Source organism: Camelus dromedarius, chromosome 10, assembly GCF_036321535.1.
Source record: "Camelus dromedarius isolate mCamDro1 chromosome 10, mCamDro1.pat, whole genome shotgun sequence".
Classification (NCBI taxonomy): domain Eukaryota; kingdom Metazoa; phylum Chordata; class Mammalia; order Artiodactyla; family Camelidae; genus Camelus; species Camelus dromedarius.
Window position 1 is genome coordinate 66,643,662 of NC_087445.1, and position 143,207 is coordinate 66,786,868.

General features: G+C 43.6%; 4 protein-coding genes across 7 annotated transcripts; 1 reads left to right on the plus strand and 3 right to left on the minus strand.

Annotated features, from left to right (window-relative positions):
* The first annotated feature begins 280 nt into the window (after positions 1-280).
* On the plus strand, positions 281-54,954 carry GSN (gelsolin). 4 transcript variants are annotated; one of them, XM_064490482.1, is made up of 18 exons: positions 289-360; positions 11,418-11,507; positions 30,493-30,697; positions 31,410-31,564; positions 36,861-37,022; positions 38,834-38,983; positions 40,151-40,240; positions 42,682-42,814; positions 44,147-44,235; positions 44,426-44,641; positions 46,574-46,707; positions 48,798-48,888; positions 50,738-50,908; positions 51,541-51,715; positions 52,776-52,900; positions 53,136-53,213; positions 53,933-53,993; positions 54,535-54,954. In XM_064490482.1, the coding sequence occupies exons 3-18, from the start codon at positions 30,502-30,504 to the stop codon at positions 54,702-54,704; spliced, it is 2,196 nt and encodes a 731-aa protein (XP_064346552.1). In that variant the 5' UTR covers positions 289-360; positions 11,418-11,507; positions 30,493-30,501; the 3' UTR covers positions 54,705-54,954. The 4 variants fall into 4 exon arrangements, with proteins under 4 accessions (XP_031306216.2, XP_064346552.1, XP_064346550.1 ...); XM_031450356.2 differs by lacking the exon at positions 11,418-11,507 and having other exon boundaries at positions 281-360; XM_064490480.1 differs by lacking the exons at positions 289-360; positions 11,418-11,507 and adding an exon at positions 28,800-28,986.
* A 6,259-nt stretch (positions 54,955-61,213) lies between these two features.
* STOM (stomatin) lies at positions 61,214-88,012 on the minus strand. The gene is made up of 7 exons (XM_010998140.3): positions 87,860-88,012; positions 75,974-76,077; positions 74,979-75,051; positions 73,836-73,918; positions 70,496-70,699; positions 69,385-69,519; positions 61,214-63,283 (listed from the first exon to the last, which is right to left on the minus strand). The coding sequence occupies exons 1-7, from the start codon at positions 87,918-87,920 to the stop codon at positions 63,089-63,091; spliced, it is 855 nt and encodes a 284-aa protein (XP_010996442.1). The 5' UTR covers positions 87,921-88,012; the 3' UTR covers positions 61,214-63,088.
* Positions 88,013-119,931: 31,919 nt separating this feature from the next.
* On the minus strand, positions 119,932-126,296 carry LOC105104649 (N-acetyllactosaminide alpha-1,3-galactosyltransferase-like 1). Its single transcript, XM_010998403.1, has 4 exons — positions 126,244-126,296; positions 125,050-125,097; positions 121,041-121,178; positions 119,932-120,598 (listed from the first exon to the last, which is right to left on the minus strand). The coding sequence occupies exons 1-4, from the start codon at positions 126,294-126,296 to the stop codon at positions 119,932-119,934; spliced, it is 906 nt and encodes a 301-aa protein (XP_010996705.1).
* A 6,257-nt stretch (positions 126,297-132,553) lies between these two features.
* LOC105104640 (N-acetyllactosaminide alpha-1,3-galactosyltransferase) lies at positions 132,554-137,396 on the minus strand. The gene is made up of 2 exons (XM_031449567.2): positions 137,278-137,396; positions 132,554-133,247 (listed from the first exon to the last, which is right to left on the minus strand). Exons 1-2 carry the CDS (start codon positions 137,394-137,396, stop codon positions 132,554-132,556), a joined length of 813 nt encoding a protein of 270 aa, XP_031305427.2.
* Between the last annotated feature and the right edge of the window lie 5,811 nt (positions 137,397-143,207).

A 143,207-nucleotide genomic window follows, 5' to 3' on the forward strand; every position in this document is an offset into this window, starting at 1 on the left:
CCTCCCCCCAGGCTCCTGCAGATCTCCCCTCCGAGCTCCGGGTCTCAGTTTCCTCCCAAGTAAAGCAGGGAGCTTGATGCTTTCCTTGGACAAGCAGTGAGGGTTTTGGCAAAGTGAGTGACACACAGTGCGCTCCATGAATGCTAGCCTGGAGCGGGAGTCGCCATCCTCCCCGCCGAATATGGGAGGGGCCGGCGCCCCGCCCCCTCGCCCCCTCTCCCGGAGCCCCGCCCCGAGGGCGGTTCCCGCCAGCGCCCTGCCCACCCCCGCCCAGCGACCACGGCGCCCCTGCCCCGCCGCCCGGAACCAGCTGAGCACAGCTGGACCCAGCAGCCGCCGTCGCCAGCGCCACAGCAGCAGGTAGGGGCGGGGAGCGACCACGACGCCGGGGCGTCTGGGGATCCCGGACATCGAGTCCTTTTCCCTCCTCTTCTCTTCCGAGCTTGCCCGCGCCTGGAGCTCGGCTCGGCTGCCCGGACATCTCTAGAGAAGGGCTTCTTCCCTCAGATTGCTGGTGTCCAGGGGACCACGGAGAGTTGGACTGGGGGCTGGGGCAGGAGAGGAGGGGGGCCGGGCCTCCACCCATTGGCCGGGTTGTGTTGCAAGCACCTGAGCTAACTTTGACGCAGTCCCGGTGGGTAAGTGGGCCCCGGGGTCACCCCCGCACTCGCTGTAGCTGCCCAGGGTTGTAGGTGGTCGCCCGCCCGCCGTCAAGGCGGTGGCTCCGCTGGGGAATCTGCTGAACGGATCCTTGACTCCAGGTTAATAATGCCTTTGACTGCTCGTCCCCGGCGATGAGGAGCCCTCCACCTCCTTCCTCGTTCTGGGCCCAGGACTGTTAGAAAGTTCTTCCTCCTACTCGCCTGGAATCTGCTTGCATTTACTACCTGTCTGTGGTGTCTTCCTCCGCCCTGCAGAGTGCGTTCCCTTCCCTGACTCACACGGAAACTTCTTTCGAAGTTGCAGACAGTGACTGGGATCTCCCTTTCTCCCTGGGCCCGCATCCCTTCTCGGGTCCAGACACCCCAGAACCTGATTGCAACAGTGTCCCCTGCTCTGGGCAGTGGCCAAGGGCAAGCCCAGGTCCTCAGAGGCTGTTGGGGACGCAGGGGAAATCGGCTTCTTCTGCAGGCCCTCATCTGCCCAGACATCCACCCTTTATCCTGCCCTCACACCTTCCTCAGAGCGGAGAGGACGTCTTTACAACACCCAGAACTCTGAATAGCCGGAGACTCAGGGCTGGCCTGGGGGTAACTGCTTTTTGTGGAAGTCAGGGGCCTCTGGGGAGGTGCCTCTCACTCTCTCTCTCTCTCTCTTTTTTTTTTTTTTGGCCTCTGGGGACTAAACCCTGCAGGTCCTGTTCTCCCGGGACCTTAATTTCTGACCAGGGCACCAGGATTTCTTGCTGCACTGCCCTTTATAAGACTTTGGCTTCTTGGAGTCGCACCCCAGCCCCATTCCACAGTTGAGAGAACTGAAGGGCCCTGAGAGTTTGTGACTGGCTGACAGTCACACAGGGAGGAAGGGGCAGGACTGGGACCCAGTTCCAGTGCTCCTTTCCCTGACTCCTTCTAGCTGGTGGGGCTTTAGACTCTCTTGAGTCTTGAGTTCCATTCACTAAGAGACTGAGCACCCCCACACACATGGGGTGCTGGTTGGTGTTTCTTGGGGATGTGAATTGAGGGGAAGAGGCTTGAAACAGAGGAGGAAGGGTCGGGGGAGACAATTGGCATCCTGCTCCTTTGAAACTCCATTTTCCTTTTAGGGGCCTCGCTATTTATAAATGCCAGGGAAATTATAAACAGTGGAGAGAGCTTGGATTGGCACCCGGGTGAGTTTCACAGCAGCAAAGATTTCCATGTGAATCAGGGAAGGGAACTTTACTCCAGAATTTTCCATAGCCTTTTTTATTGTGGACTAATCTGAAAAGCAGGCGGCTCCCAGAAGGGGGGCTGTAGCGTTTGCCTCTGGTGGTATTTCCTTCCTTCCCTCCTTCCTTGATTCAGCACTCTTCTGTTCCGTGTCTTACCCTGTGAGGGTCCAAGAGCCCTGAGGAAGACAAAGTTATCTGTCCTCAAGATGCTTCTCATCTATAGTGGTCAGAGCAAACATGCAATACTGAGAGTTCCTTCAGCCTAGAAAGGGATGACTGAGTCTGTCTGGGCAACGCAGGCATCAGAAATGAGTAATAGTTCCCCAGGAGGAGATAAAGCAATTGGGGAAAAGACATTCTAAGAAGCAAGAATAACCTGTGCAAAGGCACTGAGGTTTTCTGAGCAATCCACATGGCTAGAAAGGCAGATGAAGGAAGGGTGGAGTAGTGGGAGTTGAGACTGTAAATCAAGATGGAACTAGATTATAAACTAAGGGTTTGGACTTTATCCTGAAGGCAGTAATCAAAACTCATTAATCTGGTGGCTAATGTAGGGGATGCATTGGAGGGGGCTACACTGGAGGCAGGGGTACCCCAAGAAGGCTGTTGAGTGGTCAAGGGAAAGAGAGTGCAGGTGTGACCCAGAGCACTGGCCACAGGATGGACCAGACTGGCAGTTTCTGGAAGCCCAGCTGAAGAACCTGCTGTAAATTTTATCTAAGAGCAGACAATAGGCTTATAGCTACTGGCTGTTAAGTTATTCTGAGTTTTTCACTGTTGAGTTTTATTTTCAAAGCAAGAAAAAATACTGTTAAAGGGAAGAGTATAGAATAAGCTTCATCTCTCTAAGCCCTCTTCTTTCCCCAGAGGTAGCCACTGTTAACAGAAGTGTGTGCAGGCAAGAGCTGTGGTTGGATGCCTTCACAGTCTTAGCCATCCAGTGCCAGTCGGCCACTTCTCCCACCTCCTCCTACTCCCTACATTTGGGCAGTCTTTCATGAGAAGTTGCCAGATCTTGGAGATGATTTCTGCACGATCTGTAGTCCTTTGCCAAGATATTGGTCTCTGGTTTTCTTAAAGAAAACTTTACGGCCCGTATCTACAGTCTCTGAGTGTATATATTTGATTATTAGAGACCACAGGACTGAGATAAATTAGAAGCACGGACTAGGGAATGGAGCTATAGTCTTAGTTCTTCTGAGTGACACTGGGCAAGTCTCAGCTTTCCGGGCGTCAGTGTCCTCATCTGTAAAATGGGGGGATGTTGATCTGCATGAGTATAATAAAAACCTATCTTTTAGTAAACCAAGCACTGGAACATTAATTTGTTGGTTCCTCACGACCGTTCTTCTGAAGTGGATACTATCGTCTGCTTTTATAAATGGGGTAAGTGAGGCTCAGGGAGGCCAAATAACATGCCTTGTGTTGTGAGACTAGTAGGTGATGGTGCCAGGATTCTGGAGCTCTGATTGTAGAGCTGTAGCTCTTAATCACTGCACTAAACGTTCTCCTGAAGGTTCCATCTAGTCCTGACATTAAGAGAACTGAAGGGGGAGTTTTGGAGGAATGTGAGTCAGTGTGCGTGGCTTGGGAGCTCAGCCTTGCAGCAGAGAGGCCTGGAGGGGCCTCACAACACTGTTCATAAACTCATGCTTTCCCATACTATCAGCCGGACTCCAGAGTTTAGGTCCACCTCTCCTGCATTTCAGGGAACCCAGGCTTTGAGAGGACACAAACTTGCCCAAGGTCACCCGGTGAGTTAGCTGGGGGCGCAGGCAGGCCCAGTCCCCCTCTTTTCACCATTTGAGCCCCATGCTCCAGAAAGCTTTCTGGGGAAACCAGGAAGAGGGGGAACTCCTTTGCCCCCCACGGTTATTTCCTGAGAAAATACTGGCAGAAGCAGGGAAAACCAGGTCCCAGGAGCTCTGCATTTTGGGAGGGGGAGGGAAAGAAAGAGACCAGTGTTCAGGCAGCTGGGGGATGTTAAGTAAAAATATCTCCTCCCTTTCAACTGAGTGAGCGTGTGTCATATTTCAGCCCAATGTGGTTTGTGAGTTTGGAGACCACAGGCAGGCTCGGTTCCTGCTGCTGGCTGGCTTTTCCCCCCAGCCCCCCACCCCCTGCAGGAGGCCTGCTGTCCCCTGCCCTGCCTGGGACCACATCAGCAATTAAAGGGCAAGGCAGAGACAGCGGTGGGCGTGGTGGGCAAGGCTGGTCAACAGGCCTGGGCTTGGGTCCTGCTTTTGCTACTGACAAAGTGCTGGGTGACTTGAGCTAATCTGTGCCTTCCTCTGGGCCCCAGCGTCCACCTGGCACTAGGGGGAGGGACAGAATGTCAGGCTTTCCCAGCTCTGATAGCCTCTGAGTCAGAGGGCTTTGTACTCAGTGCAGGAAGATGGGACCTGCACGTCTGCAAGCATGAGGTGAGCCCACAGCATCATCCGTGTTTAAGTGACTTGCAGCAGTGCCAGCTGGAGGTTCAGCTCCCGTTCACAAATTTGGTCTCTGTGGATTGAATTGGTTGCCCCATTTTGCAGATAAGGAAGTTGAGGCCCAGAAGTCATGCATGTATCCTGTTCCCTGTTCTGCACGCAGTAAGGCTCAGGGCATGTCTCTAGCATGCTTACTGTGTGAGTCCACCTTTTGTCTTCACTGCCTTGTTTAATCTTTTAACAGCCCTACTGGGGATGAGTAGTGACTCAGTTTTGCTCAGCCTAGAGAGATAAAGTGGCTTACTTTCTCTTGTTTGAGCCTCTCAGTAGCCCTGAGGTTGCTGTTACGTGCTCCATTTTATGGATGAGGAAACTGAGGCCTGGAGATGTGAGCTCTCATGGCCAGGGATCCTCAGGGGCCACATGGCCAGTTAGGTTCCTTCCCAGGGCCCCCATCCTCCTCCTTCTTGGTACCTTGCTGGTTCTGCCTCAGAGGGAGCCTCTGCACCTCTTGCATTCATGGCTTGGACTCAGGGGTGGCAGTTTTCTTCCTGAGCTGAAACATGCTCTTCCCAAGGGGGCTCCAGAAGCAGTGGGAGCCACGGACAACTCCAGTGAAGGCGCCACACTAGTGGGAGGGGATTTTTTTTCTCATCCTGTTGAACTGGTTAAGTAAACAACCGTATTTTTTTTCCAGCTTTGACAAGGAGATCATCTGGGCCCAGCTTATTTGCCAAACAAAGGATATAGATGTGGTGTATGTGAGCCTTCAGGGTGGGGTTTGGCCCTTACCCTTAATTTTCCTTCTATAGCGGCTGTGGTTGGGCTGGGCCCTTGGTGGGTGCTCAGTAAATACTAGTTAATTTTGGGGGAGTGGCAAAGTGGAATGGGTGGGATACCCATGGAATATGGGTACTTCCCACACTTCCTCCAATGATTTGTTTTCCTTTTTCTAAAGATAATAGCTGTTTATGATAGAAAATTTAGAAAATGAAAAAACTATAAAAAAAAATAAGAGCTGCCCATAATTCTGCCAACATGCGATAATCACCGCTAACATTTGGGTGCATTTCTTTCCTGATATTTTCAGCACTTTTTTCCACCCCTCCCCCACAATTGTGGTCATACCACATTTATAATCTTCCATTCTGACTCTTTTGTTTTTCCAACATTATAACATAAATATTTTCTCATGTTATGTAGAACTCTACATTTAATTTTTAAAAGGGTTTTTAAAGTATCCTTTACCTAAGTAAATAAATACGTGTTTATTTTTCCAAAAGTCTGGGGGATTAAAGAAGTGAAATAATGCATTTTATTTGTTAAAAAATACCAATTTTTACATTTTTATTACTAAAATGATAAATGCTGACCTAACATTTTTATCATTATCATTTTCTATTGTTGTATCTATGGTGTGAATGGTTCCCTTAACTGATCCTCTGTTATTAAGGTTTCAGGCTGTTTATAAACAGTGCCACACTGAGCATCCGAGCGCATAAATTATTCTTTCATGATTTCCTAGAAGAGAGCCCAGGAAATGGAGTTGCTGGGTCAAAAATGACATCTTTTACAGCTTTTGCTCCACTTGCCAAATTGCTGCCCAGAAAGGCTGTAGCAGTTCTTACCCCCACCAGCCAGCCACACGTGAGGTTGGCGGTGTTCTTGAAGGAGCAATGGAAGCTGGTTATCAAAAGGCTAGCTGTCCTCTTAGAAAGCTCAAGCACCATTTCCCTGAAACATCATACTTCATTCATTTAGCAAATACAGGCATATTGTGGACTCGGTTTCAGACCACCATGATAAAGTGAGTGTCGCAATAAAGCAAGTCATACAAAGTTTTTGGTTTCCCAGTGCTCATAAAAGTTATGTTTACGCTATAAGGTAGTCTATTAACTGAGCAATAGCATGATGTCTAAAAAAAGAAAACAATGTCGGTACCTTAATTAAAAAGTGCCAAATTGCTAAAAAGTGCCACCCATCATCTGAGCCCTCGGTGAGTCTTCATAGTGACATCAGAGACCACTGATCACAGCTCACCATGACAAATATAATAATAATTTAAAAAGTTTAAAATATTGTGAGAGTTACCAAAACGTGACAGAGATAAGAAGTGAGCAAACGCTGTTGGAAAAATGGTGTGGATAGACTTACTCGATGGATGCAGGGTTTGCCACAAACCTTCAATTCATAAAAAATGCACTGTCTGTGAAGCACAATAAAGTGACATGCAATAAAACGAGGCGTGCCTGTACATTTGCACACTTCAGCATCAGTAAAGGATAACGATTAAGATCCCAGGCTGGAGGGGCAGAGAGAAGCTGGCTCTCACTGCCGTTTCTGCTTTGTACTTGTCATAGAGCTTTGAGCTAATGCCAGGTCACTGCTCTGTCTCCTCGCTTAGGATGGAAGGACTTGCCTTTGTGTTTCCAGCCCAGGGACTTTGGTGTGACTGTGGTCACCCTCTGCTGAAGGTCCGTCACCTGACGGCTTCCTTACCTCAGAAATGTTTCCTGACTCTGACCTTTACTGGTGGACCTTGGGAGTCACTGGCCCCCAGTGGCTCGTTCATCCCCGGGGATACTCACTCCCAGAGAGAGCAAGTGAATTTCCTAAAGCACAAAGCAAGTTCCCTGATTGCTACTCCACCACTTGTGAGATTTCAAAAGTACTCGTCTAAACCAGAATGATTTCAGTTATTATTAAACCCAAGGCCTGGGAAGATTAAGGAACTTGGCCCTGGTCAGACTCCTAGTCTGTCCTGGCGGTGTGGTCCTGGGAAAGTCATTTCCCTCTCTAACCGGGTTTCCCCAACTGTGAAGTGGGGTACAGCACCTTCTCTGCTCCTACCAGGACTGCTTTTCTACCTGTTGAGTGCTGAATTTCAAGATCCAGTGGCAGGTCTTGGTGTCTTGATTGTGCATCCTAAAGTGGGGTGCCTTTTGACTTATCCCACACATGAGTCACCTGGAGATTTTGTGAGAATGCAGATTCTGGTTCAGGAGGTCTGAAGTGGGGCCTGAGACTCTGCATTTCTAATGAGCTCCCAGGGGGTGCAGATGTTGCTGGTCCAGGGACCACAGTCTACATAGTAAGATTCTAAATCCTTTGTTAAGGGCCCAAACTAGAGCCCAGATCTTTTGATGTCTTATCTTTGACGTTCTTTCTACCCATCATATCTGCCTCCCTCTTCTCTTCCCAGCACTGAGTTGAACTGCATTTGTTCCACAGCTGTGCGTTTCTAGAATCTGAACAGCCCTTGAAATATTTCGCTGCCTCATTTTGGAGTGAGGTAGGGCCCTTCTTTAGGAGAGAGTGACTCAGTAGGAAGCCATCTGAAGGGGAAGAAATACAGCTGAAGGACCTCGCATTTGGCATAAACATTTCCACCAGAAGTTTTTATACTTAAGATTATAAACATTATTCTTTTATGTCTGTAGGCTGCAAAGTACAGCCCCGGGGAAGCCACAGACTGTTTTCATATGCCTTTGAGCTAAGACTGTTTTTTTACATTTTTAAAAGGTTGTAGAAAAAAAAAAATCCAAAACTTAGCAAGGAAGAATATGCAACAGAGAGAGTATGCAGCCTGCTAAGCCTGAAATATTAACTTCCTGGCTCTTTATAGTAAAAGTTGGCTAACACGTGATCTAGAGGAACTGAAGCACTATAGTTTTCTCTAGTGAGAAAGAGACCCAGCCTTATAGCTTGAAAGTTAGTGAGGCCAAGATATCAGGGAAGCAGCCTAACTTGGTGGGAGCTGCCCAGACATCTTAGCTGTGTGACCCCGAGTATGTTACTTCACCTCTCTGAATTTGTGTTCTTCCTTCACGAAATAGAGACTATGACATCTGCTGGCAGAGTTATTGTGAGGATGAGACAAGATGTGTGTAAAGAGTTTGACACTTGGTGACAACTGTTGTCATTGGGGCAGCCATTTGAACCCTTCTGGCCTTGATGGACAGATATCATGCTGCTCCCACCACAGCTGAGGGTCCTCCCAGTGAGCTGGGAGCAGTCTTTGAGGAGAAAAAAACACCTCTGTTCCAGCCTCCCCCGACCACACCCATCCCTCTCCGGGGCAGAAAGCTCCTTTTCAGCCACCTGAACAGAGAGGGTTCCTGGTGCTTGTACATTTTCACTAATGGCAAGTTCTCTACCCGAAAGCCCGCCTTTCCGCTGGTGGGCAGCTCTGACTACTAGAAAATGCCTCCTCTCCTTCTCTAAGATATAATTCGGCAAACAAGCACCATGCGAGCCCCAGGCTGGGACGGTGAGTCCTGGAAGGAGACCCTGCTCGTTGTGGCTCCATCCGGACCATGGGGGTGGTGGACCAGAGCCAGTGGTTTACAGACCTTGTTTCTAAGTTGTGGCAGCCTTGAGGTCCAGAATGAAAAACAGACCCACTTGGGAGTTAGCTGGAGCTAATTCTAAACCCAGTCGAGTTTGAAACTCTGGGACTTCCTGTGTCCAGAGCCTGAGAAGGAGTGTAATGCTCTTTTTGCCCATAGATGGCAGCACCCGCTTCCTTCGCCGTCTCTGTGTGAACGTGTGTGCTCAGGACTGTTTATGCACGTGTGCACACACGTGTATGTGTGTGTGTGTGTGCATGTGATTTACTAGTTTATCCCTTTGATGAATCGTGAGCTGTGGTGGTCCTATGCTAGGTGCTGGGATACATGAGAGCAGGTCTTAGTCTGATGGGGGAGGCTGACTTGGAAACAGATCATATCGGTGTGGCAGGGAAGGCTGGTGGGGGCTCAAAGGAGCTCAGACTCATGGGAGAAGGGGAGGTTAGAGAAGAGGTCTTGGAGGAAAGCTGGGCTTGATTATGAGCGGAAGGAGAAAAGAACAAAGATGGAAGAGAGTTCAGGAACAGAGGAAACTGCAAAGATTATTGGAGGATTCAGGGACCAGAGTGCAGCTGCATCTGGCTGGAGCTTGGAGGGGTGTGGGTGGAAGACAGGAACTGATGAGAGCTGAGGCTCAGGGCGCTGATGGGGGCAGGTGGTGAAAGACGTTGAAAAGTTCGCTGAGTATCTTGGGCTTTATTTGGGGGCCAGCGGAGAGCCATGGCTGAGTCTGAGCAGAGGAGTGATGTAGTCTGGGCTTGCTCTGAGGAGACTGCACTGTAGGGGAGGGGAGAGGAAGTGGGAGGACCAGGTAGGAAGCACTGCAGTCACCCAGGTGAGAGGCAGTGATGCCTGGACCAAGATGCTGGCAGTGAGGGTAGGGAGAAGAGGATGCATTCAGGTAGAACCGGCAGGACGTAGGGGTGTTGGAGGCAAGAGTGACAGAGCAGGGGAGGCTGAGATAGGTGGTGCCCTGATGTCTGGTGGGGCCCCACGTGTGGATGGTGGGTGGTGGTGGTGTTGCTGAGATGGGGAGCACCGAAGGCAGAACAGGTTGCAATTGGGAACAAATGCAGCATCACCAGTGAGGATGAAGGTGAGATTTGGAGGTGTGTTGAAGAGAAGGGGGGCTGTTTTTGAAAGGTTTGTCCCCCCAGAGTTAACAGAAAGTGGGAGGTCATTAGTCATCAACTCTGCTTTGATCTATTCCATGGAACCGGGGAGTTTCTGTGAAGCTCTTTGAAGAGGTCCCATGGAGGTGGCATTTAACACCAAGTCCTAAGGCCCAGATAAGTGCCCAGCCTCTTTCCAGATCCCTTGCTGTGCACCCACGCCACTCACAAGGCAGAAATCCACAGGAATGTCTGGGCTATTTACTGTCAGCTAAGAATAGGTTCATTTGTGTCTTAATCCCAGGAGCCTGCAGGGCCCCACTGCATTCAGGATCTTGGACTCTCTCCCTTTGGCTTGGAGAAGCTGGTTTGGGCAGAGAAATTTTCCAGTTGAGGCAGGAGCCAGTTTGCTCAGCTGCTCCCTGAATGCAGATGACTAGGATTCCGGGGACTGAGGAAGGGTGGTTCTTGAAAGTGTGGGGCTGAAAGGCTGGACTGCACTGCTCTGGGGCCGAGGTAGGCCGGTCCTTCATTTATTCATCTGGCATATACCCACTGGTCCTGCTGTTTGCTGGGTCACGTGTTAGGGCTGGAGTTTGAGAGGCAAAGGAGCCTAATGGAGCTCACAGTCTGATGGGAGAGAAAGACCCGTCACCAGATAATGATAATACTCTTGCAATAATAGAGCAATGCTAGGCACAGAAGTGAGACAATGGCATGTAAACAGCTTGGGTCCCCAAAATGCACAAATACAGGACAAGAAAGATAGAATTTCTAGAAAGACTTAGTAGTCAGAGTAAGCATATGCCCTGTTCAAAACCCTGGGCATATTTTATCTCATAATGACCCCAGGGGGTAGGTTCTAATGTAATCCTTCATTAACAGAGAAGGAAACTGAGACTCAGAAAGGTGAAGTAGCTTAGTTAAGTTACATAGTTAAGTGAGGGGCCATTTTATCTAACTCCAGAATCTTGAGCCAAAACTCTCTAGTTGACCATAGCTAAATTCAGTCGTGCAATGGGGTTAACCTTAACCTTAATGAGATTTTAGGCTGGATTAATAGAGGCATGATATTTAGAATGATGGAGGTGAGAGGTTGGGTTTTGTTTGTTTGTTTGTTTTAATGGAAGTGAGAGTTCTGCTTGCCCTGCCCTGGATAGAACTCCTCTAATTGTTTAATTCTGGGTCTTGTGCTGTCAGTAGGGACAGGGTTCATTGGAGTAGATCAGGGAAGCAGGGGAGGGAACCAGACATCTTGGTCTCAGGAAAAGCTGGAGGAAAGGGAGTGTACAACTTGTAGAAGACGTGGGGGCCTAGGATCACTGTCTTCAAGTCTCTAAGGAACCATTGGGAAACAGGGTGGCAGACCTGTTCTGGGTGACCCCAGATTGTAGAACTAGGACCAGCATGTATGAGGCGTCGAGAAAGAGATTTTAGCACATCCTAATGACGATTCTCTTAACCAGCTAAACTCTCCAACAGGAGGTTTTGCCGCCTTGGCAGGAAGTGAGTGCCCCATTGCTGGAGGTGTGTGAATAGGGGCTGTGTGACCCTGGTGGGGGGTGGTGGGGAGGAGTGGAAGCCTCAAATGAGGCTTTGACCAGATGACCTTGAGCCCCTGACCCTGAGAGTCTTGGCACTTTCGTTACAGGTGGTGCTGATAACCCCCTTGTACAGCGCTTCTGCCTCAGTCCCGGCACCTCCTGACGAGCAGCCCTCTTCACCCTCCCAGCCCTGCGAGGTAGGTAGAGCAGTGCAGACACCCCGGTGTCCCCCAAGCCCCAGCTCAGGCTGCCCAGGGGAGTCTGGAGAGGCTGGTGAAGCAGCCACTGGTTGCCACGAGTGGATTCAGTCAGTCCCTGAGGTTTTTCTAGTAAGGCTCAGAGAGCGTTTCTGCCAATTACTTCATTTGCTCCTCACCCTCCCTTGATCCCGTGGGGAAGAGGCAAGAACTGGGCTGGGTGCCAGGGCACTTGGGTCCCCACCCTGGCTGTGCTGCTTGCTCACTGGGTGATGGTAGGAAAGTGCTTTCCATCTCAGAAGAGCCTCTGATAGCTCTTCTGTAAGAGGGTGGCCTTCCCGTGAGGAGGTGGTGCAGGAATTCTCCCGGAGGCTTTGGTGAGGTGACAGAAGCTGGGGTGCAGCTGCCAAGTCTCCGGGCTTGTTGACCATGGGAGGAGAGAGAAGTGTGAGTCACGGGGGGGGGGGGGGGGAGGCGGATGAGTCATGCCCACCTGGGGCCGGCTGGCAGGGCGGGGTCCACCTGACTATCAGATTCACAGGTGACCCGCTGAAGGAGGTGGAGAGGCTGGGGGTGGAGTGGAGTCCTCAGCTCGAAGCAGGAGACCTGGCTCATGTCCCAGGTCAGGCCTTGGCTTTTCTGCCTATAAGATGGGTGCATTGGTCTCCCCCACTCACCTAACAAGGTTGTCATGAGGACTGAAGGAGCTTGTAGATGCTCAGGGGCTTTGTGAGCTGCGAAAAGGGGAAGGAGCACCACTAGGGAAATGACCCAGCTTTCAGTATCGGAACAGAAAGAAGTGAATTTCTAATAGCAGCTGTGCAGAGAGCCTGGAAAACACCCCTCCGCGTCATGACATTACCCTCGGTTGCCAAAAGGAGAAGGGGCCGAATGCCTCCAGGGCTTGCTCATCCCTGCAGCTCAGCTGGCTCCCAGGTGGTGACACGACAGGCTGACCACAGTAGAGAGCTGTTCCTCTTTCCCCAGCTTAGATGGAAGGGCCTTCCCTTGGTCTCCAGAATGCTCTGTCCTCAAAGCTGGGCATCCCCTAGAAGGCCCTGCTGGGCCCAACTTCAGCCATATCCCGAGGGTTCTAGACAAACGGACATCCTTGATGCTGCCCAGAGAGGAGAAAACGGGGACCGTCTTGGTTCTGATGCTCCTGCTTTTGAGATGAGCCCTGACAACTCCCAAAGCTGAATTGTCTCAGAGTGATCCGTCACCAAAAAGAGTTATGCTCTGTTAACACTTTTGGCGAGAGTGACACAGGGACCATCCTCTGCTTTCCCGATTTCTGCTGAAGTGAGCACCTGTCAACTGAGGGCTTTGCGTGTTTCCCCTCCCCTCATCCATCTGTGCTGTGCCTCCCCTCACCCCCATCTCCGCTGGGCTTTGGTTCAACCAGGGGAGCCCAGTGACCTCCTCCTTGTCAAATCCAGCAGTTTCCTCAGCTCTCCATGCACTGCCTCTCTGGAGCCTTGGATATCATTTCTTTCTAGAAGCTCTCTCCTCTTTTTGCTTCTGGCAGGCTGCACCATCTACTTTATCTCCTATTTTTCTGACCTTCTTAACCAGGGCCCTGTTTTTTTGCCTCAACCATTCAGCAGGATTCTGACCACCTTCTTCTCTTGAGTTACATGTGTAGGTTGGTTCATTCATTCATTCATTCACTCCTGCATGCATTCACTTGACAGATATTTAGGCCCTGGACTGGGTATTGGAGAATCATCAGAGATTTTCCCAACTCTCATGGGTCTTACAGTCTTGAGTCTTACACAAGTCATTATACACATAATAAATTCTTTCTTTCTTCAGCTGTGAGGGAAACAGCCAGTGTTACGAAGGTGTATGTGGTTGCATGGATATGATAGAATCTTTTCTGGACAGATGAGGGAGGCCTTCCTAAAAATGCTCAGACCTGAAGATGGAGGCAGGTGGCTGAGTGAGCAGGGAACGGAGCCCCAGGCAGAGGGAACAGCATGAGCGAATCTCAGAGGCAGTATGTTGCGTGTGGAGCCCTTGAGGAACTGAAAGAAGGGGGCGTGATGGGGAAGAGCCTGAAGACCAGGAAGCACCTCAGTCGTGCGGGCCCTTAGGGCCTTGGTTAGAGTTTGAATTTTATCCTAGACCCCTGGCTAACCACTGGAAGCTTTAAAGCAGTGGGGGAGATGTGCCTAGATTTCATTAGTAGAACTCTTGAAAGAGACAGCTGCAAGTCCCACCCTGATAAGGTGTAATTTTTGGCTCTTCCACACTGTGGCGTGCTCACGCTGTGCCTCAGTACCAGGCTTGGGGTGGAGCTGTCCTGGGAAATGTGCGCTTTCCAGCATTCTCTGGGCTCCTGGCATTTTTTCATTGTTAAGCTTCCTCACTGGAGAAGCTAGGTGAATCAGACCCTTTTCCACCCTGGGAGATGTAGGCTTGTGGTGGCTGGTGCCCGGAAGGCCATGCAATAAGTGCCAGGGGCCCAGGGAGCCACAGAGGGCTTCCTCCTGAGTCAAGCACTAGGCCTAGAGGATGCGATGAGCATCCAGGCATGGGAGTCCCGAATGCAAAGGCTTGGTCCCCTGGCAGAACCGCTGTTCTTGGGGACTAGGGAGCAGCATGGCTAACACAGGAAGGAGGGTGGGGTTGAGGTGGAAAGTGGCAGGAGAATGGGGTGGGGAGACACCTTGAATGCAGGGTCCCGATCCTCTGGGTGCCAAGGAGCCATGGCACACCTTAAGCTGAGGAGTAGCTTGAGCAGTGGGATTTGAGAACAATCAGTTGGTGGGAGGCAGAGGGGAGGGCGGATCAGAGGGGCAACGCTGTGAACTGGTTGGAGAGAATGCGTGTGAAGCCTGGTCACTCCCATCTGCCTACACATACAGTAAAATGCTGTCTACTGCTTCCTGTCCTGTGCCTTGTTGGATCATTTCCCCCCACTAGTCAGCCCTCCTGAGCTATTTCACTGGGATTTGGGCTCCAGAGGCAAACAGGTCTGCACATCCCTCTGGCTCTGACTTGCTCTGTGCCCCCTCGACACATCTGTGAACCCTTCTCAGCCTCAGTTTCCTCATCTGTGAAAGGGGGTGATAATAGGGTTGTTGAGGATTAACGATGGGGAAGTCAAGTCCTAAGCACATGCCTAGGACCTAGTGATTGCTCAGTTATCCTTATTTACCTGTTGGTTGGTAACGAACGGCCCAGTCCATGTCATAATCTGACCCTTGGAGCGTCCTTCTCTGTGGCCATAAATCTGTAACCTGAAGTGGAAACAGGGTGTCCCCAGCAGCCCTGAAAAAGGCCTCTGATGGGATGCCGAGTGGTTTGGAAATGCCTTTATGTTTCCCCCCTAGGCTCTGGCTCAGAGGGCTGGACCAGGTCTTAGTTGTCTTTTAGTCCCAGCACCCAGCACAAGGCCGGCCTATCGTGGTTCTTAATTCTAAACAAAAAAATTTTAATTAAAAAAAGTCAGAGCCGCTGGGCATCATCCTGCCAGCCTCTTCATCTTATGGCTGAAGAATCTCGGGCCCAGAGAGGAACGGTGACTCATCCAGAGTCACCCAGCACTTCCACTGAAGGCTCGGACCTGGCTCAAGTATTTATTGCAATTCTAATTTTTTAAATATTGAAAATTTTAAAAATTCCCAAGTCGGCTGGGGACAGGGTAACCATTTGAGGGTAGGAGTTGACCCTGAGACAATTCTGGGGAGCATCCTGGCTAGAAGGGCCCCAGGGATATCATATGCAACCTTCCAGTTTGCATCTGGGGAAACTGAGGCTCAGAGAGAGGGAGTGACTCGCTCAGGGTCCCCAGAGAACAGAGAGCAGAAAAGTAGTCGCAAGACCCATTTCAAATAATCTGTAGTAGTTGAGCGGGCTCTTCCCCCCAGCCCACTGCCTCGTGTTTAAGAAAGTGAATTAGAGCACGAACAATGGTTTCCTGAGGAAGTTTTGGTTTTCAGTGTGTCGAGGAGAAGGACCATTTCCGGAACTGTGCATGCCCATGTGGTGCCCATGGAGTTGGGCCGGGCACAGCTATTTCAGACTAAGCCACAGGGTCCTATTTATAGGCCAATGTGATTAGGTTGATGTGGTCAGAGGCCCGCCTGTCCCCTGCCCAGCCTAGCTATGGCGGAGGAAGAGGCCCTCGGGGGTGACTCTGTACCATGGGTGAGTAGCAAGGGATCTTGGGTTGTCCCCAAAGCCTGCTCAGAAGAGGGGCTCCTGGGAGGCCGTGGAGGGTCCCAGTCCTGACTCCCAGCCAGGCCCCCTGCAGAGATGAAACCAGCTCCAATCCTATTCTCTCCCGGCTTATAAATTCTCTACTGCCTCAGATCAGGCCAGGACCCCTAGCAGTCAGGCCCCTTCTTCACCCACGTGTCCAAGTCTTAATCCTAGCCATACCTCTCCAGCATTTGCATTTTCCTATGTGGGCCACACCTCTGAGCCTTTGCTTAGCTGTTCCCTCCACCTGATGTGTTGGTTCCCTGTTCCCCAGAGACAAACCTCCATTCATCCTTCCAAGCCTGGCTCAAATGCTCTTCCTTTGTGGCTCATCAGGTCCAGGGTGCTTTCTTCCGTGAGCTCCTGCTGCCAAGAGCCACTTGAGTGATTACCCAAATTCTTGTGTGCACCCCGCTGGGCCAGGAGGTCCCGAGGCAGGGCCTGACAACAGAGGATGGAAGGAGAAAAACGTGTGGTTGAGGCCCTACTGGGCCATTCACCTTATGCATTTGATGAGACATTATCTGCATGCCACACTGTGCAGTAGGTATCTTTAAAAGATGTGTAGGAGTGAGAGTAAGACTTCGCAGTCAGATCACCCCGGATTCCAACTCTGTTCTGCGCTTCCTAACTGTGTAACCTTGGGCTAAACCTTTCTGAGCCTCAGTTTCCCCATCTGTAAAATCGGCATGATGCTAGCCATGGGTCTTGGGTAGGCATTGTCAACAAGACAAAACTGAAAAGTACTTACATTGTCTGGTCCATATTGAGCTTCTATGTGTGGTAGTAGGGATTATTTACTCAGGGGAAACTGAGGCTCAGAGCAGGGAAGTGCCTTCTCTGGGGCTCAGTAGCCAAGATGAAAGACCAGGTCTACTCCACCCTGTGTTCTCCTCCCCGCCTTCTCTTAGCCCCCCGGCCTATTCTGTTCCCTAGATCAGGGGGAGCTTTGTTTGGGGATTGTTTTTCCTAAGACGTTTCCTCTGTGGTGCCACTGGATGACTCAGAGCCCTGAGTCACCAGGAGGCTGAGGGCCAGGGAGGAGGGAGGGAGGAAGAGGGAAAGGAGAGGAGGAACAGAGAAAGGACCCTGATTTCAGCCCTGGCTCTCCCACTCCTTGATCGCTTAGAGATGGCAAGTCCCCTGTTCTGCTGGCCTCAGTTTCCCCAAGTGTGAAAGGAGATGTTGGGCTTTGATGAATGGTTCCCAGTCCAGGCTGAGCCTCAGAATCCCAGGTTTGCGGGCCCCACCCCAAGCTGTAGGCTCAGGCTGGGTGTGGGGCCTGGGAATCCAAGCTTTCTGGAGCTCCCCAGGTGATTTTGCTGCGCACCTGATCTGCAGAGGTGTTTGGGAACCAGGTGGCTCAAGGCTCCTTTCCCCTGGGCCTCCAAGTGGTTGCTCAGCCTCCGCTCGGCCGTCTCCACTAACTCAAGGAGAGTCACTTTTCTTGCTGACTGCTTTGGCAGAGTGGTGCCAGTGAAACGCATGGGCTTAAAAAATAAAAAACAGCTTTATTGAAGTATAATTTACATAAGTTGTTGGACTAAATTTATGTGTAATTTACATACATGTAATTCACTGGTTTTAATTAACTCAGTGATTTTTAGTAAATTTACAGAGTAATGCCAGCATCACCACAATCTGGTCTGAGAACATTTTTATCACCCCTAACCATCTCCAAAAAGGTGCCTGTGCCTGCTGGCCAGCAGTCTACGCCCCTACCCACTAGCCCACCACTAATTTTCCTTCTGTCTCTCTGGATGCCCAGACCTGTGTGCATACCCAGCTTCACCCTTTCTGGCTGTGTGACCTCCTGCAGATTCTTACCCTCTATGAGCCTTGAATTTCTCCCCTGTAGCAGAGGAAATATAGCTTCCCTGTAGCTTTTTGTTTGAATTTCACTAAGGTGATACAGTGTCTAATGCACAGTGGGAGCTGGGGTCTCAGGAGACTGGCAAGCAGTGCACAGGCTGTAGTACAGACACCCTGGCACAGCTGGGACCGCAAACATTTCATAGACTCCCTCTGTGTCAGGCGCTGGGCTAGGCCCCTTCACTGCAGTCATCTCCTTCAACCCCCACAAGAACCCTTACTAGGTGAGTGTTAATATCATTTCTATTTTATAGCTGAAGGAACTGAGGCTCTGAGAAGGAGGGGGGTGACTTTTCCAAGGTCATGTAGGTAATGATTGGTGGGAGTCTGTCCCAGAGCCTGTCAAAATGCACTTAGTACGCCTAACCTCCCGAACATCACACCTTTGCTTGGCCTACCTTAAACGTGCCCAGAACACTTAACGTTAGCCTACAGTTGGGCAAAATCTAACAGGAAGCTTATTTTATAATAAAGGGTTGACTATCTCATGTTATTTATTGAAGACTGAACTGATAGTGAGGAACAGAATGGTTGTCTGGGTACAGAATGGTTGTTAAGTGTATTGTTTGTTTCCCCTGGTGATGGCGTGGCTGACGGAAGCTGCTGCAGCCCAGCATTGTGAAAGAAAATAAATAGTATATACAGCATATCGCTAGCCCAGGAAAGACCAAAATTCAAAGTACGGTTTCTGCTGAATATGTATTGCTTTTGCACCATTGTAAAGTCAAAAAATTGTAAGCTGCGCGATCGCAAGTTGGGGGCTGTCTGCACAGAGTACATCATACAGCAGATGTGACATGGTGCATGGAGCATGGTCCAAGGTATGGGTGACGTGGGACAGCACGTGGAACGCGCACCAGGCGACACACACGGGACAAGGTAGGAGGAGCTTGGGGCCTGTTATGGGACATAGACAGCGTAATGTATGTGAGGCTGGGCATGGTTCAGAGCGTATGACGCAGGGACAAGGTACCCAGGGTGCAGGGTTTGATAGATGGCAGTGGGGCACAGAGGGTCCCTTTTTCATGTCAGTGCCTGGGGCCCCAGCGTGGAGCAGCAGGAGCCAATTTTCTCCTCTCACAAAGGCCTGTCTGTTGTTTTTCCTCCTCCTTCCCGTCTCTTTGGATGCCAAAGAGTGGGAGTGTCCCAGAGGAGTGGGGCCCAGAGTACCCCCCATTATCCCGCCAGCTCAGACGGGTCAAGGCTGGGGGCCAAGTCCATGGTTTAGGAAAAGCCTGCCAGGCCCCCAGGTCCCCTCTCTGAGAGGCAGCTGTGAGCACAGTGTTGGCTGGACCAGAGCCGGGTAATTTTCCTCTAAGCCGCCCTCCCTCCAGCTTCCCTCCCTGGCTGCTGCTGGCCATGAGCGCGTCTGCATTCCGGGGCTTAGGAGAGAGTCCCCGCAGCCGCTGCTGGGCAGAGGAGCTCACCCCTACCAGCTGCTATCAGAATGGTAGAAGCAGAGGTGTGGGGAGGAGGCTGTGGCTCACAGGCTTGCATTTCCTGAGCCCTCCTGGCCCCTGATGGTCAATCTCTTATCTTGCCTCATCTGCACAAGATCCCCAGTAGCCTGATGAGGAGACTGAAGCTCAGCGAGGCAAAGAGCTTGCCCGAGGTCACATAGTCAGAGGCAGAGCTGAGGCTGGACCCTCAGTCTCCTGGAGGCAGGAAATTGAGGACATATAGAGGCAAGAAGTGGTGAAGAGGGTGTTGGAGAGGGTGTGGTCAGTGGGTGTGAGGCTGCAAGAGCCCATGGGTACCAGATCCTAGAGGGCCTTAAAAGCCAATCTTAGGAGTCCTGACTTCTTTTAGCCTGCACTGGGGGCCGTGGAAGGGTCTTGAGTAGGGAATGATGCAATATGTCTGTGGATAATGGGCGAGTTGAAGGCAGTGAGGAAGCTGGTGCAGTGGTTCCAAAGAAAAGATGGGGACCCTGAACCAGGACAGTGGCTGGGATGCGGGAAGGGGAAGCGAATGTCAAGTGGGGAGTAGTGGGGTTGAGCATCTCTGCGCTGGTCTCAGCCCTTGTGTGTGTCCTGGTGGGATGACTCTGGCCAGGCCCTGCCTCTAAGAGTGTCCCAGAAGGTTCTGGAAGCCCCTAAAAGGACAGGCACCTGGAGCCTGTGGTGAAGGGGGAGGTGCCTGGGTGGCGGTGAGGCTGGGAGCACACCTTGGGGGAAGAAGACAGTCCCCATCATGGAGCCCTGTGACGTGCCTGGCACTGTGTTTTGTGGGCTGGATCTCGTTTAATTCTTCCAGCTGGTTATCATTATTCTCTGATCTGGGAACGGAACAAAAGCATTCCAGTACCATGCCTCTGTTCAAGAGGGGAAAGTACAATACAGTCTTTTAATCAATTCAATTGATTTTTACATTTTAGATTTAGAGAGTAAATACAAATTGTGAGCGTGACATCTCTGTCGTCATCTAAAGCTTGAGAATTTGAATGTTAAAAAAAATTATCCATCCCTTTAAACCGGACCCTACAACTTGAATACTCTGACATTAGGTAGTTAATTTACATCTTGATTTGCTGGTCTAAAATATCTGACCCACAGTCACATATTCTCTGAGATCCAATTACAGCCATTATTTGCTGTAGCTTTCTTTTACATCTATATCTGTCTTATCTGTTGCTATAGATTTTTTGTGGCTATAGATCTTAAAATAACTAGGGAACTATGTTCAATATCTTGTAATAACCTATAATGAAAAAATATGTATGTGTAACTGAATCACTCTTCTGCCGGAAATTAATGCAACATTATAAATCAACTATACTTCAATAAAAAATAAAATAAATTAATAAATAAACATAAACGAAGAGGGAAAAGTACTTTTTTCATCAAATTTTTTTAAAATTTCATTTTATTGAGTTATAGTCAGTTTACAATGTTGTGTCAATTTCCAGTGTAGAGCACCATTTTTCAGTCATACATGAACATACATATATTCACTGTCACATTCTTCTTCACCGTGAGCTACCACAAGATCTTGTATATAGTTCCCTGTGCTATACAGTATAAACTTGTTTATCTATTCTCTATATACCTGTCAGTACCTACAAATTTCGAACTCCCAGTCTGTCCCTTCCCACTCTCCTCCCCCCAGCAACCACAAGTTTGTATTCTATATCTATGAGTCTGTTTCTGTACTATATTTAAGTTCCTTTGTCTTCCTCTTCTTTTTTTTTTTTTTTTGATTCCCCATATGAGCAATATCATATGGTATTTTTCTTTCTCTTTTTGGCTTACCTCACTTAGAATTAACATTCTCCAGGGACATCCATGGTGCTGCAAATGACATTATGTTGTCATTTTTTATGGCCGAATAGTATTCCATTAGTATTCCATTATATAAATATACCACAACTTCTTTATGAACATAAACAAAGAGGGAAAGTACTTTTTAAAAAGCCTTATTAAAATTAAAGAGATTAGCAAGGATCAAAAATATCTTTGAATCTCTGGTAGTTCTATTGTAGTTAAAAATTTGAGATAAATTGCAAAGACTTCCCAATCATGCTATATAGCATTTAGAGTTTTTCCATAACTGATTTTTACTAGTATCAAGTTCTGGCAGGCCTGCCTGTGAGAGAGTCTGGATGTTTTATACCCAAAGACACAGGCTCAGAGAGGCTGAGTCACTTGTCCCTGGTCACCTAGGTTGGAAGAGACAGGGCTGGGATCAGGTGGTGATCCCAGATCCCTTGTTCCTTTGAGCGGGAGTAGACCAGAAGAGAGGGAAGGGCGTCAAAAAGAGGTTTGTGGATTGGGTGAGAGTCAAGATGGGCTCTTGAAGTGCGACTCGAGGCCCTCTCCTGACATGCCTCTGCATCCTTGGCACCAATCATCCCTCCAGGCCTCTGGGCCTTGGCTGGGACCCTCCAGCCCTCCCCTGCTTTGGATGCAAGGACACAGAGATTGAAGTCAAAGGTGGGTCTGGGGGCCAGTGGGCTGTATGTTTGCAGGTCCTGGACATATGCTGGGGGGTTGTCTTTGGGTGTTCTGGTTACTGAGCGCCTGCTGTGTACCAGGCACAGTGCCATGACTCCTTCAATCCTCCCAGACAACCCAGGGTAGGACTATCACCCCAGTTTATAGAGGAGGAAAGTAAAACACTGAAGACGGGCTATTTGCCCAAGGTCCCCCTGTGGTAGGGATTCGGTTTCTGTCCAAACTCACCCTGAATGTATCTTGTGCTCCTTGGGGTGGAAGGTTGTGTCCTCTTCACACTGTTGTTCATTCTTGGTGTCCTGAGCTCACCAAGGCTCGGCCCCTGCTCCAGGATTCTGTAGTCTCTCCTTCGTCCCGCACTTGCCCCCTTTGTGTTTCTTGGAAGTTCTGCCTGCAGGGTGCAAACTGACACCCAGATGATGGGCTCCCGCTTCCAGGGCAGTCTTGGCTGTAGCTGGCTGTGCGAGGCTTGGGGACAGAGAAGGGCTTCATTCAGAGCCTGCAGCAGGAGGGAAGTGTCACCATCTTCAGATGTCCTGTCATCACTGTTCCCATTATGGTGATTATTGGCCTGAGGAGCTTCCATGGTCCTGAGGGCCACATGCATCCCTGCTAGATCCTGCTGAAGGATGCACATGGTCTCCAGACAGATAGGAGGGATCTTGTCCAGATGCTCAAATATTATTAGCCTTCTGCTGTTTCTTTCAGAATCTTCAAGTCCAAGGGCCCAAAGGGTTGTTAGAGAGGGGCTGGTTTGTTCTTCACCTGAGTCCTCTTGGCTGGGTCACCACTGAGCCAGTCATTATCTTTCTGGACGGGGCGGAAGAAAACTGGCATATTTGAACATCTGTCTTATGCCAGGCACGGTCCTAGGATCTTCCATATTTATGGTCTCATCCAATCTTCTCCACTCACCTTTGAGAAAGATATTTTTACCCTGATTTTATACGTAGGGAATTTGAGTGTCGGAGACAGACGCTTACCCAAGCCCCCAGGAGACAACCACCACGGCTTCCTTTATATGTGCACACTCTGTGCCAAGCGCTGTGCTAAGCCCCAAATGTATTTTACCTCATCAAATTCTCACAGCCACCCTAAGAAGAAGGTATTCTAATCCTTATTTTACAGATGAGGAAATTGAGGATCAGAGAGCAGAAGCCACAGAGCTGGGAAGTGGCAGGTCAGTGCTTTAAACCCAGATTTTCCTGGCGGTAGCTCTTTCCACAAATATGCACGTTGTTTTTCTCCTTGTTGGAAAGCCCTCCTCTGTGGCTTTTGCTCCTTCTGGCTCTGATTGGGGCACCACAGGCCCTGCTGCCCGCAGGGTGTTTGCAGATGGAGACTGTGTCCCCATCAGAAGATGGTCCCATGGCCACAGCACCTGCAGCTGGGCCTCCTTGTCCTGCTGGTGATTTGTGTTTGTGCCCCTGCCAGTGGGCCAAGGGGTACCAGAGGCGCTAGGGTATAGTGGTTTGCAGCTGTTTGCTGCCCTAGCTGCTGGCTGGCCACGTCTGCCAGGGCCAGTGCTTCCCCATGGAAGGCGACACAGATTGCAAAGTGGCAGGAAGGGCAATGGGCTCACGCTCACGGCCAGATCTGGCTGCTTCCAGGGCACGGGGTCAGGAAGGGCTGCTTCCAAGCCCTCTCTGAATGTCCTACCCTGGCTCTCAGCGCTAGGTGGGGTTGCCTCCGGAAGCTGGGAAAGAGCCAGTGGCTTTGGTCCCTGGGATAGTCGGCCTTGTGGAGGTGGCTTCAGCCAAGCCCCACTGGTCATCTCCCCGACAGATGTCCACACCCAAGATAGACTGGGCCAGGGCAGAGGTCCAGCTGGCCCTTACAGGGAGTCTTGTCATCTCCTGGGCTCAGGCCCCAGCTCTGGCTTGGGAACAGAGACCGGGGTTCTAGGTCTGCTCTGCCTGTCCTTTGCTATGTGACTCTGAGAAGTTACACTCTTGTTCTTGATGTCATCTACAAAGGGAGGATGGGCTAATAGTGAACATTGATGTGAGTAAGTCCTACTCTGCGGTGAACTCCAGCAGTCTCGCTCCAGAGCTCCCAATCATACTCAACTGGGCATTACTCTCCCTTTTTGCCGATGAGTGACCCAAGGCTCCGAGAGGGAAAGTAACTTGCTTTGGGTCACACAGCCCAGATCCGAACTCAAGAATCTCACTGTGAAATCTGCAACCTTTCTCCTGCACCAGTGCACGGATTTCACATGGTGTGCACATGCCTAACGTAGGCTTCTGTGCAAAGAAACTGGTTCAGGAAGGAGGATGCTAACTTTGGGGGTGCTCCTACTGTGTGTCGAGCCTTGGGCCTCCTCACTGCTCTGTGAGTCAGGTATCATCCTCCCCATTTTCTAGATCAGGAAACTGAGGCCCTGATCACAAGAGTGAAGTCTCCCAGATTCTAAAACACGTGTTCCGTCAAGTCCCTAGGGCTCCCCAGACCTCACCCGAGGCCCTGTCTGGTTCACCAGGTTTCGTAACTGGTTTCTCTGTTTACTGACCATTGTCCCATTTAGCAAAACCCTGGGGCGGGAGGGTTGGGTGCCCCCAGGAGGACCCAGAGCCAAGAAGCAAACAAGCTCGGAGAGAGGGCTTCCCACGAGTGGCCAGCTGCCCAGGAAATCAACATTGGGGTGAAGAAAAAAGAACAGGGTGGTGTCCTCCAGGACTGGCCAAGGCCTTTTGTACATTGAGGCTGGGGGCGGAGGGTGAGGCGGCCTCCTCCCATCTCTGGTAGTTTCCTTGGGAGGTCCAGAGAGCCCTGGAGGCTAGCCTAAGAGGGAGCAGGGCTGGAGCTGGTAGAGCAGGGGGTCCTGGCTCCAACTACACGGGAGGGATGAGGGCAGCACAGATCCTTCCTGGGGCGGATGCTGAAAAGCTGCCTACTGCATGTAGCACTGAGCGGGAGCCAGGAGCACCCAAGATCAGAGGTTGGGGGATCTCTGAGGTGCAGAAAAGGGCAGGGACTAGGGTATGCTCACCTAGCAAGTGCTGGCCGAGCAGGGCTGCCTCCCAAGTACAGGAAACTGGGCCCACGAATGGGACAGAGTATAGGTGCCACAGTCCATCCTCCACCCAGTGGCCACAGCCTGGAGACCTTCCTAGGGCATGCCTCTGTCCTGGGTGCTCACACAGGTGTGTGCAGGGCCAGAGGGCTTTCCTGGGGCAACCTCCTGCCCCGGTCTGGGAGGTCTGGTGGGGACCGCTGCCTCAACCACTCTGGGCTGCTGGGCTTGGCTTGGCCTTGACTGGTTCAGCACCTGCAACCCTTTATATGTAAAGGGCACTGCTGCTTCCTCTCTGCCCAGGTGGGATGGTGCTGAGAAGCCCTGCTTGACCTCCCCAGACAGAGCCTGGGGACTGGGACCAGCCAGACTTGTGTCTGAACCTCAGCAGTGCCTCTTTCCAGCTGAGTGACCTTGAGCCAGTAACTGAAACTCCCCGTGTCTCAGTTTCCTGATCTACAAAGTGGGAACTTACTTTCCCCTGGTTGCTGTGAGGAGACTCAATATCCAACACCCTTTTCCTTTCCTCCCTCTCTTTCCCAGAGATATCCAGACCCAGAGACCCAGAGGTGAGGTGGCATGCTGCCATTGGTGATGGCTGTGTCTCCTCGTGCAGGTCAGAGGCCCTGGACTGTCTGATTCAGAGGGACCTGTGAAGGCAAGATGGACCAGTGCCCCCATTTTACAGATGGGAACCCTGAGGCTCAGAGACGTGTAGGTTCCAGATGTGGTTGCATAGCCAGTATCTGGGAATGCTGGGTCTAAGAATGAGGCTTAGGGTCAGAGTGTCGGGGCCTACCCCGTGTTTTGCATAAGGAGACTCTGAGGCCCAGACAGGATAGTGATTTGCCTAAAGTCACCCAGGAAGTCGGCGGCAGAGGCAGGCCTTTATATCTAAAGGTTTTTCTTTTGCATTTAAATCCCGCTGGTCTCCTGAAGACATACATCCTCTTCCAGGCAGGGACCATGTTGTCCCCGTCCCAGTCTCCACACATCACTGCCCTGCAGCGAGGGTTTCTAGGCCATGGGCACCCCGAGGCCTGGTGCTGAGGTCCCAGGCTCCAGAGCTATGTGACAGGCAAAGCTGCAGGGCCTTTGTGGTGATCATTAACCTGGGGGCCAATGACCCCTGGGACCAAGGCCAAGCCACAGCAGCCTCTGTTAATCACCACCTGGGCAGAAGGGACTGCTCAGCTGGGACAGTTGCCCATTCAGTTTCTCTCAGGGGGGCTGGGATGATGAAAATTTCTTCTTTCTGCTTATTTGGATTTTCCAAATTGTCTAATGAGCAGGTATCACTTTGTGTATATTTTTAAGGTATGATTTCTAGATCAGTCTTGGTTTTTTTTGTTTGTTTATGAGGGGGAGGTAATTAGGTTTATTCATTTTTTTCTATTTGGAGTGCTTGTGTGCTGAGCATGCGCTCTACCACTAGAGCTATATCCTCCCCGTTAGATCAGTCTTTTATTTTTTTTTAAAGCTACATTGGATAAATACTTGTAAATAGTTTAAACCCTATAGCACATTTAAAACTTTTTTTAACACAAGTATAAGGAGGTGTAATTTAGATACCATTGCAGTTCACCCCTTGTAAGTGGACAGCACTATGATTTTTAGTACATTTTTCGGTCACATAATCCAGTGCTAGAAGGTTTTCATTGCCCTAAGATGTTCCCTTGTGCCAACTACAGTGATGTGGGTGCTTCTTCCAGCCTCCGGCAGCCAGGGCCACACTTGGGAGTGAAATTCTTCCTCCTCATCCCTTTCACACAAACTGGCTTGATGGTTGGGTGTTCACTCGCCTCGATAAGGATGTATGCAAAAACGGATGCTTTCATAAAAGAGGAGAGGAGCCCTACCAGAGTGGTTGTACAACTTGCCTTTTGCACTTGGAGCTCTCTCCGTGCTCATTGAGCGCCTGCTGTTTGCCCAGCACCGTCAGAACTAGCTCATTCTTCCTTCACAGCTACAGAGTGGTCCATTGTATGGCAGCTCCATGATTTTTTTAACTGGGACATTTGAGTCCTTTCCAGTTTTCTTCAAACAATGCTCCAGTGAACACCCTTGCACGTACATTTTTGTACTTACATTCTGTAAGTAATACTGAAGGAGATGGAACTGTTGTCACATTGTGTGTTTCAAATTTGTATAGTCAAATTGCTCTCCAGAGAGGGGAAACCGGTTTATGCTTCCATTAATCGCTTATGAGAACTGTGGGCTTTTTATCATCTTCCAGGTGCCTAGGGAGAGGGAAGGGCTGTCTGAATTGAGTCCAGAGCTGGTCCGCTGCAGGCTCGGCAGGCCCAGGCCTAGACTCACAGCCCGGAGCACTCGGGCATCTCTCTATGGCTCCCCACAGACACTGTGGTAAAATTCATATTCTCCAGTGTGGCACACAGGTCCCTACGACCCTTGCCGCCCTCTCGCCCTCTCGCCCTCTCCAGCCTCATTTCCTCTTGCTCCCATGTTTCAGATAGGACCCCTCATTATTCACTGCATGTGGCCTGTGTTTGCTTGCCCTTTGCCCGTGCTGTTCCCTCCCCTAGAATGCCTTTTCTTTCCAGTCTCCCTCCTCCCCGTCCTTTCAGGCCCAGGTCACAAATCCCTTTGTCCACTAAGCCTTCTTAGAATCTCTGCAATCTGATTTGTCTTCTCTGTGTGTGCTCCTGGCCCTTTCTCTGACCCGCAGTCCCCCTTAAATGGGAGGAGGTTGTGTGTGCTGGAGGGCAAACTTCAGCCTGATTAGACAGAAACCAGGATGGGGGGGGGGTTGGGACGTTACTAGAGCTTGTGGGGAAGGGGCATGGGAATTCCATTTACCTAATTGCAGGCCAGGCCATTTTCACACACACAGATTAGTTTAATTCTCAACAACCACTATGCCCATTTAGTAGATGAGGCATTAAAAGAGACTGAGGCATTAAAAAAAGGAATTTACACATTATTGAGGCCGGAATCAAACCCAGGTCTCCAACTCCCCAGTTCTCTTTCCTGCTCCCCACCTCCGCCAACCCTCCTCTTCCCTCTCCCTGCTCTGATGGGAGGGGGAAGGGGGGGTTGGCGGAGGTGGGGAGCAGGCCTGGATGAGTCTGCATAGCACTTCTAACCCAATGACTCCAGTGGGAGAGGGTAGGGAAGGGGAGGGAGCCTGGGAATGGGGGAAGAGACTTGAATCCTTGTCTTCCCCACAGGGAGCCAGTAGATAGAAGCTAAAACTGAAAAAACAAGAGCAAAACCAAAACAAATCCCTCCACCCTCCCCAAAACCCCTAGACAACAAAAGCTTGTTATTTAAGGTGTGAAGGTAAACCCTGAAATCATCAGCCAAAGAAGGAAGACAGAAGTGGTTGGTTGCAATGTGTCAATTTTGGGTGTAACTGACTGTACATCAATTAAATAAAAAAATTTTTTGAAAAGTGATTGGTTGCCGCAGGGTAGAAGTAAGTGGGATTGAGAGGCAAAACTTTGTACAAATAACGTGATTTTAAGTTTTGAGAAAAATAAACTTATAAAAAATAAAAATTTTTTAAAAAGAAGGAAAGAAGGGCGGTATTCAATCCCAGGAGTTGAGAGGTCTGCCCACTCCTCTGTCTTGCTTGCTCATGGGTCCAAGGAAGGTCGCCCCCTGGACTGTGTCCTTAGCTGATGGCAGTCACCAGCTAAGTGGCAGCCACCAGCTTGGTGAGCGGTGCACCCAGACCACCTGAGGTCAAATCTTGGCTATTTTATTTCCTAGTTGTGTGCAAGTTGCTTGAGCATTCTGCACTCAGTGTCCTCCTCTGTAAAATGGGGCTGTCAATAGTACCCAGTCTGTAAAGAATGTTAGCATGTGTCAGCTTTCATGTGACACAGGGAAAATCCTCAGTAAATGTTTATATTCTTTTTTTGCTGGAGACGTTAGGTGCTGAGAGGGCAGGGGTCTTGCCTAGGTTACACAGGAGACTAAGCTGGGTAGGCTCCTTGCCCTTCTTGCATGCGCCCATTTAGTGTGCAGGGAGTTAGTGCCTGCGGTATGCCACGCCCTGTGCTTGGTCTCCACCCCGGAGCTGGGGCGAAGGGGCGACCGCGCCCCGTAGGGTCGGTCCCGGTGGGAACCCCGGTGTTTCAAAAATCCAGGCCAGATCCCCGCCCCTCCCGGGCCCGCGGGGGCCCAACCCAGCCCCGCTCCCTCCCTGCAGGGCGGTCCCCGGCTCGGGCGGGATAGGCGGGCGGCTACTTAAGGTCGGTGACCCGGGAGGTCCCGGCTGCCGCCCGGGTCTTCTGCCGCCGTCGCTGCCATGGCTCCGCAACGCTCCGCACTGCTCGGCGCGCTGGTCCTGGCGCTGTGCGCGCTGTCGCCGCCGGCTCGCGGGGCCACCGCGTCGCGGGGAGCGCCCCAGGCACGGGCACCCCAGGCACGGGCGCCCCAGGGGCGGGGGCCTGAGGAGCGGGTGAGTGCCCGGGGGGCCTGGGGGCTCCCGGAGTAACTCTCTATTGTAAGTTCTTGCAGATACAGCGCTAGGAAAAGGGGAGTAATTCAGGTCTAGAATGGAAAAACTGTTTTGTTGCTTTGTAAGTATCTCTTGCTGCTTCCGGGCTCCCGTGGAAGGGGGTGGGAGCCTCAGGGCCCTGGCTGTTTCCCTCCCTAGAATCTAACCTCACCTTGGCCGGATTCCTTTTTTACCTCGCCGCTGCCTTCTGATTTCTTTCCCATCTCTGCCGCCTGATTTCTCCTCTTCCTTGTCTGATTTCTCCTTCCCTCTGCCTGATTTCTCTCCTTCCCCCTTCTGATTTCTTCTTCCATTTCAGGTTCCTCTTTCTCATCTGATTTTTCTCTCCCTCTTCAATATTTCCTCTCTTTTTTGTATAATCTCAAACCTCCGCCTGCTTATCATCATTACTGTTATTTATTCTCCCCTCTCTGATATCTCCTCTGCCCCGTCTGGTTTCTCCTCACTCCTGTTTCCCTTTTGTGTTTCTCCACCCCTCTGCCTGAGTTCTCCCATCTGGTTTTCCTGACTTCTTCCACCAGATCCGGCCCGAGGTGACCTGCGCCTGCTGATTTCCACTCTCTGGCTCCAGGCTAACCATCCCGCTCTGCTCCATCTCTAGCCCCAGCGCATGTCTGACAGTCTTTCCCCCAACTTGGACCACCTCATCTCCAACAGGCTCCTGCAGACCCCAGCTGCGTCCTCTCGCCTTTTCCAAGAAATGGAATTTGGGGGCTGGGGTTTTGGGGGGCAGGAGGGAGGAGGCAGACAGCGCAGGAGGCCACTTGGGCTCAGGCACCTAGGCCCTTCTTTGAGGGTGTGATGGGGACATGGATGGGGCATGGGAAATCTCACTTTCAAAGAGCAAAAGCAGACAGGCTGCGTGACCTCAGGCCAGTCCCTTACCCTCTTGGGGCCTCAGTTTCCCTATTCACAAGGTGGAGATGGATAATGAGCTCTCTGAGGACCCCTCTAGTTCTAAGAGCCATTGAGGATGCTGGAAGGGAACAAGCCGAGCCCCTTGGGACCCCCAGCTTTACCATTGCCATCTGAGGGGTCTCCCCATGGCCCTAAACTTCTTGGAGCCGGGGCCAGTTCCTGCTATGACATTTCCTAGCTAGAAGTCCCCCGCAGAGTCACTTCACCTCTCTGTGCCTCAGCTGTCACATCTAATTGGCACTAAGAAAGGAAGGAAGAAGGGGAGTAGAGCCTTCCGTCCCCCATCACCAGGGAGCTGAGTAGGAGAGAGACACTGGCCAAGGACGGGGTTTGGAGCCTAAACTCTGCCCTGTTTGCTCACTCATTGAGACAGGGGTTGTAGAAGAGGGCAGGCTCACCTCAAGGGTGAGGAGAGTCAGCGGCTCAAGTGAGATGCTCTTGGTGCTGGAAACCACCCTCCCTCGTGCCCCGGGGTCTCTCCCCGCCAAGGCCCCTGCCCCAGCTCAGGCTCCGCCCTGTGTTTTACAGCCCAGCAGCATGGTGGTGGAACACCCCGAGTTCCTCAAGGCAGGGAAGGAGCCCGGCCTGCAGATCTGGCGTGTGGAGAAGTTTGACCTGGTTCCCGTGCCCCCCAACCTTTATGGAGACTTCTTCACAGGCGATGCCTATGTCATCCTGAAGACGGTGCAGCTGAGGAACGGGAACCTGCAGTACGACCTCCACTACTGGCTGGGTGAGGCCGGCCCCGCCCCAGGCCCCGCCCCTCCCTCCCACCCCTCACCCCCGTAGAGCTAGACCTTGGAGTCCTGGTCCCTAGGAAGAACCTGCGGGAATTAAGTGACTACTGAGCATCAGGTATGTGCCAGGTCTTTGGCTAGTGGTTCTAAGGCTCTAGAGCCTGCCTGCCAAGTTCAGACCCCAGCTCTGCCCTTTCGCAAGTCATTCAGTGTCGCTGTAAGGTGGACGTGATCACAGTGGAAGATGACCTCATAGGACTGTTTTGAGGATTAGACAAGTCACTGTGGTGCTCAGAACTGGAGTGACTTGGGGACCCTGGACCCCCCCCCCAGCTCCAGCCACTCTCCAGTTTGCCCTTCAGAGTTGGGAGTCTGGAGTCCTGCCACAGCTGTCTGTGTGACTCCGTAAGTCCTGCTCCCTCACTGTGCCTTGGTTTCCTCATGCTCCCAGGCCTGACTTCATGCTTAGGAGGGCTGAGAGTGAGTGTGGGAGAATGTGTCAGAGCTCAGAGGACTCTTAGAGATCGTGAGTCTGGCTCCCCCAGACCTCCCATTATATAGATGGATTAACTGAGGCTCACAGGAGGCAGGGGCTTACCCAGCTTCCACAGCCAGGCCAGGTCAGTGCTCGGGCTCCAGTCTCCTCCTCCACGGGAGGCTGGGACCACTTTCCGGAAGCCAGGCTCATGCTGCTCTGACGTCCCTCAGGCAATGAATGCAGCCAGGATGAGAGCGGGGCGGCCGCCATCTTCACTGTGCAACTGGATGACTACCTGAATGGTCGGGCTGTGCAGCACCGCGAGGTCCAGGGCTTCGAGTCGGCCACCTTCCTCGGCTACTTCAAGTCTGGCCTCAAGTACAAGGTGGGTGCTGGCCAGCAGGGACAGATGCACCAATGGCAGGGTTCACTCAGGGCCATCCATCTTTCAGTCTTGTGCAGTGATGTAGGCAGACAGGTCAGAGCTCAGTCTCTGGAGTTGGCCAGCCCTTGGTTTGAATCCTGGGCCCTTTATAGCCATGTGACCTTGGACAAATAACACTCCCTCTCTGAGCCTCTGGTTTCTTATTAAATGGAGAGAAGAAAATTCTCCATCATTTCACAGGGTTGTCTTCCTAGCCCCAGCAGCGTGAGTGGGGACCTAGCCTCTTGCTTGCCCGGGGCTTGAATCTGTAATCTTCAGTTCTCAGGCCCTGATGACAGAGAGTCCTGCTTTAGGTTTTGAAAGGGCACCCTTGATCATGTTTCTCTTTCTCCTCATTAGAATCCCCCTTGAACTTGAACTCTGAAGAGTCGGAGCCCCAGCCCCCAGCCAGTGGGAGCTGAGCAAAGCTAAGCCAGGAGCCCCAAGAGGCTGTACCCTATATGCTGTGTGACTTCTGGCAAGCCACTTGGCCTCCCGGAGCCTCCCTTTCTTCTTCAGTTACATGAGAGCCAGTTGTGCCTGCCCTTCAGGCCTGGGAGAGGATTTGGTGAAGGCGTTGGTGGTAAATGCCTTGCACAGGGCTTGGCACCTTGGAAGGGCTCAGGAAAAGCTGTAGTTTTGCAAAGCTGGGGTTCTCTTTGGTCAGGATAGGCAGGGGATCACAAACTTTGATGGCCTTAATGTCGGAGTCCAAATCTCATATTTTAAGGGAGGGAGGGAAAACTGAGGCACAGAGAGGTTAAGCAGCTGGCCCAGGGTCACACAGCAAGTCCATCCCAGAGCTGGGGCCAGAATCCAGATCTCCTGACTGCCGGCTTTCTCTCGCTACACCAACCTGCCCATCATGAGCAGGGTCCTAGGATAGGGGTCAAACCCTGTCTTTGCTGCTGATGTGCTGTGTGACCTTAGAGAAATCATTGTCCATCTCTGGGCCTCCAAGTTCTGTGTTAATACGGTAGTGGCCCTATCTGCTCAGCTGATACACTGGGGATTAGATGATGGAAAAGCTCTAGTGAGACAGGTAGCAGAGGGCAGGGTGGATCCTGGGAACAGGACCTCAGCCTTTGGCTGGGTGAAGCTGGGACAGATTCCCTGGCGCCTACCAGTGCCCCCTATTGGCCAGTTCACCCATGCTCACAGCTACTCCTGCAGAACTGTCCAGCTCTCCCTTCTTCCTACAGCCCCTTCTGGGGCTTGGTACCTGCAGATAGGTGAGAAGCTTGGGACCTAGGCCCTGGCCTTGGAGAAGGACCGGGACTTTTTGTAGTTCCTGCAGCAGGAAGTGGAAAGAGCACTTGACCAGGAGTCAGAGAAATTGGGATTCAGGTCCCCAGGCCACCCCTCACAGCTGTGAGGCTTTGGGCCAATTGTTTGCCTCTGGGTGTGTGCTCATACGCGTTCCCCATTTGTCATTTGTTCCGCAAATATTTATCAAGTCCCTGTAACAACAGTGCCTGTTTATTATTGTTGCTGTGTGGACAGCAGCAACTCATAGAAATTTAAGCAACTCACACAGCGGCTAAGTGATAGAGCTGGGATTCAAACCCAGGTGTGAAGGTCCTAGCACAGAGCTGGTTCAGCATGGACATTTGAAGACTCCTTGGTCTCTGATCTTAGCTCAGGTGGAGCCTGGGAATTTGCATGTGTAGCAAGCCTCCCCCACCTTCCGGTGAATTTTCCAGGATGCTCTCAAACCATACTCCAGGAATGGTCCAGGGGATAAGTTCCTAAGCTGGACCTAGAGCTGCAACTTCAGTCCTGAAAGGCCCTGGCTTCTGTTGTGAGGTCCAAGGCCAGGCCTGTTTTCCAACATCTGCAAGTCCTCCGGCTGCCCCCGCACTTGGCAGGCCCAGCCTAAGGTTCTTGGCTTGGTGCCTTCATCAATTATAGATCCCCAAGGAGCAGAGCTTGATACGCAAGACTTGTTTCTGTGAAAGCCTGCTCCTCAGAGCCAGTTCTGTCCCTCGGGTGTGAGAAGGGCAGGGAGGGGACGAGAGCCACTAGACAGGGCTGCCACCTGACCTGGCCTGTCCTGTTCTGTGACCACCAAATCCTTAAAAGTCACTGCCCTTTTCAGAATCCGTTGATCCTGCCTCCTCCTCCTCCTCCTCCTGACTCTCAGATCTAGAGTCCCACAGACCCCTTGGGTCTGGGTTTTTTGAAACCCTTTGTTCAAGCAGAGACTGGGCTGGGCTGAGTCCTAGAAGCTCCCGGCCCCAAGAACCACATTGGATTCCTGCCCTCCATCCTGTTTCTGAGTTTAGAGTGTGGAGGGGACCAGCCCCAATCAATTTTTTTAATAAACATTTTAGCATATTGTTAAGTGTAGATCCTTATAGCTCTTTCCCTTCTGACTATATGTGTAATAAAAACTTATTATAAGATGTCAAACACTGAAATGTGGCTTTTAGAAAGTAAAAGTCCCCCGTGATTTTACTCTTGGAGATATATATACCAAATGACATATAATTTTTCTCTATATATATATGAACGTATAGATATGTGTATTCATATATAGGTATAGAAATTATCCATATATATTTTATACATATAATATATAATATCTCATCACTTTACTTTGGAAAGTGGCTTTTAAAACAATATCCTATTAAATTTCGTTCAAATAATTTAATGCCAATCTCTGCCCACCTAATGATTAGACCATAGAAAGCAACAGTCTTCAAGATTATAGTAAAAATAGTAAAAAATAGTAAAACTTTCAAAAATGTCCTGCTCCTTGTTCTTGTAGATCCACTAAATTCTCCTAAGAGCTTACTTTTATTTTTCTGTTAACTCATCTTTCCAAGTCTAATTTTCTAGATCAGTAAGATTAGAGGAGTTAGTTAGTCAGGAAATGTCTGTCCACACTGATTAGAAATCAAGTGTTCTTTTATTTTATAAATTCATATACATATACATAATTTATTGGAACTGGGATTTATGACATTGAACAGCCCTTTTACTTTTTTAAAAGAAAGTTTCTATTTTTTAATAAAAAATAAAAGGCAAGCTTAAACAAGAGAAATATTTTAGAGATGTGTAAAAAAAAGTTAAGGTCTTATTCTTCCCTTATTTCCCCATTTCCTCCTCTCTGAGGAATCCATGGAAATAGTGTGTCCAGCACCTTTTGGAAAAGCTTTTCAGTTCCACTGTCTACCTCCAGCTGAATGAAGTCCCGGGATCAGTGCTAACCACAGGCACTCGGGAGTTCCTGGCTGGCCAACTTGGGGGAAGCTGGTGTTTGGAAGGGCGAATGTGGGGGTAAAACTTCCACCAATTAGCTGGAGCCCTGGGCACGGGACTTAGCCTCTTTGCATCTCAGTCTCCTTGCCTGTGAAGTGGGATAATAAGAGTCACTACTTCAGGAGGTTGTGGGGACCACATTGCATGTCAGTAAAGGAGGTGCCCCAGCCTCTGGCTCGGGCTTAGTAAGTGGCAGCCTCTGCAGTCATTACCAGGTGAGCACAGGGCATTACATCTTCTTCCTCAGCTGCCCTTGCTCACCTGCTTCCCTGCAGGAGGGCCCCTGAAGTCTGGTGGAAAGAAAGGCTCTGTGAATGCCTTGGCCGCCCTGCTGAGCCCAAAGGGATGCTCTTGAAAGGCCTCATTCTGGTACCAGAAAAGGACACCAGGGGGCGCTCCACTCACAACAGGGAAAACATTTCTACTTGAACAACTTTGCTCTGAACAATGGTTTATTCCTGCCTCCCATCCTGGGTGACCTTCAGAAACCCCGATGTTGGGGGAAGAATGTGGGTGCTATAGATTTAGTCACACCGGGGTTTGAATCCTTGCTCTACCATTTACTAGCTTCGAGATCTTGGGCAAGTCTCTTCACTTCTGGGATCTGCTTTCCTCATCCGTAAGATGGGGATAATGACACCTCCCTCATAGGTGACGCATGCGAAATGCCCCGCACAGTGGGCGTTAGCGTTTCCCCACCCTGTCTATACTGCTTACTGTGTGTAGACGTAATAGGAGCCCAGTTAGACTTGCTCCCTTTCCTGCACGGACAAGAGTCAGACTTGGCTTCGCTCTGCAAAGTGTGTTGGCAGCGAGGGTCCTGGAGAGGGTGGCCACATTCCTGGCCTTAGTGGAAACCCTTCTGACTCCACCCCCGTAACATATGGAGCAGAGAGACGAACCAACAGCAGATTGTGAACAGGAGGCAAGGTTCTATCCTTAGCTGTGCCACACGCTTGGGAGTGCCCTGGAGTAAGGACTTCACTTCTCCAGGCTTCCCTTTCATCATGGGTAAAACGCGAAGCTCTGTGAGGACCTTCTCAGCTCTGACTTGACCCCCCTGGGTACTGGGGTCTGGGGCCGGCAAGCACCTGGGGCTGGGACTTTTCTTGGCTTTCTGCTGAGCCCAGGGCAGTTTTGACTGCTGCAGAGAAGCCCTCCTGAAGTTCCCTGGGACTTGGTGATGGACGCAGGGGGCGGCACAGCAGGGGCCTGTGTCACCATTTCAGAAGCGAGAGGGCTCAGAGGCTCACAGAGGGGAAGAGACTTACCCAGAGTCACCCAGCATGGTAGTGGCAGGTTAGAGGCTTGAACTTGAGGTTGGTGCTCTGTCCCTTACCCACAGCTGCCTGTGAAGGCACAGCTGGGTGGGACTTGCTGCAGAACCGTCGGAGGAGGGAGGGGAATGGGATTGGCTGGAGCAATCTTGCTAGAGACAGCCTTGAAGGATAGGAAAGCTTTGGATGAACACTTCTCCAAGTGGGTTTTGCAGGATGTTCGCTGGAGCTGCAAGCAGGATGTGGAGGAGAAAAGCAGTTCTTGATTCAGTAGGGTAGGGAAATGCTGTGTCAAACAAAAGGCAAGCAGGCTTAGTTACCGTGGGACTTCCCAGAGCCTTTATCATGCGGATGTGCGTTGTGTAACAGTCAGGGGGCAAGTAAGGAGCATTCCTTGTGCTTATTTGATCATGGAACCCTTTCCTTGCAGGGTATCTTGGGGGATTAGAGTTCCTTAGAACAGCCCTGGGGAACTGCAAATTTTGAGAAAGGAATGTTTGTAGTTTTTGATCCAGGAAAGTGGGCCCAGGGATCTTTGTTAGCGGAGTGTGAGATTCAAAGGGATGGCAGCAAGGTGCAGTGCGTAGGGAATCTGCCGGCAGGCCACAGGTCCACAGGCCAGGATTTCCTTCTGTTACTCATCTCTATCCCTTTCCCCCGTGTCTGCCTCCTGGGACCCTCTCCCTCGGGCTGACACTGTCTCTTTGACCCGACAGAAAGGAGGCGTGGCATCAGGATTCAAGCACGTGGTACCTAACGAAGTGGTTGTGCAGAGACTCTTCCAGGTCAAAGGGCGGCGTGTGGTCCGCGCCACGGAAGTGCCTGTGTCCTGGGACAGCTTCAACACCGGTGACTGCTTCATCCTGGACCTGGGCCACGTGAGTCCTGCCCCGCCCTTTCCCGGGGCCCCCTGAGGTGCTCCAGGCCCGGCCAGGCTTGACTCTGGGGAGGTGGACACATCCACATGAACAAAGGCAAAGACACAGCGGGGCAACCGCAGGGCCAGCCACCCCCGTGCACGCACGTGCTCTCGGCATGAGTCAGACACGCCTGCAAAGACCAGGCGCAGGCGTGCCTGGCGTGTAACCGCAGACTCAACACATACATGTACACAGACCTCGTGCACCGCGTACTTCGACTTCAGCTGACATACAGGCTCCCTGACACGTTCGCATGCACATCCTGTGTCACTCACTTGCAAACCCATGGCGGGCATGTACCAAACCTACAGGCTCTGGGAATGTCACCAATATTTTATAATAACTACAAATGGAGTGTAAGCTTTAAAAATTGTGAATCACTATGTCGTCCACCTGAAACTTATATAATATTGTATATCAACTGTATTTCTTTTTTTTTAATTTATTTTTTTAAGGTGGCAGTTTCTTTTTATTTACTTATTTATTGGGGGAGAGGTAATTAGGCTTATTTATTTATTAATGGAGGTACTGGGGATTGAACCCATGACCTCGTGTGTGCTAAGCATGCACTCTAACCACTGAGCTATACCCTCCCACCTCTACGATATTCAATTAAAAAATCTATAAGCTCTTGCCCAGCAGGCGTGGACATGGCTCCATGACAAATGCCTATACGGGGAGGCCTGAATGTGTTGTTCAAGGGCCCACATGTGTGTGTGTCATACGTGTAGTCGCACATGCACACTTGTATATGGCTCTGAGTGGGGGATGCACTTACCCAGGCCCACCTCACAGATGTGTGATGCTTTGTACACATTCTTCCCAAATCCATGTACACTCGTATCTGCAGAAGGACGTGGCCAGACCCTCCCCTCCCCACCTCATGCACACCTGTGATGTAATGTCTGTGTAAACAGAGGCACACACTCAGTGTCTGCTTGTTATTAAAGTACAACAGACACACGCAAGAGTGTGTGAATCCTGAGTGGACACCCTAGGGATTTCACATAGTGAACACACCCATGTCATTAGCCCCAGATCAGGAAACAGAGCATCACCAGCCCCCGGAAGGCCCCGCCGGTCCCCATCTAGTCCCTTCATCGCCAAGGGTGACCATCGTTCTGAACTCTCTCAACCAACAGCACAGAGTAATTCCACCTGTTTCTGAACTCCATCTGTGTGGACTTACTCCTTTTGACATGACTTCTTTTGCTTGACATTCTCTTTCTGAGCTCCGTCCGTGTGGTTGCCTGTGGCTGTAGACTGTTCCTTCTCCTTGCTGTTAAGATTAGACTGGGCGGACCTGCCAGTTTCTTTAGCCTTTCTGTTGTTGCTGGGCCCTTGGGGCCGCGTGGGGCTATTCCAGGTGGTGTGACTGAACGTTCTTGCACAGGTCTTTTGGTGGCTGCTGGCTCGTAAGGTATTGATATACTGAGCTTTAGAAGGTACAACCAGATGGTTTTCCAAAGGGGTTGTACCAATTTCTATTCCCACGAGCAGGCAAACACTTTTATACACGTGTTATATGTAGATGTACCAGTGAAAAACCACATAGCCCAAGCCATGCACTCGCATATCCTGGTGCCCGTGGACCACACCCGTTGTGCTTGGATGTGGACGTGTGTGTGCTCCGCCGGCCCTCACCTGTGTAAGCAGAGAACAAGCTGAGCTTACACACCCCCGATAGCCTTCTCCTTGTATGTCACTGGGTTGGGCTTATACAAGGGACAGGGCACTGCCTTAAGGGGGGGGGGGTCCCTGTCTTACAGGACATTTACCAGTGGTGCGGCTCCAACAGCAACCGATTTGAGAAGCTGAAGGCCACACAGGTGTCCAAGGGCATTCGGGACAACGAGCGCAGTGGCCGGGCCCAGGTGCACGTGTCTGAGGAGGGCGCCGAGCCTGAGGCGATGCTCCAGGTACGCACAGCCACGTCCCAGGAGCGCAGGCTGGGCTGAACGTGGGGACAGGATGCTCGTTGCTTTCCTGCATTCAGGAGGCAGTTTGGAGATGAACTGGTTTCTTCCCCCAAGCTGGAAAGGTAGCTTCCCCGACAGCTCCCAGACTCCCCTGAGAGGGGTGGCTGGAATCCCAGGGCCTGGTGCATGCTGGGGTTGTGAGCCACATCCTCCCCCTGGGAGGGCCAGGTGGTCCATAGGAGCTGAGGAGGAGGAGGGTCTTGGCGTCTTCTGAGGACAAGCCTGGTGCTGGGGAAGCTCAGAAAGAGACAACTGAGACCCAGTCCCCTCTTTCCTCTTCTGACCATTGCTAGTCATTTATAGCCCATTTCATCAACTGCATGGTGGCATTGCCAGTCGTTGTGGTTTGAGGACATATCAATAGAGGCAAAGTTCACCAGGAAAAGGAGGAGACCATGGGCTCTGCTCCATGCCACTTGGCTCCTGCTTGCCTGAGGGCACTGGGTTCTGGTTTTTAGAAAAAGCAGGAGGTGACTATTATGGGGAGGAACCCGGATACCAAACTTGATGTCTTGGGAGGGGCAGGGGCTGGGGCCATTGAGGCTGGAGGTAGCTCAGAGTGGAGACATGAAAACAGGCTTTAAAGTCATAGGGATATGGCTTCAAATTCTAATTTAGTCACCTTATAGCTGTGTAGACAAGGTACTTCATCTGTCTGGGTTTCCATTCCCTCTCCTGTGAGATGAGAGTGATCATCTGTGCCTCCTAGCATAGGTGTGAAGATGAAATGAGGTCTGTTATAGGCATGTGGTGAACGGTGTTCAGTAGCTTTGTTTATCATTGTTGGAAAGCTCGAAGGAAATAGAATAAAAATCTGAAGGACTGGAGGCAGAGGAGCAGGTTCTCATGGAGCTCCTGGAGACAGGGGACAGAGGGGGAAGGACTTGACAGGCAGACCTGGTTAAGCTCCGCACACAGGAGGCACATGAAGAGCTTCAGGGCGTCTCTGGAGGGGATCCTACCCTCAGCAGAAGGTCCTCGTGGATGCCCGTGTGGTCCTTGCCTGTCTGGGGAGGGAGCTCTCTCAGGAGCCCAGGCACCTCCCTAGGGGAGGAGGCTGCCGGGAGCTCACCACCACCCTTTCCTCCATCTCTCCATCTCCTGCAGGTGCTGGGCCCCAAGCCTGCTCTGCCCGCAGGGTCCGAGGACACAGCCAAGGAGGACGCAGCCAACCGCAAGCTGGCCAAGCTCTACAAGGTGAGCGTCAGCGGCTCCGTCCCATGGGTATGGGGACAGGACAAGGAGGCAGGAGACCTGGTCTTCCCGAGCTCCCCTGCCGTGGGGCCTTGAACAAAGCACGCGTGGGGTGAGGTCTCCAGTGGACACCCATCAGCTTCCTTTGCCTTCCTGCACGAGGAATAAGAGAGTGCCGGTGACTGCGGACACATCTGTGTCAGGTTCATCCACGGGGTCTTGGGCAGCACCTGTCCGCTCTCTGGGTCTCAGTTTCCTAGTCTGTAAAGGGGGGAGAAGGGCAGTAGAGTCAATTTTGCAGGATCTCCGGGAGTTCACAGAGACTGCGGATGGAAATGTTTAGGAAAATACAGGAAATACTACAGGTGTATGCATGTGAGTCAAGGGGCAGGTTATGATTAATGAGTTTATTGATAATTTCTTCTTGTGATTTTAAAAACTAAATTGAGGCTGACACTGAACTAAGGAACTCTGGCTCCTCGCTGAGCCCATGACACTCGTGTTGTGCCCTAGGCTTACTTGTGGTAAAATAACAACAAAACGGGGTGCAGATTCTCATTGCCATCACAGAAAAACCACATTATTGGTTTTCATCCTGATTTTGAAGTAATACATGTTCATGGTAAATAACAATAGTGAGCAATACTCAAGAACATAAAAAGAAAATAAAAATCAAAGTAATGTCACTAGGTTAAGATAACCAGTACTTAATTTAAAAATGGATTTTAAGTACAAAAGTAAAAAAACTTAATTTTTAAAAAATCAGCCTCTAAACAAGATCCTACTGTGTAGCACAGGGAACTGTATTCCATACCTTGTAATAGCCTATAATGAAAAAGAGTATGAAAAGGAGATATACACACACACACACACACACACACACACATATACATACGTGTATATAAACCTGAATCACTATGATGCACACCAGAAATTAAAATAATGTTATAAACTGACTATACTTCAATTAAAGAAAAAAAATTTAAAAATCAGCTTCCCCTCTAAAAAAAAATTAGAAAAAGAAAATCAGCTTCCCCTCCTCCCCTCTCCATGGGTTACCATGGTTACATGGTTACCCTTTTGGTGAAAGAACCTCCAGCTACATCTTTCTGTGTCTAGTTGCATATTTTTCCATCTCTGTTTGATATTAAGGGATCCAAACTATTCGTGTTTTTCTGTAGCCTTCTCTTTTCCACATGACATGGTCAGGAATATCCCTCTGTAATAGAGAGCCACATGGCCCTTTATAATGGCTGTATAGTATTCTATTGTACGAATGTAAGAATCTCAGCAGACCCCTCATTGATGGACTCTGGAATGTTTCCACCTTTTACAATGGCAAACAGTCCCTCTTGGTGCCCTTGTGTTAAGTATGGCATTAGGGAAGCTTCTAGACATGGACTGCTGGGTCACAGGCTAAATAATGAGTCAGTGATTGAAAATACCAGTTTTGGAATAGGACTCCCTGAGCTCAAATCCCAGGTCTGGTACTTTGTAGCTGTGCAGGTTACTTAACATTTCTGTGCCTTGGTCTCATTGGGAATAAAATGGGGAGAGTAATAGGACTATCCTAGGGTTGTTGTAAGGATTAAAAGAGTTCCAAAATTGTGTAAGTGATTAAATTGTATCAGTTATTTTAGATTGCTTACAACAGGGCCTGGTGCATAGTAAGTTTTCAATAAAGTCCGAACACTTAACTGTTTAAAATTCTGATACGTTATTACTAAACTGCCCTCTGGAAGGGCTCCCTGACTATCCTCACCTGGGGTTGGAAAGTGCCTGTTTACCCAGAGCCTTGTCAACACTGAGTGTTGTCAATCTTTTGAATTTTGGTCCACTTTTTCCCTAAACTTTAATGAACTTTTCATTTTAGAATAATTTTTAGGTTTACAAAAAAATTGCAAAGATAGTACAGAGGGTTCCCATATCCCCTTCACCCAGCTTCCCCTTAACATCTTAACCAAGTCTGTTTGTCAAAACTAAGAACTTAACATCAGTTCAATATGATTAACCAAACTGTAGGCTTTATTCAGATTTCCCCAGTTTTTCATTCCAGGTTCCAATCCAGAAGACTGCACTGCGTTTAGATCTTTTTTCTTCTCTTTGCTTTTTAAACGGATGAGGTAGAATATCTCCAGTACCTTTTTGCCAACGAAACACTTCTTTTTGTCTGCCACCCGCCTTCCTGCATTTGCTCCCCCTGCCCTTTCTGTGTGCGGTTTCCAGGCTGCCCCTGTGTGTTGGTCACAGATGTGGTTGTGACAAAGCAAAAAAGGATAAAGAAATCCTGAATGAGCTTCAGGGTTTGAGGGTGCAGGCCCAGGTGTCGTTGGGGGTCGGGGTGGGACGTGGGCCTCCCCACGTGTTGGCTTGGGGGCACCCTGTGGGCAGGCCAAGGTGGTGGGAGTCACTCATGGGCTGACCTCTCTCTCCCCTTCACCCAGGTCTCCAACGGTGCAGGCACCATGTCGGTCTCTCTCGTGGCTGATGAGAACCCCTTCGCCCAGGGGGCCTTGAGGTCAGAGGACTGCTTCATCCTGGACCATGGCAGAGATGGGAAAATCTTTGTCTGGAAAGGTACTGGGGAGAGGGGAAGGGCTCTGCCAGAACCTCAAGTGGGAGCTCCTGCCGCCTTGCAGGAATTTGACTCACCAGGCCTGGTAGAGTGTGTGGTGATACTGTGGGCAGTGGAAATTAGGAGTCTTGCTTGGTCTAAAGCCCTGGCTTTGCAGTTGATTTGCTGTGTGATCTTGGGCACTGTACTTACCTCTCTGGGCCTCAGATTTTCTATTTGGGTTAAAACTGGTGTTTCCCAAGTGTGTTATAATATTATTTCTTAGAAAGGTTAATGGATATCATGTAAAAAAATATGTTAAAAATATAGTTCTGTGATCAGATAAATGTATGGGCAACACTGGATTAAATCATGCTAGCAGGTTTGTTTATTGCAGGACTTTTAAGAGCCTTTAACTTGCTGGTGTATGTTGGGGCTTTTCATAAGGTGATCTGGGTTCTGTTTGGGCAATGCTATGCTAGGGATCTGTGGAACTCCTGGTGGAATGTCTTGTGGGACTGATTGTGGGAGGCTCTTGGAAAAGGTCAGCCCGGATGTTTCTGAGAGACGCTGGATGTTCTGGGAGGACCTGTCAGCATCTTCCCAGGAAGCTCTACGACTTGTGCAAAGAAGGGGACAGAAGTGGGAGGAGGCAGTGGGTGGACAGAGAATGGCAGAGGTGGGGGGAGAGAGATGGAGCACTTGTGGCTATAATAATAATAATAATAATAATAATAATAATAATAATAATTATTAATAATATTAATTATTAAAAATAATATTAATTATTATTATTATTATTATTATTACTACTACTACTACTACTACTACCACTACTACTATGACTACCACCTGGGCCCCTCAACCTTGGTGACAAGAAGGCTGGGGCTGGCGGGCTGGCACCAGCTGTCCAGAAGCTGTCCAGGCATGGAAAGGCTCTCAGGGTTGGGGTAAACTCAAACTGTGGGGGGAGGAGCCCCTACTGTGGACAATGACTTAGAGGGGAGGGGCCTGAGGGTCCGAGTAGCAGCTACTTACCATCTCTAAGACTCTGGTTTCCTTGTACGTAAATGAGGACAAGCTATTTAATGATCTTTGTCACATAAGGTTGTCATGTGGACTACATGCAGGAATTTTGGTAGAGTTTTGAGCTCAGTAGATGGGCCACAATGGTCAGTGTGCTTGCTGTCATCAGCCAGGACCCCAGCTGGACCCCTGGAGGCTCATGGCGTGGTCAGCTCCAGGGTCGCTGGCCTTGGCTGTCCGCAGTCTAAGAAGAGGGAGGGAGGTTTGGCTGCTGCTTTCCCGGGTCACTGGACGCTGACCCCAGGCCCCTTATTCTCATCTGCCGACAGGCAAGCAGGCCAACACGGAGGAGAGGAAGGCTGCCCTCAAAACGGCCTCCGACTTCATCTCCAAGATGGACTACCCCAGGCAGACCCAGGTGAGTCTGGGAGCCAGGTAGGACAGTGAGAACGGGTCCAATTTGGGTGCGGAAGGGCTGGGCTGGGGTGGGTGTCCCAGCCTCAGTGCGGACTGGGTGTCTGAGCCTCTCTTGAAGACCCCTGCTGGGCCACCCCTGTCCCCAGGGGCACTCCAGCCCAGCCACATCCTGCTCTTCCTCCCACCCTCAGGTCTCCGTTCTTCCTGAGGGTGGTGAGACTCCACTGTTCAAGCAGTTCTTTAAGAACTGGCGGGACCCAGACCAGACGGATGGCCTGGGCCTGGCCTATCTCTCCAGCCATATCGCCAACGTGGAGCGTGTGCCCTTCGACGCTGCCACTCTGCACACCTCCACTGCCATGGCCGCCCAGCACGGCATGGATGACGATGGCACAGGCCAGAAACAGGTACCGGGGGGCTGGGTGGGCATGCTTAGGCCCCTTCCTTGCTCCCTCGCAGGCACCTCTGGCCCAGCCACTGCCTCCTGCTTCTCTGAGGATGTTTCTATAAGAGATTTTGACCACAGTTTTGGTGGTTGGGATTCTTTCGTCTTACTTGATTTTTTACAACCAACATACCCTAAGTACCTACTGCTTGCCAGGCCCTGTGCCAGGTGTCTCAGACCCCACCCTGCCCGAGAGAAGTGCCTGTCTGGGAGGGGAGATGATCACAGCCACAGCTGATTGCTCAGACCTGTGTGGTCAGTGGAAGATGGGAGGTGCATGGGGATTATGGGAGCAGGAAGGGCAGTGAGGGTGGGTGGACAGGGCATTTGTCACAGAGATGGAGACCCTTTTGTTGGGCCTCAGAGTATGAGTAGGAGTTTGCTGCCAGAGAGGGAGAGTGGGTATTCCAGGCAGAGAGCTGTCCTGGGAGCCTGGTGATGGTGTCCTCCAAAAGAGCCTTGAACCCGTGTCCAAGGGTGTGGACTTGATCCTGTAACCATTATGTGCTAGTGAGGGTTTTCTTTTCTTTTTCTTTTTTTAAAAGCAGAAATTGCTTCTGAAACTCACTGTGAAGATGAATTAGAGGCAAGAGAACAAGGGTAGAGACCTCATGAGGAGGTCACTATAATAGTTTAGGAGAGAGAAAATGACCTTGAGACCAGGAAGGTGACAGCAAAGATGGAGAGGTGGGGTTCAGAGATGTTTATGAGGTAGAATCCACTTCAGAAAAACGTTGACTCTATTCTATATAATAGAAATAGCAAAAGAGTTCATTTGTATTTATTATTTTTCTCATTGGCATTATTATTCTTCGTTCATCATTCATTCATTACTTCAGTGGGAGGGGAGGGTGCGATGAAAATGATCAGGATAGAGCAGTGGAGAAAGGGCCCTGGCCACCCGGCTGTATGACCTAGGGCGAGCTGCTTAACCTCTTGGAGCCTCACTTTCCTCACCTGTAAAATGAGATTTAATCCCATCCCTTTCAAGAATCTTCCAGGGTTAGAGATTCTGGGCTTGTTTCCTTGGATTGCAGCACCACCAGGTGGCGCTGCAGGGCTTTGTGAGCACTTGGGAAACTGTCACCAGAACTCTGCAAGGAGATCTGGCAACAGGAGTCATTCTGAGGTCACCGAGCGATGGCCCTGTCTCTGCAGCTGATCTACAAAATCCAGACAATTAAAGAATGATACCGATAATGGTAATATTAGTAATAAAATAATAATAATTTTAATAAGAGTCACTGCTGCCTGCAGAGCCATCACCCTTTTTTTCCAGGCACGGTGCTGGACTTTTGTGAATAAACTTATTTGATCTTCACAACAACCCTTATTATTCCCGTTTCTCGGATGGGGAAACTGAGGCTCATTGATGTTAAGCAAGTCATGCAAGGTCTCACAACCTCTAAGGGGGTGGAGCCTGATTTGGATCCAGGTTATATATTGATTTGTAGCTTTAGCCTGGGTTACCTAGCGTTATACCCACTAAACACATGTTCCAAGTACCACCATGCAAAAAATAATGGGAAAAAAATTTTTAATGAAAAAAAGAAACAAAAATTTTTTTAAAAAGGAAAAAATTTAAAAGAAGATAAAAAGAAAAAAAACAAAGAAAAAAGAAAAATTGAAAATAAATACCACCATACAGCTCGCCCTGCCTGTGCTGATCTTTACGAGGAGGAAGTACAGGGTGGGGCTGGGTGCAGTGGAAGGATCCCGGAGCAGAAGACCTGGGTTTGAGTCTCTGTGATTCAGGCCAGTTACTTAACTTCAGTCTGAGTCCAAGTGGAGTCCGCTGTGTGACCGCTCCCCACCACTCTGGTTTCCCAGCTGGTCTGAGTTGAGGGGTGCGAGGGGAGGTGCACTGTGTCTGAGCCCAGCTTTGCTCTGGTAGATCTGGAGAATTGAAGGCGCCAGCAAAGTGCCCGTGAACCCCGCCACATATGGGCAGTTCTACGGTGGTGACAGCTACATCATTCTGTACAACTATCATCACGGCAGCCGTCAGGGGCAGATCATCTACAACTGGTGAGGGTCTGGGGCCCTGTGCTGAGGGGTGCGGTGTCGGGGGCACCGGCTGGACCCTGAGCAAGGGGGTGGTGAACAGGGCTAAGGGAAACCTGCGGGTGTGTGGCCCTGAGGCGGGACAGCCACACTTTGTTGGGAAAGGCTGTCGTCCAGAGGGCAACATCACCTGTCTCATTTCTCAAAACAACTTTTAAACAATTCTCATAAAGGCGTCACATGTCCATTGTAGGAAATGTAGGAAACAGGGAGAAACAAAGAGAAAATCTCTCCCCCAATTCCACTCTAAGTACAGTTTATCCTCCCATGTGTTTTCTAATTAAAAAGTATTTTTAATTCTTTAAAAATAGATAATGCAGTCACAAGTCAAAAATCAAAACAGAATGATAAAAAGGCATCTACTGAGCAATCTTGTCCCCATCCTGTCCCTCTCCACTTTCCTCTCCAACCCCCATCTCTCCATGGATACCCACTTTCATTAATTTCTTGTACATCCTTCCAGTATTTTTAATCCAAGTATATACAAATATGACCCTATATTCTTAATTCTCTCCCTTCCTTAAACACAAAGATAGCATACTATGTATGCAGTCCTGCACTTTGCTCTTTTCACTTAATACTTCCTGGAGCTCATTCTATGAAAAGCTTCCTTACTCTTTTTCACAGCTGCATAATATTCCATTGTGTGGCTATCCTGTCGTTTATTTAACAAACTTCCTGCTGATGCCTACTTAGATTGATTCCACACTTTTGCTATTACAAGCATTGCTGTGATTAGTGACTTTAAACGAACATCACTTTGAATGTGTAGAGAAATAGTTCTAGAATAAGTCCCCCAAAATGGGATTGCTGGGTCAAAGAGTAAACGCACTTGTCATTTTGACAGAGAGTGCTTGATTCCCCTAGATGGAGTTTGTAGTGTTTGCGTTCCCACCAACAACGAGTGAGAGTGTTCCCCTACAGCCTCACCGGTGGACTGTGTTATCAAACTTCTGTCTATTTGTCCACCTTACAGTTTATAAAAATGTTATTGCAGTATAGTATTTTTCATTGGTATTTCTCTTACTGTGCAATCTCAAACTTTCTGAAAACTAGCTGTTGAATTTTTTTTTTAATTTTTTGGGAGTAATTAGGTATTTATTTGTTTATATACTTACTTATTTTATATGGAGGTAATGGGGATTGAACCCAGGACCTCATGCATGCTAAGCATGCACTCTACCACTGAGCTATATACCATCCAGCCCCGGGATTTCTTTTGTAAACTTTTTATTTTGAAATAACTTGACTTTCTGAAAAGTTGCAAAAATAGTACAGACAGTCCCCATACACCCATTACGCAGCTCCCTCAATGGTCACATCTTACCTAAACACAGTTCAAATTTCAAAACCAGGAAATTAATACAATACTATTTACTAATCTATAGACCTTACTTGAATTTCACTAGTTCTCCCACTAATATCCTTTTTCTGGTCTAGGATCTAACCCAGGATGTCACATGGCGTGTAGTCATTGTGTCTTCCTGGTGACATTTAATCACCACGTCCTTAATCTGTGACAGTTCCTCCATCTTTGCTTTCCTTTCACAACTTTGATACTTTGGAAGGGTCCTAATCAGTTATTTTGTAGAATACCTCTCAATTTGACAACCTAAGGCTTTTAAAAGCAGCTTGAAAGAAAATCTGGGGGACTAGTACATGGTACAAAATTCGTGAGAAGGCTGTTTGTTTTTTCAGTTGGCTGCCTCGACACAGTGATTTGTCAGATTTTGTTTGCTTACACAGTTAACACATGTATGGGAAATTTAGACAGTATAGGAAGAGGTGGGGCAGAAGGCCACCTCCCCAATCTTCCCACAGGACACAGTTAGGTTGAGGAAGTCCGCTGGTGTGCTCAGATCTCTACACGATGGTGAGACCCTGAGCTGGGGGTGTGGCATGTTGGTTTGGTTCTTTGAGAGCATCCCTTTCACTCCCTGTGTCTCAGTTTCATTACCTGTAATCTGGAGAGCTGTGGGTTTCTCAGGCCCAGGGTAAAGGACAGACTTGGGGCTTTGTGCAAACCTCAGTGCTAAGTATCACTTCCCTTCCAGGCAGGGCGGCCAGTCCACCCAGGATGAGGTCGCCGCGTCTGCCATCCTGACTGCCCAGCTGGATGAGGAGCTGGGAGGTTCCCCTGTCCAGGTGAGCCCTGCCCACTTCCCCTCGGGGCTGCACCCTGGGCCCTGTCCATTTGTTCACTCGTCTATTTGACTGTCCATCAATCCATTCACCCATCCTTTCAACAGACATTTATGCAGGGCTTCTATGTGTCTGCTGCTGTGAATATACAGATTCCTGCCCCTGCCCTGCCCTGAACTGTTCTGATGTGGCTCACAGTCTAGCGGGGAGAAAGCTGTTCAACAGACACACAAGCCAATGAACGTACGATCACACACTGTGATGTGTGCAGTGAGTGAAAATAAAGATGCTGTGGAGAGAGGAGCAGGGAGGCAGCCTGGTGGAACAGTTCAGAGGTTGGACTTAGAGCCAGCCTGCTTGGGTTTGAATCTGGTCTTCACCTCTGGGCAACCTTGGACAGACTTAGCCTCTCTCTGCCTCTATGTTCTCAAACTCAGGGTAGTAATAGTACCTATCTCACAAGATTGCTGTGAGGATGAAGAGTTAACATTTGTAAAGCATTTAGAACCATGCTTGGCCTCTAGAAGGCCCCTTATACATGTGTGTTAAGTATAAGGACACATAGATCCCAGGTAGGTTCTAGTTGGATTAGACAAAGGCCCCTTGAGGAAGGGATTTTTCAGCTGCAACCTAATGGATGAGTAGGAGTTGGCCAGGCACATTCCAGGTAGAGGGAAGAGTGCATGCAAAGGTCCTGAGGTGGGAGGGGGGCACTAGATTTAAAGCAAGCGGGGAAATGCCATGATAGGAGTCTGGGGAGGGGATCAGAGGGACCAGACCCAGCCTAGAAGTCACGATGAGGATGTTGACCTTGACCTTGAGAAGGCCAGGGTCAATGTGATGTGAAGGGATTTCTGAGTTTGAAAGGTTGCTTTGGCAACAATGTGGGGTCTTGCAGGGCAGCAGAGCCAGGTGGGGGAGATGTGGGAGAAGGAGTCAGTCCTCGGTCCTACCCTTGGAGTGGGCGGGGCTCTGGATTTAGATCTGGGATTGGTGCCCTGTACTTTGACCATGACAGTGGGGTCCTCTGGGCGCCGAGTGGGATGATTTCTGTCTTAGAACAGCCCAACAACAGCCTTAAGAGTAGCATTCTTGGTCCCGTCTCACACAGGCAGAACCTGAGAGGTTGAGGCCTGAACTCTCACCATCAGGGTGGAGCTGGGATCTGAGCTCTGAGCCAGCAGTGGTGGCTCCTGCTGGAAAGTGACCACAATACCCCCAGCACGCACGGCAGGTTACCTTCTGGATTTAGCTGGCCAGGGCCACAACTGGCATCTGAAATGAAGTGGGCACGTGAGCCAGGATGTATCTTAGGCCTCCGTGACCGCCTCCCTCTCACCACCAAGCCCCTGACTGCAGCCTGCTTTGTGGGGTGCACTGGCCGTGCACCAGGGGTCTCTCCAGATCTGGAAGGCTCCATTCTCACCACTCCGCCCGCTTTCATGCCCCAGGCTGATGTCACCGTCCTGGAAGAATGTCCACGAACAATCCCTGTGCTTCCATTTAAGGGAATATTTGCAAATGTGGGCTCTCTTGGTTCTTGGATTAGACTCAGGGTCAGCAAGGCAAGGCCTCGTGGGAGGGGTTCATGCCCAGCAGTGCCCGGGGGGACCTCAGGCAGTGGTGCTGTCGCCAGCCTTCCTGGAACTCCCGTTTCCCTGCCCAGCCCCTGTGTGCCGCAGGGTCACGCTCCACCCCCCACACAGACACAAGCGTCATGATCTCATTTGAGGGGTGAGCCTGTGCCATGCTGGCTGTGGGGAGGGGCGGCGGCGGTGAGCCTGGTGTCGCACGGGAGGACTGATGCGCCACCCGCCTCCTTTCCTGACTTGCTCTCCTGTCTCCCTCCCAGAGCCGTGTGGTCCAAGGCAAGGAGCCCGCTCACCTCATGAGCCTGTTTGGCGGGAAACCCATGATTGTCTACAAGGGTGGCACCTCCCGCGAGGGTGGGCAGACGGCCCCCGCCAGTACCCGCCTCTTCCAGGTCCGGGCCAGCAGCTCTGGAGCCACCCGAGCCATTGAGGTAAAGCCCAAGCCTTGGACCCTGGACAGAACTGGCCTCTCTGAAACCTCCCAGGCCCGAAGGGCAGATCTCCGGGCGCACGATCGGGTGGGGTTGGCTAAGGGGTTAAGGAGCAGGTTTCGTACCTTCCTCCCTGGCAGCAAGATTGTATGTCTTAGACTTCTCCTTGTTTCGGCGATGCCCAGTGCCCCTTGCATACCTTCCATAACAGGTAACTCACTACCTCACAGGGAGTCCCCTCTTCACAATCTGGACATTGTTGTGGATTACATCCCTGTTGGCTACTGTCCATTTCATGGTGGAAGGTGCAGGTGGAAGGTGAACCTAATCCTCTAGGATCAACTGAGCAGCCTAGAGGAGAATGGGACTGTCACCTCCTTTGTTCTGGGCACTCAACTTCTGTTAATGCATCCCAGATTTCTTGACTCTCCGTGGCTAGCCATAGTGTGTTAATGACTCATGGGAGTCAACGAAGCCCCTCAGTGTCCAAGGTCCACGTCTTCAGCTCTGGTGGAGTGTGTTCCCCCAAGTCCCCACCCAAGAGCTGGTCCTGCCCAGCATTTCCTGGGCTGTGAGAAGGAGGCTGAGGACTTTTTGTCTGGGTCCTGATTAATCAAGCACTGCCCTCCCAGGTGATGCCCAAGGCTGGTGCACTGAACTCCAACGATGCCTTTGTCCTGAAAACCCCCTCGGCCGCCTACCTGTGGGTAGGTACAGGAGCCAGCGAGGCAGAGAAGACCGGGGCCCAGGAGGTGCTCCGGGTGCTTCGGGCCCAACCTGTGCAGGTGGCAGAAGGCAGCGAGCCAGGTAGGAGCGAGGGGCAGAGGGGCCCGTGGCTCTCTGGGGATGAAGCCCTTACGTTTCCCTCCCTCTGTCTGCTTAAGGGTTTCTAGATCCTCCCCGCTCCTCAGCACCAGTCCCCTAGTGTGTGTTAATAAAAGTAGATTGGGTGAAGATGAGGTCTGTGTTCAGGGAAAGGGAGGCCCCCTGGAGTTAGAGAAAAGAGCGCTCAGTGTGGGCGAGGGCAGGCGGGGAAGGCTGCTGGAGGAGGCGGTCACTTGCTAGGAAGCGTTGCAAGATTGTAGGCAAAAGTAACAGCCTTACAGGGGCCACAGTCTTGAGAATCTCCACGGACAGAAAGCCTGCTTTGTTTCCAGAGTATAGGTCAGGAACATCCTCCTGGCCAGCCCTCAGTCTTTCAGTCTTCCTTTTAAGCCCACTCCCTCCTGCTCAATGCTTAGTAGAAATGGGGGAGGGTAGTTCCATCTAGATCAGCACAGTCCACTGGAACCTTCTGAGAGAACGGACAGGTCCAGTTTGGTGGCCACCAGTCACATGTGTAGGCTAATGAGCACCTGAAATGTGACTGATGGAAATTAGAATGAGAAACTGAATCTTTAATTATATTTAATTTTAATGCATTTAAATTTAAATAGCACACGTGGACAAGTATAGTGGAGGAGGTATAGTGCAGGTATAGTGGAAAAAATACGGGAATTGGAGTCAGATGAGGTGTGCATCCTAGCTTTACTACATGCTAGCTGTGTGATGTTGGGTGAGTTGCTTAACCTCTCTGAGCCTCAACCGCCTCATCTGTTGAGCGAAGATAATTATCCCCATCCCGCACTGCTGTCATCAGTCTCAAACCAGAAGTTGTCCTGGCTGCGTGTCTGCTGCCAAGTCTGCCCTCTCTGGGCCTCCGTTTCATCACCTTCGAATCCCTCAGGCCCTCTCCCTCTTTGGTGCCCTGGGATTTGAAGATGGTGGGTGGGGATTGAGAGCAGTTGGTTGTCCCGGGGTCTAAGGGGAAGTGCCGGGTGATGGGGCAGGAGTGTCAGTTGGTACCTGGTGTGGCCTTCCCTCACAGACAGCTTCTGGGAGGCCCTGGGTGGGAAGGCCGCCTACCGCACATCCCCACGGCTGAAGGACAAGAAGATGGACGCCCACCCTCCTCGCCTCTTCGCCTGCTCCAACAAGATCGGACGTTTTGTGGTGAGCCCCAGCGGAGGTCGCAACCTCTGCTTTCCCCTTGGGAGGTGTGTCCCAAGGGGCGGGGCCCTTGCATCACAGCAGGAGCGGGGAGAAACGGTTCTGCCGGCACAGCACAGACCCCTGCGGGCTGCAGCCAGCTCTGTAGCTCCCTCCTGGGGGCAGAGAGAGCAAGCTGGCCCTGGGAGGGAAAGCGGCTTGCTGGTGCACTTCCATTAACCCTTCTGTTCCTTCCCAGATCGAAGAGGTCCCCGGCGAGCTCATGCAGGAAGACCTGGCCACTGATGACGTCATGCTCCTGGACACCTGGGACCAGGTGAGTGAAGGACAGTGCCGCAAGTCACTCTCCTTTTCTGAGCCTCCCATTTCTTCATCTGCAAAATGGGAGTGATGGTACCCACCTTGCATAATCCCACAAGATGAGAGGTGGATAAAACCCCCTTGCAAACTGCAAAGCACCACATAAATGCAAATCAGATGACCAGCGTTCTCTTTCAGGCCTTAGGGGAGAGTGAACTCTTACTTTTTTTTTTTAACTTTATTTTTTAATGGAGGTACTAGGACTGAACCCAGGACTCATGCATGCTAAGCATGCACTCTACCACTGAGCTACAGTCTACCCCACAAACTCTTACTTTAAATCTGTTGATAAAGAAAGCTGAATTTTGCAGCAGTGGGACCATATGCAGCGGCAGCCTCTGCTCAGCTTCATCCACGTGAAGGTGAAGGTTGCCAGACCCTCCCCATTTTCAAGGGAAGTTGAAAGTCTAGATTTAATGTAATCAGCGAGTAAGTAAATTTGTCTAGAAAGACATTGCAGATCACCCTCCGGTGGGGTAGGTGGGCCAACAAAACAGGTTGTAGGTCACCAGTTTGTAATCTCTGTTCCAGATCCTTCTATTCACAGTCTGTGGGCGCTGCAGTGGAGGGGTGTCTGGCACGGCACCTGGAACGTTCTTCCTCCAGCAGCCAGTGTGATCAGCACCCCTCGTGCACTTTTAATTTCACATCTTTCATCTTCCATCTCTCCTACAGATCTTTGTCTGGGTTGGAAAGGATTCTCAAGAAGAGGAAAAGACGGAAGCCTTGACCTCTGGTGAGGACCCAAGTGTGCCCATGGGTCTCTTTCCTGCGGTGGGGTGTGGGGGCAGCTTCCGGTATGGGTCTGGGCATTTGTGACAGTGGGGTGGGGACTTCCTCACCCATGGTCAGCCTCTGGTGAGCCCTCCCTGGGGTGGTGAGAGAACAGCTCAGTTCCTGCAGAAAGCCACAGGTCTTGCCAGGAAAGGAAGGAGCAGATAGAAGCTGTCCAGTTTCCCAGAATGCCCAGGGACCAAACTTGTCCTGGTTTAGATGTTGGAAAGCAGATCCCTGGTAGCTGAGTAAATCTGATTTGGAATCTGGGAACCCCCAAACTGTTTTGTTTTTTTTCATATCTTCCAATAGATGACAGCTAGAGAAAAATGATACAAGCTTTGTGAAACTGGACATTATACTACGACCCCTGTCCCTTGCTGTGTTCTGTCATTGCCTTTAAGGGCATTAGGGACCGTAGGACCAAAAACCATCTTAGGCAATTGAACCACCTCTCCTTGGTGAGGGAGGCACTAAGGATTGTTTTGCATGTGTGTCTGCAGCTAAGCGGTACCTTGAGACAGACCCGGCTAATCGTGACAGACGGACCCCCATCACCGTGGTGAAGCAAGGCTTTGAGCCTCCTTCCTTTGTGGGCTGGTTCCTCGGCTGGGATGATGACTACTGGTCTGTGGATCCCTTTGACAGGGTCATGGCTGAGCTGGCTGCCTGAGGAGGGGCAGGCCCCACCCCTGTCACCGGTCAGTGCCTTTCAGAGAACTGTCCATCCCTCAAAGAGACCTTACAGTGAGCAGGGCCACTCTGGGGTGTGTGTGTATGTGGTCTGTTTTTTTCTTTTTCTTTTTCTTTTTTTTTTACAGTAGCCAAACAGCCCTGCAAAAATTCAGGGTCCTTGCAAAACTTGTCTTAAGTATCTGTGCTTGTGGAAATTGAATTCAATAAAAGCTTTTGGAAGTGTGTTAGCCTGCTGTGGCTCAGTGTGTCCTGCTGATTGTTCTGAGAATGCCCAGGTTTGGGGGGATCGGGGGGGATCGGGGGGGATTTGCATGTGCCTGTGAACCAGTGAATGAGCTTCATTCACCCCGTGTGTGAATCCTCGTCCTCCGAGAAGCAGGCGCCAGGATGAGATGAAATGGGCACAGATTGTATGAGGGAGGAAGTGTGTGTGTGGAAGGAAATTGGGAGGGAACCAGAGGAGGCTGGAGAACCATCAGACTGAGAGACGAGTCTGAGCCTAAGTGGAGGAGAGAGGAGGAGGGGTTGGGTCCTAGCATCCTAGATGGCAGTGCAGTCCAGGGAGGTTTGGCAAAGCTTTTGGAGAGTCATTGAGCCAAGGTTAAAAAAAAAAAAAAGAGATTTTTAAAAATGTTCTAGTCCCATTTTTGTTGTTATTTTTATTGTGGTAAATTATACATAATAACATTTTGGCCATTTGTACAATTCGGTGGCATTAAATACACTTACAATGTTGTGTAGACATCCCCAAAGCTATACCCAAACCTTTTTCATAATCCCCAACATAAACGCTGTGCCCATTAAACCATAACTTCTATTCCCCCCTCCCTCTGTCCCTGGTAACCTTTATTGTACTTTCTGTCTCCATGAATTTGTTTTCCGGGTCCCTCGCGTAAGTGGAATCATGCATTTGTCCTCTGTCTGGCTTATTTCACTGAGCATAATGTTTTCAAGATTTACACATTTATAGCACATATCTCAATTTCATTCCTTTTGGGTTTGAATAATATTCTACGGTTTGTATAGACCGCATTTTGTTTATCCGCTCATCCATCGATGGACACTTAGATCGCTTCCTCCTTGTGGCTGTTGTGAATAAGGCTGCTGTGAACGCTGGTGTACGCGTATCTGCTTGGTTCAAAGTGTTCTTGAGCCCAAGTCAGATCAGCCAACAAAGGGCCTGAAGTGGTTCCCAGGAGCCAGTGGCTGTGCCTGATCTCCGCAATACACTCTGTCATTGGGAGGCATGGCCTGGGAGCACTGTAGGCAAGGAGTTCAAAGCCCACAGCTGGGGCCCTGAGTCACTTCCACTCCCTGCAGTGGGAAGTCGGCAAGGTACCACACCCTGTAGCATCTGCCTAGATCTCCCTCGCTTCCTCTGCTTCCTAGAGTCCTTCTGCTGGCAAGAAGTGCCCCTGAATGCTCCTGAAGTTTGCAGCCTTTGGGGCATGGGAGAGGGACTTCCTCTGTGCCCAGATTGGTCCCCTGGGTCCTGTCTCTGCTCACGCGCGGGTTGTCACGAAGTCCCTCTTAGACGTTTCTGTGAACTTGTGTCTCTAAACCTCTTCTCCACAGAGATCCCAAACCAGTCCAAGGAACTGCTGGAGAACAGACTCCCTTCCCTCCCCACTATCCTTCTGGTCTTTTCTCTCCATATTTGCCCCTTTTGTTTCATGCCCCCTCCCTCAACCCTCCCCATCAATGTATAGCATGGAAACTCCCCCACAGGGGACTATGGAAGGGCAGAAACCGTCATGAGGGTTTCTGTGGTGGGAAGAATGTGTATTGTTTACACTGTTGTTTCCGAAGCCGGCTGATCACCCAAATTGCCCAGGGAGCTTCTTAAAAGCATAAATTCCCTGGGGGCCCTCCATCAGGAGGTTCTGGTTCATCGCAGAAGTGACGAGGGTAGTGGAGGAGGAATTCTCCAGGTGAAACATGGTGTTGGGGGTGGCGGGGGAGGGGGGGTCAAGTCATCTCAGGCAGGGCATGCAGCAAATTCAAAGACAGCGCCAAGAGGGAGAAGTTCATGCTCAGGGACAGACAGCAGCCTGAGGGGGCTGGGGCAGAAGGTGGGGAGGCCGAGGGTTCACAGAGAGCCTCAAATGCCACGCTAAGGGGTTTGGACTTCATCTTGTCATGCCTGCCTCGCCTCCTCCCAAGGGTTGCTTTCCCAGTCAAGGCTGTCAACTCAGCAAATGCAAACTCCTGGAACAAAGGCAGCATTTACCACCTGGGGCTTGTAGGGCTTCATCGGAGGCAGGTGGAGGCGGAGGCAGGTGGAGGCAGGTGGAGGCCGGTCTAGAGCAGCCAGCTCGCATCCCGGAACCCTGCCCGAGGCCAGCTGCAGGTGGGTCAGCCGTGCAGTCTTCACTTCCATTTGTTGGCATTCAGGGTGGTTTATTGGCTAATTTCGGTTTATTGGTGTCTGTGGCTTCAGAGAAAGAGGAGAGAGAGGTCTGTGTGCTCTGAGAGAGGAGGTTGCCTGAAGCGACTGAGTGGCTTGGACTTCCTAGTTTTCTCTCAAACGCAAAATAATGAATCAAGAACACTATCACTTAAACACCTATTTTTCTCTTCCCAATTTTTGATCAGCGTTGGATTTCTCAGCAGCAGCGGAGCTGTCATGGTGAAATGCTACGGCAGGTGCCAAGGGGGCGTCTCTGGGAAAGAGGTTGGCCTGGGCTGGGAGCCTGTGTCCTGTCTTGGGCAATTCAATTCAACAGATAGTTACTGTGTACTTTGTGTCAGGCAATGTGCAAGGCACGTGAGACAGGACAGAAACATTCCTATGAGCCTGTTTCCCCACCTGCAGAATGGTAATATTGTATTCATACAGTACCTAACTGGAGATGGTGTAATACAGTGGGTGGTTAAAAGCTGGGCTTTGGAGTCGGACTTGGGTTCAAATTCTAGCTCCACCACTAAACAGCGGAGTGATCCTACTTAAACTCTTTTTTTTTAATTATAACTTTTTTTTTTTATTGAGTTATAGTCATTTTACAATGTTGCGTCAAATTCCGGTGTAGAGCACAATTTTTCAATTATACATGCACGTACATACATTCATTGTCACATTCTCTTTTGCTGTGAGCCACCACAAGATCCTGTATATATTTCCCTGTGCTGCACAGTACAATCTTGTTTATCTATTCTACATTTTGAAATCCCAGTCTGTCCCTTCCCACCCCCCATCCCCCCGGCAACCACAAGTTTGTATTCTATGTCTATGATTCTGTTTCTGTTTTGTATTTATGTTTGTTTTTTTTTAGATTCCACATATGAGTGATCTCATATGGTATTTTTCTTTCTCTTCTGGCTTATTTCACTTAGAATGACATTCTCCAGGAACATCCATGTTGCTGGAAATGGTGTTATGTTGTCGGTTTTTATGGCTGAGTAGTATTCCATTGTATAAATATACCACATCTTCTTTATCCAGTCATCTATTTATGGACATTTAGGCTATTTCCATGTCTTGGCTATTGTAAACAGTGCTGCTATAAACATTGGGGTGCAGGTGTCATTTTGAAGTAGGGTTCCTTCTGGATATATCCCCAGGAGCAGGATGACTGGGTCATATGGTAAGGCTATTCCTAGTCTTTTGAGGAATCTCCATACTGTTTTCCACAGTGGCTGCACCAACCTGCATTCCCACCAGCAGTGTAGGAGGCTACTTAAAACTCTTTGTAGCTTCCTTAGCTGCAAAATGGGACTAAGAACAGGGCTTACCTACTAAAAATTGTTATGAGGATTTAGGGAGATTATACTTCATACAATACCTGGCCCATAGTAAGTGCTCAGGTAAAAGTAAATAAATAAATAAAACCCTTCCTTCCTTCCTTCCTTCCTTCCTTCCTTCCTTCCTTTCTTTCTTTCCTTCTTTCCTTCTTTCTTTCTTTTTCTTTCTTTTTCCTTCCTCCCTTCCTCCCTTTCTCTCTCTCTCTTTCCTTCTTTCCTTCTTTTTTGGTAAAAATAAGGAGCCTAGCCCACAGCAGGACCTAGCATATATCCATGGAGGTAAAGACCCAGTACACTGTGGATCAGTGTAGGAAACTTTTGGCTGTAAGTGGTAGAAAACAACTCAAACCAAATTAAACTGTAAGCATACTTATGTGCTGTCATAAACGATAGTGCAGCGTTTAGGGGGCCTTCTTGGTTTACTAAACCCAATGTGTGTGTCTGGGTTTCCTGTTGATTCTCTTGTCTCTGCTACTCACGATCTGCTGGTGAAATACCTGTAGGCTTCCTCGCCCTCACACCCAGGCACGGCAACGCCCAAAGGAAAAGATAAAGGATTGTGTCATGAAGTTCTCCCAGAAGAGGGAGGAGGAACTGTCCCCCAGTCTATAGAAAACCTCTTCTCAGATCTCAAGAGCCCGCATGGGGCTACATGACCATTCCTGACCAAATCGTGGGCTGGGGGATTGAATAATCTGCAGGCTACCTAAGTTCATGACAGGAGCTGGGGTTGAATTCCTCTCTGCCTGAGGCGAGAGCTCTAAGGGGGAGAAACAGAAACAAAGTCATGGTTCCTAGGAAGGAAGAAGGGGATAAAATGGATGCTGGGTAGACAGCCATTTTGTGGAAGAGTTTTTTGGAGTCAGATGCTAAAAATAATAATTAACAATAATGATTCCTTATAGACTTACAACATCTGGTAATTTTTAGAGGTTTCATTTCCAACCTGTTTTTTTCAGACTCTTTGAGGGAAGATTCCCCACTTCCTTTCTAGAGTTTCTAGAGCTTTCTAAAATCTGTTTTATCAGTGGTTTCAATTTCCTTTGTCAACAAACTTCTGCCTATAGGATGGATTGAAAAGGGCTGCATCCTGTTAACAATTGTGACTCCTTTAGGCAAATCCCAGCCTGATCTGAGCCCAGAGCTGCTGAAATCAGAAATGATCGTAGAGATCGTTAGTCCAGTGGTTCTCAAGTGTTTGGACAGGCATGGTGGTGGGGTGAGCACATCCCTTAATGTTGTATACACATTTGTGCTTTATAGCTTCCAACATATTCTCAAGAGGACTGAGACCCAAACAGGTGGAACTCCTTATTTACAGGTGAGGAAAATGAGGCTCAGAAAGGAGGATGACCTATCTGAGGTCACATTATGTGATCAGTGCTATACTGGGAAAAGGACAGTGATTTAAAAACTGGGATCTATAGAATTCTATGAGCTGCTTCAGTGATCTTACAAATAGTTGATTCAAATTCTGTTTTTAAACTGGTAGTAAATATTACAGACACTTGAAACAAAATGGAGAAATTGGAGAGCCTCATGTAAGGCTGTAATTGCCTTCTGTAACTCCAATAATTTTTTTCAAAACAGCTTTACTGATTGACATGAAATGAATGCTGATAAATGTGAACTTAGGAATTTATCCTGATAAAAGACACTTTAAGTCTTTTACTTTGCAGTTTCCTTTGGAGAAAAAAAAAAGTGAGGGTTTGCTGCTAAAAAGAAGTTTGGAAACTGGTGGTTCACCATTTATTAGCTGAGTGACCTTATGAAGATCTGGTGTGGTGAAGATCAGACAGAATGTATTTTAAAGGGCTGCGTAAGATCGAAGATCTGCGGGAGCCTGGTTTCCTCCCACTAGGGCCAGTGTGTTAAAACACGTTGTGGTTACAAACACCCCATCTACTTTCTTCATTTGGACTGAACTTCAGCCTAGGTCAGATGACCCAAAACTAAGGTTTGTTTAAGGCTTACTTGGGTATGAATGCGAAGTTTCACCAGTCAAATGAACTTTGACAATGTTGAAAAGTTGTGACCTACATGTAAAATGACTGTTGGTGGTGGTGTGTATATGGGAGTGGGGGAGGCAGGCACTGTCACATGAGGACACATTTAGTCCCCTTAGGAGTCTTCAGCACTAGACAGATTCATATCTGAAACCCAGCCCTGCTCCTTACTAACCATGTGATTTGGGTTAAGTTTTAACCTTTGAGTCCCAGGGTCCTCATGGGCAAAACGGGGATAATAAATTATCTCATCAAGTTGTTTTGAAGATAAAATGGTAGAATATATGTACAAGTACTTGAGCACAGAGCTGGGTTACCTGGTGCTCGACAAATGCCATTAACTCCAGATAGTTCTTCAAAGGTTGAATATTGCAGGTAACACCCATTGGTTTTGTATCATTTATTTCTCTCCTTGAAAGTAGGGGGTATGCTGGTGTGATTAGCTAGGTGGCAGCAAGAAATGAGTTTCTGACCTGTTTGGATTAAGGCAAAGGGAAATGAAACCAGCCAAGGACTGATGGATCTCAAACTCCCCAGGGAAAATGTGCGGGCCGATGCACCAGACAGGGCCAAGACATGAGAGATGGCAGCTGGACCACCGCCTCGTCCTCTGGCCCAGGAAGAGCACACAGAAGCCAGAGCAGCCGGCCAAGCACTGGAGGAACTCATGTGTCACTTCGGAAGAACGAAATCTGCATACACTAAATGCAGGCAGAAACAGGCTGTCACTCAAAGCAAATGAGTAATAAATGTGAATGCTTTATTACATACGACAATGGAAAGGGAGGCCACTTGGAAAAAATTCCTGCACTAACACTGTCATCCTCGAGCTCCTTCCTTCAATGCTTCCCCCCTCCCGAGCAATTTAATTCCAACCCACTGGTTTATGAATCCACAAGGCAGAAGAGCAAAGGTTATCTAGTATCTGGAGACAGGGGAACTCAACGAACAGAAAGCACTGATACTCTTGAGTCTGAGAAGCAATTTTTAGCCAGGAGATGTGGTTGTTTCCTGGTCCTCAGTGGCCCAGGATGAGCCACCTCACAAAAGAGAGAACATCATTGCTTTAAAATTCAAAATACAGATGCAGCTTGAGTTCCAAGCCAAAATGCTCCACATCCATCTAATGATCTCAGCCAGGAAACTGGGTCCAGGGTGGTTCCAGGCTTTGTAAGATAAGCTTGGGGAATGGGCGACAGGGCAGGGGATGCTCGTAGGCTGGCAACGACAGTGACCCAGCTCAGGACAGATATGAAAGGTGGCTCTGGGTAAGGAAGCCACTATCCTTAGACTTCTTGAGATGAACTCAGAGCTTCGAAGAGGAAGTGGTACAAATGTCACCAGCCTGCCTTCCAGACCAGAAGGAAGAGCTCCAGATTACTCAGAGTCACACGCATTTGTGAAACGGAAGCCGCTTCCTAATATTACAGATACAGCAATGAGGGTTCAGAAGGGCTGACCACTTCCTTCTTCAGCATCGACATACACGACAGAAAAAGAATGACTACTAGGCAATAAAAAAAGAGCTGTATCTATTTTGATGTCCTAAGTTTGACAGCGTCTTCTCAGTCTCATGGGATACCATGTGCCCAACAGTCCGTGAATTCCTTATACTACTTAATGAATGGTAACCAAGACAGTTCACAGCGCACAAGAGATAGCATGCAGACAGTAAAATATAATGGTTTTCTGAAGATTTGTTTTTAAAAAGTATTAGTCCTTAAGCTATCCAAACGGGTATATAAACAGCTACATATAGAGTTTAGAGAAAATTTTATTTAAAACAAATCAAGACTAGTTAGAACTTGATACATGAAAATAGGCAAAAGTGAAGGGAAAAAAGCACATTTGTGACAAGTATTCGGCTGGTTTGAAAGACCACAGAGGAATCACTTCCCTATCAAGGGGCTTCAAAGAAGTTAAAAAAAAAAAAAAAAAAAACCACATTATTTTAAAAGGACCTCCATCACAGTGAGTGAAAAAGTCTTTCGAGCTAAATAATCATTTTCCTTGATCTCGACCATTTCCTCCAGTACTGACAGGTACTGGCAAGAAAATGTCTACTCTCAAGTAAGGATTATTTTGAAACACGGTTTGAGTTTAGAAAGTAAACAGATGTTAGGAAAACTTCCTTAATTGAGACTCCCTGGAAGTAAGGCACATTTGGCCCAGAGAAGCTGGCTGTAGCCCAAGGTCACTGTTCTCTGTAAAACATTTGTCCAGCCAGGGTGACAGGTGGTGGTGACAGTCTACTTTCTTGCTTTGGCCTGGCTGCTGATAGAGGGTGCAGAATGACGCAATGAAAGTTGAAAGAAGAGGGATTTAACCCACTACACAACGATCTAAAAACAGGAACTTGAAAATATTTTAGAGTAGGAGACTATGCTACGTAAATCGCCTCTCTCTCTTGCACTGTATTTACAAGCTAACAATCTCCATTTGTCGCTAGGATCACTGTACAGCCTAAGAACATCAGAGTCAACATACAGAAAAGGGAAGGGAGGGAGAGTAGTCAAGGTTCCTGCCCTTCTCCCTCCTTATGGGTTAGAGGCTGGTTTGGTCCCCACTTCATCCTTAGGAGGGAAGAGCTAATCTCTGCCTCGGCCTACGTGGCTCACTTTTTTGCCCCTATGATGCCTTGCAACATATCTATGGGCAGAGGGAAGACAATGGTCGAGTTTTTCTCGGCAGCAATGGTGGTCAGTGTCTGAAGGTACCGGAGCTGAAGGGCCGCGGGAGATTCCGTGATGACCATGGAGGCTTCCTTCAGAGCTCTGGACGCATTCATTTCTCCCTCGGCTGCAATGACCTATGGAACAGAGGCAAGGAGAGATCAAACTGGAGAAAACCTCCAGTGTGTCGAGCAGCAATCTTCAAACTGGGCTATGCTGACTGCAGGTGGTACACAGAGCTTCCCAGGGAGGTTTGGCCAGAATTGTTTTAAGGAAATCAATCTCCAGATACTCAGTGTCTATATGTTCTTTCTCCTGTAACTGATTTGCCTGAGTACATGCCTGAGGTCAAGACATCCCCTTCTACTGTTTCATGCCTTTCTCCCATTTTCCAGGGCAACAAACAAAGGGACAATTCAAAATACCATGTAGGGGTTGAGGAAGTGAATGGCTCTAAATGACTGGATACAAAGCCTTTTGCAAGTCAGATGGATTTTCAATTCTTTGATTTCAAAGAAAGGAAAGTGGACCTTGTTGTACTGAAAGCGGATAGACAATTAAACATATTCTTCAATGAAAAAATTGCTGTAGGATTTTTTAGCATATAAATTCAGAGGGAGTGCCAAGCAGTATATAAGCTACTTAAAAAAAAAAAACTTCCATTTCTATTTACTTATATATGTAAGCAAGGTTTCTTACTCCTTAGATCTGTAAAAATGAAAAATAAGGATAGAATTGGTGCAGAATCATCTTATTCTAGCAACAAGTAAGAGCCATCTACAAATACATGAATTGATTCCTCGTTCATCTCACTGGGAGAAGCATTTCTAGGAAAAAAGTATTTCTTAATTAGAAGAAATTCTAAAACATTTAGAACCTTGTTTGTGGTTACAGAAAATTAAAAAAAATTTTAACTGATATACTACCAAATGTGTTGCAGAAGGGTGATCAAATTATTCGTGGCAAAATATATTATATTAGGAAAACAATCAGTCTGGGAGGTGGAATGGAAATAGAAGTTCAAGGAGGAAAAGGAACAATGAAAAATTCCTAACTGTTAAAAGAGCTTATTTTTTCATCATTCTGTAAAACAGATAATAAAATCATTGTTATCTAAATCTCACTGGATACATTATTTAAAAGAATGATGTTAACAGTTTTATTTTAAAATGTCAACAATTAAAACATGCCAGGACTTATATGTTTGGCAAGTATATAAATTCAAAATGAAAATTTTTACATGTCTATTTAAAATGCATGATGGGACACAGAGTCTTTCTAAATTCTTTTAGGGGTTACATGAGCAAAAAAATCTGAAGATCACTGGAGTGGTGGGGAGGGCAGGGGCTTTGGAGTTTGGATGGTTTTGAGCTCAAATCACAAACCTAACCCTTACCAGCTGAATGTCCTCCAAAAGGTTATTTAAGAGAAGAGGGTACAACTCAGTGGTAGAGTGTGTGCCTAGCATGTATGAGGTCCTGGGTTCAATCCCTGGCACCTCCATTTAAAAATAAATAAATAAACCTAATTACCTCCCTCCCACCAAAATAAATAAAAATTTTAAAAAAGGTTATTTAATGTTCTGAGCCTCAATTTCTTATTCTTAAAACAGGATAGCACCTACCTCATGGGACCACTGTGAGGAGGACAGAGAAGGTATATTATGTGTCGAGTGTATAAACGGAGGCTAATTATACAGGAAGGGCAAGTGACGAGTCAAGACCTAATTTTGCGTCCACCTATGCCATAATTCCTAAGATTCTTAAAAGCCAAGTCAAGGCTGTTACTTCCAATTCATAATCCCGGGAGAAGACGTGTAAAGATACCATAATCCTCAAGATTAAAAGTGCAGCTGTTCTCACATGGATCTCAAAATATAAACGGTTCCTAATACTCCTGTGAATACCAGAAGTGAAAGCAATGGTCTTCTGACCAGGACAATTTCATTCACTCATACAGTAAACTTTGGGGGCCTCCTGGGTGTCAAGCCCTGTGAGGGGCTAGGGACAGAGGTGGACTCCCCCGCCTCCTTCAGCTCCTGGCCGAGTAGGAGAGGCAGACTTGGAAGCAGCTCATTTCATTCCAGTGTGACAAAGGCTGACAGATAAATGTACAAGGCACAATACTGGCACTAAGAGACAAGCAGTTTTTGCAGAAGGTGAGGTGGTGAGGTTATAGAAGTTGAACATTATAGGATGAGAGCCTTGTTGTTTGGACTATGATGAGGAGGAATATTTCAGGCAGAACACAGGAAAAGGTACTGAGGTATAAAAAAGCTGGCATGTTCAAGGACCCTGTAAGGGGTTGAACACTGTGAGGAAGAGGGGAAGGCGGGGGATGAAAGGGGCAGAGGAGGTGGGGGGATGAACGGGGCAGGGTGGGAAGGTGGGGGATGAACGGGGCAGGGTGGGAAGGTGGGGGATGAACGGGGCAGGGTGGGAAGGGCAGCACATGCCCAGGTGTTGCTCGTCTTCATCCTGCAGATGATGGGAAGCCTCATCAGATCCAGTTTCAGAAAACACTCTGACAGACGTCTGAGCATCAGCGAGACTGAGAGCCAATGGAGGGACAGCTTCGGAGTGATCTGGTGCCAGTCACCGGCAATAGGGACGGAGCAGGACCTGCGCTTGGGCGCTGTTGGGGAGGGAGACTCAACAGGGGACTGGGGCGGGAAGGAAAGGGGAACAGAGGCTGAATCCTGGTTCCGAGGTTGTGGTTGCTGGGAAGTGCATGAGGTGAGACAGGGGATGCTTACTGGGAGAGGGGATCCTGATTAGAGGCTAAAAGTCTTCATTTATCAAGGCAAACCATTAAGCCCTACTAGGTCTGTGAGAAATGGCCAATGCCAGACATACTGAGGGGCATCCGCAGCTGTCCCCCTGGGCAAGCCCTGGAGAGAATGCACAGGCCAACCCTGCCACGAGACGGCAGGCTGGGATTTTTTCCGTGTCATCTCAGATGTCCAATTAGGCACTTCTTTTGGTCTGGACACGGACCAACTGCAATGATAGCTCATCAACCACTCCCCATCAATACACCATCTCTTGGCTGGGCAGCCAGACTCACCTGGCTGGGAACACACTTTGTTAACAGAAAAGCTGCTCTGAGTGAGCTGCCAAAGACGTGCACACACTATCGCTGCCTCGGTCTAAATACAGGCCAAGCGGACGCTCTGGATAGGATCTCAGAAAGCAACGCAAACTACTCATGCGTGAGTGGGGCTTTTGCCCAAAGTGCAGCAATCCCCCATCCATAGACACTGCATCTTTACCGACCATCATTTGGAAAGCTGGCATTTTCGAGCACATGGGAGGCTGTCCCTTCCTGCAGCTCAGGTGGGCTGGTCTGAGGGAGGGCAGAGGACAGTGAGCTGCATTCTTACCTCCCACTTCTCAATTAATACGTGCCTAGACCCAGAGATACGGGCCCGAAACCACATGCCAGGCATTTTTTGGAAAGTCATGAAAAAGGAAATAATGGAGGATTTGCAAGCACAGAAGACATCCCATTTGCGGTCATTAAAAGAGTTGGTCTGAAAACTTTAAAAAGAGGTTCCTGCAACGTATCATAACAGGTTCCGGAGAATCTGTCCTCTTTGGTGACTGACCTCTCAGATTATGCTTGTGAGCACTTCTATGTTCATTCTCTCTGCTGTGTAGTATTCCTTCATGTAAACCATACTTTACTTATCCACCCAACTAGCAATGGATATTTGGGTGGTTTCCAGTTGGGGGTAATTACAAAGTGCTGCTGAGGGTGCTCTAGGACAAGCGTTTTGGTAAACAAACAAGTGACTCCTGCAAGATACATCCAGCCAGATGGTTTTCCAAAGTGGATGTACCGACTTATACTCGCACCAGCAAAAACTTTCACCCACACTTGCTTCTCTTCCTTTCTCTTTTTTAAGCCATTCTGGTGGATGTCTACTGTGGCATCTGCTTGTGACCGGAATCTGCATTTCCCTGATGGCTAGTTAACTTGAGGACTTTTCCTCTGAAGTCTCCATCTACAGGCTCTTCCACCCTTTTCCTTTGCAATTTATTTGCTCAAGAAACCGTGACCTCTATTCTCCATGAGAACTTGAATATATGGCTGTATGCATGGTGCAGGGTTACTGTACGTTATAGAAGGGAGAGCCTCATTGTGACACTGGGTGTTAGCCCTAAGCTGAAAGGCAGTCACTGACTGTGTCCACAAGACTGCTTCCAGAGGAAACCTGACAGCCCCATCCAAGCGAGAGCACCGTTAATTCAGAATTCTAACCGGCTTCCTTGATCTCTTCTTACTGTTATAAAAAGTCATGAGCTCTTTCCTAACTGGTGAGAACACCTGTAAAGGAGGCTCCGTCCATCCTAGAATATCTCAGAAGAGGACTCTCATTTCCATAGTCACTAATTGACCAGAGAAAGGAAGCAGAAGCAAGGAGGAGGATAAAGATGCCGAGGAAATCACATAAGTTTTCTAGGCTTCAATTTTTTCGCCTGAATAGTGGGAGCGCAAATAAGTTTCATTTTTCAGGCCAATTCCAGGCAGCTGTGGGTTGTCACCCGGAGTGCTGCAGCAGGGTTGTGAGGGTTAAGTCAAAGCTCAGTGGAAAACAGTGCCGTGGTTAATTAGTGGCATGGCAGCGGGACGGTGGAGTGGCAGCATCGGGGCCAGGTATTTGTCACCTTCAGAAGATAATCCCTGGGGATTCTTCAGGCTCTGACATCCTACGCAGTCTATGTAGAATAAATTCTATTATTCAATATCGTTTGGAAATGGGGCTTTTGGTTAATGACATATTCTAGGTAAAAGCGATTCCTAAGTTTCAAGATAACTAGATCATAGCAGGGCATACTTAATATCATTATCATAAATATAATTTCATCTTCTGTGATGGTTTTGAAAGCAAGTACTTGGGGGTTCTGTAGTATCATCACGGGCATCAAGTATCACATTAGGGAAATCTAAAAATTCTGCTTAGTAGAAAATTCCAGATGCAGTGTATCAAATGAGCTGCTATTGTGTTTGGGGCTGGCTAAAAAAATATAGTGATCAATCTGTGGCTTGCAGGGCATCCTAACGGAAGGGCAGGGTTCCGTGGTTAGTCAATTATCACCAGTTACTCCTGTTTTCCAACAACAACAAATTGGTTTGCTCCTTGTGTCTTGGGAGATCCGTCAAGCCTACAGCAACTGCTCCTATGAAAACTATCCCTTTTCATCCACCCATTTACAGTTAAGGGGCTGCGGGACCTTGTAAGGTTCTTTGAGCGAAGCTGGACCGAAGAGAATCTCTCTGCTGTGAATCTGGAGTCAGGTCTGGTCTGTCTCCTTCAGTGTGCAACGGGGAAGACACTTAGGCTTGGGAGTCAGATATTCTCCACCTCCAGCTAACTGCAGGGAAACGCGGCCCAGGATGTGGGACGCCTGCCTCCTCTGAGGCTACTTTCTGGTCCTTGGCCCCAGCTGTGCTGAGGCTTGACTCTACTTCCTGCCCTAGGGTTTGGATCCCTGCATCCTCACGCACTACCATCTCAATGGGTCCTCTTTCCCAGGTTAACCAATGTTCCCTCAGCACCTCCCACAGGGGTCATGCACCCGTGCAGGGTGAAGACATAGGCAGGGATGGCGATGAAAATGAGGAGGGGAAAAAGGCAGACATCCAGGAAAGAGAAGTGAAAAAAAGAGGAGAGGAAGGATGCAGAAACAAGAAGGATAAAGATGCTGAGAAAAGAGAGAAATGAAAAAGAAGACAGAAATAAGGAAGGAAGGAACAGTGAGCAAACTGATGAGACTGCCCATCTGCCCTGAAGTCAGAACTGTCAAGGTGTCCTTAACAGGGGATTGGGAGGATAAGGTATGGGACATGCAGTTGCAACAGAATGAGGTATCTCTCTCTGCACGGACATCCCCAGGAGGTACTGCTAAGTGAGAAAAGTAAGGTGAAGAACAGTATGTATTGTATGATCCTACTTTTGTAAAACAAACAAGCCAGTGGTCTAAGAACCCAGTCAAATAAACCCCAAGTAAACCCCAAACGACAATCTGGAAGGCCACACACCACACTGTTAAGGGGGGCGCCTCTGTGGGCAGAGGGGAAGAGGGGATATGATTTGAAGTGATGGGGAGAGCTTTCATGTTTACTAAATACTTCAGGATTATTTCAAATTTTTACAACAAGCATGTTTTACTTTGTGTAACTAAAAAAGAAAATCCAATAGGAAGAACAAACTACCAAAAAAACAAAAGGTTACCTTGGCTCGGGCCTCGCGGGACGCCTCTGCTTCTGCGGCCATGGCTCTCTGGAGCTGCACGGGTAGCTTCACATCCTTAATTTCCACCCGCTCCACCTTTATTCCCCAGTCGTCAGTGGCATCGTCCAGGGTAGTCTGTTAGGAAGAGGGAAGGCAAGCTAGAAGCGGGCAGCCCTGGCCCTGGGGCCTAAGGTGGATGAATTCATTGGGATCTGGAGTGGGTAAGGTGCTGGCGGACAGCGGTAGGGAGCCGAGTTATCCGTGGAGGAAGGAAGGCTGCAGGGGAGGCTATGTCACTGGGGAGCTGATCTTGATTCTGTTACCAATAAGCTAACACAGGTTTGCAAGTTTTTCCTAAAAGGGTCCGGTAATGCCTGTTACATTTCAGTCTCTGCTGCAACTAACCCTGCCACTGCAGGTCAAATGCAGCCGTGGATAATACACCAATCTGTGGGCGTAGCTGCCTTCCAATAAAACTTCTCTTATAAAACAGGTGCCCAGCCAGCTCCTGGGCGAACGTGACTCTGAGTAAGCCACGTGACTTCTTTATCCTTCAGCTTCCTTTACAATGGCAGGAATGAAATCACACCATCCATTTCATGTGGCTTACCATCAAGTAAGATCAAAGATTTTACACACAATGACGTCTATACCAACAATAAGAATCCAGATTTATAGGACTGTATCTTTTTTGAACAAGTCGGGTTTGATTCATCAGCTGTTACACTAGCAAGACTGGAAAACATAGAAGTCACAGCGGGACCCGCACAGAATACGGCTTTAGCAATGCCCACACTACCTGGCTGAGTGGCCCCTGAACTCTTAAGCTCAGGAAAAACGTTAATACTAATTCTGGGGGGAAAAAACACCCTGGAGGAAATAAAAAAAAAAAAAAAAAGCAAATGCATACATCAGAGTGCTGTTAACCCATGAGCTATTTATGTGAAAAACTAGATCCCCTTCCATCAAGTTTTGGAAAAACTTTTCTATGGAGAAAAAAAAAGGCTGGTGATTCCCTGACTTGAATTAAAAGAAGTTTCTCGAATGCCCATTGACCCTCTGCTTCATTTTCCAAATCCTCGAGGGCTGCAGCGCAGGGGGCACTCCTCACCTGCATGTTGTGTGCAATTTCCTCCCTGTCAGAGAGGATCTGGGAAAGGTTCTTGGTGCCTAGGACGTTTCTCAGAGTGGTTTGGGCCAGAAGACGGGTTGCTGAGTCGGCGTTGGTGATGTTCGCCACGGCCAGGGTAGCGTTCTGCACGCGGTAATAGACCACGCCGTCCACGCTGATGGTCACTGAGTCCTTAGTGAGGATCTACAACACAAAGGATGCAGTTTTATAACTGTCAGCCACCTCCTTAACTGTAAGGATGTCATGCGACAGAATACCTTAAGACACTTGATTTTCTTTATTCTTTAGTAAGTGCTATTGCCTGTATTTGTGTTTGTGCTCCCCCAAGATCTGTGTATTGAAACCCAATCCCCAATGTGTTGGTATTTGGAGGTGGGGACGTTGGGAGGTGATTAGGTCATGAGGGTGGAACCCTCATGGATGAGGTTAGCGCCCTTATAAAAGAGTCCCCGGGGCATTCCCCACCCTTCCGCCATACGAGGACATGGTAAGAAGATGCTGATCTAGGAATTAGGAAGCAGGTTCTCATCAGACCCTGAATCTGCTTGTGCCTTGATCTTGGACTTCTCAGCCTCCAGAACTGTCGGCAACACATTTCTGCTGTTTATAAACCACGCAGCCTTGGTATTTTGTTATAGCAGCCCAAAGGGACTGAGACAGCGAGCATCAGAAAGTAAACTATGTCTTTGAAAGCTTAATAAACACTCATTTATTTATTAACTTCATTCATTCAATTATTCATTAAATACTGAGACACTACTTAGTAGCAGGCACTGTACGAGATACAAGGGATAAAGGTATGAAAAAATGTGGTCCCTTCTTTCAAAGGGGTTGGGGAATCAAGGGAGGATTTCAGGGACAAAGGACGGACAGTTGTAGGTGGCAGAGGTGATACCTGAACTAAGTCTTGAAAGAAGAAGTAAAAATTTTCTGAGGGTGGAGTGAAAGAGTATTCCGGGCAGAGAGGATAATGTGTGAAAAGGAGCAGAGGTACCGGGAGCCTGGGTTTGATGAACCCTAAATAGCACAGTATAATTAGAACAAAAAATGCACGGAGCTGTTTTTGTAGGGTGAGGTCAGGGTGAGAGTGTATTTACAGCATGCTACATAAAAATGCTGACCCGAATACAGTGTGTCAACACTCCCCATCACATTCAGGGCAAAGTTCCTGGTGTGGTTTAAAGCCCTTTGACATCCGGCCCTCATTCTCCCTCCTCCTTCTGCACACCCTCTATGCTAGATGACGGTGCCCACATGCACCATGTTCCAAGTTCCAGGCCTTTCTGCAGGTGTCCCCTCGGCTTTGGACAACCCTCCCCCCCCCCCCCCCGCCCACAACTTCAGACCGGCATGCCCTTACTTACCACGGAAGACAGCTCAAATGTCCTTTTTCCTGTGAAATTCCCTGACTCATTTGGCAGTTTTAACACTTCTTCCTTTGCCCCTTCACTGCAGTGGTGTTATTTATTTACATCATGACTTCTCTGTTAGACTATGAATTTTTTGAGGGTTTATCTCTGTATCTCTAGCCCTGGCAGAGTGCTTGATACATAGCAGGGAGTCAATAAGCAAGAGATGAATTGGATTGAAATGGTCCAAGGAAGACAGTGAGGGATGAAGAGCTCAGGAGTGAGAGTCAGGAGACCCCAGCTGCAGTTCCAGCCTCGCTGGGGACCTCCCTCGGGGACCTCCAGCAAGGCTTTTAGACTTTTGACTTCATGACTCCTCATTTGTGAGCTGGGGCTACGAACACTGCCCAACTCTACGCAAACATCTTTGAAGATCAAGTAAGATGTTTGCCCAGGAAGCCCTTCAGAAACTGTAAAGGGCGATGTACACAGAAGGTAGTAACGACAACGATAATACATCGCTGTTTAGTGCTGCCAAGTGACAAAAGCAGTAATCCTTTTTTTAGTAACCTAAAAACACATCTAACGTGGAGAAGTGGGGGATTTGTAAATAGATGCACAGTATATTACCCTCTTGTGTGAGAATTAATTATTTCCCATGATGTGATGGGAAAACGTGTACCATTTCTACACAAATTCTTGCCTCTGTGACTCTGCTGGAACTTTCCAAAGCTGCGGCCTCTCTGCTGATTATCGTAGACAGAGTGTTTATCTCCCTTCTCAGTAAGTTCACAGGGGATCGGAAAAAGGACTGCTTGCCAAGTTCCAATCCTCGCTGCATTCAGCAGCTTGCAGGAGAGCAGGGAGCAGCTGGAAGGCAGCAGCTTACAGTGACCCTGCCAGATGCCTGCCTTGTTGACCGAGAAAAGCGCCACAAGAATTCCCAGCTACCCTGAAAGAGGCTCCTCCTGAGAGCCGATCTTCCATGCTGAAAATACAGCCACGCTCTCGGTCTTGTGCTTATGGGTGAAAATGATTTATGGTGTCATCAAGTCTGTGTGAGTTTTAAAATCTGACCTCACCAACTCCTTGGATCAGTACCAGCTGGGAAGTTCCTAAGCTGGTTTCTGGATTTTGTGACAAGAGAAGGCAACGTGGCCAGACTCCACTGTCAGTGTTCTTCTGTCCTCCCCTGCATCATGTTTTTAGGCTTTCTATCTGCGATGTTATCACGCCTCCTTAGACATGGGTACCATCACTACCTCAAGCACCACGATGGAGCTTATGTGGAATGCAGTTAGCGTGGAGTGGTGGGGAAGGCACTGGACAGGACATCGGAAGAGCTGGATGGGAGTCCTGGCTCTCTGCTGTAGTTTGGAGGAATTCCTTTGTCTCACTGCAACCATTTACTTTCTGTGATCCTGCTATGAGTTGCAACTGTGACTTGTGAAGTAGTTTGAAAAAGCACGGAGTAATTACTAATATGAAATATTACACGCTTATCTCAGGTGGCGAATGAACAGTTTCTAATTCCTTAGCGTCTGACCAATTTGTCTAGAATAAAATCAAGATCCTTCAGAAGGATACTGTATCAGAAGCCAACAGAGGAGAAACGTGGTAGTAAAAATGATGACAACAGTGGTAATGCTAACAGGATATTTATGTCATTACACTATTTTGTAATAATAATAAGAAGCACTTTCATAGCGCTTACTATTTATCAGCCTCTGTTCTAAGCATTCTACATAGAGTGCCTCATTTAGTCCTCAAAAGAACCATATAAAGTAGGTCCTGCTATTATAACCTGAGGAAACTGAGGCACAGAGAAGTTAAAGAACTTGCTTGAGGTCACACAGCCAGAAAACCGTGAAGGCAGGCAGGCTCTAAAGCTGTGCTCTAACTGCTGTCCCCTACTGCCTGTCCCCGCCAAGCACGTTCACACAGTTATTTACAGCAAAAGGCACCCTTACCTCCTGAGGAGGAATATCAAACGAGATGGTTCTCATGTCCACTTTGATGAAGCTGTCAGTGCACGGCAGAATGAAAAACAGACCTGCAACAGAGACACACACAAGACTATAGAGAGAGAGACACCAGCACCGAGTCAGCTCACTGCGCCCTTCAGTTCTAACAGAATCAACCTGATCAACCGAAAGAAACCAGTCCATCTCGGAGCGAGCCAGAAGCCGGGAATGCCATCGTGGCCTCCTGCTGCTCTCCTCCCAGTCTAACTGTCCCCCGAGGCCTGGGGGCTGCATCTCCTGACTCCACTGTTACCGTGGCTTGTTTGTTTTCACTTAGACCAATGCAATCACTTCCCACATCATCTTTCTCTTTCTTCTAGTTTCTCTCCTATGAACCAATACAAACCCCCTGAATAAATAGTATGAGGCCCTGCACAACCTGCTCCCACTTACCTCTGCGGCCACTCCCCTGTGCTCCCGCCCTGCACTCCTGCTGGCCTGAGCTGCCTACAGTTTCTTGAACTTATGATGCTCTCCTCGGCAATGCTTTGCACACGGTCAGATTCTGCCGGGAACACCTCACCTCTGGCTCACAACTTTTCATGCCAAGATGTCACCTCCTATGAACTGAGGTGGTCACTCTTCTCTGAGTTTCCACAGCTCCCTGGGACTACCTGACCATGATGCTTATTACATGGGACTGTAACTGTCTGTTTCCTTGTTGGTGTCCCCCCACCGGGCAGTAAGATCCTTGAGGGCAGGGACTGTGTTTTAGTCTCCCTGGAATTCCCAGAGCCTGGAAGTCTCTTGGGGAGCTTAATCGAAGCTTGCCAAAAATAAAGACTGAAAGCATTTATTTCAGTAAGGATTCTCACGCTCGAATTTCGATAGCTGTGGCTATTTTTGGCCTGAGATAATCTTATCAACTCAAACAGGAAAAGGAGGGGCGAAGTGGGAAGGAAAGGGTGATTTCTGGCAGGCACCACTGCATTGTTACACGGCTTGTGCTTCGAGAACTCTCTTCCAAGTCAATGGAGACCCTCATAAGGGAAATCACAAAGTTGCAGAGACCCTCATAAGGGAAAAATCACATCAGTAAAAGAAAGAATCTCACTCTCCAGGCAAACAGCTCAGACTCCTAGTACTGACCAGGTCCTTTGGCTCCTCCTTGTAAAATGCGACCCAGTCTAAAGATGATGGCTCTTTCATATTCTTTTATGATCTAGATTAAAAACACAAATAATAATTAAACACGAGTACAAATATTTATATGCATAGCTTTTAAAATACATATTTCTGCTCTAAACGGTTTAGATGCCTCTATTTTATTTTTTTCTCTATAATCCAGACAATAGTTTAACAGTTAATGTTTAATTACCCCTGCCAAGCATGATAGTTATTTATGTTTTAAAAATGGGTTATAAAAGCAGTAGATATTCATTGTATAAAATTTGGGAAGTACAGAAGAGTATACAGAAGCAAATCCACAATCTCACTCCCCAGCTGTTAATACTGTTATTCAATTACTCATGCTTTGTCAACACAGGAAAAAAAAATCTAACGTCCTCATAGCATGTCTCCTGATTCCTTAAATTATCATGGTAACTTATCTGAAAATCCTTGGAGCATATTTTATCTCTTTAGAAATCTGTAAATGACATCACTTGTCACGGTATTAATAACTTTGAAGAAAAAATAACCAGCATCTGTGGGGCACTAACCACGTGCCAGGTGTTGTGTTAAGTACCTGACTGATTTAATCCTCACAATAGCCCCATGAAGCATATGCTGTTATTTCCTCTTGCTTTACAGGTGAGGGAAGGGCACACAGTAAACAACGGCCCAGCAGTGGAACCTCAGCATCCTGACTCTGCAGGGTGTGTTCTCACAGGACCACCCCGCATCCCTGACTCTGGAAGATTTTAGATAGTGACTCTGACTTCAATCCTTAGGGAAGACTGGCTGGACAATGGCTGTGGTCTTAAGATTGCATTATAAGCACGGGCTAGAGTGAATTTTTCCAAAGCGAGATGAAGGAAAAAGAATTATAGGCCAGTAGTCTCTGTCTCTCTTATATGCACACACGGTGCGTTTATATATGTTGGAGTTGACGCCTTTTCAGATGTGATTGAGATATTCTTTACCTTTATGCACATCCATATCGACAATGGGAAGGTTAAAACTGTGAACAAGAATGATACAGCCACCAAAATCCATCCACAGGGTCCAAGGCCTGTATTGGGACTATCTGTGAAAACAAAAGACAGCTCTCACCACTGTTCAGAGCACAGTGTCCCCAGATGCATCCTTGCTGTTCACTGAACACCTACCCTTCGCATTATACTAGCTGTTTTCCATGAATCTTCCCATCAAATCCTCATAACAACCCTGAAGTGCAGGTGCTACTTTCCCTAATCTACTCAACATGATGACACGCGCATTATCCACATCACTCTCCACTCGATCTGGCAAACATTTATTAAGCACCTAATATTTATTATGCAGTGAACTGATAAAGGTGAGTAAGACCCAATCCCAACTACAAAGAATGTTAAGATTTAGTGGGAAAGGCAGACAGACAATTATAATACTAGGTGGTAAGTGCAGATAGACGGTCTGTTCAGAATGTTTTAAAACACAGAATAGGGGTAACTCACCCCACACTGGATGAAGGTGAGAGTGAAGTAGGGTGGGATGGGGGGGTGCGCAGGTGATGGCGGGGGTGGGGGGGTGTCAGAGGGGCTTCTTGCAGGATGTAATGGTTAAGGAAAATACCAATGAAAGGGAAGGGAAGGCAGGAAAGGGGCATTTAAGCCGAGGTGACAGCATAATTAAAGGCGAAAACCCTATGATATACGTGTTAAGAGCTCATTTAGGTCCTCTCTTTAAAAATGACAACTGTAAAATATCTCACTGTGAAATGCATGCACAATTTATCATCCATTTCCTGATTAAACATGTTGTTTCTGATTTCTTACTATTATTAACCGTGTTATAATGAACATCTTTGGACAGTTTTCCTTTCAAATTTCTAATAGTTTCCCTTTTCTGTAATATGAATAGCTTTTTGTCTGATCCCAAAGATAATACATGCCCCACTGCAAAAAATTTAGAAAAGTATAAACGAAGGGATAAATTACTCAATCCAGAGATGATAAATATTCTTCTAAATTCTCTCTTTGTGCACACACGTTTTTATAAGTAAATAAAGTTTGTAACCTATTTTTCTCCCCTCTAGATATTTTTTCACTTTCCTTTTTAGCCTTTGTTGCTAGGCATTTGCGCTTTTTCTGTTTTGGTTTTAATTGTTTATCAGTGATATGGAATTATAACCATCATGATTTTGGTAAGATAAATACCAAATTTTACATTTCATGAATATGCAAATGCCACTCAGAGCTAAGCGATGTAGTGAAGCATAATTCATCTTCCGATCCTGCACAACTTTTTGTTTTCTTTTCTGGAGTCAATGTCCTGTCTTTTTTTCCCCCCCTTTGCTTGGTTTCCAACGTACTTATTGATTCAATCCCAAACCTTTCATCAATTGTCTACCTCTCCCTTCAGCAGGGTCAGGTATTCTACCAATTTCACCTTCTGAGAAAGTTGCAGAGCAGTGTCTGGACGCTTTCCTGTTCCTGTTGCAACCGCGATCACGCTGATAGCCTTTCACTATCATCCTGGGAAATTCCCTTCCCTCCCCGAGTTGTGTTTCCCATTTTCTGTATCTGGCGTCTTCCTCATTTTTATTTGTTTTTCCTTTCTGTGGGGAACAGAGGGACTGAGTAGGCCGAGGGAGAGCTCCATTTTCTTATCAAACACAGAAGGCATCTGCTGCTGTCTTTCCAGGAGCTGTTTTAATAATGGGAGGGAGGGCGGGTGGCAAGAGGTGAGGAACGTGTAACTCCTCAGATCAGAACTGGGGTGAAGACCGCAGGCAGTGAGACAGGACTCTGAATAATCAGGAAGCCAAGAAATAGGCAGACTGCCGGCTGGGAGCTCAGCACAGAGACACAAGTTGGCGTCCAGGTCAAGTGCTCTAAACCGTAAGAGAAAAAGTCAGAAATACACATGCGTGCTTTGATTATACATGACTTTGTAGTTTTCTGATCCCGTGTCAGTGTGAGGTAAACATCCTAATACATACTTAAATAAGAGTGATCTAAGTTAACGCTGGAGGTTTCTAAATTATAATTTCGAGGGGTATGGACATACTCACTGACAGAATATTCCAAGCGAGGCCACAGTGTTGCTTGCGGAGGAAGCCCTATCAGGTGCTGACATAGCTGGTACTCATCACAGCAGCCATGTTTAGACGTTCTATTATATACTCCACGCCTGTGTTAAATTACTTTAGACATTTACTCCATATTACCAAGCCCTAGGAAGTTATGTATTTTTAATTCCACTTTATAAGTGAAGTAATGGAACCAACACAACTTGCCCAAGGTTGCACCATTGGAGGGCTTGGGATTCAAACACAGGTCATCTCACTCGAAAGCCCATGCTCTAACCCAATTCACTCTTCCACTCTTTGCCTCTGTATTTAAAAATTCCTCATTAAAGAAGTTGTGTTTGGAGTACTTCCCCAAGACAGAATCTAAGCTGGGAAAGCATGGTAGGAGTTCTGAGGATGAAATCTGATCTTCTTACAGAGGAAGCCCTCTGAATTCCAGCTGTGCCTATTTATAGCAAAAGAGTCTCAAAGCTCTTTGCCAGGCTCTGCTCTGCAGGTTTCCAAAATGAAATGAATTCCAAACAAGGCACGGATTGGCCACAAATACCTATCTGACAGCTTTTGGTGCTTTCTAAAACGCTGCCCCCGAATCTCCCATATTCCAGACAAAGTACATGGTTGTGTCCTGAACACACTGGACCATAAATTCCCCGACGGCAGGGATGTTTATTTTCATTTTTATATTCTCAGTGTCTAGCCCAGTATCTTGCAGAGGTTAAGTATAAAATACTTCTCAGCCAGCTTTCCAGCTAGATGTGCTTTTTCCTTCCTCTGATTCTTGAGAGGATGAATTTAAACTCATTTAAACTTATATTTTGCCTAATCTTTTTCATAATTTCTTGTGCATTGATATCCTTTATTTGATGAAACTTCCTGAGACTAAGGGAATGTCTAAGTTTCAACTTTCTGTGACTTCTTAATTGTGTGACCGTTACCTCTCTGAACCTTTGTCTTTACTTGAAATAAAGATAATTAGACTGGCCTTGCAGGATTGAGGCAGTGCTCAGTAAACACAGGTGATAGTTTTCCGTCATTCTCCTATTTTACTCAAGTGTTCAATTTCCACCAAGAAAAACGAGGAAACAGGTGGCATTTAGCCCTTTTTGGTAAAAGCCGCTGAAACTACTTAATTTTTCCCTCACTTCATGCCGCCCTCCTGCCATGCTAGGCCTGGACATCCAAAGACCTTCAAGAAGCTCATTTATGAATTGAATTATTAAATCACTGAATCATTATCTACGCAAGGATAAGCTGGAAAGTACAGCCCAGGTTTTTGTGTTCAGTTTCCATTCTGCTCTTGAAAATGCCAGATGAGTATATGGAATTTGATTTGAGTATTTGGATCTTTTGAAAACTGGGCCTGGTTGGTTCACATTTCAAACGCTAATCAGACCAAACATCTTGGGGGAAATGGCACAGTTTTGTATCATTCTAGTGCCTTTAAAATGAAACTACCCCATTCTCAACCCTTGAAACTCTTCCCCACCTGGTTATAGCTCAAAAAGGTGCTTAAATCACATTCCTTGGAGAGGTGAGGCTTAAACTTGACCAGGCTGTAAGCAAACCCTTGGTCATCAACCAGTTACTACAGGGCAAAGGGGAAAAGAAATTCTCAGTTACTCCCTCAAATTTCATGAAATTCAATTCCTTCAAGTTTCCCATTCAGTACCTTGAGGACTAAATCCTCCCTCCCAGCTTTATGCGGTAAAGACAAACAACGAGTAACAGGTAATTCTGAGATATTTTGGTTAATATTTGCTGGGTAGGAACATTCCTAAAGATTAGGGATCCCGTGATATTTGGTTATAAATACCACTTTGCCATGTTTTAGAGTATTTTTTCTTTTACTAGAAAACTCTTTCCTGAAAACTGCATTAAATTTTCAACTAACCAAAGCAAGGTTTTGAAAATGGATATAAGTTCATACATTAACATGTTTTAATTGGACACTCAAATTGGGCTTACCTCCAGGAAACTAATGTACATTTTAAAAAATATTGCTTTTTTCCCCTGATTTTACAAGCAAAAACACTGTCACTCTAACAATTAAAATTATAGCTTAACAAATAGAGAAAGAAAAATGACCTATACTTTCACTATCTCTGAATGGTGATTATTTTCTGCCTTGCTATATGTCCTTTAAATTTTTCTATCCTGCTTTTTAAAAAAAAATGAATAGTATACACGATGATCTTAAATCTGCTTTTCCCCCTATATTGTGCACATCTTTTCATGTCAGTACATATTCTTTATTATAAAAGGCTGAAATAATATTCCATTGTTCCATACGATGAACACTTTCTCAATTAGAAACTCTGCAGCACTGAATATACTTTTAGCAAAGTTTCCATACATCCTTATTGTGTAAACTAATTTTGCTGAAAAGATGAAATCACACAACTCTTAAATTTCTCTCATTCTGGAGGTATCTTTTATTAATACTAATAATAACCACTTATTGAGTGCCTATTACATGCCACTCACAAGCTGACTCTAATTGTTTACTTTAATTGCTTGTAATGTTCACAAAAGTCTGTAAAGTACATGTAAAATACTCCTCCTGAAATCCCAAAGTAATAAAGCAAAAGACTTTCTGGGAAGAGACAGAGGAAAACAAAACCAAACCATAAAACAAATGGGGAAAGAAAACTCCCAAAAAACGGCTGTAGGGTAATTTTTTGGTAGGTTAGCTTCCAGAAAAGCAGTAAAATGTTCTTTTTAAGATGATAACAGGCCTAATTTCAGGGCACTGTAGGTTGTTAACGATCCTGTATCAGCCGATTTACTTCACGGTCTATTGAATTTGGCATTCCTGGAAACCAAGTGAAATAATAAATTCCATTTATCACGGAGACTTCATTCTAAAGTTCAAAAGATATTGGATTTCCTCTTTAGGCAAAGGCCAAAAACATGTCCTACAGTACCTGTAAATCTGACTCAGAGTCATATGCATAACAAAGCACAGAAATGAAAGGTGAACCAAACAATTATTGAAATGCTAACATTTAAAGCACAGTCTTGTCCTTCCTCTTTCCCGGAATGCAAGTGCAATACTTTATGTAGTAAATTGCCAGGAATAGTGTTGTTCGGGTGGGGGAAGATAGGCAGGCTAGGAATTTAGTCTCATAAACACATGATCTGCTTCCAACAGCACGTTTTAAGGGGTAACAGCAGGTCAGGACGAAAGGTCTTGGCATCTTTTGAGTTCTTCTTAAAGGTATATATATTCAGCATATATAAGTGTTCTTTTTGGTCACAACTATTCCTCATCAGAGACTCTACGTCAAGATTTGCAACTTTTCCTGTAAAGGGCCAGGGAGTAAACACTTTATGGCTTTGTAGGCCATAAAGTCTGTCACAACCACTGAATACTGCACAAAAGTAGCCACAGACAACACATGAATGAGCACTGCTGTGTTCCAGGAAAACTTAATTTATGAACACTGAAATCTGAATTTCATAATTCTCATGTATAATGAAATCTTCTTCTTTTAAGAAAAATTTTATAATTGTAAAAACTATTCTTAGCTTGTGAGTCATACAAAAAAAAAGCAGGCAGTCGGCCAGATTAGGTCCATGGGCCTTATGACCCATTCCTGTTCTCTGTCACACAGTCATCTATTTGAGGAGGAGGACATTATACGTTAAATAATACATTTGATCTTTCTTCCAGCTTTTCAAATAAGGGTATAGTTCCCAGATCCCCAATTTCTCTTTCCTTTAATTGTTTTGAAACAAGGTCTTTAAAAGACCTGATAAATAAGAACTCAAGGTGGAAACAGGCAAAAGGGCAGATCAAATAAGTGAATATAAACGTCTTCAATTAATCAAAATTTCAAGTGACTTGGATTTTAGGAGAAAGACAAGCAAGGGAGGGAAAGAACAGAAGAGAAGGAAAATAAGAGAAATGGAGAAAAGGAGTGAAGAGAAGAGAAACAGCAGAAATGAAGGCAGCATTCTACAGAGAGAGAGATTAACAGGTAGAGAGGAGAGAGGGGGCAGTTTAGCACATAGTAGGGTCTCAATAAATAAACATTGAAAAAAATGCTATCGTTTGCTTGAAGAGCACAACCTTGCAGTTCATTTGGGCAGAGGTTTTGAAAGCAAACAGGCACATGCTCTAACCCATCTTTCAAATGATTATTTTAATTAGGTACAGTTTACAGTTCTTCGAATGCCCTTATCCTTAAACCTCTAGGGAAGAAATTATTCTCTGGGCTGGAGTGGCGACAGGCCAGATGGTATCAAATTAAGAACCATGAATGAAGGCTATAACTTTTCCTCTCTTTTATAAACCATCTATAGCTATAAATACCAGACTGAAAGAACTGATACTGATGAGGCATAGTGTGATGTGAATTGCAAAACTTAAAATGTGTTTACCATGAGATAGTAAGGAAAGGAACTGGACTAACCCTTTTAAGAAAGATTTTCAATAAAAGTTGAAGTAAAGGGAATGCTTCGCTTAGCTCGAAAAGAATAAGGAAATTAAGTAAGTGTAAATGTTTTACTTCCCAAGCATCTTGAGGATTTTCTGTAGCTTTCCTTCATTCAAATTGTTTCTAGCCATAAAATGAGGAGGAAAAAGCAGGCGAGAGTAACAGATAATTTTAAATTTGAACCCCTGTCAAGGCACCCTCTCCTAATCTATAGCACTTTACCCACTCTAACTGTTTATCATCCTGGTAATTATCTTATTCAATGTCTGTCTTCGTGAGATTTTGGTCTCGTTAAAGTAGCATAACTTAATGGCTTCAGAGTTGGCTCTGCCACTTATTAGCTGTGTGATCTTGGGAACGTGTCTTAACTCTCTGTGCTTCAACCTACTCATCTAAAAAGAGGGCTCCCAAGAGTGCCCCCTCAGAGGGTTAGAATGAAGAGTCAATGAGCTAACATGGTAGATATCTAGTGCATAACACGTACTCAAACAGTACTTGCTAAGTAAATAGCTGTTGAATGCGTTGAGTGACTCTGCTGGGTATTTTTGTTTTTTTGGAGGGGGGGACAAAAGACTGCCAATTACATAAGATAACTGGAAATTACATGTCCGCACACAGGATCCCAGAATACAGTTCATAAATTTTTGGTAGTGAGCATGCTGTAGGTAGGAAAAATAATGTACCCATGTAACTTACATAATGTTTTAAACCAATGTTACTTCAAAAAAAAAAAAAAAAAAGAATACAGTTCTGAATCATCCTCTGTCCCAAAGCAGCTGTCATATTGCTCTCCCCAAATGTTTTCTTTCCTTTTCTCTTTCTAAAATCAAATCTTTCACCCTGAGGTTAGAGAATTCAGGAAGGTAGAAGGGTGGGCTGAATCTGACCCATGACTGGAAAGATAAAAACACTTATGTTCAGAAAAATTGGAGAGGAAAAACAATTTCCTAATATTATTAAGTTAATTAAATTTAGACTAGGCCTGAAACACATGAAACAGAACAAAACCCTTCTTCTTCTTCGGTTTTTTTCCCCCCAGCTCTTCCACTTGGACATCTTAAAAGTATCTATAATTAAGTTATTCTCATGAAGGTTTTTGGAGGGTACTATCATTTTAATTGAAAAATGGGAAACAGAAGCATAAGGAAACTGGATCATAAGGTTCCCTATTCTTCAGCTGAGGCCAAGTAGCTGAGCAGTGGCTCAGAGCTTGGGGTTTTGATGTCAGATTTCAATTCTACCATGAAAGTTTCTCATTAGTAAAATGGGGAGGGGGTGGGACAGTTATCTTGTGTGAAAAAATATGTAAAGTGCTTGACACTTAGGAAGTTTTCAATAAATAGTAGACATTGTTACTGTCAGATCTTTAAGGTCATTATTGATAGAGTTTACAGGAATAAACTTTGTATTAACTGAATTGCCTTCTGGGACCTACACACCATAGACAAAATGTCAAGACTAACAATCTGCCTGGGGACTCTTATCTCTGGAGGAGAAACAGCCCACATTTGGGGAGGTAAATTAAGAGTCTTAAACTTTCTTGGACTGTCTTTCATACGTTTTGTCTATAAATTTTCCTGTATAATAACAAGGTTTCCTGAATAGTCATTGTTAACTTTTTTATTCTTTGTTTTCCACATTAAATAATATCTTAATAATTTACATTTTAAAGTTTCAAAAGTATATTCACATACATTTTCTCATCTGATTCTCAAAACCTTGAAAGGTACTGCAGTATGATTATGCCCAACATGTACATGAGGAATTAACTCTGGAGATGGAGACTTCCCCAACGTGACCCCTGTGGGAAGCGATGCTCCTGAGGTCTCAACTCAGATCTTCAAATTCCAGAGTCCACTCTCATTTCACTATCCTATACCATCTTACCATCAGTGCACATCCACAGCGAGGCAAGGTCAGTGTGTAATTTTCATTATCTGACATTTCAAAACAGACACATTATTGCCTGTATCTTCCAGGCTAATCCACTGAAAGGCCAAATGCTTGGGGGTTCAGGTGCCTTCACTGGCCTCCAAGTACAGACAAAGGTTCGAAAAGAATGGAGGAACAATGTGTATCAACAGCGAACTGACACATACTTTCTCCTTTCTACTGACTGTGACCTCTAACTGCTCTTTCCACACTTTAGCAAATAAAAGGAGATTCCTTCCTTGAAAATTATAATCCCTTTATTGAGAATACAAACCCAGACAAATCTTCTACTTATAATGAGGACATGTAATGAGGAATTTGATGTTCACATCCTAAAATCAATGATTTGGGTTCTAACTAACTCAATAAAATAAACTATAAACAGAAAAGTGTCTCCACCAATGTAAGCCAAACATTTTTAACAACTTGATCCACTCCGTGGGCATCTTTATCTCCCTCCTTTGCTTCATTTTACTTTCAAACAAACATTTTTGCAAACTTACTATGCACTTGATACCAAGCTTATTACAGTGAGGAAGGACACAATCTCTGCTTTCAGAAGTTCTCCTGGTCTAACAAAGGTGACTGTAACAGATATTTATAATACTATGAAATAAACATTATGATAGAGGTAGGCACAGGGTGCCCCGCACACTCAGAGGAGAGGTGCTCACTTTTTCTGGTTACAGTAGTTTTCAGGAAAATATTTTTCTACATCTTCTTAAAAAACAGACTTTGAATCAAATCTTTATCACTTTATCAAGAAAATTTAAAAAATTTTTTTCTTCAAAGCTGATCAGTGATCAGTGACCCTGTCTTTTACACTATAAAATTTACATCATCAGGTGGAACCAATAACCTATTTTTTTTTATTAAAAACACATAAATGCCAACTTCTGTAGACTTGGTTGTCATTTGAGTTAATTTATGACCACTGATGGTTTAACTCAGATTAATTATTAAAGAAGTTACAAAGTTCTCCCTGATCTGATCAGCTATAACAACTGAAATAAACAAATCCGTCCCTAGATTCTGCTTATTTTCAGGCAATCTCCCAAAGGGATTTATTCTGTTGACATGGCTCTTAATTATAATCATACATTTCTTTGCAATTCACCTGCATTATTTCATTATAAAGTGAAGACACTGGCTTTGAGATTAACTAGTCTTGCCCTAGGTTTGGTAATATTTAAGTTCCTAAGATGAGTTATCTGCAAAATCATAATGGGACAGTTTGGGCTTTTATATTCCACTGCTTCTCTCAGAGGCAGCCTCCTGGAGCCGTCATATATATGAGGTCTTGATTGAAGCTAGGTTCCTTTTGGCTTTGTTTATTGTCTCTCACCCTCAGTGAAGTATTTTTGTTTGACAAGTTCCTCCTTTTGGGTATGCATTTTGGAGGCAGCTCTAGGATAGGGAAAAGGATTTGGAAGATCAGCCCACATGTGAACCTAGTTCACAGGAGTGGGTGATTTTCCCACTCTGAGCCTCCATTTCCTTGCTGTAAAATGGCAGATAATGACATTCCTTTTGTGGAGCTGTTAGAGGACTGCATTAGATAATGCTCGTAAAGCACTTAGGCTGGGTTTGGCGTATGGCAAGCACCCGATAAATTCTGTTTAACAAATTCTAGTAACAGCCTTCCTACCAGTGTCAGGTCTCTAAGGTTAACATTTTTTAAAAAGGCAAATATAGATCAAACAAAATTTTGTTTGTATGTATGATTTTCAGGAGAGAGTGTGTAGAGTTCATTAGATTCTTAAAAGATTTCTGCCTAAAAAGAAGTGAGAAAAAGAACTTAGGAGGGAAAGCTGGTCTGTAACCATGAAAAAAACTAAGTACAAAGATTATGTTTATTCCCAAAGAACTTCTACACATTTCTCACTGCAGTTTCACCAAACTTCTAACATTGTGTTCATGGTCCTTTAGCTTCCCACCAGGAGGTCAGGGTACAGAGGAAAGGATCTAACTAACTTCCTAAGCAACTAATTTCCTATCTAGGAAGAGTAAACTGCCGAAGAGGAGGACTGCACAATTTTTATACAGGCAAGTTTTAGAATCAGTCAAACCCAGACTTAAGACATGGCTCCATTACTTATAAACTGTGTGACTTGAAAATAATTTAACTTCTCTGAGTATCAGTTTCTTCAAGTACATCCTCCCTGTTACACTCCTGATTTGGGATGATAACTCTCCAAGGTACTAGTAGAGAGGGAGGGATTAAGATTTCTACAATTCCTTTGAAGTTCCTGGGAAGGAACTAAAGACAAAAATTGCTGGGGTAGGGAAAGGGGGACATACACGATCAGTGGACGAGACTGGCATTATAAATAATCAGATGAGTCCCGTATAGTGTTCTTTGTGGGGCGCTGGAAAAGCCCACCCAGTCCCCTAAATTTCTTTCACGATGTCATTCTGTTTGAAATTCCATCCTTAGAAATAATTCCTTTGGATCAGTAAGAGCCCCTGGGAAGGAACCAGTATCCCTGAGAGGTTAATTGCCTCTCTTTATGAACTTCCCCCGGCCCCTCCTCAAAGGGGTTAGCAATAAAGGTTCAAGGTGATAGCCCTCTCAAGGGTACTAGTTCCTTCACCGGAGAACCAATTGCCCCACTCACACAATTTCTGTCTTCAATATTCGGAAGGCCCTGGTAGGGTGGGGAATTCAGAGTTCCATGTAAGGGACAAAAGCTCGGAAGACGAGGTTCCTGGGACAAAGGAAGTAAAGTGGAGAGGGCAGAATGGTGCAAAAGAGTGAAGCTGGAAAGAGATATGGGAAGAATGCCCAAAAGAGAACTTCTTTTCTTCTGCAGATGTATCGGAAACTTGTGGCGAAACTTGCTGCTGAATAGGAAATTGGCCAGGGTGGATAGCAGGAGTTTTTTCCATTTGGAGAGGAGGTGGGCGAGGGCCGGGTGTTGGAGATGGCCTCCGATGGGGAGAAAAGGAAGAGGGAGTCGCGCGAAGACGCAGGCTCCCGGGTGTGGCGCGCAGGTTTGGGTCCCTGCCCCACCACTCGCTGGCCGCCCGTCACTCGTGCATTTCCTCGTCCGCGTGCATGCCACGAGATAAAGGGCGGAAAGCGCTGGCACAGGGCCTGGCATCTGGCAGCCGCTGGATAACGCGAGCCCCTGCTCTGGCTGCGGGCACTGGAGACGCGCCCTCTGTTGGCGCGTCCACGGTATGCCGGGCACGGGACGTGTACTCTGCAGCCTACCATCCCTACCCTGACCCCCAGCCCGCGAAGCAGAGCTCGTCATTCTCAGCGTACAAGCGGAGGGGGAGACCGCGGCTCTGAGCAGTGGTCGCTCGGCTAAGAAACATCGGAGCCCGCCCTGGGACCTTTGGGCTGGGGCTCGTTCCGGAGGGTAGGGTTCAGGGGAGGCGAGCGACCCCACGGGCCTCGCCAGGGGCGCGGGGCTCACCCTTGAAGGAGTCGGGGAGCCGCCGGGATTGGGTGTCCGCTGCTGGCCGCTTGTCAGACATACTGCCCGGGTCAGGGTCGCTGCTCTCGCGTCTAGGTTGCCGGAGCCGGAGCGGGAGGTGCGAGGAATGCCCCGAGGAGCCCAGAGAACCCGAGACTCAGGCAGCAGACCCGCCCCCTCCCTGAGGTCCGGCCAATCGACGCCCAGGACAGAGGAGGACACGCCCCCACCCTCTGCAGCCCGCCCCTCCCGCGGGGCGGCTTCTCCCGCGATTCCCGCCAGTCCTAGGGCTAAGGGGCGTGGCCTGAGGGGAGAGGCGCCCCCAGGGCGGGGGTCCTGGCTGGGTGTTGAGGGGAGCAGCACCGGAAGAGAGGGGTAGCACCGGAAGGGAGGGGCGGAGGCCGCGGGGCATGTGGTGGCGCCTGAGGAGACGGAGGAGGGGGCGCAGGGCATGGCCTGAGAAAAACCTGTGAAAAAGAAAAAGTCGCTCCTGTGGGCAGACGAATTAGAAGAAAATGGAGCCCTCCTTGGGCGGGGTGGGGTCCGAGTGAAGGGAGGACGCACCCGTGTGGTCAAAGTGAGGGCGCGAGCACGGCCCTGAACTTAGAGGACCAATGGTGCGAGGGAGAGAAACCGGCGCGACCACCCCCGAGCCTGAGGGAGTGAGTGAATTCCAGTGAGGTGCGTTTATTCAGATAAAAGCCTTTCCGAGCATCTGCCATCCACAAGCAGTGTGCTCATTACCTGGGGTAGAGCGGGCAAGAGACAGACACGGTGCCTGCCCCCGCGGAGTTGATACAGGTGACGAGCAAGTAAACAAACCAAGTCATTCCAAGTCACTCCAAATCTTTGCGCGTGGCGAAGAGCAGATAAAGGGCACGGGGGACTCCGAGGATAGCAGAGGGCAGTTACTTTAGTTATGGGGACAAGGTAAGGCTTCTCTGAAAGGAGGTGGCATTGAGATGTGACCTGAAAGATGAGAAGGAGCCAGCCTTGGGAAGGGGGACAGGCTGGGCGGGAGGTCGGAAAGGGAAACCCAGGCAGAGAGCAAAGCGCAGGCGAAGGCCTTCCCCACCTCAAGCTGAAATCTCACAATTGAATTCCAGGCTACGTTTCATTCTCCGTGACTTGTCCCAACGCAAACTGATCAAAGTACAGTGATGCACACGAGCAGGTACACTTATAAAAACATTTTATTTTGAAATAAATATAGGTTCTCAGGAAGTTGCAAATACAGTCCAGGGGGGTTATGTGTACCAATTTCCCATAACAGTTACATCTTAACTGTAGTATCAAAGCGGGGAAATTGACAGTGGTACAAGATGTGTGTATAGTTCTGTGCCTTTTTTATCACAGGCATCCATTCGTATAACCACCGCTGCAATCAAGATACAGAGCTATTCCATCACCACAAATATCTCCCTTTGGCCATATAATATCCAATACTTTGTGGTGTTTGGGTAATTGAAATGATAGACTTTCTCTCTGGTTTTAGTTCTGGAGCCTTGAGGTTGTCAGGGTGAGAACTGGAGCACACACAGTTGCAACAGGTGTTAAGAGTGGCTGATGACTTTGCTTTGGAGTGTAGACTCTAGTGTGTGGTACAAGCCCTATGCAGAGCTCTTAAGTTGATTTCCAGTCACATGTGGGAAAATAACTGTTTATATTCCTGGGGGTGGAGTACAGTTTGTGCAGTCACTTGGTTTATAAACCTCCTGGAGAAGATAAGGAGGGGAGTACAGTAATTTAATGATCCTTTCTATCTAAGTTATCCTTGAGAAAGTCCACGACTTCATTTTTTCCATTCTGCAACAAATAAGCCCCAGAGGCATGAACTTCCTGTTTATGCTGTAGTTCCCGGGAAAGATGAGCAAATGGACAAGCAACTAATTAAAACCTTTCATAAAGGAGGGCTTGGTTGCAAATTGCATACTGTGAAAAAAAGTATTTAGCTTTCATTTTTGCCGGAAAGGAAAATATTTCAGAATGAATTTAATATTTGCATTCCTGCCTTCTACCTTTGTTAAAATCTCAAGGCAATCCCAACAGCATAACTTCTGGAGAGTTAGAGGAGTCTTCTCCCTTTGGGACAAAGACTTTCGTAAACACTTTTTGGCTCTGGTTTCAGATTGCATCAGTTCGGGAGCTAATTCCAGGCCCAAAACTGAGAACAAGCTTTGACTTGATTTTTAAACTACTTTCGGAATGGATGGGAGTTTCCAAATTTTGATTTTAAAATGCTGAATTTCACTTACCTGTAAAACTGGTGTATTCTGGATTTCTCATGCATGCTCTTTATAAATGTATTGATTAAACGTACATTAAAAATCAGTCTTCGTGTATCATCCTCTCCCTTTGCTGGGGGCAATTTCTAGTCCTGAATTTACTTCCAATAATGGTTAGAAGTTAGATGTTTTTTGAGAGCTTTATGCTTTAAGAATTGAGACTTACTATATAAAATTACAAATAATTTAAGGAGAGAGAATTACTATTGTATTGTTGCCTGTGACAGGACTATTATTTTGGTTAATTTTTCCTATAGTTGTTATTTAAAGGATGTTTACATGTAAGTTAAAATCAGAATATATATTCTACATTTTCTTTCATTTTTAAATTGAAGTATAGTCAGTTTACAATGTTTTGGCAATTTCTGGAGCACAGCGTAGTATTTCAGTCATACATGTACATACATATATTCCTTTTCATATTCTTTTTCATTATAGGTCACTCCAAGATATTGAATATAGTTCCCTGTGCTATGCAGCATAAACTTATTATTTGTCTATTTTATATATAATAGTTGGTATCTGCAAATCTCAAGCTCCCAATTTATCCCTTCCCATCCCTTCCCACCCTGGTAACTGTAAGTTTGTTTACTATGTCTGTGAGTCTGTTTCTGTTTTGTAAATAAGTTTGTGTTTTTTGTTTAGATTCCACATATAGGTGATATCATATGGTATTTTTCTTTCTCTTTCTGGCTTACTTCACTTAGAATGATGATCTCTAGGTCCATCCATGTTGCAGCAAATGGCATTATTTTATTCTTTTTTATGGCTGAATAGTATTCCATTACACACACACACACACACACACACACACACACACACACAGACACACACACACACACACACTGCACAACTGCTTTATCCAGTCTTCTGTCGATGGACATTTAAGTTGTTTGCATGTCTTGGCTAATGTAAATAATGCTGCTGTGAACATTGGGGTGCATACATCTTTTCTAATTAGAGTCCCCTCCTGATATATGCCCAGGAGTGGGATTGCTAGATCGTATAGTAAGTCTATTTTAGTTTTTTAAGGAATCTAATGGCTGCACCAAACTGTGTTCCCACCAACAGTGGAGGAGAGTTCCCTTTTCTCCACACCCTGCCCGGCATTTATTGTTTGTGGACTTTTTTTAATGATGGCCATTCTGACTGGTGTGAGGTGATTCCTCATTGTAGTTTTGATTTGCTATTCTCTGATAATTAGTGATATTGAGCATCTTTTCATGTGCCTGTTGGCCATTTGTATGTCTTCATTGGAGGACTGTTTGTTTAGGTCTTCTGCCCATTTTTGAATTGGTTTGTTTGTTTTTTTGTTATTAAGTTGTATGAGCTGTTTGTATATTCTGGAGACTAAGCCCTTGTCAGTAGCATCGTTTGCAAATATTTTCTCCCATTTCGTAGGTTGTCTTTTTGTTTTGTTTATAGTTTCTTTTGCTATACAAAAGCTTGTAAGTTTAATTAGGTCATTTGTTTATTTTTGCTTTTCTTTCTATTACCCGGGTAGACTGCCCTAGGAGAACATTGCTAAGATTTATGTCAGAGAATGTTTGCCTATGTTTTCCTCTAGGAGGTTTATAGTGTCTTGTCTTACGTTTAAGTCTTTAAGCCATTTTGAGTTTATTTTTGTGTATGGTGTGAGGGAGTGTTCTATACTTCATTGATTTCCATGCAGCTTTCCAGCTTTCCCAACACCATTTGCTAAAGAGACTGTCTTTTCTCCATGGTATATTCTTGCCCCCTCGGTTGACGATTAATTGACAGTAAGTGTGTGGGTTTCTGGGCTCTCTATTCTGTTCCATTGACCCATATGACTGTTTTTGTGCCAGTACCACTCTGTCTTAATTACTGTAGCTCTGTAATATTGTTTGAAGTCTGAGAGGGTTATTCCTCCAGCTTTGTTCTTTTTCTTTAGTATTGCTTTGGCAATTCTGGGTCTTTTGTGCTTCCATATAAATTTTAGGATTATTTGTTCTAGTTCTGTGAAAAATATCCTGGGTAATTTGATAGGGATCACATTAAATCTGTATATTGCTTTGGGTATTATGACCATTTTAACACTATTAATTCTTCCAATCCAAGAGTGTGGGATATCTTTCCATTAAAAAAATCATCTTTAATTTCCTCAATCAATGTTTTGTAGTTCCTCATATATAAATCTTTCGCCTCCTTGGTCAGGTTTATTCCTAAGGTATTTTGGTCTTTTTTTTTTTTTTTGAGATTTTAAAGGGAATTATTTCTTTACTTTCTTTTTCTGATATTGTATTGTTAGTGTAAAGAAATGCAACAGATTTCTGTATGTTGATCTTGTATCCTGCTACCTTGCCAAATTCTCTTATTAGCTCTAGTAGTTTTTGTGTGGAGCCTTTAGGGTTTTCTATGTATAGTATCATGTCATCTGTATATCATGATAATTTTACCTCTTCTCTTCCAATTTGGATCCCTTTTATTTCTTCTTCTTGTCTGATTGCTATGGCTTGGTCTTCCAATACTATGTTGAGTAGAAGTGGTGAGAGTAGGCATCCTTGTCTTATTCCTGATTTTAGTGGGAAGGCTTTCAACTTTTCACTATTGAGTATTATGCTGGCTGTGGGTTTGTCATAAATAGCTTTTATTATGTTGAGATATGTTCCCTCTATACCCACCTTGGTAAGAGTTTTTTTCATAAATGGGTGTTGAACTTTATCAAATGCTTTTTTTTGCATCTATTGAGATTAACGTGTGCTTTTTTCCCCCTTTCTTTTGTTGATGTGGTATATCACATTGATTGTTTTGGTATGTTTAACCATCCTTGTGTCCCTAGGGTGAATCCAACTTAATCATAGTGTATGATCTTTTTTATGTATTGTCAGACTATGTTTGCTGATATTTTGTTGAGCATTTTTACATCTATGTTCTGTAATTTTCTTATTTGGTAGTGTCCTTGTCTGATTTTGGTGTCAGGGTGATTGTGGCTTAACAGAATGAGTTTGGGAGTGTTCTCTCCTCTTCAGTCTTTTGGAAGAGTTTGAGGAAGATTGATATGAGTTCTTCTTTGTATGTTTAGTAGAGTTCCCCATTGAAGCCATCTAGTCCTGGATTTTTGTTTTTAGGGAGTTTTTTCATTGATGATTCTATTTTACTTCTAGTGATCAGTCTGTTCAGATTGTCTGTTTCTTCTTGATTCAGTTTTGGTGGACTATATGTTTCTAGAAACTTGTCCACTTCTTCTATGTTGTCCAGTGTGTTGCCATATAGTTGTTTATTGTATTCTCTTATGGTCTTTCATGTTTTATTTTGCTGTTATTTCCCTAGCATATTCAGGGTACCAAATTAAGTACTGATTGATGGTGATAGTGGTGATATTAAGACATGGAGATGGGTTTGAAGACAGACATGCATCATGATTTTGTAATTGAATAAGTCAGAAGGAAATCTAATTAGTCTTTTTCCTGTGTCCGTATGAGAAATGCTGTAATAACAACAACAGAGAAAAGTCCTTATTTTTTTTCCTTTAAATTGTGATTCCAGGCTGCTCATAATGCCTGTAGTGAAATTAGCTGACCAGATGCCTTTGAGAGAAAGCAGTAACAGCAAGCTATTGTCTGTTTGTGACATTTTCCCCAGGATGGTCTAACAAGATTGACCTATTTCTCAATGTGGACTAATTCACATTTATTGTATTACAACAGCATTTTTGTCTAATTAGCTCTTTTCTTCTTTAGGAAGTTACTCCAGGAAATAAATCATAACAGGAGTTTCACCAGAGGATTTTACACATCTTGGCCATGGCAGCAGACCAGCTACACCACAGTACTTGGTAAGAGCACTGGGAGTTCATGTTCTTATAAACATAAGAAGTATTACCAAAACATTGGTGGTGTTTAATAGAGTCATCTACAGCAAGAATTTTTATTAATCTGCATTATTTATTAGTTTACAAAGCATGTATTTATTGAACACCTGTTGTATGCCAGGCATTGTTCTAGGAACCAAGGAACAAAAAAGACAAAAATTCTTGCCCTTGTGGAGTTTACATTCTAGTATTCCTTTGCACATGTATTAGTTTACTGGGGCTTACATAACAAAGTACCACAGACTACATGATTCAAACAACAGAAGTTTACTTTTATTGCATTTCTGGAGGTGAGAAGTCCAAGGTCAAGATTCAGCAGAGTTGATTTCTTCTAAGGGGCCTGAGGGAAGCATCTGTTCCAGGTCTCTGTCCTTGACTTGTAGATGGTTGTCTTCAAATTGTCTTCTCTCTGTGCATGTCTGTGTCCAAATTTCCTCTTCTTTTTAGGACACCAGTCGTATTGGATTAGGGCGGACCCTAATGACCTCATTGTAACTTAATTACCTCTTTAAAGGCCCTACCTCCAAATAGTCACATTCTACGGTAATGGCGTTTAGTATGTTCACATATGAATTTTAGGGGAACACAATTCAGCCCATAATACAACATATGACTACGGTGTATCCACATCATTGTCCTGCCTGTTTGCTCATATCCGTATCTCTGACATATTCAAAGTCATTCATGTTTCCCTGCAGAATGTATCCAGGTAACCTATAATTATGAGTGATTATTTTTCTAGACATGATTTATTTTTAATAAATGTTAAAAGGAAAGTTCTTGGTTAGTAAGGACTGCTCTGCTGGGAACGTTGCTCCATCTAGTGTTTGCCATATTCTACTTTTGTCAAAGTTATAAAAATGAATAAAGAAGAGCTATATTGGAGAAGGGGTTCTCTTTTCAACAGGTTTTTCCTCACAGATCACTAAGGATCATGGTAAAAAAAATTTTTTTTTACACCACTGTATGTGGAATGAAATAGAGGTCTGCATAATGACATTATTTTAAATAACTCAAGTAATATCAATATTTTCATTTACCATCATCATTAATTACTATTTATTTTTATTCCCATGAGGAAACCAAGATTGGGTTTAGTCCTTTGCCCAAGATCTCACAGATTATAAGCAGTGTTTCCCCCAAGTCGGTGTGATTCCAGAGTTTAAGCTTTTAATCATTCAGAATAAGTAAAAAGAAACAAGAAGACTCAAACATTTCATAATGCATTCCTGATAAGTGATGCAACTAAGCACACGCCTGAATGAGCACTCACGTTTGTCTTCAACCTTGATGTATATTTAACCTTTATCTTGAAATAATACTTTATTGTTCAGTGTTTGTATCATCATTGATTGATGTGTCAAAATGTGTCTGTCTGTCTTAGATATTGAATTTATAAAGGACACAATCCACAACCAGGTCAGTATCTTATAGTTTATTTCATTGTATACCTTGAATTACATTGGACATTTAAAGTAACTTAAAATTTTTGATTTTTTTGGTAATTTTAAAGAATAATTTTTGTTTGTCTGCTGTACACATTGAATGGGGCAGCTGAACTGCCGGGAGGTGTCAAGAAAGGCTTCTGCAGAAAGCTGCATTTAGTAGGATAAATACAAGTTAGAAAAGGATGCCTTATGAATACAGAAAAGCCCTTGTAAATACATGGGAGTATGACGGAGTCTGATATTTGGGAAGGAAATGTAAATAGTCAAATATGCAGGGAGTGGGAGTGATAAGAGATGCGAGTGAACTAAAAGGCATATGCCGAACTTAGAAGGTAATTATGAAGCCATAAGTTGTGAGCAATCTTAGCAAGAGAGGTGGACTGAACCCCTCTTTATCAAAAGATCATGTAATAGGCAGCCTGAAAAGAGCTTTCCTATTAAAGAACTTGAATAAATAATAACCTTCTAAAACAGAAAATACCAGGCCTAGATGGGGGTCACTGGGATTTCTACCAAATACTTAAGAAAAAAATTACACCAGTTCTCTACAATCTCTTCCATAAGATAGAAGCAGAGGGAATACTTCCTAACCCCTTCTGTGAGGCCAGCATTACTCAGACAAAGGCATTACATTAAACGGGGTGGGTGGGTGTAGCTCAGGGGTAGAGTGTGTGCTTAGCATGCACAAGGTCCTGGGTTCAATCCCCAGTACCTCCATTAAAAAAAATAAATTAAAAAAAAAGACATTGCATAAAAGAAAACTACAGACCACTGTCTCTCATGAACACAGGTACAAAAGTTCTCAACAAAATATTAGCAAATGGAATCCAACAAGGTAAAAAAAGAATTATATACAATTACATATAAAACGGTTCAACATCTGAAAATCAGTTAATGTAATCTGTCACATCAACAGGCTAAAGAAGTAAAATCACACGATCCTATCAGTAGACACAGAAAAAGCATTTGACAAAATCCAGTTCTCATTTGTTATAAGAAGTGTGAGTGAAATAGAAACAGAGAACTTCCTCAGCTTGATAAAGAACATGGACCAAAACCCTACAGTGAACGTCATACTTAATAGTAAGACACTGGAAACTTTCTCACAAAGATCAGGAACAAGGCAACTCCTTTTCAACATCATACTCGAAGTCCTAGCTAATGAGTAAGACGAGGAAAGGAAGTAAAAGGTATACAGGTTGGGAAGGGGGAACATTAAACTATCCTTGTTTGCAGAAGACCTGTTTGTCTATATAGACAGTCTATACTTTTATGGTATTACATAAGGAAATAAAAGAAAGGAGGAAGTTAACAGAGAAAGGACCCAGAACAAATAGTTTCACTTACGGTGTTTCCTTACGTAGTTTACAATTAATATATGAACATAAGTTTATTGAAGTAAACCAATCCCAGTGTATCATTTGTGACTAGCTGAACATAAAATATATTCTCTCTATCCTTGAAGTTGTTTTTGGGGGGAGGCCTTCAGACATAATGGCTTGGACCTGTTGGATGCAGTTACTACATCATTGGGAATTTTATGGGTGCTGTTTGGTTGTACGTTGTATCTTGATTTTGAAAAACCTTTATTAGAGGAAGTTAGCAGGGTCGTTTCAATACTGGCCATTGAGTGATACAAGCACAGTATTGTAGGATCTGATTACTGTGCCTGAGCTCCCGGTCTTTCTACAGCACTGAATTCTTGTAGGTCATGACAAGCATTCATTCACCTTACCTTTTTTCATATTGACTAATCTCCATTTATAGAAGAGGAAAATGAGTGATGTATTAGCTACTGAAAAATAATAGCTACCATGTCTTAAATGCTTACTCTATGCCAGGAATCATATTAATTGCTTTACCCAATTAACTTCCTTAATCTTCATGAAAACCCTGCCTGGTAGTTCTCAACTCTATTCTAAAATGAGGAAGCTGAGATTCAAAAAGATCGAGTAACTTGGTCAGAGTCACTGTGGCAGACAGTATAAAGGCATGGCTAAGAGCACAGGCTGTGGTGCTGTTGCCTGTAGTGAATCCTTGTTCCACCATTTCCCTGCTCTCTGACCTTGGGAAAGTTATTAACTCCTTTAAACTTCATTTTTTCATTTGTGAAATGAAAGAGTAAGTGAACTAATCCATGTAAAGTGCTCAGCACAGTGCCTGGTACACAGTAAGCACTTCATAAATGTTAGTGGTTACTAAAAGTAATGGTATATTATACAGTCATTACATACAATATTTATTACTACAACAAACAAGTGACACCATGGATTTAAATTTAGATCGCCTTGACCCCAAAGCTCCCTCATTTCCCTCTATTCAACACTGTCCCTGTAAGTTTTCAGTCATTGATGAAGGCAAAACTAATTCTCTTTAAATTGCTTAGATTCTATTATAAGAAATTTTACCAGCTTTTATCAGTCAGGATAGAGTAGATTATGCTGCATTAATGATCAGCCTTCATATTGCAATGATGTATTATAACACATTTATTAAGAAATAAATTTCATGTCCTACATGGGATGACAATGGCTTTTTCGTCATAGTCACCCAGGGATCTCAGCTGATGGAGGCTCCATCCTGAAACATGCTTCCACCGTCACCAAGGGAGGGAAAGGGGGACATGGTGACTCGTGCACTCTCTTGAAGGCTTCTGTTTGGAAGAGACACAGGCACTGCTATTTATATTTCACTGATCAAAGTCAGTAACATAACCAGGTCTAATTTCAATCAAGCAGGGAAAAGTGCAGTTTTCTAGGTTTAGGAAAGAAAGGAGAATTAGATCTCAGTGAATAGCATTAATGACTGCCATATCAATAAGTTGAATTTTTTCAATTTCCTAATTTGATATTTATCTTTTCAATTTCTAAATCTGCCCCCCCATCCTTTCTGATGTATAGAGATCTTCCTTGACTTATGACAGGGCTGTGTTCCAATAAACTCATCATAAGTTGAAAATATCATAAGTTGAAACTGCATTTAGTACACCTAACCTACCAAACATCGTAGCGTAACATAGCCTACCTTAAATGTGCTCAGAACACTTAGGTTAGCTTACAGTTGGGCTAAATCATCTCACACAAAGCCTATGTTATAATAAAGTGTTTATTATCTCATGGAATTTGTTGAATACCGTACTGACAGTGAAAAACAGAATGGTTGTCTGAGTACAGAATGGTTGTAAGTGTACTGGTTGTTTCCCCTCGTGATCGTGTGGCCCATTGGGAGCTACGGCTGCCTAGCATCAAGAGAGAGTATCATCACTAGCTTGGGAAAAGATCAAAACTCAAAGTACAGTTTCTGTTGGACAAGTATCACTTTCACACCATCGTAAAGTCAAAAAATCATAAGTTGAACCATAGTAAGTTGAGGACTGTCTATAGAGTCTTCATGGAAAAGCCTAAAAATATGGTTTCAGAGAAACACCTCTCTTTCAGAGGTGTATCACAGTTATCTGGAGACTTTTTCAAAATCATGTTCCCAGGCTCCACCCAAATCCAGTAAATGGAAGTATCTAAAGGTCAAGTTCTGGGTGTGTATCTTTAGAAAAAGCTCCCCACATGATTCTGGTATGCTCCCTGTTGTGACTCTACAATTGAAAACTCATTTGTTTTCAAGGGTTGCTTTTAAGACAAATAGGAAGAAACAGCTGAAAAGATCAGAAAGAGGAAAGCATCAGGGCAGAAATTATGACCTAAGTGTAATGGGGTTCTCAGCACAGGTTGAAGCTGTGCTCACCTCACAAGTCAGTATATCTGGCTTCTGGCATGCCTGGGTGACTCCAGGGTTCCATTTCCGTAAGGGAACACCAGTCCTCATGAGAAAGACCTCATCTTAAGTTTAGGGAGGCTTGACTCCTGCCCCAACATTTTATTGAAAAAAATTTAATCATACAGAATGTTGAAGTAATTTACCCACCACTTAACTCTGTAAGTGCTAGCATTTTACCATTTTTGTTTTATTTGCTTTTTTTTTGTTTGTTTTTTTGACATCCACTGATGATTGTTGCTTGAATCAATTATTTCATTGAGGGGCAGGAAGTGCTGAATGGTGATTTTCTGATTCTATTATTACTTTCTACATTTATTATCATTATCTAACATTCTTTAATAAAGAAGAGCTTCCTTTATTAGCTGGAGATGAATTAAGTTTTTTTCCTAAAAAGGCAGAGGAAATGAATGCTTAGTTCTTTAAACTGAGAAAAATTTTTCAGGAGCCTGTGTTTGATTTAAGGACATATGACCAACATTGTAGTGGACAGATGACCTGAGTTTAGCAGAGGCTCATGCATATCGTTCTACAGCCCAGCTCTCAGATCAGAAAGAAAGAGCACGGTAGCTGCAGTAGAAAATGGTGTAGGAATTATAGTGGCTGTAACACTGAGAACAGAAAGCATCACTAGCATCAGCTGCAAGGCTTGGAAGTGTCAGAGAACAGGACCTATGGCATAGACATTGGCAGGTTCCATCAGCACTGGTACCTGTTGATGGGTCCCAAGGGCTAGACGTAGTACCATCAGTGGGCATGGCAGCATGGCTGCTGTTTTGTTCATTAGCAACATCAGGGAAAATCACCAGCAGAGGAGCAAAATGGCGCCAACCAAGTGGGTAATCAAGAGGATTCTTCTGTAGAGCATCCATGCAGCAGCCATTGGGGTGCCCAAAGCTGCTGCAGGGAAACTGGAGCTCTTGAAGTGCCGGTAGAGTCAGAATCTGAGTCAGAGACATCGGACTTGGGAGACATACTGAGATCCTACCTTACCCTTGGGCTGTGTGATATGGGGAAAAAGTGCTGCATGAGAGAGAATGGCAGGTAGCTCAGACTGCAAGAGAAAATCCAAAGATCCCAGTTGACTAGTTGAGGGGACCAGGAGATCCTTGGGTGTTTGATGACAGGCTTAAGGAAGCTAACCTCTGGCAGAAGTGGGCAGTTTTCTGATCTACAAATGTATCTCTCCATTTCTTCAAATCTTCTTTTATACCTCTCAGTGCCATGTGATTTTTTTATGGTAAACACTGAGATTCAATTAAAGATACATTTGAAATTTATTCCTGATAGAATCCACATCCTCTGAAAAGTTAAAATGGTCTAAATATAAGATTTCTTTTACTCTGTACTGAACATAGGGGTTGTGGTTACTAAAAGTCAAACCATATACAGAAAGTAAAGAAATAATGATTGCTCTTTCCTTTCACTTTTAGGGTTTTTTTGAAATATAAAAAAAAAATGACATTTTGTCACCCCACATTTCCCCTAAATATTGGTTTCTCAATGGAGAAGTGGAAACTGTTGTTCTATTGGAAGAAAAGAAGTTGAGAACTATTGCTGTTTGGTTGTATTTTTATTATTTATTAATCAAATATACCCAGACTGAAAGGAAAATAAAAGGACAAGCTATGCATTAAATCATGGCAAACAGTCTATGTTGTAATCTGCATTTCATAAAATTAAGGGGTGATTTTATACAGAGCTCCTCAAGAGTGATAAAATTAAATTAGGCTTAGCACTCAACAAAGTGATTGTAATTCAGCATAATGGAACTATCTTTTTTTTTTGATGTAAAAGCTACTATGTTTTTATAGAGTGGCCAACGCAGTAATTAATAAAAGTATTTGGTTGTCAATGATTTTTTTCTCCTTGAGTGAAATTAATCAGTTTTATACCTATAAGCAGTCATTGAATCAGTATTAGCTCTATGTAATTTATTAAGATGAAGAAATCATCACAAGACTTTTTTTTGAGAACTCTAGACTTCCAAAGTGGCAGAAAGTTAATTGCTGCCTCAGCAGTACCAACAGGAGCATTGGGCATGCACAGTTTTGGGACTGCAGGAAAAGTGAGCAGCACAGTGGTGGTATTTAGTGGAGTTCATGTTCAAAAGACACCTTCTCTCAGAATCCTTCCTGTAATCCTTTATTTAGAAGCAGGTCAACCACAGTACTACTAACCAGAGAGCAAGTGAGGTGTAGAAACAAGAGCCAAAGATGTTTTTTAAGTCTTGAAGTGATCTCAGGCAGGTTGTGAATTGGTGTATTTTGTCCTCAGCATCCTTTCCCTTCTCTTACGTGTTTCTACTTCATAGTGCTTGGTGCTAATTACCCTAGTTACCCCATTGCCCGAATCCATCCAAGCCTGTCTTCTGTCAAAATTCTCTTTGCACCAAAATTACCTACGTTCTTCTCCCGGAGAATCTCTGATATTAGGGGGAAAAAAGTACCATCATTGAATTGATTTGCCCCAGTGAGTACATGGCTTATTAATAGCTAACCTGTTAACAATTTCAGATATAATTGTTATTTTTGAGAAGAATGACTATTTACACCGAATTAATTTAAATTTGAAAGAATTTCTTTCATTATTAGGATGTAAAAAAAAATTCAGTCAGTGTAAAAAAAATAGAGGGTTTTTTTTTTTGTTTTTTGTTTTTTTTTTTTTGGTAGAGGTGAAAGCAGTTCTTGGAAGACCAGTTCTGCATGAACTTAGCAAACTAAGCTGTTCCAACTTTTCCACAGTTTTACTTCCCTCTGCAAATGAGCCTGTAAGTTCTTTTTTTGTTGTTTTAATTGAAGTGTGGTTGATTTACAATGTTGTGTTAGTTTCAGGAGCCTATATGCTCTTAAGGTCTCAGTTCTTTCACACTGCTCTTTTGACGGTGGTGGTAGTGGTAGGTTTGATGATGGATGTTGGTTCTGTTGTTAAAGAGTTGTTTGAGAGGTCTTTCCTATGCCTTGGTTACTAGGTTACTATGTATCTTTGTTATTAGGTCTCTGTCTCGAGAGACTCAGTTGAGGAGGAAAAACAGATGAAGAAAAATATGTAATAAGCACTATAATGAAAGATGTTTCTTAGAGGAATTGACATTTGACTTTATTAATTTATTCAGCAAATATTAACTAGGTGACTGCTATGTGCCAAGTACAGCCTAGGTGCTGAGGATGCAGTGATTGGTAAGACAGACATGGTCCCTGCCTCCATGGAGCTTACTGTATACTGGTTCCAGACAGTGGACTGCAGGCAGCATGTCCTCAGGAAGATGGTTAATACATAGAAGTCAGGCTAAGTGCCGAGACTTCCTTTCATATTCCATGGTGGTAAAGTGGCGTTCCATACTGTGAAGTGGAAAAATAGCTAAGCAAGTTATCTTGTGTGGTTATATGGGACTGTGTACTCACTGAGGAGGAAGCTCTGGGGAATCAGATAGCTGTTGCCATAGACCAGTTTAAAGGGGAATAGGAGTGATTGAACCATGATGTCTGCCTTTAATGATGTGAGGTAATTTAAAGCAAGTGGGTGACATACTCAGATTGCAAAACTGTTGCCTTTAGTGAAATGAAACTTAAAGCCTTTATGGAATAGTGTTGTAAAAAAATCTCTTATACCTTGTAGTCATAGGGCTGAGGTAACTGAAAAACAAGTTCAGGGATTGATTCTGTGATTTGGTAAGTTATATTGGTATGTGAATTCATACTTTGCCAAGCATTTTATATGAACGTCAAGTTAAGCTAGATTAGGGAAGGGTGGGGGTCTTGACGAATGAAATAACAATATACAAGAGACATCAAGATTTAGAGAACCCCAAACTCCCAGATTTATCTAAAACAGAATTCTTTTTTTTTTTTTAATTGAAGTATAGTCAGTTTACAATGTTGTGTCAATTTCTGGTGTGCAGCATAATGTTTCACTCATATGTGTAGATACATATATTCCTTTTCATACTCTTTTTTTATAGATTACTACAAGATATTGAATATAGTTTCCTATGCTATATAGTAGAAACTTGTTGTTTATCTATTTTATATACAGTAGTTAGTATCTGCAAATCTCAAACTCCCAGTTTATCCTGTCCCACCACATCTTCCCCCTGGTAACTGTAAGTTTGTGTTCTATGTCTGTGAGTCTGTAGAACAGAATTCTCAAATGTGGCACTATTAACATTTTGGAATGGATTTTTTGTTATTGTTGTGGGGAGCTGCCCTGTGCATTGTAAGATGCTTAGCAGCTTCCCTGGCCCTACCTACCAGATGCCAGTAGCACCCCATCGCTGAGTCTTGGCAATCAAAAGTGTCTCCAGATATTACCGAACGAACCCCCAGGTGAAGCAAGGGAGGAAATTGCCTCTAGCTTGAGAAACATTAGAAAAGTGTTAACCTGTTGTGCAAACCTTGCTTGAGGAAACCATGACTTGTTGAGAGAGAAAACTAAAGAAATTGTCTCATTCCTCATCTCATTACTGCTTATCTCGTAATTCAGTGTTAACATGTTGTTTAAATCACATTAAACATTTTATAAAAGTAAAACAAATGACAGTTCTAGAATCAGTACCCATCTGTTGGTGAAGCTCACTTCACACTTATTACATCTAGACATATATACACACAGACACTATGAATAATAGGGATTATTTAATATTATAAAATGTTCTCAGCTGCCATGTATAACAGTATTGAATAGTAAGCTATTAGTGAATATCACTGGATACTCCAACTGCAATTCAAAGTGGAATAAAAAATGAACATTTGAGGCCCCAAGACTTAAATATACGAGTATGTATTTCATCCATGCTCTCCGAGAGAAGGATTTGTTGAACTAGTTAATTTGTATTTTTTCTTACTAAGATGCTTCTGCTGTTTGTATTCCTTCCATAGCAAAGTCTGTCTTTGACAGCAGAAGCACAACCCACACACTTCCACGGCATTCAGGGACAGTCACCTTTTATTTAGAGGAGAAGGGAGGACAAGAGCAAGAGATGTGGAGGAGCATCTCCCTGGAGCCTAAGCAAAGTGAGCGCCACCAAAGGCTGTATTTAAAGTCATAGGTTGCACTGTGCCAGCGCTGGGTGCTGGTTCCTGATTGGTAACGATACCCATGTTCTTTCATTAATTTATTCCCTCTCTCTCTCTGATATGTAGGGCTCTCTTAACAAGTGGGGCCCAGGCACCTGGTTCTAAGGCTGATTTTGGGTATTATCCTTCAGTATGCACGTGCTTAGGTCATGCTCCTCCTTCCCCGTAGGGTACCTATTCCCACAGCTGTTCTGTCATTCTGCATTCACTAGTCCCGGTCTTCTGCAGGAAGAGTTAATGCCGTGAGAGAGGGGAACTAAAGTTCTATCTCCTTTTCCCCTTTTTATATTTTAAAATCTTTACATTTTGAAATAACTTTAGGTTTACAAAACAGTTGCAAAGATAGTACGGAGTTCCCATATACTCTTCCCCAGCCTTCCCTGAATGGTTACATCTTCCATCATCAAGCTGCATTTACCAGGACTAAGAAACTAACACGAGTACAATACTGTTAATAGAAGTCACAGACTGCATTGGGATTTCACCAGTTATTTCGCTGATGCCCTTTCTCTGTTTCAGGATATCACACTGCATTCAGTCATCACGTGCCCTCAGTCTCCCAAGTTGTGACAATTTTTTTGTCTTTCATGACCTTGGCAGTTTTTTTTTTCTATTTACATTCTGGTACAAGCTCCTTTTCATTTTATTTTATTTTATTTTATTTTTTTAACATTTTTTATTGATTTATAATCATTTTACAATGTTGTGTCAAATTCCAGTTATACATGAACATATATATATTCATTGTCATATTTTTTCTCTGTGAGCTACCATAAGATCTTGTATATATTTCCCTATGCTATACAGTATAATCTTGTTTATCTATTCTACAATTTTGAAATCCCAGTCTATCTCTTCCCACCTCCCCACCCCCTTGGCAACCACAAGTTTGTATTCTATGTCTGTGAGTCTATTTCTGTTCTGTATTTATGCTTTGTTTCTTTTTTCTTTTTTTTTTCTTTTTAGATTCCACATATGAGTGATCTCATATGGTATTTTTCTTTCTCTTTCTGGCTTACTTCACTTAGAATGACATTCTCTAGGAGCATCCATGTTGCTGCAAATGGCGTTATGTTGTCGGTTTTTATGGCTGAGTAGTATTCCATTGTATAAATGTGCCACATCTTCTTTATCCAGTCATCTGTCGATGGACATTTAGTCTGTTTCCATGTCTTGGCTATTGTAAATAATGCTGCTATGAACATTGGGCTGCAGGTGTCATTCTGAAGTAGGGTTCCTTCTGGATATATGCCCAGGAGTGGGATTCCTGGACCTTGGCAATTTTGAAGAGTGCTGATCAGGTGTCTCTCAATTTGAGTTTGCCTGATGTTTGGGTTTGTCATGATTACATCAGGAATATGGACTTGGGGGAAGAATGCCACAGAGATGAACTGCCCTTTCCATTGGATCATTTCAAGGGTACGTGACACCAACATGACTTAGACTGTTGATCTTAATTTTGAGTGCTCACTTGGCTAAGGTGGTGTCTCCGGTTTTTCTAGTTATTTGTGTATCTCTTTCTGTACCCTATTTTTTGGAAGGCAGTTGGTAAGCCCAGCCCACAATCAAGGGGTGGAGAATGCACTTTAAAAACTGCATTCTGTCAGTCCTTATTTAATATCCCTTCTTACCACCCCTCACTTCCAAAAGTCCACTTAGTTCCTGAGCCTTTGGAAGATTCTGTGATACACATTAATTTAGTTCTTGGCTTTCCCCATTGTTTCCTAAGTCATTTTTCTGCACTCCAGCCTTCACAATTTTGTTGCTGTTGTCTCCTCTTCTTTCTGGATTTATAGGTTTATGAGTTAAAAAAAAACTTTTACTATCGTTTTAGAAAGGCTTCAGAGGAAATGAAATTGAATTATTGTATTCAATCTGCCATCTCTATCAGGAAGCCTTGGGGGGAACTTTTTTTAAACATCAGAACTGATATTCAATCTGCATTATTTGTCATTTCTGTTTGTCACAATTCTACCTTTGACATAATCTGTGGAATCACTGAATGCTTTTTTTGGTACCATTGTTGTATTTCATAAAACATTGTGATCAGTCAAGAAACTCAGTTCACAGCTAGAGAAGTAAGGCTTCTAGTGTTGGTTGGTGTGATTGGTCCTGATTATCAAAGGTAAATTAGAGTTACTGTCTTAAAGCTAGGTTTACATGGATTCTGGATGCTTCCTTTTACATGCCCAATTATTAAGTTTAACAAAAAACAAGGCAGGCTTGGACACCTCAGGAATCAAAGTTTGGGTCAGTTGACCAGGCAAAGAACTTTAACCAACTTACACTAGCCAAAGGCAACCAAAGCTTGAGTGGGTATAGGAGGGGAGTTAAAATATCCACTGTGGCTTCTTGACCATTTGTGTAAATGAGGACTTTAGCCCTCCATGTATTTGCTCTTTCTGTCTCCCTCCCTTGTCTTTCACCTTTCCTCTTCTTCTTCTTCATCTTTTTTTTGTTTTTCCTTAAGACTTTTTAAGAGCAGTTTTAGGTTTACAAAAAAATTGAGAGGAAGGTACCGAGATTTCCCACATACAGGCATAGCTTGTTTTACTGTGCTCACTGATACTGTGTTTTTTACAAGCTGAAGGTCAATGACAACCCTGCATCAAGCAAGTCTCTTGGTGGTATTTTTTTTCCAACAGCATTTGCTCACCTCATGTCTCTGTCAATTTTGATAGTTATTGCAGTGTTTCAAACTTTTTCATTATCATTACACTTGTTATGGTGGTCTGCGATCAATGATCTTTGATGTTACTACTGTAGTTATTTTGCGGAGCCATGAACCATGCCCACATAAGACAGTGAACTTTAATCGATAAATGTTGTGTATGTTCTGACAGCTCCACCGACTGGCTGTTCCTCCATTTCTCTCCCTCTCCTCAGGCCTCCCTAATCCCTGAGACACAACAATATTGAACTTAGGCCAGTTAATAACCTCACAATGTCTCTAAGTGTTCAAGTGAAAGGAAGAGTCACACATCTCTCACTTTAAATCAAAAGCTAGAACTGATAAAGCTTAGGGAGGAAGGCACAGTGAAAGCTAAGATGGGCCAAAAGCTAGGCCTGTTGCACCAGTTAGCCGAGGTGTGAATGCAAAGGAAACATTCTTGGCGGAAATTAAAAGTGCTACTCCAGTGAACACACTAATGGTGAGAAAGTGAAACAGCCTTATTATTGATGTGGAGAAAGTTTTAGTGGTCTGAACAGAAGATCAGACCAGCCACAACTTTCCCTTAAGCCAAAGCCTAACCCAGAGCAAGGTCCTAACTCTCTTCTGTTCCATGAAGTCTGAGAGAGGTAGGGAAGCTGCAGAAGAAAAGTCTGAAGCTAGCAGAGGCTAGTTCATGAGATTTAAGGAAAGAAGCCATCTCTAGAACATAAAAGTACAAGGTGAAGCAGGAAGTGCTGACATAGAACCTGCAGCAAGTTTTCCAGAAGGTCTTGCTAGGACAATTAAAGGAGGTGGCTGCACTAAACAACAGATTTTCAGTGTAAACAGGACAGCCTTATGTTGGAAGAAGATGCCATCTAGGACTTTCGGAGCTAGAGAGGAGAGGTCAATGCCTGGCTTCAAAGTTTCAAAGGACAGAGACTGATTCTCTTGTTAGGGGCTATTGCAGCTAGTGACCTGAGGTCGAAGCCGGTGCTCATTTACCATTTCAAAAATCCTAGGGCCCCTAGGAATTATGCTAAATCTACTCTGCCTGTGCTCTATAAATGAAACAACAAAGCCCAGGTGACTGCACATCTGTTTACAGCATGTTTTTATGGAATATTTTAAGCCCACGGTTGAGACCTACTGTTCAGGAAAATATATTCTTTCAAAATATTACTGCTCATTGACAACGTACCTGATCACCCAAGATCTCTGATGGAGATGTACGTACAATGAGATTCATGTTTTCCTGCCTGCTAACACACCATCCATTTTCTAGCCCATGAAACAAGGAGAAATTTCAAATTTCAAGTCTTATTATATAAGAAATGTGTTTCGTAAGGCTATAGTTCCATAGATAGCGATTCCTCTGATGGGTCTGGAAAAGTAAATTGAAAACCTTCTTGAAAGGATTCACCATTCTAGATGCCATTAAGAACATTTGTGATTCATGGGAAGAGGTCAAGAATATCAGCATGAACGGGAGTTTGGAAGAAGTTGATTCTAACCATCATGGATGACTTTGAGGGGTTCAGAACTTCAGCGGAGGAAGTAACTGCAGGTTTGGTGGGAATAGCAAGAGAACTAGAATCAGAAGTGGAGCCTGAAGATCTGATTGAATTGCTGCAATCTCATGATAAAGTTTTAATGGATGAGGAGTTGCTTCTTATGGAGGAGCAAAGAAATTGGCTTCTTGAGATGCAATCTTCTCCTAGCGATGATGCTGTGATGATTGTTGAAAGGCAACAAAGGATTTAGAATATTACATAAACTTAGTTGATAAAGCCGCAGCAGAGTTTAAGAGGATTGGCCCCAATTTTGAAAGAAGTTCTACTGTGGGTAAAATGCTGTTGAACAGCATTGCATGCTACAGAGAAATCATTCATGAAAGGAAAAGTCAATTGATCGGGCAAACTTCACTGTTGTCTTATTTTAAGAAATTGCCACCCCAGCCTTCAGCAGCCGGCACCCTGAGCAGTCAGCAGCCATCAACATTGAGGCAAGACCTTCCACCAGCAAAAAGCTTATGACTCATGGAAGGATCAGATGATGGTTAGCATTTTTTTTTTAGCAATAAAGTGTTTTTAAATCAAGGTAAATACATTGTTTTTGAAGACATAATGCATTTGCACACTTAATAGACTATAGTATATGGTAAACATAATTTTTATGTGCACTGGGAAAATGAAAAATTTATGTGACTTGGTGCATTGCAGTATTTGCAGTGACCTGGAACTGACCCTGCAACATCTCTGAGGTATATCTGTACTCCCTGCCCCCACATAGACAGCCTCCGCCATTATCATCACTCACAGAAAGGTACATTTATTACCAAGGATGAACATACATTAACACATCATAATTGCCCAAAGCCCATAGTCTACCTGAGGGTTCACTTTCAGTGTTGCACGTTCTGTGGGTCTGGATAAACGTATAATAACATGTATCCATCATTATAATATCATACACAGCATTTTCACTGCCCTGAAAATCCCCTGTGCTCTCCCTCTTTATCCCTCCCTCTCAACCCCTGACAACCACTGATCTTTTTTATTGTCTCCATAGTTTTGCCCTTTTTAGAATGTTATATAGTTGAAATCCTACAGTATGGAGCCTTTTCTCATTTTTCATTTTCCTGCAATTTTATATAAAGTGTTTTGTCATTGGTTATGTTTATCATTTAGTGACTAGCTTGCAGTTTTTTTTCTTTTTATGCATCTTAATAATTTTTATTTCTTTTTCAGTAGGTAATGCGTCTGTGTGGCTCAAAAACCAAAATGAAATAAAGAGTATACATTGAAAATTCTCCCTCCTATCTCTGTCTCCCTTGTTCTTCCTTGCCCTGCCCCTCATTACTAACCAGTTTTATTAATTTCTTGTGTGTCTTTTTAGTGTTTCTTTATGCAGATACAAACATATATTTTTATCCTTCTCTTTCTTACACAAATGATAACATACTGTTTACACTGTTCTGTGCTCTGCTTTCTTCACTGAATAGTATGCATTAGTATATAGAGCCTCTTGGTTCTTTTTTACAGCTCTGTGGATGTCCCAGTGTTTATTTAACCAGTTTCCTATAGAAAGTGCCTGGGGTATATTTCTCTTTTTTGGCTTTGCAAACAACACTGTAGTGAATAGCTGTGCAAGCCTCATTTTGTACCTCTTTAGGTATATTTGTATGTAAATTCCCAGAAGTGTTGCAGAATATTGGCTTAGTATTACAGTTACCTTGAGTGGGGCTAGCTGTCATCTGTTTTAACAGTCAAGGACAACCAAGAAAATAGCAACCACTTCTAGTATTTACAACAGAGAAAATGTAATGCAGAGAAGTGGTAATACCAGGTAATAAAATAACTGAGAGTCCTAACTAAGAAAGTGAAGCAACCCAGAGATTAGTTACAGCGGAAGAGCCACAGCTTGTAGCCTGGGGAGACAAAAGTAAGAAGCCTGTGTTGTGTATGTTCTGACTGCCCCACCGACTGGCTGCTCCCAGAGCTGGGGGTCATCTTTTGGAGGTTAGGAGTGGGGGACCTGTCTCATGGGAGATGGGACCACTAAGGAGATGCAGTCACTGCCGGAGTAGTGCCTGAGATAGAGGAGAAAGGGAGAGAGGTATTATGGCCTATTCCATCCCTCCCCATCTTACAGTCTTTTGGAAATCAGCTGATAGTGAGCTTAGGCATCACAGTTAACAGAGGTTAGCCCCCCTGCAGTCCAGAGCAGAGCAGCGGAAGGGCAAAGAATGGACAAACAGACTCAGAATCTATATAGCCCATCCCTTTTGCTCCTCAGCATTTAAATTCACCCTTCTGCCCGTGTTTAATACCTTCATACTTTGGCCTGTCATACAATGACACTCTCCCCTTCTCCCCAAACAAGAAGAGAGACTTAAAGTCCTATTAGTCATTGTCTCCTTCTCAAGTTTGGGATCTGTTGGTGAGCCTTTCTCCTTTCCAGCAGGTCCAGATGTGACTTTTTGTGGCCTGGTGACCTGTGAACTAAATTGGAAATCAAGTTCTACTTCCAAAACAACACTCCATATAAATCTGTAGGAGAAGGAGAAAGGAAAAAAGGTAGAAATCATTGGTTAATATGTACATAACAAAAATATGCATTAGTGCTATAGTCCTTGTTGCTGTAAAAAGTCACAAGGTCATGGTTTATACTCATCGTTTCCCTCTTCTACCAATTATTCCATATTTCCTATGTTTTTAGCTAGCACTGCAGGTGGTTAGGATTCTTTACTCAGTAGGGTGACTGCATCAGACCAGATATATTCAGAACAACAGAAAACATACTTGGTATTTCAACAGAGAGAATTTAATATAAGGAATTGGTTAAGCAGTTTTGGAGAACTGAAAAAGCAAAAATGAAGATACTGAGCTAATCCAGAGATAGGAACTATATGATGAAAATATCACTCCTAGGGCTGGGGGGTGGGCAGCAAAAGGAAGCTTGAAGGAGAGGACCCTCGGACCTCTGGGGGCCACTGGCTGACTATTTCTGGTATTGATAAGCATGATGAGGCTGGTACTAGGAGTGACTCCCAAAAGCTGAGCATCATCATTGGTAACCACTTCTCAGGAAAGGAGGGCATCCTTCCCCCCTCCTCTGCCTTGCAGAATTGAACAAGAAGTCAACTGGCAAAGCAGAAATATAATTCTCATAGTCCCAGCCATAGCATCACAAAGCAGAGTGTAAAAGTGTGAGTTTGAACTGAGAGACAATGGTGTAATAACTGGGACAGCGCATCACTTCGCCTTCTCAGTATCTGTGCCCAACTTTCTACATATATTTCAACTTCTTGTACAGCAATAACAAATTTCAACTTTTCTTTAACAAGATACAACTCTCCTTTGTAGAAATAGGCACTCTTTTCTTTTCCACACACAGAAAGGTCACAAATGTCTTTTTATTGATCTCTAGGTGATGTCAATTACTACTCAAGTTCAACTCGAGTCCCTCTTGAATATTCTGTAAGCTAAAGATGAAACTGTAACATTAACCACTACCATTAATTCTTATATTGGGAAAGAAGAAAAAATTAGTTCATATATACACAAATACATAAACACACACATATACACACATTCATAAAGCAAATGTTTACATATTAGTCCTTTTTTTCTCTCTGGTCATGAGCCTGTGGTTGCTATTTGTAATTTCTTTCTTCCCCTACTCATTTCATGTTTCCTTTGCCCTGAGCCAGCACCTATTCCAGGTCGTGCGATCCAAAGCTTCATTCCTAAAGGCTCTGGATCTTCAGTGGTCTTGTCTTTTCTTGGTTGCTGTAGTTTCCTACTAAGTTTTGAAGTGAGAATATGGAGGAGAAAATGACTATAGGTGACACAAAGGAGACAGAGCTGGTACATTTGATGACCGATGACGTGGGGTGGGAGGAGAGAACAAAAATCTATATGTGCATTAAAAATTTTATACCAGTGTGACACAGTTCTGGTTTGAGTTTGAGTGGCGTGAGATGTGGGCTTAATGTAGTATTATCAGCTGCCCTAGTTTGCTCCAGACTTTCATGGAACTTGAGATTTCTTGCAATACAACTGGGGAAGTCCCTGGCAAACTGGGACCAGTTGGCTACCACAGACTAATATGAACTGGTGGGGCTAATTAGTGAGAAGAGCTTCTCAGCATGAGCACTGAGTTAGTTACCTTCTGGGATAACCAGTCCTTAGGGAGTGAGCAGTCAGGATGCCTTAAAGTTGGCCCGGTGGTGGTGCAAGGAAATGGTGATTTTCAATACACCATGGTAGCTGTCATTCAAATCCATCCCCAACCCTTGGAACCCATGAAGCCAATGTGGGTTCTAGGGAAAGAGGAGGTTGGGGTTAAAATTGCGACCTGCACCACCCCCTCCAGCAGAGTGTGACCCAGAGGGGACAGAGTCTTTCTCACCATAGACCACCCACAGCTCTGGAAACTTGATGGCTTTAGTTCATTGGTGACTTCAGTTGAAGATGGGTTGGGAGGTTACAAAGGATGGGGAGGAGGAACTTTGTGAAATGGACTGGCACATGGAAGCACTGAAATACTCAGCAGGGCAGAGTAACCTTTCTGCCAGTGGGGCATACATCAGTGAAATTTGAGTTATTACAGCAAAACATAACATCAACAGGCTGGGGAGTGGCGAGGCCAGAGGAAACTTGGCAATAGTTGGGCCTTTCTTAAAGCAATTCCAGTTGAGAGGACCGGCTAGGTAAATTACAGTTACTTTCTTTGTGATGTTGCGCCATCTAGTGTTAACACTCATGTACTCCTTTGTCCTGATTAGATGATCAAAAAGTAAATGAATTAAGAATCTAAAGACAGTTTCCAAAGTCATCAGTCATGTGTTCTTTGTTTTATTCGACAAATACTGATTGAATACCTTCTATATGCTAGTTACTTTTCTTGGCATTGAGATTACAACTGTGAACAAAACAGACAAGAACCCTTAACTCATGCAAGCTTACATCCTTGTGGGGAGAAAGACAATAAATAAGATAAATAAGTAAAATATATAGTATGCTATATAGTTATTAATGGTAAAGAGAAAAAATAAATTGAGGAAGGAAGAATTAAGTTTAAAAATTTGGGAGGAGGGGACTATAATTTTAGACCAGGTGGCCAGGGAGGCCTCACTGAGAAGACGAGTGAAAAACAGAGATAGTGAGGGAGCATACCAGGCAGCCGAAATAGTCAGTGCAAAGGGCCTGAGGTGGAAGCGTGCCTGGTGAGTTCAAGGAACATGGTGGGGAGAAGTAGGCTGAACTAGGGGGTTGGTATTAGGAGATGAGGGCCTTTGGGATCATAGTAAGAACTATCACACTTATTCTGAGTGAGATGGGAAGTCGTAACAGAGTTTTAAGCAGGAGCTTACGTACAATTTAATATCATCACCCTGGCTGCTGAGTTGAGAATAGACTGCAGGGAGGCAAGGGCAGAAGCAGGAACAGCAGTTAAGAGGCTAAATTAATAATCCAGGTAAGGGATTATAGCTTGAGCCAGAGTGATGGCAATAGGGAAGGGGTGGAGGTGGTGAGAAACTGTTGATGCCTATTTTGCTCTGCTTTAGGACTGAATTATTCAGGAGAGTAAGGAAAAGGAAGGAAGGTGGGCACTTTTAGGTTTTTAATTCACCTGGAATTGATTTCTGTGTATGAGGAGAGAAAGAGTACAATTTCCACTTTTTTCCATAGGAAAACTCTGTTTTCCCAACATCATTTACTGGAAAGATTATCTTTTGTTTTTAAGGACTACATATTACCATTTCTGTCATATGTCCATCTGTGTGAGTCATTGCAGATCTTGATTATGTTCCATAGATTTATTATCAATTTCTGTGATAATATTATATTGTCTTAATTTTTCTACTTTATAATCAGTCTTAATATTTGAAAGAGCAAGAACTCTTACCTTATTTTTTTTTTTGAAGAGTGTTATGGATATTCTCGACTCTTGAAGTTTTCATGAATTTTAAAATTGGCTTGTCAAATTCTATTAAAAAAAAAACCCAAACTCCTAAACCTGTTGGGAATTTTAACTAGAATTGAACTGAGTCTGTAAATTGTTTTAGAGTAAATTAACATTTTTATCCTATTGAGTCTTCTAATTCACCATTTGTTTGTCTTCTCTAGCATCTTTCAATAGATTCAGAAGTCTTGCATATCTTTTGATAGATTTATTTCTAGATACTTGATTTTTGTATGCTATTGTAAAAGATATCTTTTTAAGACGTATTTGCTAACAATTTATAACTGGTATTTGGAAATGCAATTGATTTTGATGTATTGATTCTTCATCTAGCAATTTTGCTAAGTGCTATTATTAATCCTAATGGTTTATCTTTGGGGGAGGGCTTTCTACACATGCAATATATCATCTGTAGATAATTATACCTTTTATTTATTTTTCTTAACCTTCATATACAGGCTAGAATCTCTAGCACAACATAGAGTAAAAGTAATAATATCGGGCACTCAAATTTTTCCTGATTTCAGATGAAAAGCTTTCAATATTTAACATTAAACAAACCGTGTTTGCTTTAGTTTTCTACTTTTTTTTCAGATCAAGGAAGTTCTAGTCTGTTTCTGTTTCTGTGAAGGTTTTAAATAAAATCATGAATAGATGTTGAATTTTATTAAATGTTTTTTAAAAATGTTGCATCTATGTGGAATACTTTGTTTTTTCTGCTTTAATCTTTTATTGTGGTAAATTTCACTGTTTGATTTCCTAATTTTTCCCCATTTTTTTATTGAAGCATAGTCAGTTTACATTGTTGTGTCAATTTCTGGTGTACAGCATAATGTTTCGATCATACACATACATATATGTATTTGTTTTCATATTCTTTTTTTGTTATATGTTACTGCAGGATATTGAATGTAGTTCCCTATGCTATACAGTATAAACTTGTTGTTTATCTATTTTATAGATAGTAGTTAGTATCTGCAAATCTCAAACTCCCAATTTCTCTCTTCCTACCTGCTTTCCCCCCAGGTAACCATGATTTCCTAATGTTAAATCGACCTTACATTCCTAGGATAAGTCCAACTTGATCAAGATGAATTATCTTTTAAATATATTTCTTGATTTGGGTCCCTAACATTTTCTTTAATTTTTTCTGTATTCATGTCTGTGAGTGAGAGACTGTAACTTTCATTGTCTCTGTCAGTTAAAGGACACTCAGTATCACTGTCAGGTTTTGTTATCAGAGTTTGCCAACCTCCTAATGTGAGTTGATGAACCTTCTCTCTTCTCCTATCATCCTAGAGTCTGTGTAATTTTGGCATTATTTCCTCGTATGTGTGTGTGTGTGTGTGTGTGTGTGTGTACACCACATTTTGTTTATCCATTCATCTTTCGATGAACATTTAGGATTGTTTCCACTTTTTGGCTATTCTGAGTAAGACTGTTATGAACATTCATGTACAAGCCTTTGTTTGAACACCTATTTTTGGTTCTTTTGGGTATATACCTAGGACTGGAATTGCGGGGTCATATGGTAATTCTATGTTTAACTGCTCAAATGAGGAACTGCTAAAATGTTTTTCTTAGCAGTCACACTATTTTATAGTCTCATGGCAATGTACAAACTTCTAACTTCTCCACATTCTTTGCAACAATTGTTATTTTCCATTTTTTAAAAATTATAGCAATCCTAGTGGGTATGAAGTTGTATCTCAGTGTGATTTGGATTTTCATTTCTCTGATGATTAGTGATGTTAAGCATCTTTTCATGTGCTAACTATTGGTATATATATACACTTTATAATGTTAATCCCATTTTAAATTGGGCTGTTTGTCCTTTTGTTTGAGTTGTAAGAATCCTTTGTACAAATAAGTCTAGATTCTAGACTTATCAGATGAATGATTTGCAAATATTTTCTCCCATTCTGAGCTTGTCTTTTCACTTCCTGGACCATGTCCTTTGACGTAACAAAAGTTTTAGACTTTGATGAAGCACACTTTATTTTTTCTTTTGGTTGTGTTTTTTATTTCATATCAAAGAAACTAATGCCAAATCCAAGGTCATGATTTATCCTAATGTTTTCTTCTAAGAATTTTATGATTTTAAGTCTTACATTTAGATTTTTGATCCATTTTGAATTAATTTTTGTAAGTGGTATGCGGTAAGGGCCTAGAGTTATTTTTGTGGAAAGATTTTTTTCCCCCTCTGACTCAATTTCTTTAAAATATTTTATTTTTCTATTTCTTCTTTTATACTTATATTTTATATTTATGTTTAAAAACCTTAAAAATTAAAGCAAAAATTAACCACATTAAACTCAAATACTTTAAGGTACTAAGTGAAAAGTTTTGAACCACAAGAGACAGACATCGCTCAGCAGAGTTTTTCAATAAAGTCATTTTTATTATGAAATATTTCAGGCATAAAAATGTAAAGACTATTACAATGAACATGTACCAACAATCAAGCTTAAGAAATAAGGCATTCCACATCTAGATAAAGCATACTGTGCATCCTTTTCTAATTGCATTTCCTTCCTATCACAAAGGTAACTACAATCACAAATTTGGTGATCATTCTTGAAATTCATATCTTTATACTTTTGCCTAAATATATATCCCTAAATTGTATGTGGTGTTACCTTGTATTTTTTAGAGTTATGTGTGTGTGTGTGTGTGGTATGTGTCCTTCTACAGATAGAAATATTTTTGCTGAAGTTTTCTATTTTTCATTTGTTTTGAGATAATTTGGAATTGCTTGTTGAAGCATTTTTAATGATGGCTGCTCTAAAATCTTTGTCAGATAATTCCAGCATCTGATTTATCTTTATATTGGCATCACTCGATTGCCTTTGCTGATTCAAGTTGTGACTTTTCTGGTTCTTGGTATGATGAGTGACTTTTTTTATTGTATCCTGGACATTTTGAAAAGTAAGTTATGAGACCTTGGATCCTATTTAAGTCTCGTGTTTCATCAGGGAGTCACCTTGTTTAACGTGTAGTCCCTAGCTTACTTTTTTCGACTGTGGTTCCAATAACAGTATAGTTTTCGGAGCCTATACAGTGTTTTTCTGGTCCACTTCATTCACCTGGCACCACCAGGGCTCCTGTCTGATCCAGCTGCAGGGGTGGAGTGCAGTTTCCCAGGCAGGTCCTGCTGGGGGAGTGTGAGAGATGCCTGGCCGTGGGGCAGTGAATGCTTCTCTGAGCCTCTTAATTCCACTGCCCATTGCCTGCCTTATCAATGATGGGGTTGCCTGAGGGGGTGCAAGGGGCTTTCCTGGGCTCTCCAGTGCTGCTAGGTGTTGTGTGGATGATGCTGAGCCTATGGGCTAGAGGGCGTTTCCTAGGGCCTTCTCCCTAGGTCACCTGGTACCACCGGGCTTATTACTGGATCTGTGCCAGTGCTGCTGAGGGAGGGAAGCAGCCACCTGGGCCTCCTTCTGCCTCTGGTGATAGTGCTGGGGGTCATTCTTTGTCATTGAATTGAGGCCAGGAGATGCTGGATGTGGGTCTCCCTCTGTTACTGCTGAGTGGAAGGCCAGGAGACACTGGGCCTGCTGGTGCTTCTGAGTGGAATTAGCTGTCTACTCTTGCAGATGTTGCTGGTATAGGCTGAGCAGGCCAGCCACGTATGGAGTGAAGATGGGGTTCCCCCCTGGGTCTCTGCTCTGCTGCCTCTTTCCTGGGCCTTCAACAGAGAGAGCTGGCTTTTCCTAAAGCTTTTTTTTTTAAATCTATGCCTTTTGGTGGTTTGAGCTGTGGTCTTCTTCAATGCCCAGTCTGGGTAATATATGGGAGACAGAAAGAAATCCCAGGGAACTTGCCAACATGTTGTTCCTCAAGTCCTAAGGTCCCTAGCCAGCCTACCTTCCTCTTTCCACCTTTCAGTCTTTTTATGGTTGTAATTATTTCCAGAATTTTTAGTTGTATTTAGAGGGGACTAACAGGGAAAGTGAGTCTTTGTCATCTCATCTAGGACCAGAAGTTGCAAAGAAAGTAGGCTCTTTTATCTTACAGTTTCTTCCTCAGTCCATTTCCTCACATTTTATTATTAACAGTAAGAAGAAACCTTAGAAATCTCCTTTCTATAGTACCACGCTCGTCAGGTACATGTCCTGTTTTCCACATAACTGGACGAGGCAATGTTGCCGGGCTTTCTGTCACTTCATAACAAAGTTCCCGCTTCCCACAGTTTCCAGTATATGTGCCTCACTTTCTTCTGAGCTCTCACTGGCAGCGTTCTCAAAGTTCAGATTTCTATTAACAGTCTGTTCAAAGCAATTTATGCTTTCTCTATCATCCACTGGAAAATCTTTCCAGCCTCCATCCTCTGCTCAGTTCCAAAACCACTCCCACAATTTTAGTATTTTTTGTGGCATCACCTCACTTTCAGGTATGATGTCTGTATTAGTTATCTATCACTGTATAACATGTTACCCCAAAACTTAATGTCTTAAAGCAATAGGCCTTTATTATCTCTCTGTTTCTGTGGTTCAGGAATCTGGGCATGGCTTAGCTACAAGGCTAACAATCAAGGTGTTGGCTAGAGATAAGTTCTCATGTGAAGACTCGACTGGGGAAAGATCTGCTTCCAAGTTCACTGACATGATTGTTGGCAAAATTTAGTTCCTTGAGTGTTGTTGGACTGAGGGCCTCATTGCTTTCCAACTGTTGGCTGATGACTACCCTTAGTTCCTTGCTATGAGGGCCTCTCCAGCATTTCAATTTGCTTCATCAAAAACAGCAAGAGACCCTGCTAGTAAGGTGGAATGCACAATGTTATGTAACCTAGTCATGAAAGTGACGTCTCATCACTTTTGTCATAGTCACTACAAGGTTGGAAGCAAGTCACTACATTCAACTCACACTGCAGATGGGCTTTGGGGGCGGGGCATTACACAGGGACATGAATAACAGGATAGGGGATCACTAGGGACCATCATAAGGTCTGCCTGCCACAGTCATCATGAATATTCCTCATAATTTTAGTGTTGTAATAGTCAATAATCCTTATTTTTAATAGAATACTTACTAAGCCTCAGTTTTTCTCCTGTGAAAGGGGATTAAAATAATAACTTCTTTTGACTTTAGGACCTCCAGTTCTTGTAACTATGCATAATGCCTCACTAATTTATGGAAACATAGTGGGTATTACTACATAAAGATTCTTATGGAGGTAATTACTCCCTTTCCTGAACTACCATGCCATTTATGCCTCCAAAAGTATTTCTACATTGTTTATTATATAAATATATAATAACATTACTGTGTATTAACATTAAATTAACATCATTTATTCTTTTTTAAATTTGCATTCTTTTTTTTTTTTGAAATATAGTCGGTTTATAATGAACACCATTTATTCTTAATCCAGCATAGGTAGATTTGGATGGTTAAAAATTTCAAGGAGAAAAAATAATTTATTTGAGAAGATTGTACATTTTTTGTAAGTTTCTAAAATGCTGAAAATTTTAATGTTTTATATTTGAGGAGTTATTGTAATTAGTGTATTAATCCACAAATCTAATGGTATAACCATCAAACCCCTTTTGACTGCCATGCTATCTTAACACATTTAATTTGTGGAGGAGTTCTAAAACTTGGATCCCAATTGTATTCTGGTGATAACAACTTAGTGGGTTTCTTGATAAAAAAATATTTGTTTAGGTGATGTTCATATGTGCTGCTAAGTCCATTTTTGGTGTCTTGAATAGCTCCTTTCTGATATTCCGTAATGAGTTCTAAAACCTCCTGGACTGTGCCACCAAAAATTGCACTATGGTAATAGAAATCTCCTTCTTCAAAAGGGATGAAAGCTGCTGATTTAGATCTTCTCTCATAAGGGAAATTTTTAACATTTTTAAAATACCACCATGCACTAAGTTGAGCTACAGATTTTCCCAGGGTTTCCACTCCAAAGTCATCTTTGAAGATCTGGTTTGCAGTCATAATGAAGAGAAAGTTGACTTCATGCTGGATGTGTGCTATGATGTAGTCATGTAAATTCTTCATGTATATGAAATTAAGGTCTTCCCACATACTATCTCTGAATATCAAAAATACTTTAAATGTTCGAAGGGGACCTAACACTATGGGAGGGACTCTGGAGAAGCTATCCACCAAGATGTAAAAGATAACACTGTAGCCAATCATAAAGTGCTTATTAGCGGACTGGATGAACTGTTGCAGGTCTTGATATGAAAACCTGTGAAACATAAAAAAAAAAAAAACCCAGAAAAGACTTATTTTATTAAAAATCAACAAGCGATTACCTGTCATTTAAATGTGCTAACACATGTGTCATTGTTGCTAAAGAAATACCCAATAAGTAAAGGTAGAGCAGTTGGGTTTAGAACTTACCTGTCTTGGTTAGTGAAAGAGAATGCACTGACCTTGAGGGCCTGAGAAGAGCCACAAAGTTTGTTGTAAAGAAAAGAAAAAAGCTAACTGGGTATTAATGGAAAGATTCCCAAGTAGTGTTAAGGACTCAGCAACGACTGGAGAAAATAACCCCTAAAAATAATGACACAGGGCAGCCAGAAATAATAATCAGAGTTAATTATGAATAGCTCTTTGAATGTAGATAGTCCATGGGTGCTAATCCACATTTTCCAAAACAAAAAAGAATGACTTTTAGTAGCACCTACTTTCCAGAAGCGTCTACAGCCAAGCCTATGGTAATGTTCAGCCTTTTGTAATATTTTTCCAGGACTTGTCTATCGTAAGTTCCTTGCCATATGACTGGAGCAAGCCAGCCAGTTGTTGTTATTACATCAGGACGTTTTCTGTTGAACAAAAAAGAAACAAATTAAGCAGGTACCACTTTATCATGACAGGAAAAGTTGTTGTCCAAGTGATAGTAGCTACTGATTATCAAGTACTTACTATGTGTCAGGCACAGTGATTAAGTGCTTTACATTACTCATTTATTCCTTGCAGTGTCCTATAAGTACTGTTGCTATCCCTTTTTTTCATACCAGGAAATTTAGGCACAGATTGGTTGAATAAATTGCTTAGTGTCACATAGCGAATGGTAAAGTCAGGGTTTAAGATCAGCCAGTTGGAGGGAGAGGGTATAGCTCAAGTGGTAGAGCTCATGCTTGGCATGCACGAGGTCCTGGGTTAAATCCCCAGTACCTCCTCCAAATATAAATAAATAAATAAACCCAATTACCTCCCCCTCATAAAAAAACAAAATAAAACAGAAAAAATCAGCCAATTGAGCTTCAGAATCTCTGCTCTAGTCTTTACACCATACTGCCTTTTGAGCCCAGGGGTTTTTTCCTTTGAGCTCTGACTGCAGCTTAAACTGAAGCAGCCCAGTGTCTGAACATTTCTCTGATTATTGCCTAAAGCAGAGAGCACCAGGGTTTCCTTGTATATCTTCCTTTCTTCCCCATGCTTCTCCTTTTCCTCTTCCTCCCTTCTCTTTTCCTAGAAGGTCCAGAGTATCCTCTTTTCACTTTTTCCTTAATGCTTTAAGGCCCCTGCACTGCAACCTGGAAGAAACTGTGATTATAGAGTAATTATCTAAATACAAGGAACTCTTATAAATTGCTGAGAAAAATTAACAATTCAAAAGAAAAATACAAAACTCACAATGTATAGTTTAGCCATTTCCTTACGAATAGGTATTCATTTTATTTCTGGGATTTTTCTCACTATGAAAAATAATACAATAAACTTTCTCAATCTTATGTCTTTGTGTATTGTTGCTGTTATTTTTACTGCCTGGTCCTAGGCGTAGGATTGCTGTGTATGTATATTCATATTTAATAGTTGTTACCCAATTATTTTTTAAAAGGCTGTAATACTTTACATTTCCACCAGCATTTCCCCTACACTATTAGACTATAGATTTAAAAAATTTTCAATTTTATGGGCATAAAGAATAGCTCATTATTACATTATTTTACATTTCTCTGATTTCTAGTGAATTTGAGCATCTTTTCATATGCTTATTGGCTATCTTGATTTATCCTTCTGTGAGTTTCATATTTTTCTATTGTTAATTTTTCTCAGCAATTTGTAAGAGTTCCTTGTATTTAGATAAAATTACTCTATAATCTATGTCACAAATAATTTTTCCCAGATGATTTTCTTGTCTATTAATTTTTTGTTTTGAAACCAAATAAAGCTTACAAATTTTATATAGTGAAATATATCTTTTAAAATAGCTACTAGGTTTCCAACATTAAGCTCTCCTTCTTCCCTAGATTTTACATGTTGTCTTATTGATTTTCTAACAAGATTTTTTATCACTTTATTTTTTACATTTAAATCTTTAATCTATCAGGAATATGGCATAGGATGGAGAATCCAATTTTTGTCCCCATTTTGATTGCCAGTAGTGCCAGCATAATTTATGAAATCATCCATCCTTTCCTCACTGATTTAAAATACCATCTTTGTTATATATCAACTTTCATATATACTGTGATCTAATTCTGGATTTACTGTTCTGATCTATTCCGTACTGATTTGACCGCAGTGGTGTTACAATATGTTCTGATATTTGTTAAGACAAAATCCTCTTACGTTTTTTATTTTTCACACTTCTCTTGGCTGTTGTGAGACATTTATTCTTTCATATTTACTTTAAGCTATAATTTTTTTCAATTGAACAACTACTCCAAATGAGCTTTTCCCCTGATATCTCAATATTGAAGATACCACTTTATTTTACATTATCAGCCAATTTGATGCTTAACAGTAAAGCACAAACCTTCCAATTAAAGAAAGCTGTCTACTATTATGTATGGTATTTTATGTTATGAAAGTGCTATTGTTTGAATTAATCAAGATTTTTCATGTATTTATTTATTCTACAAATATTGAGCCTCAACTATGTCTAGGATTTTTTTCTAGTCACATTCTATTGGGAGAGGCAGAGAATGAATAAATGAGCAAATAAATAGTATGCCAGATGTTGCTAAGGGCAATGGAGAAAAATAAAACTGGGTGAGGCAGAAAGGAAATGGGAGATGCCACTTTATATGGGCTGTTGGAGAAGGCTTCACTGATAAAATAACCTTGAGTGTCATAGAAGTGAAAGAATGAGCCATCTGACTATATAGAGGATGCATGGTTCATGCAGGAAGAACAGAAGGTGCAAAGGTCCTAAGGTCAGAGCATGCTTGGTATAGCTGAGGAATATTCAGGACACCAGTACGATTCGAGTGGAGTGAGGGAAAAGAAATGTTGAAGATATTAAGCAGCTATTTTATCTATAATTTTTTTCTGTTTAAGCTGCAGTCAGAGCTCAATCTTTTAAACTGTTTGAACTCTTCAGAAAGGCATCTTAAAAGAGCATTTGTTCTTAATGCTCATAATAACAGAAACCTAGAAACAATTCAAGTTCCTTTTAACCAAGCAGTGGATGAACAAACTGTGGTATATTTCCACAGTCAATTGTTATGCAGCTGTCAAAGTGAATGACAGTGATATACAGTTTGGGGATGAATTTTAGCAATATAATATTAAGGGAAAAAATAAGTCCCTGAAGATTCCATACAGCATAATATCCTCTTTATAAAGTTATAAAGAACTAAAATTAAAAAACAGACTTTTTCCAGAATATATAAGGAGGATATAAATTTATACTGAAAAAAAGAAAGCAAGGGGATGATGAGCCAGGTTCAGGATGGTTGTTTCAGGGAGTAGGGCAGGGAGACGGAGTGAGGGTATTGGAAAAGACACAAAGCTGGATGTTTAAGTCATTGAAGTTTGTAATTTTTGTTTTTATTAAAAATAAGCAAAACAAGAAAGCACACAAATAAATAAGTGGATTTTGCATGAGCTAATGATGAAAGTGAGTCATGAAGCAAGGATTATTTTTAAATCTAATTCTGTACACCAGCAGTCCATTAAAAATATAAATATAAAAAAGAAATTCACATAAGATGAAATACAGATAAATAATAACCCTAGAAGATGCTCAAATTCAATAATAATTACAGAAATACAAATTGAATTGAGATATTTTAACTAACAGTTTTGCAAGCAATAAAATGTTTGATATTACTAGAATAAAACACAGATATATAAAACAAATGAAATACTATTAACATATATCCCCTATAGATTAGAAAATAAATAGCATAATTATTAAAGGGCAATTTAGCAACCTGAATCAAAATTTAAAATGTTTATATCCTCTTAAACCAATGATGCTGTGATGGAAATTTATCTTATAGATAAATCAACACAACAGTTTATAAAAATATATATACAAGGATATTCATGGAAATATTACTTACAATAGTTCCCAATTGCAAACAGTACAAAACCAACAGAGAATTGGCTAAATAAATTACGGTATACAGCCATTCTAAAGAACAAAATTCTCTTGAGTGCTAATGTAAAAATCAAGAGGAGTCATTAATGGCATTTTCAGGTCATTACTAAAGAGATTTTTGTTTCTTTCCACTAATAAAACCAGGAATGTTAAACTAGATAACAGCTTTCTCATTATGACCCTTAATTGCCGAATTCTTGATAAATAATCCCTAGGATTGTATATAAAGGCCTTGAAAATAAAAATCCCAAGTCCTGAAAATCTCCCAGGATAGCTAAAATTTGATGATGAAAAATAAAACTTCCCCATACAAATAGAGTTATTATTATCCTTTTATGAGCAGAATTTTTTGTTCTTACTTAGGATTAAACCACTTTGAGAGCTGAGGTTCTTCTGCTTCTTGATCCCTGGGTACAAAGAGAAAATTAAGAGTAATCAGCTAATTCAACAAATATATACTGCACCCCTATAAAATGACAGGCACTGTTTGGTGCTGGTTCTATAACCATGAACATTTAGATCAGCTCCTGCCCTCAGGAAGCTGATAGACTAGAAAGAAAGATAATATTAAATAGATAATTACAGCACAGAGTGATAAGGGCTAAAAGGGGAAACAGATCTCCATGGGAGCATATATAAATGGAGCATCCAGTCTAAATTTAGGGTTAAGGGAAGCCGTTTGGAAAAGAAATACGTAAACTGATTCTGGAAGTGTAAGCACTACATCAGGAAAGTCGTGTAGGGTGAAGGTGTTATGACCAAGGACAGGAAGGCAGGGAACAGTATGGTTCTTGAAGGGAGGAATATATTTTAAAAATTAGCAGAGCCAGAAAAATAATGCATATTCATGCAAAAATGGAGATTTGATTTATCAAACATTAGTGGCTTTATTATGTAATAAATACTCTTATGTATTGAAATAAAGAGGTTGGAGTAGGGGGTCCAGATGTTTGCCTTTGATTTCCACTTACAGACAGGATGCATCTAAGGTTTTGTTGTCCTTTTAAGTTAATTATGTAATTAACAGAGTTATAAGGGAATTCCCTTTCATAAACTGGGGATTTTTGTAAAATAAGAATAACTTTAAGGGACTTGTGCTTCCAGAAAAATGGAATACCACTAAGTATAGCTAAAACTCCTAGATAAAAGACTCTGACAGAGAAGAAGGCAGTTCAGGTAGGCACCTCAGAGCTCAAGGATTGACATGGCAGTAAATTCTCTGGGTTTTCTGCCACATACATCCCACATTAGATGCTAGAGAAGCCTGCAACCCAGAAATGCCCATGGGTGTAGACACAAAAAGAGCCCTGAGAAAAGTCTGCTCTTTATAACTAAAGGACCAGGAAAAGGGCAACCTAGCACGACAGAAAACTTTTAGACACTACTTACTGTACTCCAGGCCCAATACCACAGAAAAACTGTGGCCCCATACCCATCCCTCCAGCAAAGGCCAGGGGGAGAACCTAACCTTCCATCCTCGCCAGACTGTAATGAGGCTCCCCTCCCCTCGCCACTGGTATGGAGTTGGAAGCTAGTGGGGGTTAGAACCTCACCACTGCTCAGTGACTATGGCCACCTCCCTGTGGTCAGTGTAAGTGGAGACCATGTGGGGAGCCTAAACTCTCATCCCCACTCATTAGTAACAAGGAGTCCTTCCCCTCAAGTTCCAGTGGAGACAGAGTTAAGAACCTGAAATTTCACCCCTCAACTGACAGCAGTGGGGAAGGGCTGACCCATTTCCCAGCTGGAGGACTATCAGAGGATGCCTGTGAAAATACAAGATTTAAACAAGATCCAGAATCTCATAATACCCAAAATGTCCAGGTTTCAATTAAAAAAAAAATCACTTGTCATACCAAGAATCAGGAAGATCTCAACTTGAGTGAGAAAGGACAATATCCAGATGTCTTGATAACACAAATATTAGTATTATCTGACAAGGATTTTAAACCAGCCATTGTAAAAATGCTTCAATGAGTAAACACTTGAAACATGAAAAAATAGAAAGTCACAGCAAAGAAATGGAAAGTCAAAGACACAGAAAATCGAAGATAATGAAGGATCATATATAAATTTTAGAACTTAAAAATGCAATTCATGAAATAAAAACTCAATGGATAGGCTTAACAGTATAATGGCAAAGGTGAGGGAGAGATTTGGTGAACTTGAAGGTAGAATAATGGAAATCATTCAAGTTGAGCAACCGAGAGAAAGAAACTGAAAAAAAAAAAAAAAAAAAAAAAGAATAGCACCTCAGAGACATGTGGGACTATAACAAAACATCTAATATTCATATAATTGGAGTCTTAGAGGGAAAGAAAGAAGATGGGGCTGAAAGTTATTTTTAAAATGGCCAAACACTGCCTAAAATTTGGCAAAAGACACAAACGTATGGATTCAAGAAGCTGAGTGAATCCCAAATAGGATAAACCTAAGGATAGTCAAATTTCTCAAAACTAAAGATGAAAAAGTTCTTAAAAGCAGTCAGAGAGAAATGATTGACCTAAGGGGAAAAATAATCTGAGTGAAAGTGGATTTCCTATCAGAAACCAGGGACCCAAAAGGAAGTAGAATAGTATTTTTTAGGTGCTATAAGAACTGTCAATCAAAATGTCCCGCAATAAGTGAATGCTTAAACAAACTTTGGTACATCTCTTCGTGGAATACAACATAGCAGAAAAAGGAATGACCTATTGATATAAACAACAACCTGACCAAATCTCAAGGCATTATGCTGAGTGAAAAAAAGCTCCTCTCAATAGATCATATACTGTGTAATTCCACTTATAAAGCATTCTCAAAGTGATGAAATTATAGAGACAAAAATAGATTAGTGGTACTAGGGGTTAGGGAGAGTCAAGGAGAGGAGTTGGGTGTATGTATAAATGGCAGCTCAGAGGAGATCTTTGTGGTGATAGAATAGTTTTGTATCTCGATGGCTGTGGAGGTTCCATGAATCTACACATGTGATAAAATGTCATATACTTATACACATGCATTGGCCCAACATTGATTTCCTGTTTTGTTACTGCATGACGAGTATGTAAGATGTAACATTGGGGGAAATTGGGTGAAGGTTATATGTGACTTCTTGGTACTAACTTTGTAACTTCCTGTGTGAATCTATAATATTTCAAAATCAAATATTAAAAAATAGCTTTAAAAGTGTATCCCTTTCTGACATTTCAAAGATGTTTTTAGCCAAACATATTTCATTGTGGGATTGGTCAAGACTTGTGCCTTTTCAAAATCCAAATTGTCCATGCCCAACATCATTCAAAATTAAAGTGACAAATGGAGAACTTTAAAAAAAAGTGATTTTTAAGGATTGGTATCACTAATTTCTCAGACCCTACACAATGGTCAATGACAGAAAACATGTTTGACAAAAAGGGGCTATCAAGCTAAAGAAAAATATTATCCTGGATGGAGATAAACTATAGCAAATGTCAAAAACTTGTCTGGTAAGCAGGTGAGTGTGTTAAGTGAGCAAAATTACGAGATGTTCACATATACTCGTACATACAGCTCATATATATGTATATACATGCATGTTCATAGAGTATTTCTGAACTGATACCTAAGAAATTTATCAGTGGTTGCCCCTAGAGAATTCAGTCTAGTCTTCTGTTCTTTCTGACTGCCATTACCATTAGAACCCACTTGACTTCGGACAGTTTGCCCTCCATACAGTTTGTAAAATACTTACAGAACAAAGATTCTTACCAGCAGAGATTAATCTTCTGTAGGTACTTCTTTATTCTTTGGATACATGAAAAGAGGCATTTTAGTGTTAAATGTGAACCAATGCCTATTGCAATTAGAACAACCAAAAAATCTAGAATTCAGATCCATTCATTCACTCACCTGTTAGCCAGGTAATTACTAAACTTCTCCTATATGCAGGCGTAATGCTACTGTTCTGGAATACATGGCTTCTAGTTCTGACATGGCATTCAAGATCTGGAATCCAGGCCTGCAGTGAGCTTATGGCCTATTATTTTCTTTTTGACTAAGATAGCACATTATTATTTTCAAAAAGATGGTATTAACAGTATTACAAGTGACCGTGAGTCCTTTCTATTAATGTACAATACCTCAGGAGGGCAAATGACATGTAGAACATGATACCAAAACAATAGGGTTAATTTTAAAAGACATTGGCTCCCACGACATAGCTGTTCAGATAGCATTCAGTAGCCTTGCATGGCGTATTTTAAAAAGATCATAAGAAGGAAGGCATGGAGGAGGGGAGAATTTGAACTTTTCTATGTGAGAATTTTAGCAGGTTAACAAATTTGTTCCCAGTATAGCTGTGTTTCTATAGCAGGTTACTTTGAGTCTTATTCCTATTAGATAGAATTTTGGTATAATTTAAAATGTATCTAAAATAGTCCCATAATACACTCTATCCTCTTATCTTGCCTTATTTCTTTCTTCATAGTATTATTACATAAGATACAATGCTCCTGACATTATAGCATATATTTCTTTGCTTATTTGTCCATCTTCTCCACCTAGAATTTAAAGCTTCATAAGAGTAGGCACTGTTTTCCCAGCATTCAGAACAGGGCCAAGGACCAAGAAGGTGTTCATTAAATATTTGTTGAATATTGAAAATAAAATAATTAATATATTTATTATTTGGTTTGTTCCCCAAAGGTAAAGTAATTTCTGATTAATTTAGGGAGTATTTATTAATATTTTGGGGGCAAAACTCAGCATTTCAGATCAACTCTGCCGATCATTAAAGGTAATGACTCATCAGTCTTTTGTATTTACCGGAAATGATGCTTAATCACCATCAGGGATAAAGCAAATGCAATCAATGACAGCATTTTCCATTTGATATTCAATCTCTGTTAGGAAAAAAAAGAAGAAAAGTTTTGGGGGGAAGTAAAAAATAACTTTCTTGCCATCTTCTAATAACAGATTAATTTATGGAAATTAGGCCACCCATCCAAGTATCTGATTCCAGGATGCTCAGCCTTAGGAAGAAGGCAGACTTGAGTCAGGGGAACCACCCATTCTGTTTGAAGTGGCTGCAGAGATCTCCCTTAGGATGCGCCACTTAGGATGGATCCATTTGCAACATGTCTGTGACATTCTTTTTGTATTCCTTTCTCAAGGTGCACCCTGATTATGTAAAGAAAATTCAATAAAATTCTCATTCTGTTTCACTTGTGCTTCTGTGACAATAAAATGAGGTACTTAGAAGACATCTTTATGCGTTGGAATATATTCTGCCCCCAAAGTTTATTTACGTATTTTTTTTCCTCACAAAGATATTAAGACTGATAATTTATTCAAAGTCTATAGGACCAGTAGCCTAAAAATATATGAGTTCTTTCAAAGGTATATCCTTGTAAACAGTGATTAAATATCTAAATTAAGCTCTAAAATGGAATATTTGACTTCAGCCAATGTACTGAGCTTGTGTTGAAGGTGTCAGGCAAGATTTCTGTTTACAAGTAGGCATTATCCAAGAACAGGTCCCGCTTTTGGGTTATGTGTTAAAGTACAGTGGAGGTCTCTGATAATTATTTTTTGAACACTTATTTAATGAGCAAGATGTTTTATGGTAGCCACTAGCAACAAGTGACTAGTGAGTACTTGAAATATTGCTAGACCAAATAGTGGACTTTGAAGACTCAGTATGAAAAAAAAATATTATGAGATATCTCATTTATAGTTGTTTATATGGACTACATGTTGAAATGAAATTCTAGATATAGTGGGTTAAATGAAATATGATTAAAATGAATTTCATGTTTCTTTTTACATTTTTGTAGAGTAGCTCCTAGAATATTTAAAGTTACAAACGTGGTTTGCATTATATTTCTATCTTACAGTTCTTCTGTAGGTAATACTAGACTGAGAAGGCTATAACTGGGCACAATTTTAGTTTCCCTGCAATGTGAAATGACCACCTTTTAAATTTTAAGACCATTACTAATGCCCTGTGTGGTAGGATTCCATTTAGCCAGATTATTTTCTGACAATCTGCCCTCAGTGACATTATTTTTAAAGACCAGTAATATGTTTGTTGATGTGTCACCTATTTTATACTGTATATATTTTAAATTATTATTATTTTAAAATTTATTGATTTATTTATTCTGGGAGCGGGAAGGTCATTAGGTTCTATTTATTTATTTATTTTTAGTTTTTTTTTTTTTTTTCAAATGGGGATACTGGGGATTGAACCCAGGACCTCATGCATGCTAAGCTTGCCTTCCTCCACTTGAGCTATATCCTCCCCGCCTTGTACAATATATTTTTAATGCTCAGGTTTGGGGGTGATCCACACCTATGATTTTGCCAGATCATCCAAACTTTCATACAGTTCCTTCCTAAAAGCCTTACCTTTAGTTTTGGTAATATAAGGAAAGTCCTAAGAAGTTTCCCAAGCATTATATTTTAGGGTCTCTGTTAAAATTATCAGATATTGTATAATACTTTCCTGGTGTTTGAGTCTCCTGCTAACAGTGATGTCACCATTCTTTTGATGATGGAAACATAAGAAAGTCATAATGATACTGTCATAATGATACATTTGGTGGCAAGTTTTTCTCATGGCTACTAGATGGTAGAACTTTGTCCGAATTGAAAAACTAAAGGCCTTAAAAAATCGTTTGCTTTTAGCTTCCTTTGTTGTACTTCCTGACCTTGTTTTGACGAATGACTTTTACTTACAGAAATGTATTTTGAATGATGTGCTTGGTGTGTGTGTATATGAATGACAGAAAACGTGCAATATCTTTTTCTTCATCCCTTTTCAAGCGTTGTCCGATTATCCCAGGTAAAGCTAATTTCTTCTTATGCTTTCTTAGAATGTTTTTAAAGTACTTATTTTTCTGATTATGGAGGTAACACAATTTCATGTTATAAAAATTTGTCAAGTGCAAAAGAGCACAAAGGAGACAAGGATAATCAAATGGAATGGCACTTCCTGACATAGTCACTCTTCATTTGAGATAGCATTCACCTTTATTTTGCCCTTCTTTGAACATAGTTTTCCTTATTGGAAAAGAAAGACACACATTCTAACCGAAAAAAGTTTATGTAATGTATACTAAATCTTCTTCCACCTCAGCACACCTGGTTTTTCCGTACATTATCCCATCCCCATTGGCAGCCACTGTGTTCAGTTTCTTGCGTTTTAGTCCATAACTATTCTGTGTCCTGAACGCATATGTACATTTTTAAGTATATAGTTCCCCCTTTCACACAAATGGCAGGATGGTAAAAACACTCTTCAGTACTTTGAATATCTCACTTATCAGTATACTGTGAAGATCATTCCAGTACATCTCCTGCATCTGACTCATTCTTTTTCTAGTGAACTGTATTTCGTTATATGACTGTATCATGATTTATTTCAGTTTTCTATTGCTAGAGATTTTGGTTGTTTATTGTCATTGCTATTCTGAGAAATGCCACAGTGAAAATACTTAAACATGCTCTATGAGCACATGTTGAACTATGCTGCAGGATAAATTCCTAGAAATGGAATTGTTGTGTCAATTTAAACCCATTTAAAATTTAAGTAAATATTGCTGAATTGTTTTCCATAGAGATCGTTCCAGTTTAATTTGTACCATCAGTGGATGAAGGTTGTGAAAACACTCACTATACTCCATCTGATGTCAATACATTCATTCTGCAACTGCTATATCCCATGTTACATAATTCAAAATAAGTGTGAGGGAGAGTATGAATAGAGTGTGTTGGTGGGCTTGCCATTTTGTTAGTGAAATTTTCTTTTAGTGCTAAAATTTGTTGAGTAGTAATTTTTTAAGGACTAAGACAAAATGGTGCCTTTAAATTCAGGAACATGAAGGAAGGGGAAGGGCTATAAAGTTACACTGCCCTTCTAAAATATTCATAATTTTTAATAGCCCACGAGACTTTGACATTGTGAATCTCATGATCACTATATTTAAACCTATCCCAGCAGTATTCCGGGGACAAGAGTTTAGTGGGTTTATGGAGAAAGAAATACTTGTTTAAGTGACTTTCATCATGCCACACTGCTTCAATGTTATTTTTCTTGTCATTCAAGATTCCTTTGAAGCATTCCCTGGCAATATTGAGAACCTGAATGGGAGTGCCCCCAAATACAGCAGCATGGTAATAAAAATCTCCCTCACCAATAGGTATATATGCTTCTGATAACTGTCTTCTCTCATAAGGTACCTCTGTAGGACTTGCCTTATACCAATAAGCATGTAACTGAGCTACTGATTCCCCCAGAGTCTCCAGTCCATAGTTGCTTACAAAGATTTGGTCCACATCCATGCAGAAGAGGAAGTCAACTTCATATTGGATGTGATCTACAATATGTTCACTGATGGTCTTCATGCGCATCATACTGATATCTTGCCATCTCTTTTCTCTCCTTATTTCAAAAATTTTGATTGAACGGAGAGGACTCAGCTCTAGCCAAGGCATCTTGAAGAAGTCATCTATTAGGACATAGATTATGACTTTCTGGCCTACCATAAAAAATCTATCAGCAGATGATAAAAATGTGTGCAAATAGTGGTCGGTGTATCTGTGAAGTAAATAAGAAACAATTAAGTTCATCATATTACATTTTAGTGGAACACATACTATTTAAATTACACTGTAGTTTATCTAAAAATGCTACTAAGCAGCCAAACATTAGATTACACTTCTTGAGTTGTATTTAAGCAGTGTAAAAGAAAGTGAAATTATCTGCCTTTCTGTTCCCTGATGAGGTTGTGTGGATCACAGGAGAGGAGAGGAGCTCCTCAGGAGAGAGAATGAAACTTGGTGAGATCAGGAAACTGCACAGAGCCCTGCGCAAAATGAGAGCCAGCGTTTTCAGGGTTATCAGAGCAATAGGGACTTGCTCTGGAGGTTGTAGGCAGGAAAGGTCATGGGCCATTGCGGAAGCAGTTATTGATATCTGTGGCATCCATTTTGAGTAGTTATTCATAAAAGGTCAGAGGTGGTGTGCACTGTAGCCACTGTCTGCTTTGTCTGTCTTATTTTACCTTGTGCCTTTTAAAATGGTGCTAAGATTGCTGGATTGGAAAACAAAACTTTCTCATTTCCAGTCTCTCCACCCAGTTAAAGATTCTCAGAGTAATAAATGGCCTCAGGTAAATTCAAAAAAAGGAAAGGTAATATATGTGGCTTAGCTTCAAATGATGTTTATATAATCATTAAAAATAAGTTTGGGGGAGGATGGGTATAGCTCAGTGGTAGAAGGCGTGCATAGCATGTACGAGGTCCTGGGTTCAATCCCCAGTACCTCTGTTAAAAAAATAACAATAACAAACAAATAAATAAGCCTAATTATCCCCCCAAAAAAACCACAAAACATTTTTAAAAGTAAAAAAAAAAAACCAGATGGGTCAGGAGAAAACTTTCTAGCTTGGACTGTCTAAAAGTATTAAGTACATTATGAAAAATACCACTTAAAATATTGTACTGAGCTGGAAACTAGCAACTCAAATCCAAAGAAGTCCAATTTATCCACATTTCTTTTATGGTTAGGGCTTTTGTATCATGTTTCAAAAATCTCTGCCTCTTCAACGAAGTGAAAATATTCTCCTCCATTTTCTTCTAGTAGCTTTATTGTTTTATCTTTCATATTTAAGTATTATCCATTTGAATTAATTTTTGTGTATGATGTGATATAGGCTGTTTTGTGTGAGTCTCAGCCTATTGATAGTGATGCTATTGGCTAGGAATGCCTGGGGGCACTCACCTGAATCCCTACTACTTGTGGTGAGACACCCTCCCCCTCTGCCCCCAACCTCTGCACCCCCCCCCCCCCGCGAGGCCCCAAGAGACATTTCCCCTACCAGAGCCAATGTTGTGGCTGGACCAGCCCTTGGCATTCTTAGTATGATTGCAAGATGAACCTCAACAACAACCACCAGGGAACTTTGAGAAAACAAGCTTTTTCAGTCACAAGTCCAGGAGAGTACAAAGCATGCCTGGGGCCACACAGCAAGGTCACAGGTGGAGAGAGAGAGAGAGAACTTGAGAACTTGGGATTCTGCCTTTATTGGGGTCAAGGGTGGGGTGCCTAGGGTTTTGTGAGTTCACTCTTTATTGGTGAATTTAAAACATAAGAGCGGAAGTTAAAGCTAAGGAGGGAAAAAGCAGGGTTATGCAAGTGGTCAGTTATGTAGGTCACCCTGGGCTTTCTGAAATGGGAATTTTATGTGTGGGGTGACCTGGCTCTTTATCTAGTTGTTCAGTTAGTAAGTGTGTCACACGGCTGGCAGTATATTTATTTGAGATGGATGTCTCAACAGTTAATCAAAAGCTTAATGTCAGGCATTTACAATTTTAAAAATGCTTATTTCAGGCACTTAACACGACAACAACAAAATTTTTTTTTCAATTTTTAGAAAACTTTTTATTTTGGAATGATATTAAGTTTACAGAAAACTTGCAAATAAATTATCGAGCTCCCATATATACTCTCTTTCCCTAACTATATAACCATAGTACATTTGTCAAAACTAGGAAATTATCAGTGGTAAAATACAGTTAACCAAATCGCAGATTTTACGTACATTTCACCAATTTTTCCCCTAATGGCCTTTTTAGTTTCCAGGATCCAATCCAAGATACACACTGCATTTAGTCACTATGTCTCTTTAGTCTCCTCCACTCTGTCAATTTCTCTCCTTGTTGGTCATAACCCTGACCATGTATTTTGTAGAATGGCCCTCAACTTGGGTTCCTCTGATTTTTTTCTTAGATAAAGTTAATTTTTAATACAGTCAGACTTACCGACCTTTTCCTTTATGATTAATATTTTCAATGTCTTGATTAAGAAATCTTTTCCTATCCTGAGTTCATGAAGATATACTACAGTTTTTCCTTTAACTTTTAGTCTTAAAAGTACCTGGGAATTGATGTTTGTATAGGCTTGTACATGATATGCTATAGAGGTACAATTTCAATTTCCCATGTTGACATCAACTCATGCATCATTTATGGAAGTCTTTCCTTGTGGCTCGACAATGTCATTGTCAATAAATAGAAAGTCTTTAACATTTGCATGGAGCTTTCTGTTTTATTATATTGGCTTACTTGTTCATCCCTGTAGCAGGTATTCATGTCTCAATGTCCCATATAGATACTTTCAGTGTATCCTCCTGTTTTCAGTCCTACCTAACTCCTAATTTCAGAGGGACTCGATGCCTCGGAGGTTCTTTAACACAGAGAGGGGGTTTTAGGATGAAGTTAATGAGGCTTTGATTTCAGTGCCCCTCCACCTACATAGGACCCTTCTAAGACTCAGTGTGTTCTACTGAGGGGAGGTGGGAAGGAAGCAGAAACCCCATCTACGCCCTGAAGGTAGGAACACTGCCCCCAGCATGGGGTCAGTCTCTATGCCCTGGTCCACATCATGGGGCAGCAACTCAGAGGGATCAGAATGGGTCTAGGGACGGGGTACACAGGACACTTCTTCTGTAAGGGTTCCTCCCTCTCCTTCCTTTCTATTTTCTTCTTTTTAAATAAAACTTAATATCAGTATTTGACAAGTTACTCTAAAGTTGATAAACTATGTAATTTTAAAGGGTGATATGTACATTGCTCAACTTAATACTGTTTTGTACTTTCTTTGTATGATTTTGATATCAAGTCAGCACTTGCTTCATAAAAATGATTTGGGAAGTATTCTGTCCTCTTCTCCTTTCTGGAAGAGGTTGTATAGAATTGATGTTAATTCTTCTTTAAATATTTGGTAGAATTTGCCAATTAAACCATCTGGGCCTGGAGACTTTGGGAGTTTTTAAAATTATGAATTCTACTTCCTCAATAGCTATTGGGCTATTCAAATGATCCATATCATGTTGGGTGAGTTGTGGTTGTTTGTGCCTTTAAGGTCCATTTCATCTAAGTTGTCAAATGTATGTGTGTAGAGTGTTTTATAGTGTTTCCTGATTATCCTTTTGAAGTCTGCAAAGTCTGAGGTGATATATCCTGTTTCTTTCCTGACACTGGTAATTTGTGTTTTTTCTTTACCAGTCTTCCTGGATGATTATAGATTTTATTGATTTTTTTCAAAGAGCCAGCTTTTTGTTTCATTGATTTTCCTCTATTGCTTTTCTGTTTTCTTATTTTAAAAACAACTTTATTGTGGTATAATTCCTGTGCAGTAAACTACACGTATTTCAGACATACAATTTGATGAATTTTAATAGCTGTATACACCTATGAAACCACAGCTACAATCAAGATACCTAACATTTTCATCACTCCCCAAGAGGTGCAAATTTCGAACTCCCAGTTTATCCCTTGCCACCCTCCTTACCCCTGGTAACTGTAAGTCTGTTCTCTGTGTCTGTGCATCTGTTTCTGTTTTGTAAATAAGTTCTTTTGTGGTCTTTTTTTTTTAGAATCCACATATATTGCTTTTCTGTTTTCAATGTCATGATTTCTATTTTCATCTTTATTACTTCCTTACTTTTGCTTTCTTTGGTTTTATTTTGTTCTACTTTTTCTGGATTCTTGAGGTGGGATTATTGATAACCTTCCATTTTCTACAACAGAAGGGCTAAATGTAAAGGACATTTGGCATTACTTACCTTCCCACAGAAAACACAGTCAACCCCACAGTAATTTTATGACTTGCATAATAGTCTTCCAACACTACTTCATTGTAAGTGCCATGCCACACAATTGGAGCTGACCAATTGGTAGTCATTTTCATGGGCCTTGATGCACTGGAAGGAAGACATAAGATTTATGAACAAAATACCTTTTAATAAAACTGTAGTAGATATTACTAATGTATAAAGCCTGGGCCAGATTGCAGCATTTCCTTACTCCTAGCCCAAAGTCTTGATGGTCATGATAAACTAGAGAAACTATTTATCAGAAATGGCTGGATCATTACAAAAGCACATGTACAGATTAGTTATACTGTGATTCCAAGATCTTTGAGGATACAGAGTTGAAATGCCACCCAAAGTATAAAGTAACAAGTTCTCTTATATTTGGACAAAATCTATTGCCTTAGGCTTTTGGACACTGATTATTTTCAGAGGCCTTATTTTGAAAAATGAACCTCCCAGTTTTCATAATCTGAAATGCTGCCAATGTTAATATTACTACACTCTGTCAGAATCAACTTTGTCAGAACTTTGGAAGATAGCCAGAGAGGTTCAGAGCAACTAAGCAAAAACTATCTCAAAAAAAAAAAAAAAAAAAAAGGAAGAAAAGACTCAACATGGTAGGAGTAAGAAAGCTCTGTTGTATTTTAACTTAGCCTTACACCAACTCCCTCCCCAGTATAGCATTGGAATTGAAAACAACAAGCCATGTTCTCAGTGTTGGTATCCAATTCTGGAGGAAGAAGAGTGGATCTAATTCCCAAGGAATTGTGTTTGTCTGGTTTGATCTACCTGAGAGTTCCTTGAAGGACCAATTCATAATGCTTTTACTTAACTCAGAACTCTCTCAGAATGGAAAAGTGGCTAAATAGAGAGTGTTCCTTGAAAACATATTTAAAAAGAACAAGCCCCTGCCACCTGGGTTAAAAGATTAAGTTGAAATAAACCCTAGATATGCTGAAAGCCTGGGGAGGAATCATTTGGAAGACAGTTCTTTGAAAAGTAAGGGCTTTGACAAGATCTCATGTGTAACAGGAAACTGAGAAATCCATGCACATGTTCAGGGCAGAGTGCATGTTCAGAAAGATCTGTGGATACCCTAGGTTTTCACCTCTGGCTGGTATTTAGGCTCAAGGCACACAGGAAGTGAAGGCTAAGGCAGAGTTGTAAACAGCTGGGTTGTGTTGAAGGAGGGCCCAAACACAGAGCCAATCTTCAAAGACTGTGTTTTTTCTTGTTCTCTTTGTTTTCTTTTATTTTCCTTTCTCTTTCCTCTTCTCTTCTCCTCCTCCTCCTCCTTATGCCCTCCAACACCTCCCTCTCTCTTAGGCTCTCAGCACTTAAGGAAATCTCTGTCTAACTGCTAGCTGACCACAAGCTAAAGGTACAGAGACTTCTAAAACCAAACAAGATGAAGAATACAGTCTTTAAAAAGAGGTTCAGAAAATCCACTAAGCAAACAAACAACCATAAGCAACAGCAAATAACAACAAACTCTGAGGAGGCAAAAGTATCTGATCTCCAGAGAGATTATATTATAATACTCAAATTGTTTAGTTTTTAACCAAAAATTAAGAGTTATGCAGGATGGGGGGAGGGTATAGCTCAGTGGTAAAGTGCATGCCTAGCATGCACGAAGTCCTGGGTTCAATTCCCAGTACCTCTGTTTAAAAAAAAAAAAAATATATATATGTATACACCTAAAATTACCTCCCCCCCATTAAAAAATAAAAAATAAATTAAAAAAATAAAAAAGAGTTATGCAAAGAAAGAAGAATGTATGGTCCATTCACAGGAAAAAAATTAACAAAAACTATCCATACATTGAGCTTTTCTAGAAAGATTTTAAATCAACAGTTTATACTGTATAGCAGAGGGAAATATATACAAGATCTTATGGTAGCTCATGGAGAAAAAAAGGTGGCAATGAATATATATATGTTCATGTATAACTGAAAAATTGTGCTCTACACTGGAATTTGATACAACATTGTAAAATGATTATAAATCAATAAAAAATGCTAAAAAAAATTTAAAATAGCCTTAAAGGGCCAAAGGAAACCATGGACAAAGAACTAAAGGAAAGTAGGAGAACAATGTCTTATGAGAAAATATCAATAAAGAGATAGAAATTATAAAAACAAACCAAATAGAAATTCTGGAGCTGAGAAGTATATAGCTGAAATGAAAAATCTCACTTTGGGGTTCAACAGCAGATTTGAGCAGGCAAAAGAAAGAATTTGATATACATAGAACACTTTACCCAACAACAGACTACATATTTTTCTCAAATACAAATGGAACATTCTCCACAAAAGATCATATGTTATGCCACAAAACAAATCCCAATAAACTTAAAATGTTGGAAATATACAAACCATCTTTTCCATTGACAATGGAATGAAATTAGAAATCTATAACAGAAATAGATCTGGAGCATTTACAAATATCTGGAAATTAAACAACACATCAAACAACCAATGTGCCAAAGAAAAAAATCATAAGGGAAATTATAAAATACATTTAGATGAATAAAAATGAAAATACAACATGCCAAAACTTATGGGAGGCAGTGAAAATCAGCACTCAGAAGGAAACCTAAACATCTATATTTAAAAAGAAGAAAGATCTCATGTCAATAACCTAATCTTCTACCTTAAGGAACTAGGGAAAAAAAAGGTCAAACTAAACCCAAAACAAGCAGAAGGAAGAAATAATAAGGTTTGGAGCAGAGACAACTGAATAGAGAAAAAGAAAAATGATAGATTCAATGAAACCAGAAGTTGGTTCTTTGTAGAGGTCAATGAAATTGACAAACCTTTAACTAGACTGACCAAGAAAAAAAATCAGAGCAGAGTCCAATTACTAAAATCAAGAATGGAAATCGGGACATTACTATAGATCGTACAGGCATATAAAGGATTATAATAGAATACTATGAACAACTATACACCATGTAACCTAGATGAAATGGCCAAATTCCTAGAAACACAAACTACCAAAACTGGTTCAGGAAGAACTAGAAAATCTTAACAGACCTATAACAAGTAAAGAGATTGAATGGATAATCAAAAATCTCCTAACAAAGAAAGCCCAGGACCAGATGGGTTCACTGGTGAATGCTACCAAGCACTTGAATTAACACCAATTATTCTCAAAGTATTTCAAAGAAATAGAAAAACTTTTTTTTATAACATTTTTTATGATTTATAGAAAACTTTCTAACTCATTCTGTGAGGCCAGCATTACTCTGCTACCAAAACCAGACAAAGGCATCTCAAGAAAAGAAAACTCTAGACCAATATCCATTATGAATATAGATGTATAAATCTTCAACAAAATATTAGCAAATGAATCCAGCAGCATATTAAAATCCCACCATGACCAAGTGGGATTTTTTCCCAGGAATGCAAGGCTGGTTCAACATACAAATATTAAATCATTGTGAAACACTGGATTAATAAAATGAAAGGAAAAAACACATGAACACTTTTACTTATGCAGAAAAGGCATTTGACAATAAAAGTCACACTCTTTCACAATAAAAATACCCAGCAAACTAGGAATAGAAAGGAATTCCTCAACATGATAAAGGTTATCTATGTAAAACCCATAGTTGACATCATATTTATTGTTGAAAGACTGAAAGCTTTCCCCCTAAAATCAGGAATAAGACAAGGATGTCTGTTTTATCCACTTCATTCAACATTGTATTGGAAGTTTAGCTAGAGCAATTAGGCGAGAAAAAGAAATAAAAGACATCCAAATTGGAAAGGATGAAAACTAAATACTAGCAGAGAAAATTCTAACTATCTCTGCTAGCAGAGAAAATTCTAAGAAATCTATAAAAATTCTATTAGAACTAGTAAATGTTGTGGGATACAAGATCAACATGCAGAAATCATTTGTGTTTCCACACACTAGAAATGAACAATCTGAAAATGAAATTAAGAAAACAATCTTATTTATAATATCAAAAAAGAATAAAATGTTTAGGAATAAGTGTAACCAAGTTTGTGCAAGACTTGCACAATGAAATGTATAAAACATTGCTGAAAGAGATTAAAGAAGGCCATATGAATGGAAAGACATCCAGGGCTTATGGATTGGAAAGCTTAATATTGTTAAGATGGCAATACACTGAAAAGTGATCTATAGATTCAGTGTAATCCTTACCTATAGAGGGATTAAATAATGTACCTCCCAAATTAAAGTCCACTTGGAATATCAGAATGTTACCTTATTTAGAAATAGCATCTTGCAGATGGAATTAATTATCTTGAGGTCATTCCGAATTCAGTTGGGCCCTAAATTTTATGACAGGTGTCTTTATAGGAAGATAAAAGGATACATAGAGGAGAGACACAGAGAAGAAAGTCATGTGAAGACTAAAGCAGAGATTGGAGGATTCTTCCCTAGAGCTTTCAAGGGAGGCATGACCCTACTGACACCTTGATTTTGGATTTTTGCATTCCAGGACTGTGATAAAATGAATTTCTCTTGTTTTAAGCCACCCACTTTGTGGTGGTTTGTTATGGCAGCCTTAGGAAACGAATGCACTATCAATTTTCCAACTGCCTTTTTTTTTTTTTTTTTTAGAAATAGACAAGTTGAGCCTAAAATTCATAAGAGATAGACGGATTTCAAAATTGTAGAATAGATAAACAAGATTATACTGTATAGCACAGGGAAATATACACAAGATCTTATGGTAGCTAACAGAGAAAAATATATGTGACAATGAATATATATATATGTTCATGTATAACCGAAAAATTGTGCTCTACACTGGAATTTGACACAACATTGTAAAATGATTATAAATCAATAAAAAATGTTAAAGGTGAAAAAAAAATTCATAAGGATTTGAGGGACCCCAAATAGCCAAAACAATCTTAAAAAAGAACAAAGTTGGAGGACTCACATCTTGATTTCAAAATTTACTACAAAGATACAGTAATCAAAACAGTATAATATTGGCATAAAGATAGATGCATAAATCAATAGAACTGAGTCTGTAATAAACCTGTACAATTATGATCAATTAATTTTAAATACAGGTTAGAAATAAAACTACAAACTTAGAAGAAAACTACAGTAAATTTTCATGATCTTGGATTTGGCAGTGGTTTCTTAGATATGACACCAAAAGCACAGGCATCCAAAGAGAAAAAAATAGATAAATTGGACTTCATCAAAATACAGAACTTTGTGCATCTAAGAACACTAACAAGAAAGTGCAAAGACAACCTACAGAATGGGAAAAATATTTGCAAATAATATATCTTATAAGAGTCTAGTATCTGGAATATATAAAGAACTCTTAAAGTGCAACAACAAAAAGACAACCCATCAGGCAAGAGAGAGAAATAAAAGGGATCCAAATTGGAAAAGAAGAGGTAAAAGTGTCACTATATGCTGACGACATGTTACTATATATAGAAAGCCCTAAAAGGTCCACACAAAAACTACTAGAGCTGATTGAAGAATTCAGCAAGGTAGCAGGTTACAAGATTAACATTCAAAAACCAGTTGCATTTCTTTACACTAATGATGAAAGAACAGAAAAAGAAAGCAAAGAAACAATCCCCTTTAAAATAGTACCCAAAGTAATAAAATACCTGGGAATAAATCTAACCAAGGAGATGAAAGAATTATACCCAGAAAACTATAAACCATTGATGAAGGAAATTAAGGAAGACTTTAAAAAATGGAAAGATATCTCATGCTCTTGGATTGGAAGAATCAAGATTGTTAAAATGGTCACACTGCCCAAAGCAATCTACAGGTTTAATGCAATCCCTATCAAATTACCCAGGACATATTTCACAGAACTAGAACAAATCATAATAAAATTTATACGGAACCATCAAAGACCTAGAATTGCCGAAGTATTACTGAAG

What these genes read in the sequence shown, in the direction of transcription:
- GSN (XM_064490480.1), top strand. Translation starts at nt 28,834, where the DNA reads ATGGCTCCGCAACGCTCCGCACTGCTCGGCGCGCTGGTCCTGGCGCTG. An exon ending in GAAAATCTTTGTCTGGAAAG is followed by an intron (nt 42,815 to 44,146) that starts GTACTGGGGAGA and finishes ATCTGCCGACAG; the next exon opens with GCAAGCAGGCCAACACGGAG. An exon ending in TCCTGGACACCTGGGACCAG is followed by an intron (nt 53,214 to 53,932) that starts GTGAGTGAAGGA and finishes TCTCTCCTACAG; the next exon opens with ATCTTTGTCTGGGTTGGAAA.
- STOM (XM_010998140.3), bottom strand. Translation starts at nt 87,920, where the DNA reads ATGTCTGACAAGCGGCCAGCAGCGGACACCCAATCCCGGCGGCTCCCC. An exon ending in AAATTGCACACAACATGCAG is followed by an intron (nt 69,520 to 70,495) that starts GTGAGGAGTGCC and finishes TCTTCCTAACAG; the next exon opens with ACTACCCTGGACGATGCCAC. An exon ending in CCCGCGAGGCCCGAGCCAAG is followed by an intron (nt 63,284 to 69,384) that starts GTAACCTTTTGT and finishes TCTGTTCCATAG; the next exon opens with GTCATTGCAGCCGAGGGAGA.
- LOC105104649 (XM_010998403.1), bottom strand. Translation starts at nt 126,296, where the DNA reads ATGGTCTCCACTTACACTGACCACAGGGAGGTGGCCATAGTCACTGAG. An exon ending in GCCATAGTCACTGAGCAGTG is followed by an intron (nt 125,098 to 126,243) that starts GTGAGGTTCTAA and finishes CTTTGTACCCAG; the next exon opens with GGATCAAGAAGCAGAAGAAC. An exon ending in TCAAAGTGGTTTAATCCTAA is followed by an intron (nt 121,179 to 125,049) that starts GTAAGAACAAAA and finishes TTTGTTCAACAG; the next exon opens with AAAACGTCCTGATGTAATAA.
- LOC105104640 (XM_031449567.2), bottom strand. Translation starts at nt 137,396, where the DNA reads ATGACTACCAATTGGTCAGCTCCAATTGTGTGGCATGGCACTTACAAT. An exon ending in ACTGTGTTTTCTGTGGGAAG is followed by an intron (nt 133,248 to 137,277) that starts GTAAGTAATGCC and finishes TTTACTTCACAG; the next exon opens with ATACACCGACCACTATTTGC.